The sequence below is a fragment of the Petromyzon marinus genome, chromosome 27 (genome assembly GCF_048934315.1).
Source record: "Petromyzon marinus isolate PM22_M1 ecotype Great Lakes invasive population chromosome 27, UKy_Petmar_22M1.pri1.0, whole genome shotgun sequence".
NCBI classification, from domain to species: domain Eukaryota; kingdom Metazoa; phylum Chordata; class Hyperoartia; order Petromyzontiformes; family Petromyzontidae; genus Petromyzon; species Petromyzon marinus.
The window spans coordinates 13479720-13582496 of record NC_133693.1 but is presented as its reverse complement, the minus strand read 5'-3'; the positions used below and the strand labels follow the sequence as shown (position 1 = coordinate 13582496).

The following is a 102777-nucleotide window of genomic DNA, read 5'->3' as shown; positions in this document are numbered from 1 at the left end:
AAAGCAGACCTGAAACACGGTAGGATGAACACCTCAGCCATGGCAGATCACTGTTATAATTCAGTGGGCTCACATGACATTGACTTCTCCAAGACGGAGGTTCTCTGTAAGCCATCCGGCTACTATGAGAGATTCGTTCATGAGGCCATCCACATATACAAACAGAGAGACAATTTCAACTGAGAAGATGGATTCTGGCCTAGTAATCATTGGAAGGACGTGATAAACCATTTCGGTTCTTGATTGATTGTGTTTTACAGTGACTTTCAGACCGCAGTCCACTCGCTGGCATTGCCTCTTCGTACCTTTCACGCGACGGTCAATGGTATGGTATATAGCATATAAATAGTATAACAGTGTAATGTTTAATATAATTTATAAGGTAATATATAGTATCGTAATTGTGTAGTGAATATACAGGAGTGTGGTATACAGTAGGGTTGGTAGAATAATACATAGTGTAATATTACAAGTCTAATATTTTTATAGGCTAAAGTATAGGGTAGTGTATAGTAACGCAGTGCATAATTCAATTTTGGCGTCTGTCTATGGCAGTTTATAATAATAATATTAGTTGGAGGCATATTTTAATATTTTTTGCGACATAGAAGTAGCTCAGCTTAGTGGAGAATATATTGAGTACATTGATTATAAAGAGTACATTGATTATATTGATGTAGTTTATATTTAGTTCTTTCACATCGGTTTTTTGTATGATAGTTGAGTAGTTGCAGTTCTTAGCGTCAATATACTAAATGCCTCTGTTGATATGTAAACTCTGACTTTAACATAGCTACTTCCGTGACCAGTTACATGCTAATTCGTCACATTAACATGATGCTAATCTCCCAGTTACATGCTAATTTCTGACTTTAACATTCTGCTAATATCTCACATTAACATAGCTACTTCAAAGCTAAATTCTTCTGTTGATATGTAAACTCCTTTGTCAAGGCACTGTGCTCCTCCCATCCAGCATAAAATACGCTGCTAAGCTTAGCAGTGTTCATTGGAGCGCTGTCTTTCCAATAGCTCTGTTTCTTCACCTGAGGCCGGGTGCTTGTGTTGTGGCCGAAACGTCGTGAGAATTTGATTATGTTAAATTTTTATTATTTTATTATTTCCCTTCTACGTGACTTTACCGAAAGAACCAAGAAGAACAAATTAGTAACTAATGTGATGTATAATCAACAAATTAGTATCTAGTGTGGTGTATAAACAACAAATTAGTATCTAGTGTGGTGTAAAAACAACAAATTAGTATATAGTGTGATGTATAAACAAAAAATAGTATCTAGCGTGGTGTATAAACAACAAATTAGTGTCTAGTGTGGTGTATAAACAACAAATTAGTAACTAATGTGATGTATAAACAACCAATTAGTGTCTAGTGTGGTGTGTAAACAACAAATTAGTAACTAGTGTGGTGTATAAACAACAAATTCGTATCTAGTGTGGTGTATAAGCAAATTAGTATCTAGTGTGGTGTATTTACAACAAATTAGTATCTAGTGTGATGTATAAACAACAAATTAGTATCTAGTGTGGTGTATAAACAAATTAGTAACAAGTATGATGTATAAACAACAGATTAGTATATAGTGTGATGTATAAACAACATATTCGTGTCTAGTGTGATGTATAAACAACAAATTAGTGTCTAGTGTGATGTATAAACAACGAATTAGTATCAAGTGTGGTGTATAAACAACAAATTAGTGTCTAGTGTGATGTATAAACAACAAATTAGTAACTAGTGTGGTGTATAAACAACAAATTAGTATCTGGTGTGGTGTATAAACAACAAATTAGTATCTAGTGTGGTGTATAAACAACAAATTAGTATCTAGTGTGGTGTATAAACAACAAATTAGTAACAAGTGTGGTGTATAAACAACAAATTAGTATCTAGTGTGTGTATAAACAAATTAGTAACTAGTGTGGTGTATAAACAACAAATTAGTAACAAGTGTGGTGTATAAACAACGAATTAGTATCAAGTGTGGTGTATAAACAACAAATTCGTATCTAGTGTGGTGTATAAACAACAAATTAGTAACTAGTGTGATGTATAAACAACAAATTATTATCTAGTATGATGTATAAACAACAAATTAGTAGCTAGTGTGGTGTATCAACAACAAATTAGTATCTAGTGTGGTGTATAAACAACAAATTAGTATCTAGCGTGGTGTATAAACAACAAATTAGTATCTAGTGTGGTGTATAAACAACAAATTAGTATCTAGTGTGGTGTATAAACAACAAATTAGTGTCTAGTGTGGTGTATAAACAACAAATTAGTGTCTAGTGTGATGTATAAACAACGAATTAGTATCAAGTGTGGTGTATAAACAACAAATTAGTATCTGGTGTGGTGTATAAACACCAATTTAGTAACTAGTGTGGTGTATAAACAACAAATTAGTAACTAGTGTGATGTATAAACAACAAATTAGTATCTGGTGTGGTGTTTAAACAAATTAGTATCTAGTGTGGTGTATTAACAACAAATTAGTGTCTAGTGTGATGTATAAACAACGAATTAGTATCAAGTGTGGTGTATAAACAACAAATTAGTATCTGGTGTGGTGTATAAACAACAAATTAGTAACTAGTGTGATGTATAAACAACAAATTAGTATCTGGTGTGGTGTATAAACAAATTAGTATCTAGTGTGGTGTATTAACAACAAATTAGTGTCTAGTATGATGTATAAACAACGAATTAGTATCAAGTGTGGTGTATAAACAACAAATTAGTATCTGGTGTGGTGTATAAACAACAAATTAGTAACTAGTGTGATGTATAAACAACAAATTAGTATCTGGTGTGGTGTATAAACACCAATTTAGTAACTAGTGTGGTGTATAAACAACAAATTCGTGTCTAGTGTGATGTATAAACAACAAATGAGTAACTAGTGTGATGTATAAACAACGAATTAGTATCAAGTGTGGTGTATAAACAACAAATTAGTATCTAGTGTGGTGTATAAACAACAAATTAGTGTCTAGTGTGATGTATAAACAACAAATTAGTATCTGGTGTGGTGTATAAACAACAAATTAGTAACTAGTGTGGTGTATAAACAACAAATTAGTAACTAGTGTGATGTATAAACAACAAATTAGTATCTGGTGTGGTGTATAAACAACAATTTAGTAACTAGTGTGGTGTATAAACAACAAATTAGTATCTGGTGTGGTGTATAAAAAACAAATTAGTAACTAGTGTGATGTATAAACAACAAATTAGTATCTGGTGTGGTGTATAAACAACAATTTAGTAACTAGATGGCGCCGATGATGGCAGCCTCGGCCGGTTGGTGTGCCCTGTTTTGTCCAGTTTTGTCTTGAGAGGGGCCTGCTGTTCATCACACCCGTGTTGGTGAGAGAGGCCTGCTGTTCAGCACACCCGTGCTGGTAAGAGGGGCCTGCTGTTCATCACATCCGTGTTGGTGAGAGAGGCCTGCTGTTCAGCACACCCGTGCTGGTGAGAGGGGCCTGCTGTTCAGCACACCTGTGCTGGTGAGAGAGGCCTGCTGTTGAGGGGCCTGCTGTTCAGCACACCCGTGCTGGTGAGAGAGGCCTCCTGTTCAGCACACCCGTGTTGAGGGGCCTACTGTTCAGCACACCCGTGCTGGTGAGAGGGGCCTGCTGTTCATCATACCCGTGTTGGTGAGAGAGGCCTGCTGTTCAGCACACCCGTGCTGGTGAGGGGGGCCTGCCGTTCGACATACCCGTGCTGGTCAGAGGGGCCTGCTGTTCAGCACACCCGTGCTGGTGAGGGGGGCCTGCTGTTCGACATACCCGTGCTGGTGAGAGGGGCCTGCTGTTCAACACACCCGTGCTAGTGAGAGAGGCCTACTGTTCATCACACCCGTGCTAGTGAGAGAGGCCTACTATTCATCACACCCGTGCTGGTGAGAGGGGCCTGCTGTTCATCACACCCGTGTTGGTGAGAGGGGCCTGCTGTTCAGCACACCCGTGCTGGTGAGAGGGGCCTGCTGTTCAACACACCCGTGCTGGTGAGAGAGGCCTACTATTCATCACACCCGTGCTGGTGAGAGAGGCCTACTATTCATCACACCCGTGCTGGTGAGAGGGGCCTGCTGTTCAGCACACCCGTGCTGGTGCGAAGATGGCGCCGATGATGGTAGCCTCAGCCGGTCGGTGCGCCCTTTTTTGTCTTGTTTTGTCTGTCAATTCAGTGTTTTGCCAAGATTTTCGGAGTTCTCTAACAAGAGACGAACTTTTAAATATCAGGGAAACAACTCCTGTGGATTTAATTCCTACTTTTCTGCTTCCAGCGGCAGAATTAGTAGGCTTTCTAGTCAATGCCGTGCTAGGCTTTGCTCAAGCAGCGAAACACCGCCCAAGGGGTAAACGGTCGGGGGCTCTAGTACGGCTACGCACACGCGGGATCCGAACAGTGCTTCCGAGCTTTTTCCTCTTCAAAGTACGTTCACTGTACAACAAAATGGATGAACTTCAGTTACTGATGGTAAAAAACAAAGACTTTCTTTCATCTTCTGTTTTGTGCTTCACGGAGACATGGCTGTGTGATTTGATTCCGGACACTTCGCTACAACTAGCAGGATTCCATCTTGTAAGATCGGATCGTGACATAGCACTCTCCAGCAAGACGAAAGGTGGTGGTATTTGTTTTTACATTAACAGTGGCTGTTGTGTAGATGTCACAGTGATTCTGCAACATTGTTCTCCACTCCTTGAATCAATTTTTATAACTTGTAAACCGTTTTACTCGCCTCGCGAGTTCGCGTCGCTCATTTTGGTCGGAGTTTATTTGCCGCCTTGTCCTCAGGTTAAAGAGGCCCAACGCATGCTCGCCGATCAGATTCTGAGTGTGGAGCGAGCAAATCCAGATTCGTTGGTTATTGTACTTGGCGACTTTAACAAAGGTAATCTCAGCCACGAACTCCCCAAATACATACAATTCATTAAATGCCCAACCAGAGAAGGGAACACTCTGGATCACTGCTACACTACAGTCAGTAGAGCCTACCACGCCGTCCCCCGAGCAGCACTAGGACACTCTGACCATGCCATGGTCCACCTGATTTCTGCATACAGGCAGAAACTAAAACTCTGTAAACCTGCTGTGAGGACATCTAAACAGTGGACCAGTGAGGCTGTGGAAGATTTGCGGGCGTGCTTAGACTGTACTGACTGGGATATGTTCACGACTGCTACAAATAGTCTGGATGAACTCACAGAGGCTGTGACGTCCTACATCAGCTTCTGTGAGGACTGCTGTATCCCAACACGTACCAGGGTGAACTTTAACAACAATAAGCCCTGGTTCTCAGCAAAGCTCAGAAGGTTGAGGTTGGAGAAGGAGGAAGCGTTTAGGAGTGGAGATAGACAGATTCAAGGAGTCGAAGAACAGGTTTAGCAAAGCGGTGAGAGAGGCTAAACGACTGTACTCAGAGAGACTAAAACACCAGTTCTCTACAAACGACGCTGCTTCTGTCTGAAGAGGGCTCAGGCAGATCACCAACTACAAACCCAGAGCCCCCCACACCACTAACGACTCCCGCCTAGCCAACGACCTGAACGAGTTCTACTGTAGATTTGAAAGACAATTGAACTGTCCTGAACCACCCCTTCCCACCCAAGAGGCCCCATCCCCCACCCATACTACAGAGACGACTCTCTCCTTTCAGGAGGGAGAAGTTAATAGACTTTTCAAGAGGCAGAATCCACGCAAAGCAGCCGGGCCGGACTCTGTCTCTCCAGCTACCCTCAGGCACTGCGCTGACCAGCTGTCTCCGGTGTTCATCAACATCTTTAACATCTCCCTGGAGACATGCCATGTACCAGCCTGTCTCAAGTCCTCCACCATCATCCCTGTGCCCAAAAAGCTAAGGCCAACAGGACTAAATGATTACAGACCGGTCGCCCTTACATCTGTGGTAATGAACTCTTTTGAGCGCCTGGTCCTGGCACACCTTAAAGCCATCACAGACCCTCTCCTGGACCCCCTTCAGTTTGCCTACAGAGCCAACAGGTCTGTGGACGACGCAGTTAACATGGCCCTCCACTTCACCCTACAGCATCTGGACGCCCCAGCATCCTACGCCAGGATCCTGTTTGTGGACTTCAGCTCTGCCTTCAACACCATCATCCCTGCCCTGCTTCAGGACAAGCTGTTCCAGCAGAACGTGCCCTACACCACCTGTAAATGGATCACAGACTTCCTGTCTGACAGGAAGCAGTGCGTTAAGCTGGGAACACAAGTCTCTGACTCCAGGTCCATCAGCACCGGAACTCCTCAGGGCTGCGTCCTTTCCCTTCTGCTCTTCTCCCTGTATACCAACAGCTGCACCTCCAATCATCTGTCCGTCAAACTATTGAAGTTTGCGGACGACACCACCCTCATTGGGCTGATCTCTGGTGGGGATGAGTCTGACTATAGGTGGGAAGCTGACAATCTGGTGACCTGGTGTAGCCATACCAACTTAGAGCTAAATGCTCTAAAGACAGTTGAGATGGTTGTGGACTTCAGGAAGAATACAGCCCCACTCACCCCCATCACCCTGTTAGACTCCCCAGTCAAAATTGTAGAGTCATTCCGCTTCCTGGGCACTATTCTCTCCCGGGACCTCAAGTGGGAACTGAACATCAGCTCCCTCACCAAGAAAGCTCAACAGAGGATGTACTTTCTAAGGCAGCTGAAGAAATTCAACCTGCCAAAGACAATGATGGTGCAATTCTATACAGCGATCATTGAATCCATCCTCACCTCCTCCATAACCGTCTGGTACGCTGCTGCCACTGCCAAGGACAAGAGCAGACTGCAGCGTATCATCCACACTGCTGAGAAGGTAATTGCCTGCAATCTACCAACCCTCGAGGACCTGCACACGACAAGGTCCATGAGGCGAGCGAGGAAGATTATGGCCGATTTCTCCCACCCTGGATACTCTCTGTTTCAGCTACTCCCCTCCGGCAGAAGGCTTCGGTCCATCAGGACCAAAACCTCACGCCATAAAAACAGTTTCTTCCCATCTGCTGCTGGCCTGTTAAACAAGGCCAAGGGCTTACACTGTTTTTAACATTTCATCTACATAATGACACCTTGCCGATATTAACTATGTTAACCTATTTGTATTTTTTTTATTATATCTTAAAGCTATTTTATATTCGATATTTATTCAATTTTATATACTTCAGCCCCTTGGTGTTAGACTTTTAACCCTCATTATAGTAAGACTTGTTTAAAACTTATTTAAGATTTTAGATTCCTATATGTTGAATGTATGCACCATCCTGCCAAAGTAAATTCCGTGTCGGTGTGAACTTTCATGGCGAATAAAACCCTTTCTGATTCTGGTATAAACAACAAATTAGTATCTAGTGTGGTGTATAAACAACAAATTCGTGTCTAGTGTGATGTATAAACAACAAATGAGTAACTAGTGTGATGTATAAACAACAAATTAATATCTAGTGTGATGTATAAACAACAAATTAGTGTCTAGTGTGATGTATAAACAACGAATTAGTATCAAGTGTGGTGTATAAACAACAAATTAGTATCTGGTGTGGTGTATAAACAACACATTAGTAACTAGTGTGGTGTGTAAACAACAAATTAGTATCTAGTGTGGTGTATAAACAACAAATTCGTGTCTAGTGTGATGTATAAACAACAAATGAGTAACTAGTATGATGTATAAACAACAAATTAATATCTAGTGTGATGTATAGACAACAAATTAGTGTCTAGTATGATGTATAAACAACGAATTAGTATCAAGTGTGGTGTATAAACAACAAATTAGTGTCTAGTGTGATGTATAAACAACAAATTAGTAGCTAGTGTGGTGTATCAACAACAAATTAGTATCTAGTGTGGTGTATAAACAACAAATTAGTAACTAGTATGATGTATAAACAACAAATTAGTATCTATTGTGGTGTATAAACAACAAATTAGTATCTAGTGTGGTGTATAAACTACAAATTAGTATCTAGTGTGGTGTATAAACAACAAATTAGTATCTAGTGTGGTGTATAAACAACAAATTATTATCAAGTGTGGTGTAAAACAACAAATTAATATCTAGTGTGGTGTATAAACAACAAAGGTAGCCGGGTGTGGTGCTCGGCCTTCATTTGTGCTCGTTCACAGCACTTGCCCCACAAGTCTGTTTAGGCTACACCGTGGATCTTTGTTGTGGGAGGAAGCCGTACAAGCTACGCGCAGGCAACCGAAGACTGGACTCTAACCCAGATGTTTATTGCTGAGGCTCAAGCGTTACCACTGTGTCCACCACCCTGCGCATTAAACCTGCTTCGGCCACGGGTGCTCATAGATACTCTCGATTGTAAACACCGCGGCGACCCAAACGTCTGGACAGATTATCCCAGAAACGCTCCCTCGGAACTGCCCGTGGAAGGGGGACCAGGGTGTTGCAAGCGAGATTTCACTCCAGCGCTGTCCTCCAGACAGTCTCGTCCCTTCACCTGATGAAGGCCGCTTGTGTTGTGGCCGAAGCGTCGTGATTTTTGTTATTTTATTTATTACCTACGTGACTTTACCCAATAGAACCAAAGAGTAGAGATTGAAAAAGTTGCTCTTCTGAACAACGCTTCGCAGCGGATTTAAAGAGGGCCCAGTCGCGTGCACGGTCTCCCGGTCTGGACTTCCTGCTTGGGGTGACACATAGAGAGAGAGACGGAGAGACACAGAGACAGAGAAACAGAGAGATTCCACTGTAGCGTCAGTGCAGCTGAAGCCCGAGGCGAGTTTGGTTAATTCTGAACCGGATAAACGAGTAACGGCGGCTGTAGCAGGGAAGGGGACACTGGTACAGTCCCCTTTGTTGTAATCGGAATCTTCATTTAGATTGGGGGAATCCGATGAGCTATGAAGTTATTTTTCGCAGACGTCCATATATCTGATCATAGGTTTCCCCTTTTTCTGGCAACAAAACAGGTGTTAAGATGTTAAAACACCAAACTGAAACCTTTTATAAGGAATCATGCCTGCATTAACCACAATGCTTGCGGCAACAATACGAAACGTAACTGAAATCCTCCCCGTAGAGGTGGTTTTAGATGTTCAACCACCAAATAGCCGCATACCTATTGCAAGGCATCAAGTCTGCATTAGCCACACGTGCTCGTGGTAAAACGTGTAAAACGAACGTGTTCTGGTGATGCACACATTGTCTTTGAAACTGATTGGCCAACACCAGAGACAGCCTTCTTAGACCCGGAGAGGAACGGCAAAAGATGAACAGCGCAGAGGGAATGGCCAATATCAACGCGTTCATAGCTCGGGTTGAGCAGTTTTATTTACGGGACCATATTTTTTGCCGGTGTATCAACATGATGAAACTAGAATCGGCGTTTAGCCTTTCCCGCAATAATAAAGGAGGTATATTCTTGGTTCTTTCGGTAAAGTCACGTAGAAGGGAAACAATAAAATAATAAATATATAAAACATATAATATATAACAAATATATAAAGCATATATTTAAAACATATATTTATAATTTTATTGTTTCCCTTCTACGTGAATTTACCGAAAGAACCAAGAATATGAATCCTTGCAGGCACGAAAGCTTTAAATCAAAATAAAGGATGTGTTAAGATGTGTTAAAGCGCGTTTATTAAAGGACGTTTGTTTGCACGTTTTTACAACTATGTGTTGGTCAGTACAGTCTTAATGCTTTGCAATGTGTCTATTCGGTGTTTGAACGTCTTAACACCTGTAATATTGCCGGAAAGGGTAAACGTCGATCCTTTCGCTGTTCCGAGTGATACTTAAACAAGGAAGCAAAACCATGCATATGTGTGGATTCCCTAACACGTTCCAACTTCCGCGTGCGTGAGGTTCAACACAATATTGAGATTCATCGTTGATGTTTGGCTTGAGCAACGTATGAGATCCGACCCTCCACCCGCCGTGTATCGAAAGCTCAATGTTAATGTGCAATTGTATTGAGGGACTACTATTGTGTGTTGATGACTTGGTGTGGTCTGGGACTGTTGTTGATGTTGTTGTGCTGCCTTGCCCCAAGCTTGCATTTGGTGTTGAAAAATCGGTACTTGTGCAATTTGTACTTTACACTTTATTTATGTTTAGTGACTTGCTTACCTTTCCTCTACTGTGTACTCCAATCGTGCTGTTGTACTGTTTGTCGTTTAACTTGCTGACCAGCCCCTACTGCAAATATGTGAAAAAAGAGCTTCATAGCTCATCGGATTCCTCCAGGATAAATAAAAAAAAACATTCTAAAGAAACAAGTTGTTTCGGCTCACGAGTACGCTAAAGAACAACCAAATTTAGTGTCTAATTGCGCCCTCATTCTTTAGAAATATTCACCACAGTCATCGTTTTAATCGTCGTTTTCATAATTTTTCATCATTATCCATCATTTCCTTCCATTTGTCAAGATCATCATCATCAATTGTTTAAAGAAGACTCTTATATGTGAATGTGAAGCAACAGTGTCGAGGTTATTAAAGAACGATCGACATCAACTTCATCGCCCCAATCCCGGAGGTGAAGCTACGATCCCGTGTCCTGGGACCGTTCCCGTGCCGGGACCCAGTACGGTGGGAATGCACGTGGGGAGATGGCCGGTGGTCGAGACTAATAATAATTAATATAATAATTTACTTATTCATCCTGGAAAGCCACAATGAGTCGTAGTAGTCGTTTTCAGGAGGGTCCTGCATAGGGATTCAAAAAAGTAAGTTTTGAGACAATTAATGGTGAGAGGTTATACGCGTGAGAGTAAACCGGAACACCCGAAGAGAACCCACGCGCGAGGGGGCAACACTCGATCCCCGTACAGATGGCCATTAGTCCACTTGCTTTACTGCCCTCTCCTGGCGAACCAGGGTATGGCACCTCGACACCCACGGAAAGGGAGTTTCAAAACATTCGTTCGAACCCACAAACCCTCACCTCCGCACAGTGCTGGATTACAAGCGTGTCGCAGCAGAAAATGACATGACGAGCTGGAAATAACCCTCATGGAAATCACGGAATTTTTAAAAAAAGAAAACGGAACCCCACCATTGAATTAGCCCGCAATGTCGAGTGGACGTGGGAAGTGGTGACACTGCGTGGGCGGGGCTTGGGGGTGCGTGGGCGGGGCTTGGGGGTGCGTGGGCGGGGATAGGGGCGGGGCTGGGATGCGTGGGCGGGGCTGGAGGTGCGTGGGAGGGGCTTGTGGAGGGGGCGGAGCTCGGGCCGCATAGGCGGGACTGAGCGGTGTTGTGGACGTGTGGGCGGGGCTGGAGGTGCGTGGGCGGGGCTGGGGGAGCGTGGTCGGGGCGATGCGCGCATGGGCGGGGCTGTGGGCGGAGCTGGGGGCGCGTGGGCGTGGCTGTGGGCGCGCGGGCGGGGTTGGGGGCGCTTGGGCGGGGCTAGGGCGCGCTCGCTATGACAACAGCCCCCGTGCCTCCTTGCCCCAGGACCAGGGTAACGGGACGAATGAATGAGAGAGTGAATGAGGTGGGGGAACGAAAGGTCACGAATGACCGAGTGGCTGCGTGAATGAGCCGAGTGGAACGGCGCCGAGCGCGGCTCTGAGGGGACGCGGCGCTGCCGTGAGCGGCGAGGATTCGGGACGGGCAGGCGATAGGAGGGATGGAGGGGGCTTCGCTCGCGCCGTAGCTCCGTGCTGCGGCTCACCATCCGCCATGTATGGCGCAAGGGTCGCGCAGGAGGTGGGGCGATCCTCCTACCCCCCCAATACCCCTCAGCCCCCCCCCCCCTCCGTGTATGAGCGACGAGTCCGGGGTTGCGGAATGGGTTGAGGTCGCCATGACAACGGAGGACGGGGATGGTAGCTACGGGAAGGGCGGGGAGGGGGAGAGTGTTGCTGATTTGGGTTGTTGCTGGGTGGGGACGTTTGATGGGGGTCTTGCTGGGTTAGGGTGTTGCTGATTTAGGGTGTTATTGAGGGGGGTGTTGCTGGGTGGGGTGATTCTGGGTGAGGGTGTTGCTGGGTTGTTGCTTATTTGGAGTGTTGCTGGGTTGGGGTGTTGTTGGGTTGGAGTGTTGCTGGGTTGAGGTGTTGCTGATTTGGGGTGTTGCTGGGTTGGGGGGTTGCTGATTGTGGGTGTTGCTGGGTTGAGGTGTTGCTGGGTTGGGGTGTTGTTGGGTTGGAGTGTTGCTGATTTGGGGTGTTGCTGTGTTGGGGTATTGCTGGGTTGGGGTGTTGCTGATCGTGGGTGTTGCTGGGTGGGGGTCTTGCTGGGTTGAGGTGTTGCTGGGTTGGGGTGTTGTTGGGTTGGGGTGTTACTGGGTTGGGGTGTTGCTGATTGTGGGTGTTGCTGGGTAGGGGTGTTGCTGATTTGGGGTGTTGCTGGGTTGGGGTATTGCTGATTTGGGTTGTTGCTGATTTGGGGTGTTGCTGGGTTAGGGTGTTGCTGATTTGGGGTGTTTCTGGGTTGGGGTGTTGCTGATTTGGTGTGTTGTTGGGTTGGAGTGTTGTTGGGTTGTGGTGTTGCTGGGTGGAGGTGTTGCTGTTGGGGGTGTTTCTGGGTTGGGGTGTTGCTGATTTGGTGTGTTGTTGGGTTGGAGTGTTGTTGGGTTGTGGTGTTGCTGGGTTGAGGTGTTGCTGATTGGGGGTGTTGCTGGGTTGGGGTGTTGCTGGAGGGGGATATTTCCTGAGTGCAGTTAGGTTGGGATTGAGGGTCACAAGATGCGCCCAGTGGGCCGTGTGACGCAATGCCCTCGACTCCGCGCGCGTTTCGCAACCCCCCTGCTGGAGGCCGTTGCGTTATGGACTCCACCAACGCAGGCTGCTTGTGGATGAGCCACCGCTCAGCGCCCTCGCGACCTCGGTGGGGGATCGCCGCAGCGTGGCCCCTGCTTCACACGCACATATTTATACATGTACTCTCAATGGCATCACAAATTACCCAGTTCCACATATTTGTTGTAGAACCGCGAATCGTGATGTTTTCTCACGTGTAACTGCGATCACTCCGCTCCGCTCTGCAGGAGCGAGCTCCAGGAAAATGGTCGAGGGCTCTCCCCGTCACCGATTGTTGACCCCTGAGACCTCCCTCCCGTTGCTGAGCGTCCCTCAAGACCTCGGAAGCTAAGCAGTGTTTGAGCCTGGATAGTATTTGGGGTGGGTGACCTCCGTGCATAAAACAGGTGCTATAGGCTGTGTTGGAGGATATGTTGTCAGCACAGGGCAACGCAGTAAAATCGTTTGTTGTACTGTACCATGCCCCAATACGCTATGCTCCCCGCCTTCATCAATCCGCACTGACCAGCATGGCGAAGTATGGCCAAATAACCCCATGGCCTGAATGTACATGTACGATTCGTACGGTTCCGTCTTCACTTAACGTCTGTTATGTATGTTTGTTGAACTTCTTTCGCACGTAGCGAACCGCGCTAATTGGCGTTACGGGGGAAAGAGGACAACAAACTAAACACCGTTTAACACGGAGTAGAAAGGGGTTTCGTGTCCAGTATCATCCATAATACAGTTTTTTCGTTAGATTGCATAAATATATAAATATGTCGTTAAACCCGCCACCACCGGACAGCCCATTATTAAGGTTTGTCACGTGAACAGAACGTGCCAATTCGTTACTAGTACAGCACACCGGTGTGTTGGAGAGCCAGGCTAATTGGCATGTTCAGTTTACGTAACAAACCTGACTAATTGGCTGTGTCGGGTGGTGTCGAGTTTAACGACACATTTAGATATTTATGCAATCTAACAAAAAAAAACCTGGAAAACTAAACACAAAATGCAGTTCTAAAAAAAAATAGTTTCAATCATAGATTTAAAAGGGCATAACTCCAGTTTGTATTATGGTATTAATGGTATAAGGTGGATCCTCACACGATCGACGAAGAATTGGCAGCCTGTGACAAAGTAAATGTGGTTTGTGTCCCATACGAGTGAGTCCCTAAGGCCAGCAGCATCGCAAGTCTTGTGTAATGTGTGTCATGTCTTGTACGGCTGAGTCCCATTCTTCCATAGACACAGAACCATATTAGAATCAAATAGCGAAAAAGAGTCAATTTAGTTACCCCTCCACAATAGTAAAAAAAAAGTTGCCGAACGGCCTCGATCAATTAACTTGCTATTCTATTTAACAAAAAGAGTACGCGTGTGATTAAAATTTGCGTCGAGCTTTTGCAGCAGTGGGCGGTGTTCGGATACTACGTACAAACATTTCAAAATTGGACGGTTCAAACGGAAAAATTGACGTCTCCACGGTTGCGTAAGGCAAGTGTCGAAATGACGCTGAGCGTTGCCAGTCGGTCCCGATCGCGAAGACAACGCACGTGTGCTGGCGTATCGGCAACATGGGTGTCTTCAAATAAAACATTTTTTTTTAGTCTCTTAACAAATTTCAAATTTCCTTGTCGTTAGGAAAACGACGAGGAAATGACGGAAAACGTTTCCGTCAAGGTCGGCGAGGAGGCGATGGCCGCCGCTCAGAATGTCACGGAGCAGCTTCAGATTGAGCAAGGGGACCTCGCCGGGCAGGAGAGAGGCGCTGAAGAGAGCCCTCGGGACAAGCGAGCAGAGTCTCCCTCCGGGAAGAAGGACAAGGGCGGCGCAAAGGGGTTCTCTAGGTTCCTGCCGTCTTGGTTCAAACAGACAAGGTCGTCGTCCGCAGGCGGCAAACGAGGTGCAGACAAGTTACGCGGAGGGAGCGAGCTACAGCAGGCGGAGGTGAACGCGGACGGAAAAGATGAAGGAGTTAAGTCAGCTGAGAAGGAGGTTGAAGGAGAACTGGAGAAGAATGACGTGACGGAAGAGGCAACTCCGAAGAGGATCGTTCCGCAGCTTCAGGAGAGTGCCAAGAGAGCGCCCGGAAAGCTGCAGGAGCAGCTGCAGGAGCAGAAGGAGAAGGCGGTGGCTACGCTCGCCAGGTTTGACTTGGCTGACGCAGTAAGTGGACCCTGCAAAGCTGTCACACATCCACGTGGGATCGCTAATGTTGCTGCAGTACACTATACGGGGGTATCCCTTGATTATTGAAAGGGATGCAGTTCTTCAAAAAAATTTGCGTGAAAACGAAATTTTGTAAATCGAAAAGGCTCCTATTAATTTAATACGAAAAATTACGGATGTGGCCCGAACAGTCATTCCTACTCTACCCCTAGCCTAAAAATATACACTTAAATCACTTTACACAATACAAAAATAACAAGGACATAAATATTAAAACGATCGAATTATGATTAATTTAAAACTAAAATAAATAACCTTGTCAGGGAACTCACCAAAAGATCTGCTGCATGTTGCAATGAGTGTAAAGGCGATGTAGTGGCATTGCTGCTGCACTGCAAGGACACCGTGACGCTGTCGCAGATGACGATGCCACAACCTCTCGGGTGGCTTCTCGTTTGGTGATCTCATGATGCATGGCAGTAGTAAAATTTCATTTGCGCGGAATTTCGATTTCGCTAATCAAAGTGTCCACAATTTGTCAATTGAGTTCATGCGAAATTCCGTAAAAACGAACGTTCGTAAATCGAGGCGACACCTGTGCTTGAAAAAAACCCCCACAACCTACGTTATAGTTACACGAATGATGTCTCTACGTTTTGTGGGATTTCATAGTTTTTGTTGTTGTTGCTGAGAGTGCGTGGATGCGGGAAGACATTGCGAGGCGAGGCCGCTCTCGTCCGCGTGAGCGCCACTCGAGGGGTCACACTGCGCGTGCGTCCTGCAACAGGTGGCGACCGACGACACGGAGCCCAGCGGAGGGGAGCAGCCGACGGCGGTGGTGGCAGGAGGAGGAGATGCCGAGGAGGCCGCCAAGGAGGCCACAGCTGAGGAGGCCGCCAAGGAGGAGGCCGGTGACGCTGGCGCGGTGGAGGGGGTGGCGCCGCCGAGCTTGGAACTGGCTACGCTAAGCGGCGTCTCCAGGAGCCGCAGGGTGAAGGAGGTGGAATGCTTGGTGCTGCTCCTCGACGGCACGCAGTTCGCATGCAAATTGCCGGTGAGTGCCGCGCTAAGTGCGCTCCCAAGTGCCCGTGGTGGCTAGGAGATGTTGACTACCTCGTTCGGTATGCAGGAGGTCGTGGCTTTAATCCCGGCCCTGATGCCTGTTGTATATTTGGAGTTTGCCGTTTCTCTCTCTCTCCCTGTAGTCGCGTGTATTTTTCTCCAGGTAACTCCGGTTTTTCCTTCCACATTTAGAATCGACATCACACTTTACAGTATTTGGCTGCTATACATTTCCACGTGATGATGATAAGGCACTTCGTTGAGCTATCATTTGTGATGGCCAGGTCACTTCCGAAAAAGGAGTTTTATTGGGGTCGTTTTTGCATGCTTTTTGGGCGTTTGTAAAAACTTCCCTTGGCTCGTGTTGAGAGAATCGCGTCTCTGTGCTGCAGCTCCTTCTCATTTTATCTTATGTAGCGCCTTAGTCCAAGATGCTTTTACAATATTTACAGAAAAAAATTATGGAAGTTGATGACGGTTAAAATAAAGAGTGGGGTTGTTAAGAAAAAAGTGGTGTAGTTATGGTGACAGGAGGACAGGTGGGAGTGGTTAAATAAGGGTTGGGGAAGGGGTTGATGAAGTGATTGGGGTAGGGGTAGTGATAGTGGTCGCCATAGGATTAGGGGTAGTGATAGGGGTTGTAGTAGTGATTGGGGTAGGGGTAGTGATAGGAGTAGTGATATAACATTAACAAGCATATGTATTTATCTTGTATATTTGGTGCTCTAACTGTATGACAGTCATGTGTAAAAGTATTCGCGAAAGAGTGATAGGAGAAGGGGTAGTGATAGTGATAGCGGTTGGGGTAGTGATAGGGGTTGGGGTAGTGATAGGGTTTGGGGTAGTGATAGGGGTTGGGGTAGGGGTTGTAGTAGTGATTGGGGTAGGGGTAGTGATAGGGGTAGTGATATAACATTAACAAGCATATGTATTTATTTATCTTGTATATTTGGTGCTCTAACTGTATGACAGTCATGTGTAAAAGTATTTGCGAAAGAGTGATAGGAGAAGGGGTAGTGATAGGGGTAGTGATAGGGATAGTGATAGCGGTTGGGGTAGCGATAGGGTTTGGGGTAGTGATAGGGGTTGGGGTAGTGAAAGGGGTCGTAGCTGGATGATGATGGGCTAGGGGAGAAGAGATGGGGGTTGTTTTAAGAGAGGAACGGAAGCAGGTTCGTGAAGAAGAATAAATGGAAATGTCTTTTGTCCCGCACCACCGATTAGCACGGTTGGCTACGTACGGTGCGAAAGAAGTCCCACATAAATACAGACACAGATTGCTTCTTTTCTCTTTATAAGCAAATTGATTGGTGGTAGCTTTGTGTCCACTGTCTTCAGCTTCAGGACGTGGATGGGGGGGGGGTTGAGTCGAGATCAAGGGGTCGTCCAGGAAAGTGACCTCACATTTTCGGAAAGTCCACGTTCTTCCCTATGAGCTCGTACTCGAGGTGTGGCCTTAAAAGAGAAATATACTGGAGGGGACGTTTCGCACCATGCCCGAAAGCGTCACCCTTGGTATAATTTTTCCATTTGATTGCCACATATGGTGTTGTTATTGTGTGTGGAGTCGTTTCCTCTTACAGGCCGTCCTTGACTTACGAATACCCAACTTACGAACCAGCTTCCATGAAATATTTAAAAAATTACATTAACTTAAAACGTATTCCATGCAAGTGTACAATATTTATTGGAAATAATTGAAATTATTGAACCGTAACAAATTTCATAATACTGACCGCATGGGCATATACATACAGTGCATTGTAGTGTTCTGACTTACAAGCCATTCCACGGCTCTCAGGAACGAATTGTGTTTGTAAGCCGAGGGTGTCTGGATTTGTGTTATGCGCCACTATTAATGCACCAGCAGCAACGTCAGCGAATCGCTTGAGTATCTACTGCATACTCGAGTGCTACTGTAGAACTTGGAGTGGACACTTTGTAATTGGCTTCTGACTTTTGTTTGTTTGATTGGTAATGTTTTCAACCTTTATTTTGATGTTGTTTTATAAAATAAAATTTTTTTTTAAAACATTCTTTTTAATATGTTATGTTTCGGCTTGGGTGTAATTGTCCACGCTAAGCTGACGTTGGCTGTAATTCGCCACGGTCCCTTACATTATGGCAAGTTTCGGGGCCACTTCCTGGAGTTGTGGAGTTCTTCCATTAATAGTACGGTACATTTCATTAAAGCATGTTTTTTTTTAATATTACTTATTTTAGAAACTAAAAATTTAATATAAATACCAAGGCCTTAGCCATGGAGTCAACATTGGGGGGGACCAAATCTTCCAGGGTGTCTGGGGGGTCCCAACCCAGAAAAATATCTAAATTTAAAAACTCATTTCGTACCTAAAATATAAAAAAATTCACTAACACGTGGGATGGACTTTTTTTTTTACAATAATGTCTAATGGTGTGTTGTATTACATTGTTCTGTTTTTACTTTTTTACCATTTCTTGTTTCATTGTATGTAATGGCAGAGATTAGGGATTAATAAAGTACAACCATAACCACAATCATATAAACAGAAATCTATGCATTGATTTATATGAAGACAAGTCCAGCTATTGTGGCCAAGGTTCAGCAAATTATTGTTTTTATTTACATAGCATAGCAATTATTTTTATAGCAATATATTGGGGGGACATTTTGAGCATATTTGAATATTGGGGGGGATGTGTCCCCCCCAATATATTATAATTACGGCCTTGTAAATACCATTACGTGCTGTAACTGGGCACAACCAGTCAACCGGTACAGGTATCCCTCGGTTTGCGAACGTTCGCCTCACAAAATATCGCGTGAACGCAATTGACAAATTGTGGATGCTTTTCGATGAATGAAAGCGAATTTCTGCATGAACTAAACTTTGTATTTGTTGCCTCATCCGTGTCTTCACATCGACGCTAATTATTTTTATTCGGCGTTGTGTATTATAGAGTTGTGCGCTAAACTAGGACCCATGACAGAGAGGGGGGGGGGTCTTTGCCTCGAATCTTATGGCAGTTCACCAGCATTGGGTTCAAGCAAGTCTGCTGATGAAACACTGAATGCCAAAACCGGTCCAGAGTTTACTTGTGTTGAACCAATGCTGCTGAAATGATGCACTACCAGAAGGCAGTGTGGCTGATGGAATGTGTGAATATACTTATATTTGTAAGTGGAGGGACGGATATGTGAAGGGGGCATATTGCCTGCCGATTTGTTTGGTTATTTACATTCCCCTTGTTTGTATTATTCTCCGATTATATTCTGCATTGTATATGTAGTGTGTGTCTCATGAGGCACACACAGAAGTCTGGAGGCACCACGATTTATTAACAACTTAACAGGGCAACGGGTTAACAATACTCGGGGTTAGTCTAGACCCCAAAGAGGTCTCTACATAAACTGAGTTCCCGACAACCGATGCTCCAAGACCCCCGAAGCAACGCCGCACGGTAAGCTCTTTCCGCCAGACAACCACGATCGCTCCGCCTCAGTCCCTCTTATCCTCTCGAGCGTGGCCTCGCTCCGCCTCCAGCCACGCGACTTCCTCGGTCTCTCGCGATGGAACCAGAGCCAGCGTCATATGTCCTCCGGGCCCCTGTTTCCGGGCCCCCTACACTACTCCATGTCGGCATGTCCCCTCTCTCTCTCTGCGACGGGACCCTGCTCTGTAGGGCCTGCTTCCCCTTCACGTCTCCGTCGGCTCCATCGAGAGGTACATGCGCACTCATTCACCAGTTGTGGTTGTAGTCAGCTTATAAGCCGTAGAGATGCTATTTACGTCTCTACATCACCCCCCCCTTTATGAAACTCAGCCATCTCGGCTGACCGACATATAACCCACGAAACGTGTGGGCCTCCATCTTTTAACGCAACAGAACAACAGCAACAACAATAAATAATCCCGAATGAGAAATAAAACGATATTTACACTATATACAGGACCAGGGAGAAGAAGAGTGGGAGGGAAGGGTAAAAAAAAGAAAACTGCAACAATTTACAATTGCCAACCCACCCCCCGGACAGCCCACAACTACACCCCACATATGTAATGCCGCACCTGAGCACAAGATGAGTCCGGGTCAGCCATTGACCCATCTGGCTCGAGCGGTACCCATGGACCACGGGTGTAGGTGCACTTAGACGCCGGAGGATGGTCATTTAAATCGAGCAGTCTTTGCCCAAGTCCTTGATGCCGGGCCGTCAAGCGAGAAGGGTGCGGGCCCCCTGGAGGTTCCGGGAACAGCCGGAAGATGACTCGATGAGCATGGCACCTCCCGAGGCGAAGAACCGCCAAGCAGTGGGGAGTCGGGCGATGGCAGCTCCGGACTCCCCCGTCCACCCCGGGCCAGCACTACCTGTGACGTTGGGGGCGATAGGCACTTGGACCCTGTGGGCGGAACAATATAACTGTCCTGAGGAAGGACATCAGCCGACGCGTGCCCCAGCTCATCAGACTGACCAGACACCCGGCCCTCGGGAAGTGTGGATGAAAGGTTAACGTCAGGTGGAAAAAAAGTTTTAGTCGCGACGGGTACACAAACCAGCGCCAGGACCACACTGAATCCGCACGCACTGCGGACTCCTCACCTCCACCACTTTGACCGGGCCCTGCCATGGTTTGTGTAATTTCGGGGAGGTACCCATTGGGACATGGAGGCAGTGGAGCCACGCCTTGTCCCCTGGCGTGCATATAGTTGTGGACTGGCGGGGCTTGACGAGCCGTTCGTTGGCCGCCTGCCGCAAGGACGAGTTCCCCCGAGACGCCTCCCTAGCTTCTGCCAAACGCTGTAGGGTAAGACGCATGGGGTTCGACATCTTTGTACAATTTTCCAGTGGCTTGAGCTGCACATCAATTGGTGGGTCACGCTCCCTTCCATACATTAAATAAAATGGGGAAAATCCGATAGAAGCATGCGGGGCGGAACTATATGCGGCGAGCACGCCCAGAACATGTAAGTCCCAGTTTGACTGGGCTTCATTGACACATTGGCACAACATCGAAGTGAGGGTTCTGTGTAACCTCTCCACCATACTGTCCGCCTGGGGGTGATAAGGCGACGTGCGCACTTTCTTGGTACCCAATTGCTCGCAAACATCTTTTAACAGCTCGGACGAATTTTTTTTGCCCTGGTCCGTCAAGAGACGTTCAGGGGCGCCTTTATCCATGAAGGATAAAGGCGCCCCTGAACGTAGCCATGAAGGAACGCGTCCGTAATGGTTTCAGCTGATTGGTTTGATAGCGGCTAGGCCATTGGCCAACGTGATAAATACTCCACCAACACCAATAAATATTTATTCACCCGCAGAGTGGTGGGGAACGGACCGAGAACATCGAGCACAACGAGTTCGTTCACCCGGGAAACGCAGATGGATTTCAGCAGTAGGCGATCCGCTCTCATTAGAGGTTTGCTGCGAGCGCATTCTGTGCAACCCTGTAGCACGTTATAAACGTCGTCGGCCATGCCCAGCCAGAAAAAGTGAATTTTTAGAGGAGGCAATGTCTTTTGGACACCAAGATGTATTAACCGCTCGTGCTCCGCACGTATAACCTTTCCCTGCAGAACAAATGGCACCACAATGGCGTATCGATGGGATTCCTCGTCCCATCTCATCAGCAAGCCCTCATCAAGGATCACCGGCGATACTCCTCGTCTGTTACCCCGACCCTCTGCCTTACCGACACGGTGCCGCAGTTTGAGCAGGGAGGTGTCCTCCATCTGGAGTCGCCCCCATTCGTCGTGCATGAGGCCGAGTGTTCTATCACACATCTGGACCGTGTCCATAGGCAGAACGTCCGCAGACGTCGTCATAGCCTGAGGCAACTCCCCACCAGGGGTTTTGCAGTGTCCTGCACCCGGGAGGCACGTGCATGAGTCTCGAGGCAGTCTCGAGAGAGCGTCCGTGTTATTATGGCGAACACCCTTTCTGTACGACACTTTAAAGGTATAGTCCTGAAGGACCTCTAGCCACTGCGAGAGCTGGCCGGACGGTTGTTCAACCTGCAGTGCGTACTGAAGGGGCCGCGTGATCTGACCGCAACTCAAACACCCTCCCATAGAGATACGGACGATATACTTGGACAAAATAGACGATGGCCAACAATTCTCGTGGCGTTACAGAATACCGCTGTTCCGCAGGGGATAACACCCGACTCCCATAAGCCACGACCTTTTTCACCCCGTCCAGAACCTGGGACAGCACGGCACCCATCCCAGTGTCGCTGGCGTCCATGTCAAGGAGAAAAGGTCGGGAGATGTCGGGATAGCGGAGAGGAGGAGCTTTGACCAAACCCTCCCGCAGCGCGACAAACGCCACCTCCTCCTCCATTCCCCAACGAATTTTTTGGCCTTTGGCAGTAAGGACATGCAGTGGTTTTGCGATAGTCACAAAGCCGGGCACAAATCCAGGGTAATGTGAGGCAAACCCGACGAAACTTCGCACTTTACTCACCATCTGGGGGATCGGCCATGTACGCACACATGCCGTTTTGTCGGGGTCTGTCGCTATTCGGATTCACGCACGATGTGGCCCAGATATCGGACTGACCTCTGCAGAAAATAGCATTTTTGCGGCTTGAATTTTAAATTGGCTGCCTGCAAACCGTAGTAGGTGCTCCTTGAATGTACGTGCAAAGACAATGACGTCATCGAGATAGATAAGGCACGAATCCCACTGGAGCCCTGCCAAAACCAATTCCATAATCCATTGGAATGTGGCTGGGCTGGAATGGAGTCCCATGGGAAGGTGATTAAACTCAAACAAGCCCTGGGGAGTTCGAAATGCCGTTTTAGGCTTGGAACTATCGTCTAAGGGCAACTGCTAAAAGCCGGAAAGGGTTGAAAAGAACCACGCCCCAGACAGGGCATCCAGGGAATGATCCATCCGCGGAAGTGGGTACGCGTCGGCAACAGATACCTTATTTAACTTTTGTAAATCCACACAAAACCTCAAGGTGCCATCCTGCTTTTTGACAAGGACAATTGGAGCCCCCCACGGACTGGAAGGGGCGATAATATTCGCGGCTAGCATCTGCCAAACTGCATGGCGAACATGCTCCTTCTCAGTCGGGCTCAGCCCATACGGGTAATGACGAATGGGGGCCGCATTGCCTGTGTTGATATGATGATGGTGTACCAACGACGTGCAGCAAATGTCGTATTTGGATTTGCTGAAGATGTCCGAAAATTCCTTAATGAGCGCACGCAATGCGGATCTCTGCACCTCCGACAAGTCAGGGCTTTCGGCACAGAGTGCGTCCACCCACACGTAGTCGCAACTGTCACCCCGCTCCGCAGCAGTGACCATCTTGACGGGGTCCGTCATTACCATATTGCCATCTGCTGGGGATGTGTGAGCTAGGACCGTGCCCGCCTGTTTGACAGTGGGTCCAAGACCAGCGTTTAAAATTTGAATAAAAGGCTGCTGGTCATTTCTGATGATAGTTTCGGCCCCGACCAACATAAGGCGACGGCTCACTTTGTTGGATGGTGTTAGAAGAACACCTCCCTTGGTGGCATCCCCATTGAGTTGCCTCCTGAGGCGCAAAGGCACCAGCATTTGCGCTCCAGGGGGAATTTTAACCGTTTCCCGCTCGAGTGCTGGGATCACGGCGTTTACTTGACACAGTCGAGTGGGGAAGGGAAAAAAGGCCATTCTACGGCCCGACGGCAATTCCAGGCACCCCTGGTCAATGAGGATCTTGAGGGGAATTTTTCCTAGAAAATTTGTTCCAAGCAGGCAAGGCATGGCAAACGATTTCGAAACTAATACCGGGCCAGTTATTTGATAATCACCAATGGCCACGGTAGCCGACATTTGCCCCATAATACCCAAGAACCGCCATTTGCCGCTAAGCACGGGACATAAACCGGATGGAGGGTAGCTGATTTAGCAGATCAGCAGTCAAAAATCATTTCAGATATGATGGTAGTGGATGTTCCCGTGTCAATTAGCATCCACACCTCTATCAGAATCAGAATCAGAAAGGGTTTTATTCGCCATGAAAGTTCACACAGACACGGAATTTACTTTGGCAGGATAGTGCATACATTCAACAATCTAAAATCTTAAATAAGTCGTAAACAAGTCTTACTATATTAAGGGTTCAAAGTCTAACTAACACCAAGGTGCTAAAGTATATAAAATTGAATAAATATCGAATATAAAATAGTTATAAGATACAATCTAAAAATAAAAAAGTACAAATAGGATAACATAGTTAATATTGGCAAGGTGTCTTTTTGTAGATAAAATGTTAAAGTCAGTGTAAGCCCTTGGCCTTGCTTAAGAGGCCAGCAGCGGATTGGAAGAAACTGTTTTTGTGGTGTGAGGTTTTGGTCCTGATGGACCGCAGCCTTCTGCCGGAGGGGAGTAGCTGAAACAGAGAGTGTCCAGGGTGGGAGGAATCGGCCACAATCTTCCTCGCTCGCATCATGGTCCTCGTGGTGTGCAGGTCCTCGAGGGTTGGTAGATTGCAGGCAATCACCTTCTCAGCAGTGTGGATGATACGCTGCAGTCTGCTCTTGTCCTTGGCAGTGGCAGCAGCGTACCAGACGGTTATGGAGGAGGTGAGGATGGATTCAATGATTGCTGTATAGAATTGCACCATCATTGTCTTTGGCAGGTTGAATTTTTTCAGCTGCCGTAGGAAGTACATCCTCTGTTGTGCTCTCTTGGTGAGGGAGCTGATGTTCAGTTCCCACTTGAGGTCCCGGGAGAGAATAGTGCCCAGGAAGCGGAAAGACTCTACAATTTTGACTGGGGAGTCACACAGGGTGATCGGGGTGAGTGGGGCTGTATTCTTCCTTAAGTCCACAACCATCTCAACTGTCTTTAGAGCATTTAACTCTAAGTTGTTCTGGCTACACCAGGTCACCAAGTTGTCAGCTTCCCACCTATAGTCAGACTCATCCCCACCAGAGATCAGCCCAATGAGGGTGGTGTCGTCCGCAAACGTCAAGAGTTTGACGGACAGATGATTGGAGGTGCAGCTGTTGGTATACAGTGAAAAGAGCAGTGGGGAAAGGACGCAGCCCTGAGGAGTTCCGGTGCTGATGGACCTGGAGTCAGAGACATGTGTTCCCAGCTTAACGCACTGCTTCCTGTCAGACAGGAAGTCTGTGATCCACCTGCAGGTGGAGTCGGGCACGTTCAGTTGGAAGAGCTTGTCCTGAAGCAGGGCAGGGATGATGGTGTTGAAGGCAGAGCTGAAGTCCACAAACAGGATCCTGGCGTAGGATGCTGGGGAGTCCAGATTCTGTAGGGTGAAGTGGAGGGCCATGTTAACTGCGTCGTCCACAGATCTGTTGGCTATGTAGGCAAACTGAAGGGGGTCCAGGAGAGGGTCTGTGTTGGCTTTGAGGTGTACCAGGACCAGGCGCTCAATACTACATTACCACAGATGTAAGGGCGACCGGTCTATAATTATTTAGTCCTGTTGGCCTTAGCTTTTTGGGCACAGCGATGATGGTAGAGGGCTTGAGACATGCTGGTACATGGCATGTCTCCAGGGAGGTGTTAAAGATGTTGGTGAACACCGGAGACAGCTGGTCAGCGCAGTGCCTGAGGGTGGCTGGAGAGACAGAGTCCGGCCCGGCTGCTTTGCGTGGATTCTGCGTCTTGAAAAGTATATTAACTTCTCCCTCCTGAAAGGAGAGAGTCGTCTCTGTAGTATGGGTGGGGGATGGGGACTCTTGGGTGGGAAGGGGTAGTTCAGGACAGTCTAATTGTCTTTCAAATCTGCAGTAGAACTCGTTCAGGTCGTTGGCTAGGCGGGAGTCGTTAGTGGTGTGGGGGGCTCTGGGTTTGTAGTTGGTGATCTGCCTGAGCCCTCTCCAGACAGAAGAAGAGTCGTTAGCAGAGAACTGGTGTTTTAGTCTCTCTGAGTACAGTAGTTTAGCCTCTCTCACCGCCTTGCTAAACCTGTTCTTCGACTCCTTGAATCTGTCTCTATCCCCACTCCTAAACGCTTGCTCCTTCTCCAACCTCAACCTTCTGAGCTTTGCTGAGAACCAGGGCTTGTTGTTGTTGAAGTTCACCCTGGTACGTGTTGGGATACAGCAGTCCTCACATAAGCTGATGTAGGACGTCACAGCCTCTGTGAGTTCATCCAGACTATTGGTAGCAGTCGTGAACATATCCCAGTCAGTACAGTCCAAGCACGCCCGCAAATCTTCCACAGCCTCACTGGTCCACTGTTTAGATGTCCTCACAGCAGGTTTACAGAGTTTTAGTTTCTGCCTGTATGCAGGAATCAGGTGGACCATGGCATGGTCAGAGTGTCCCAGTGCTGCTCGGGGGACGGCGTGGTAGGCTCTACTGGCTGTAGTGTAGCAGTGATCCAGAGTGTTCCCTTCTCTGGTTGGGCATTTAATGAATTGTATGTATTTGGGGAGTTCGTGGCTGAGATTACCTTTGATAAAGTCGCCAAGTACGATAACCAACGAATCTGGATTTGCTCGCTCCACACTCAGAATCTGGTCGGCGAGCATGCGTTGGGCCTCTTTAACCTGAGGACACGGCGGCAAATAAACTCCGACCAAAATGAGAAACGCGAACTCGCGAGGGGAGTATAAAGGTTTACAGGTTATAAAAATTGATTCAAGGAGTGGAGAACAATGTTGCAGAATCACTGTGACATCTACACACCAGCCATTGTTAATGTAAAAACAAATACCACCACCTTTCGTCTTGCCAGAGAGTGCTATGTCATGATCCGATCTTACAAGATGGAATCCTGCTAGTGTCCGGAATCAAATCACACAGCCATGTCTCCGTGAAGCACAAAACAGAAGCTGAAAGAAAGTCTCTGTTTTTTACCATCAGTAGCTGAAGTTCGTCCATTTTGTTGTACAGTGAACGTACGTTGGAGAGGAAAAAGCTCGGAAGCATTGTTCGGATCCCGCGTCTGCGTAGCCGTACGAGAGCCCCCGACCGTTTACCCCTTGGGCGGCGTTTCGCTGCTTGAGCAAAGCCTAGCGCGGCATTGACTAGAATGCCCACTAATTCTGCCGCTGGAAGCAGAAAAGTAGGAATTAAATCCACAGGAATTGTTTCCCTGATATTTAAAAGTTCGTTTCTTGTTAGGAAACTCCGAAAATCTTGGCTAAACACTGAATTAATAGACAAAACAAGACAAAACAGGGCGCACCGACCGGCTGAGGCTACCATCATCAGCGCCATCTTGTCACCAGCACGGGTGTGCTGAACAGCAGGCCTCTCTCACCAGCACTGGTGTGATGAACAGTAGGCCCCTCTCACCAGCACAGGTGTGCTGAACAGCAGGCCTCCCTCACCAGCACAGGTGTGAAGAACAGCAGGCCCCTCTCACCAACACGGGTGTGCTAGAACAGCAGGCCCCTCTCACCAGCACGGGTGTGCTGAACAGCAGGCCTCCCTCACCAGCACAGGTGTGCTGAACAGCAGGCCCCTCTCACCAGCACAGGTGTGCTGAACAGCAGGCCCCTCTCACCAGCACAGGTGTGCTAGAACAGCAGGCCCCTCTCACCAGCACGGGTGTGCTGAACAACAGGCCCCTCTCACCAGCACGGGTGTGCTGAACAGCAGGCCTCTCTCACCAGCACAGGTGTGCTGAACAGCAGGCCCCTCTCACCAGCACAGGTGTGCTGAACAGCAGGCCCCTCTCACCAGCACAGGTGTGCTGAACAGCAGGCCCCTCTCACCAACACGGGTGTGCTAGAACAGCAGGCCCCTCTCACCAGCATGGGCATGCTGAACAGCAGGTCTCCCTCACCAGCACAGGTGTGCTGAACAGCAGGCCCCTCTCACCAGCACAGGTGTGCTGAACAGCAGGCCCCTCTCACCAGCACAGGTGTGCTAGAACAGCAGGCCCCTCTCACCAACACGGGTGTGCTGAACAGCAGGCCTCCCCTCACCAGCACAGGTGTGATGAGCAGCAGGCCCCTCTCACCAGCACGGGTGTGCTGAACAGCAGGCCCCTCTCACCGACACGGGTGTACTGAACAGCAGGCCCCTCTCACCAGCACGGGTGTGCTGAACAGCAGGCCCCTCTCACCAGCACAGGTGTCCTGAACAGCAGGCCCCTCTCACCAGCACAGGTGTGCTGAACAGCAGGCCCCTCTCACCAGCACAGGTGTGCTGAACAGCAGGCCCCTCTCACCAGCACAGGTGTGCTGAACAGCAGGCCCCTCTCACCAGCACGGGTGTGCTGAACAGCAGTCCCCTCACAGCAGGCCCCTCTCACCAGCACAGGTGTGCTGAACAGCAGGCCCCTCTCACCAGCACGGGTGTGCTGAACAGCAGGCCTCTCTCACCAGCACAGGTGTGCTGAACAGCAGTCCCCTCACAGCAGGCCCCTCTCACCAGCACGGGTGTGCTAAACAGCAGGCCCCTCTCACCAGCACGGGTGTGCTAAACAGCAGGCCTCTCCCTCTTTCACCAGCACAGGTGATCAAGCAAAACAAGACAAAACTGGACAAAACAGGGCGCACCAACCGGCCGAGGCTGCCATCATCGGCGCCATCTTGCACAGTGCCAATGACTGATCAGGTCGCCTTGGCCATCCGTCGGCCGCCAATTTCCGAAACTACCTGCCCCGCACCCCGAGGGCACGGCCCCACACGCGAATCAAGGCAGACGCATGAACCAGATGAATGAGGTGAGTGTGAGGGCTGGGTGTGTGGTGCAGCACGACTCGCCTGGGGGCCCTGCGGCGTTCGAGAGGGTCGGCCGAAGGATAACCACGTCTTGGAGGTTCTCCCACGGTTGGGAGAACCTTTGGAGATGTGGCCCGGAAGGCCGCACTTGAAACACACGACGGAGGATGATCCGGGGCTGGAAGATGCCCCCGTCCGTCGATCATGGTCGTCCCTCCGCCCCATCTCGGCCTTCCTACACCCGCTGTTGTTGAGCGACGCGAAGGCCTGGGAGGACTCGACCCCATCGGAAGCTGCTGCATCTTCAGCAGGACTCGCGCATGCCACCACCTTGGAGCGGCGCTTGATGTTGAGGTGGGCCTGGAGGCACCTCGTGACTGTCAGCGACGTCAAGTCGTCATTGTCAGAGGCAGGTAGCACAACGTCGAGCTCCTGGGCCAGCCCCAGCATGCGATCCAAGACCAGTGCGTCAAGGCCGTCCTTGTCCATTTTTGGGTATGCCACCTGGGCCAGCGAGATAAGCGTGCTGCAGAAGACAAGAGGAGTCTCGGCTTCTTCTCAGCTCCGCGCAGCAAACTTATGGTGCATGTTAAATGGCGGGTCGAAAATCCCCGCCATCTGTTGAAGAGCTTGCGCCAACGTCACCCGATCCTTGGCTGGAATGGAGTAGAATGCTCCCAAAGCGGCGTCATCTAACACTGTTGGGAGCGCACGCAGCGCTTCCCCCTCCGTCCATCCCACCAGTTCGCATGTAGCAGTGAAGCAGCGGCTGAAGGCCACCCAATCTCCGCCTACTGCGACAAAGGGAAGGCGCCTCTTCAGAGCAGGCCCCTCCATTTGCATTTTTGGCGGGACGCTCGCGATGGCGGGAACCCCGTCCCGCACACCGCTCACCGCTCAAAATGGCGGCTGCTTGCGCAGGCTGCGTTTTCCGCAATTCCCGTGTTTCCCGCGCGCGGGACGTAGCAGCATTGGAGTGTTCGCCTCGCGGCTCCGGCCCTCCGACTCGTTCAGCCGGCTCGTGCAGGTCCATCTCCGCGACGAGTACTGCCGCAGCAGACAGTAGGTCGGCCAAGCGCTGGCCACGCGCCCGCCTGTCTCTCCCCGCTGCTGGTGGCGTGGTGAGGTCACGTTCCTGGCGCTGCTCCGCAGGCCCAAACCCCTCGCGGTCCATCTCCGGGGCCGCCTCTCCCGGGGCTGTCTGGGAGATCACCCCCTCTTCGTCTTCTCCCTCCGAAGAATCCCTGGTAGGTTGTCTTCTTCTCGTGTACATTTTAAGCCTACACTATCACCTAGCTATAAAGTATTTTTTACTTCTGGCATCAGATGTAGTGTGTGTCTCACGAGGCACACACAGAAGTCTGGAGGCACCACGATTTATTAACAACTTAACAGGACTAAGGGTTAACAATATGCCGCACGGTAAGCTCTTCCCACCAGACAACCACGATCGCTCCGCCTCCGTCCCTCTTATCCTCTCGAGCGTGGCCTCGCTCCACCTCCGGTCACGCCCCTTCCTCGGTCTCTTGTGACGGAACCGGAGCCAGCATCACATGTCCTCCAGGGCCCCCGTTTCCGGGCCCCCTTCACTACTCCATGTCGGCACGTCCCCTCTCTCTCTGTGACGGGACCCTCCTCTGTAGGGCTTGCTTCCCCGCCACGTCTCCGTCGGCCCCATCGAGAGGTACGTGCGCACTCATTCACCAGTGGTTGTCGCCGGCTTATACGCCGTAGAGACGCTATTTACGTCTCTACATATACATACATTTACATTAAATTTTGATTTAAAGCTTTCGTGACTGCAGTAATTCATATTCTTAGTTTTTTCGGTAAAGTCACGTTGAAGGGAAACAACAAAATAATAAAATATATATAAAACAATAAAAAATTCTCACGACGTTTCGACCATAACTCAAACGGTCATCTTCAGGTGTGTTGGTTTGCATAAATTTATTTTTAAACGGCGCATTTATTTATTTATAAAAAACGTTAGCGCCACGCGCAACGATTTGGCAGTTTATTTAGGACTAGTCCATCTATATTCTGAAAAGAGGAGGGGGAGACGAAATTTATTATAATGTATGCTGTCTGAAAGCCACTGTAAGCGTGAACAATCAATTAAGACCTGAAATGGTTTATGAAATCTTTCCAATGATTGCTAAGATAGAATCCATTTTCTCGGTTGAAATTGTCTCTGTGCTTGTATATGTGGATAGCCTCATGAACGAATCTCTCATGGAAGCCAGATGGCTTACAAAGAACCTCTGTCTTGGAAAAGTCAATGGCATGTGAGCCTACTGAATTAGAACAGTGATCTGCCACGGCCGAGGTGTTGGTCCTACCGTGTTTAAGGTCTGCTTTGTGTTCACGAATGCGGTCCGAGACATGGCGTTTGGTTTCTCCAATGTAACTACTACCACAGAGGCAACTTAGTTTGTAGACACCAGGGTATTGTATGTCCGGAATCACATTTTTTACAGACGGAACCAGATCACGGATTTTATGTAATGTGTTGAAACGGACCTGAATCTTGTGTTTATTCAAGATTTTGGAGATCTTTTTTGTGATCCCCGCAATGTAGGGTAAAGTGATGGTTTTGAAAGGCTCCTCAAGAGGGTTCTTCTTCATGGTTTGAGTGATAGCTTTGCGGATTGTATAGTCGGAGTAACCATTAGCCCTAAGAGCTTGGTGTACGTGCTTGAGTTCACTGCTTATGTGTTCCTGGTCGGATATGCATTGGGCTCTATGATACAGAGTCTTGATGAGAGAATTCTTCTGTGATGGATGGTGGTGGGAATCCAGTTTCAGATAAGCATCCGTATGGGTAGCTTTCCTGTAGACAGAGTGGCTCATTGAACCATCAGGTCTCTTTTTAATTAGGACATCCAAAAAAGGTATCTTGCCACCTATTTCGACTTCCATGGTAAATCTGATGGCTGGGTGTATGGAATTGATGTGGTCGAAGAATTGGTCTAGAGCAGGCCGGCCATGTGGCCAGATGACAAAAGTGTCATCCACGTACCTCTTCCATAAGGTTGGGCGCAGAGTGGCAGTCTGGATGGCGTCAGTCTCAAATTTCTCCATGAAAATGTTAGCTATAACTGGAGAATGGGGGGAGCCCATTGGGGTGCCCTCAGTTTGTTTGTAGAAAGTTCCATTCCAAGTGAAGTATGTATTGGTTAAACAGTGTCTCACCAGGGGGGGTACCTCAGTGTTTAGTCCTTGATGAACCAAGTCTTCAATGATTGCAATGGTGTCAGGTACAGGAACCTTGGTGAATAAGGAAACTACATCAAAACTGACAAGCAGGTCGTCTGGGGACAGGGAAATACCCTTGATTGTCGATACCAGGTGAGTAGAATTTTGTACCGCAGAGGTGGTCTTTCCAGTGAAAGGACGCAGGATTTCAGACAAAAAACGAGCTAGTTTGTAGGTGGGGGAGCCGATAGTAGAGACTATGGGACGAAGGGGTGTATCTACTTTATGTATTTTTGGTAAGCCGTATAATCTTGGTGGCCTGGCAGCAGAAGGTTTCAACAAAAACTGTTTAGATTGATCAATTAATGCGGTTGAATCAGAAATTATTTTGTTGGTTTGTGTGACGAGGCTGTTGGTGGGATCTCTTTTTATTTTTGTATAACTACCATCGTCGAGTAATTCTTTAATTTTGTTGTTGTATTCTATTTTATCCATGATGACAGTAGCATTGCCTTTGTCAGCTGAGAGGACTACAATATCATTCCTCTTTTTTAATTTATATAATTCAAAACGCTCATCTTTGCTGAGGTTGCTAGCTGGCATCTTAGCGTTTTTGAGGGTTGCAGCGATTTCAGATCTTGCTACGTCTGCAGCGATGTGACCCAGGCCCCTGAGAGCAACGTCTACTTGGGCAATTATATCATTAACTGGTATGTGTTTAGGTGTGACTGCAAAGTTTAGACCTTTAGCTAAAACGGATTTCAGACCATCGGAAATAGAACTGTTACTGCGATTAATTACGACTTTGTTAACGTCTAACTTTTTGGTGTGTGGGTCCGGTCTTTTGTTGAAGAGGAGGTTAAATTTGGAAATCAGGTTTTCCTTATATTTGGTCGACATAGTAGCAGCTAAAGAGGCAGTCATATTGTCTACATGTTCCCAATCCGATGTGGACATTGTTGCCGTCAATGATAAGTGTGATTTGTAGAGTGTCTTGTCTAACTGATCTAGTTCAGTGCGTATAAGTCTGATTTTTTCTGAGATAAGAGCTAAGCTAGTTTTGAAAAGAATTCGTTTCGCATTAGAAGAAGTTACAGCAGCAGAGGTCAGTGTAAATCCATGAAGAAGAACACTCTTGAGGAGCCTTTCAAAACCATCACTTTACCCTACATTGCGGGGATCACAAAAAAGATCTCCAAAATCTTGAATAAACACAAGATTCAAGTCCGTTTCAACACATTACATAAAATCCGTGATCTGGTTCCGTCTGTAAAATATGTGATTCCGGACATACAATACCCTGGTGTCTACAAACTAAGTTGCCTCTGTGGTAGTAGTTACATTGGAGAAACCAAACGCCATGTCTCGGACCGCATTCGTGAACACAAAGCAGACCTTAAACACGGTAGGACCAACACCTCGGCCGTGGCAGATCACTGTTCTAATTCAGTAGGCTCACATTCCATTGACTTTTCCAAGACAGAGGTTCTTTGTAAGCCATCTGGCTTCCATGAGAGATTCGTTCATGAGGCTATCCACATATACAAGCACAGAGACAATTTTAACCGAGAAGATGGATTCTATCTTGGCAATCATTGGAAAGATTTGATAAACCATTTCAGGTCTTAATTGATTGTTCACGCTTACAGTGGCTTTCAGACAGCATACATTATAACAAATTTCGTCTCCCCCCTCCTCTTTTCAGAATATAGATGGACTAGTCCTAAATAAACTGCCAAATCGTTGCGCGTGGCGCTAACGTTTTTTTTATAAATAAATAAATGCGCCGTTTAAAAATAAATTTATGCAAACCAACACACCTGAAGATGACCGTTTGAGTTATGGTCGAAACGTCGTGAGAATTTTTTTATTGTTTTATATATATTTTATTATTTTGTTGTTTGCCTTCAACGTGACTTTACCGAAAAAACTAAGAATATACATTTACAATCTTGATTTGTGACTATATTTTCCACAATGACACTCGTAGATTATTTTGTGTGACACTTCAGACAGTGCTTTTAGTCACCGACTACAAAGATCCCCTGCGTAGCCTGAACAGACTGTTGGGGCAAGTTCTGTTAGCAAGTAGCACCTATGAAGACCGGTACAGCACACAAGGGGGTGAGTGTGCCAACACCACGCCCAGCCGCCTTTGTCTCTCCAGTGGTGATGTTTACACACCGCACCAGGTACTCATTTGAGGCTGAGTCGACCTAGGGGAGGTCCAAGACCTGTTCAAATAATCATCACTGGTGTTGGCCGTGAGCGGGAATCGAACTCGGGTCACCGGGTTCGTAGCACAGTGTAGCGCTAACCACTTCACTACCGCTCCCCACAAATCACCCACTACCCAACCCAAACCCACCTGGACTATTGTAAGCCTCGATATTCCATGAAAAAGACCAGTCCACTAAAATGAAAAATTTTCCTTTCCTCTAAGTGACAATAAAACAAAAATAACCCGTTAATATTTTTAATAAACCGGTCGCTTTATGTGATGGTGATTGATGGTACACGTATGTGATGGTGATTGATGGTACGTGTATGTGATGGTACACGTATGTGCTGGTGATTAATGGTACAGGTATATCATGGTGATGGTACGCGTATGTGATGGTGATGATGATTGGTGGTACGCGTATGTGATGGTGATAGTATGGTATGTGATGGTGATGGTACGGTATGTGGAGATTGATGATACGTGTATGTGATGGTGATTGATGTCACACGTATGTCATGGTGATTGATGGTACACGTATGTGATGGTGATGGTGATTGCTGGTACACATATGTGATGGTCATGGTACACTTATGATGGTGATGGTGATTGCTGGTACGCGTATGTCATGGTGATTGCTTGTGCGCGTATGTCTTGGTGATTGCTGGTACGTGTATGTCTTGGTGATTGCTGGTATGCGTATGTCATGGTGATTGCTGGTACACGTGTAGTGAGTTCAACTGAGTCGCAGACGTACTCTTGGAGGCAACACGTTATTTAACACTAAACACACAGGGTAACTGCCCCTTCACATAATAACAACCTATGGTGGTGACCATCAGGCTAACTACACTTATTACGTAACTAGCTACTACGGACCAGACCACAGATCCAAGTGTTGGAGACTCGGTAAAACGTATAATGTATACGAAGGTTTCCTCAGGATGAACAACAACGCCAGCCCCTCTGGGGGACCCGGCTTATATTCTCTACGGCATGGCTTATATTCTCTACGGCATGGCTGCCTCCGCCCTTGGCCATGACCACCTTCCAGAATCCTAGAGCAGGATCTGGACCGCAACCACGTGAACACCCCTAGCCCCCACTCGGGGTCCCTTTGTAGACTTAACTGGTCACGTGTCCTCTCGGATCAACCAGAGTGCCATGGCCTTTAGTAACCTCATTCCTACGGCCGGCACTCCCATCACCCTATCCTGTAAGGCTGGCACTGCACGCCAAGCATGATACCATCCAGCGCTATCAATCAGCGCTGACCGAGCCCCTCTAGGACCGATACTACACCCACACCATAGTGGTATCCGCAATGTCAATACACCGCACGCCATGCCTCTGTAGGGCTGGTACCAAACAATGATATCCCGCGATGTCACTACACACGTATGTCTTGGTTATTAATTCTAAATTTGAGGCTTTCGTGACCGCAAGGATCCATACTCTTTGGTTCTATTCGGTAAAGTCACGTAGGTAAAAAATAAAACAACAAAAATCACGACGTTTCGGCCACAACACAAATAGCTTTCATCAGGTGATGAAACAGGACTGTTCAGAAGACAGCGCTTGAATGAACACTGCCAAGCATGGCCGTGTCTTTTAAGCTGTGTGGGAGGAACAGAGCGCCTTGACAAAGGAGTTAACATATAAATTAGCATGTCCAATCCCCCAGTTACATGCTAATTAAAATGTTAACTCCTTTGTCAAGGCGCTTTGTTCCTCCCACACAGTTTAAAAGACGCGGCCCATGCTTGGCAGTGTTCACTCCAACGCTGTCTTCTGGACAGTCCTGTTTCGTCACCTGATGAAGGCTACTTGTGTCGTGGCCGAAACGTCGTGATTTTTGTTTTATTTTTTACCTACGTGACTTTACTGAATAGAACCAAAGAGTATGGAGTCTTGGTTGTTGCTGGTACGTGTATGACATGGTGATGCGTATGTCATGGTGATTTATGGTACGCGTACAGTATTTTATGCTGTATTTCTCCTCTTCGCAGAGACATGCGAAAGGACACGAGCTATTCCACAGGGTGTGTGAGCATCTCAACCTTCTGGAGAGGGACTATTTTTCCCTCACCTACAAGGACGCCTCGGATCAGAAGGTGACGGCGGCGGTTTTTTACATGTGCACACATTCGCCTCGCTTCCACCTTCCCTTTGGCGCTGCGCGGAGGCAGCCGGCAGGCTCGCGGCGTCTTTGGCATGAACGCGTTTGGCGAGGTGTGGTGGCGTCAGTGGCTCTTTGAGCGGGGTGATGTCTTGATCCTCCTTCTTGTCACGCCGAAGTTGAGACAACCACGATGACCGTGAAGCTCGCAGAAGCGTGTGAGGGAATTCGATCCACCGTGAAACTTGAAGCAGACCATCGCTTCATAGCTGCGCGAGAATTATGATCGGAGTGCATTAAAAATTACAGTGTGCTCTCCTATAACACTGCGTTGTTTAAATCGCGCGAATTAGATCTAACGCGATAAATGTATTAGGGAACACTTTTTTTATAACGTGGATGCGAATTGGATATTACGCGAGCCAGCGAACGGTACTACGTCGCACGAGTAGGAATAAGCAGTCGTACGGTTGCCTCGGTGTAGCATCACACAAGGTAGGATGATGTTGGATGCTTCTAGATGCTACCCACATGCCTCAGTCTCTGTTCAGCCTGTGAACACATCTCACGTGTTATCGCGGACTGTGATTTATACCCTAAATTATATATAATTTATGATAAGGCGATTTTTCCGCAACGCGGTGTTCTTCAGGAACGCAACAACTACTATTGCCGCATTATAGGAAAACGAGACTATACTGCCATATCTCCCAGTGTGAAGTGTCATGCTTGATGGGTCTCCGTGGCCGCGACTCGCGATGGACGTGGATGTGGTTCCATTCATGGTTAGGAGAAGAGAAACGCGATTTATTTTCAGCGCAGATCACCGAAGCTGCATTATGTTGTCGTTGAGGGCTGCTCAGCGCCGGGAACTCTTTCGTGTTGTGAAACCCCCACTTGCATTGAGCAATGCGTGAGAATACCACCAAGTACAGAGGAACAGCTCGCCATGAGCCTCACTCGGAGACCATTAACTCAAAGAATAATGAATTTTCACGAGGAATTTTTTTTTATTTTCTCATTTGTGCTGCGTTCACTACATGTGTAGTGAGTCCAACTGAGTCGCAGACGTTATCTTGGGAGCAACACTATTCCGTAACTGAACACAACATTACACAATCTACACTCGGGTCTCGAATGCCCATGTAACCACGCTACGGCAGTACTAGACACGGTTCGCTATCCCGGCCCGGACCACAAGCTGGGTCCTGGACCGCGTGGCTAGAGGCTTCTTCTCCCCGACGTGGATCTTCGTAACACCAGCACACGAAGAACGTCGAGCTCCTCACGGGGCCCTTGTTATATGCCCCTGGGCTGGAGCTGGCTCCGCCCTTCGCCCCGCCCACCTTCCAGATCTCTCGAGCTCTTTCTTGAAGGTTCCAGGGAGCTTTTTTAGACCACGTGACTTCCCAGCGGCCCCCGTCCACCGGTGGCCCTCCTCCAATATCATCCGGTCATGTGTCAGCAGGTCAACCAGCGTATCATGCCCCAATGTAACCCTGGCTGGCTGACGCTCCCTCTCGCTCCCTCACCGGGAGCCTGCACCACACACTGCTTGCGGTGCCTCCGCGCTGACCAGCGCTCACCCAAGCCCCGCTAGGGCTGGTACTACACCCCGTAACCGGGCTGCCCATAATGACAACACATTATCTGCCATGGCTTTGTAAGCCCGGCACCACACAGTGACAATCACATGATCTGCGCATGTGCAGATGATGTGTTTAGGGTGCTTGGTTGGAAATCTGTCAGAAAAAATCTAACAGTTCGCAAACCAGGGCAATAATTACATTCACGGTGTTGAAAGTTAGTATTCTGTCTCTATGGATTTCACATTTTCACGTCTTTTTTTTCTTTCAGAATTGGCTGGATCCCATTAAAGAAATTAAGAAACAGCTGATGCGTAAGTATGGCACGTGTCACACTTTGTATCTCAAATGTATAAACACGTAGCTCTCATAACCTAGGTTATCACAAGTGTGCAATATTCATTCATTGTAAGCTCTGCAGAGGAATCACTGTAGGCTCAACTTAAAATTAAAATGTTTTTTTACACAATTGAAATGTGTTCATTATTTATTTGCTCTACATTTTTTCGACTATTTACACTCTAGTCTTATGTTAAATATCAATGTTCGCATCAAACTTTTATATGAAACTAGCTTATATACCCGGCGTTGCATACCGACTGTGGTGGTACCTGCTATCACTACAGTAGTACATGCTGACTCTATAGCAGTATTTATCGACTCTATAGCACAAAGTACTCACCTGACAGAGTGGCGTGGTGAGGCCTAGTCCCGTGCAGAGCCTCCCGCCTCGCCTATATTGTCCAGCCGGCCGAGGTGGCTGGGGCTGGGCTGCTACCCCTGATCCCCCGCTCCCCAGCCATGATCTCCCTGGCCGCTCTGCAGTAATATCTACGGTCTATAGTGGTAACATCTAGCGACTGTATATATTAGTAACTGCACACATCAGGGTGGGGGGACATCACACAGTGAAGATTTAAGCTCAGCGTTTAGTGTATTTTCAAAGCATTTTTAACACGAAAGAAAATGTCCCCCTCACTCCCACCGAAGGCGTGCGACTTGGCATGGGCCATCCCCCCCACCAAAGGCGCGTGAGTTGGTATGGTCGTGCACGCGTCATAAATAAATAAAGAGATAGCGCGAAAAAATCGCACTAAATTGCTAATTAAACTTATTAAAAGTTGACGGATGTGAAAAAGGAATAGCGCTTGCTTACGGCGGGGCTTACGGCGCGGTACCTGGCTATTTTTAATTAACGTAAACTCCACTGTTCGAGAGTCAAATCCTTCGCAAGCGCGCGAACACATACAAAGCCACAAACCGACAGACAATTTTTGACTTTGTTATATATAGATAGAAATTACAGTTATTTTAAGCAGCTAAATTATAAACAAGAATTGAATGTTGATTTAAAGCTTTTGTGACTGCAGGGATTTATATTCTTGGTTCTTTCAGTAAAGTCACGTAGAAGGGAAGCAATAATTATTGTTTCATATTTTTATTATTTTATTGTTTCCCTTCTACGTGACTTTACCGAAAGAACCAAAAATAAGAATTGAATGGTTATAGCAACATCATTAACACGTAGTCATTTACAGATACGGGAATGATTTGCAAATCACCTATCTCAATAGTCCAGCGAATTATTTATGTAATCCCCAACACACTCGTGAACAACACTGCGGCCTTAAAAAAATGTAATTATCAGTGACGTTTCAGGAAACGTCACTTCTGCACAGCACTTCATCAGAGAGGCAGTATAGGGCCAGAGTGGAGAATGTAATTATAATAAGAGTTGGAGACTGCACTTTAAACCATGGGGACTGGTGAGAATTACATTTAAAAAATATTTTATGACCAGTTTTCTAAATCGACAAACGCTACAATAACATTGCTAAGCTAAACTCATTTTTATTTTACCAGGTAAGGCCCACTGAGCTATACGTCTCTTTTTCAGAAGCGACTTGGCCACAAATGATAGCTCAACGAAGTGGCTTATCACGTGGAAATTTATAGCAGTCAAATACTCTTTGGTTCTATTCGGTAAAGTCACGTAACAAACCAAAAAAATACAAATAAAAAATTCACGACGTTTCGGCCACAACACGTGGCCTTCATCAGGTGAAGGGACCGTGCTGTCATGAGGACAGCGTTGGAGTGAAAACAGCCAAGCCCAGGTCGCGTCCTTTAAGCTGTGTGGGAGGAAGCAAAGCGCTTGACAAAGGAATTAGTATAGAAATGAGCACGATATACGTAGGAGGTGTATGGGCCATGATGGACCAGGAGCGGGTGGGGACCATAACGGACTAGCAGCGGGGGGGGGGAGTAAAGTGAGTGAGTGGAGTGAGTGAGTGGAGTGAGTGAGTGGAGTGAGTGGAGTGAGTGAGTGGAGTGAGTGAGTGGAGTGAGTGAGGGAGTGGAGTGAGTGGAGTGAGTGAGTGGAGTGAGTGGAGTGAGTGAGTGGAGTGAGTGGAGTGAGTGAAAGGGACAAGGCTGTCCAGAGGACAGCGCTGGAGTGCACACAGTCAAGCTCAGACCGCGACATCTAAGCTGTGTGAGAGGAAGCAGAGCGCCCTGACAAAGGAATTAGCATAAAAATTAGCATTTCATAGGCGGACTTAGAATGAAGGACGATGTACTGGGGGGGAGCATGTGCAGACCGGCGAGGGGGAGAGGGGGGAGCCCACATATTGATGGTGTGAAAAGGTTGAATTTAAGCAGCTGCGAAGGTTTGGGATACCACTACTTAAAAAAATATACTGTACCATTGAAAATTAGTTTAATGTTTGGTTTGATTCAGAACATCTTTCCAATGGTTGCTTAATTTGAAACCATCCTCTCGGTTGAAATTGTGTCTGTGTTTGTAAATCTGAATTGCCTCGTGAACAAATCTCTGATAAAAACCCGTGGGTTTGCAAAGAACCTTGGTATCGGAGAAAATTATATCGTGATCACCCACAGTGTTGTAACAGTGATCAGCTATGGCAGAAGAATTCGTTCTGCCGTGTTTCAAATCTGATTTGTGCTCGCGGATTCGGTCAGAGACATGTCGTTTCGTCTCCCCGATATAGCAGTTTGTTACGTGATTTACCGAATAGAACCAAAGAGTATGGATCCTTGCAGTCACGAAAGCTTTAAATCTAGAAGCAGTGAAATACTCTAAACGCATGTTGATTGTAAATGTGGAGGGAAAATCCAGAGTACCTGGAGAAAAATCCACCCGACCATGGGGAGAACATGCAAACTCCAATTATACAGGTGCCAGGGTCGGGATCGAACCCACGAGCTCGTGTATACCAGGCGAGGTAGTTAACATCTCACCACTGCGGCTCCCAATTGCAATTGTTTACCTAGGAAAGCCTCACATTATGGGCCGACGTTACTCTATATAATCCCAATTGAGTAATTTGCATGCAATGTTTCAGCATTGGGATGTTTGGCCAATACCAGTTACATCGTAAACTATTTATGTATTCATCTTCTATGGTTCTTTCGGTAAAGTCACGTAGAATGAGAATAAAATAATAAATTGATAAAATAAAATAACACAATAATATTCTCACGACAGCGCTGTCCTACCAGACAGTCTCGTCCCTTCACCTGATGAAGGCCGCTTGTGTTGTGGCCGAAACGTCGTGAGAATATTATTGTGTTATTTTATTTTATCAATTTATTATTTTATTCTCATTCTACGTGACTTTACCGAAAGAACCAAAGAAGATGAATCATTGCAGTCACGAAAGCTTTAAATCGAAATATTTATGTATTTATGGGAGGGAACTGAAGAACCCAGAGGAAACCCTTGCATAACAGGGGGAAAGCATACAGAATCCACAGAAAAAAGGCACCCAGATCAAGATTTGAACCCAGGCCCTTGTTGCTGTGAGATGCACGTGGTTTTCACTGCACCACGTCTGAGCGACGGATTTACTGCATGTTGGCTGTGTGGGACTTTTTCAGACTCTCCGTGGCTTGTTTCCTTCAATGTGAAGTTTTATCCACCGGACCCATCACATCTCCTTGAAGACATTAGCAGGTACTGTTTACTATATCTTTGTGTATGTGTGTATGTATGTTGAATTTATTTCGCAACGTACATAGCCAACCGTGCTAATCGGAGGTGTGTGGGAAGTACAACAAACTAGAAACAAAAAGCAGTTCTAAAGAAATCAGTTCTCAATCTAGATTTAAAAGTGCATAGCACCAGTAGCTTCCTAGGATCGGAAGGGAAAGCATTCCAGACGGCCGTGGAAGCATATCTGAAAGCGTGCGATGTGGTGACCGTATTTAGTCGATGGCCAGCTAAAAGCCACTGCTGCGAGGATGACCAGAGTTGGCGTGATGGTTTGTACTCCTTGACGAGATCAGCAAGGTATTGTGGTTCATTTGTGGCAAGAACTTTGTGTGTAATGAGTACGACCTCATAGGGTATTCATCCGGAAACTGAAAGCCAATGCAGCTCGGTGAGTACTGGACGGACACGGTTGGATCTTATTATATTCACTTAACAATATTAATTTCTCGTAATTCATTGGAAGGGGCAATTATAATGACTTATGTAGGTCGGGACAAGAGCGTGTCAGACGTGTGCACCGATGTAATTAGGCCAAAACGGCTGCTGTTGGGTGGGAGGCGTGTGCAGAATCGGGGAGGGCCGGACTCGTGGTCTCCACGAGTCGGGCGACCAAGGGGAGGATAAGTCAACAGAGCAGATGGTGGGAGACTGAGAGCAGATCTTGGGAGGCTACTGCGCCACTCCTGTATAGCAGCTGTAGGATCTGGCGGAGGGTAGAGAGCGTTGGCAGCGAGGTGTATAGTGGTGGCATCAACGGCTGTGGCCATGTTCTTCCAAGGTCTGTTGCCATCTTAACCACCAACGCTGGAGCGGATTTATGGGGTTCACTGTTCCAGTGGCGAAATGCTGCAGGTGTGGACCCTGCCTGCATTGCGACCTGCACGTAGGCAGCTATAAGTTCAAGTATTTATTTAGTGTTGCTTGTGATAACGCTTGGAAACAAATCAGAATTCAGATAATTTAGGCGACTAATTCACCGTGCATCTAAATTCAGCCTTCCAAAAATGTGGTAGATTTAATTACGTATTAACTACTCATAGAAGGCGGTTTCATCTCATCCACACGTTGTCCCAACCACCGCACTGAAGGTCACAACGCTTCTCTGTTTCTTCCTTCACCCTGCCCTATTTTGAAATTCCTCCTTCCCATCGTCTCTTTTCCCCATGCTCTTATAATAACAGACTCAAACTAAACTTATAAAAAAATGTATCAGGTAAGTCCCAATGAGATATATAGCTTTTTTCAGAAGCGAACTAGCCACAAATGATATCTCAACAAAGTGGATTATCGCGTGGACATGTATAGCAATCAACTACTCTAAATGTGTGATGTTGATTCTAAATATGGAGGGAAAAACAGGACCCGGAAAAAGATCCACGCAACCACAGGGAGAGAGAGAGAGAGATGCAAACTCCAAATATACAGCAGGTATCAGGGTCGGGATCGAACCCACGATCTCCTATATACCAGGCGAGGTAGCTAACATCTCACCACCATGCTCAAGTCAAGACACATGTTACGCTCTTATCAATGACAAATTTGAAAGTGCTACTTGTTGTTGACCGCTTGACATTCGGGCCTTTGCTTAAAAACTGTCCGGATATTTTTTTACCTACTCCACAATTCCCACACATCTGCTCTACTCTCCCAACTCCACTGGCTCCCTGTCTACTATCGCTGTCTGTTTACATTTCTCACTCGAAGTCTATAAATCCCTCCAAGGTCTTGCCCCATCTCTCACTCCTCTGCCCCACCCTGTCCTCTCTGCTCCCAGTCTCTACCGCCCCTCTTTGTGCCTCCCTCGCTCTCTGCCCAGTCTCGCCCTCTCCTTCCTGTTCCCTTCTCACTCCCCTCCACCTGAACCAACTCCCTCTGCAGCACAGAGAGCTATTGTCTTCACTTTCACAAATTGCATGTTCCGTTCTTCCCTTAAAACTACCTTCAAATCTTCAAATCAGCAACTCGGGAACAAGTGAAACTGTGAGGTTGTGTAATAATTATTTTGTCATTCTGCTTTTTTGGTAGATTTTTAGCAATTGCCTGATGATTAGAATGATGATATCAGTATTTTTTTTAGATGAAGGTTATTGTAATAAAGGTTGATAGGTGCACAGTGATGACATCACCTTACTCTATCTCTATTTAATACCAGAAACAGGAAGACTTCATCACTATTCTGGTAATCGCCTGATGAAGCTGGTTGTTGTAATCACCAGCGAAACGTCGTTCACTCAAATTGTAAATGTTGTGAGTTTACTCTGCAACACACCGGTTGTTTTGAACTAGTAACTAATTGGCATGTTTTGTGCACGTGACAAACCTTACTAATTGTGGTGGTGGCGGGTTTAATGACACATTTATATGTATGCCATCTTATCAAAAAAAGGTTTTATTATGGATAATATTAACTGACATTTTTTCTATTTTTATTTTACCAGGTAAGGCCCACTGAGCTACGTAGCGCTTTATCAGGAGCGACCTGGCCACAAATTGATAGCCCAATGAATTGGCTTATCACGTGGTAATTTATGGCAGCCAAATAATCTAAACGTGTTTCTAAATCTAGAGGGAAAAACCGGAGGACCCGGAGAAAATTGAACATGACGACGCGGTGCACATGCAAACTCCAAACATACAGTAGGCGTCAGGGTCGGGATTGAACCTACGACCACCTCTATACCAGGCGAGGTAGTAGTTGCCATCTCGCAAAAGCCCCAACTACTACTACGTGTTAAGGAGAATGTGTGTGTGTGTGCGTGATGGCGTTGGCCGCTGGCCACGTGCGTAGGTACTACCTGTGCCTGCAGCTGCGCGAGGACGTGGCTAGAGGCCGGCTGCCATGCTTGCCCGTGGTGCACGCCCTACTGGGCTCCTACGCCCTGCAGGCCGAGCTGGGGGACTACGACGCGGCGGAGCACGGTGCCGGCTACGCAGACCGCTTCCAGCTCGCCCCCAACCAGACGCACGAGCTACAGGACAGGATGGCCGAGCTGCACGCCGCTCACAGGTTGCACGCACGCTCCGACACGCACACACACGCTCCGACACGCACTCTCCGACACGCACGCACACGCTCCAACACACACACGCTCCGACATGCACGCGCATACTCCGACACGCTCCGACATGCACGCACATGCTCCGACACGCACACGCTCTGATACGCTCGGATACGCACATGCTCCGACACGCATGCACATACTCATGACACGCTCCGACACCCACGCACACGCTCTGATATGCTCCGACATGCACACACACGCCCGCACACGCACGCACACGCTCCGACATGCACGCACACGCTCCAACACACACACGCTCCGACATGCACGCACATGCTCCGACACGCACACGCTCTGATACGCTCCGACACGCACGCACATGCTCAGACACGAACACGCTCTGATATGCTCGGATATGCACACACACGCTCGGATACGCACATGCTCCGACACGCATGCACATACTCATGACACGCTCGCATACGCACGCACACGCTCCGACATGCACGCACACGTTCTGATACACTCGGACATGCACAACAACAACAACCGCCATTCGCCACTAAGTGGCGGTGACGTCACCGCGACGCTTGTGCCAGGCCATGTGCACCTTGAGGCCACGTGAAGTGTCGAACGCCCGCTGGCAGGAGGTCACGGGGCAGACCCAGGTGCCACGGGTCGACTGACTGAGATGACTGGCTGATGCACCACCTGTGCCCCCTACTGTGCCAACCTGCTGTGCCCTAGCCACCCGGTGCTCCACTCGTTGTTATGAGCGTCGCTCCTCCGCCCTCCGTTGTTGTTGGAGGGCGACTACCTCCAACTGCCCAGTAGCGTCCTTCACGAGCCTCCTCCACAGAGGCCGATCTTGACACTGCTGGTACCAGTCATCGGCAAGTCCACTCAGCTCCACGTCCTCCTGTACCCCATCACTCCATCTCTTCTCTAGCCCGTGCCGCGCCCGTTTAGCCCCCTCGATCCGGCCAAACAAAAGCTGTTTCGGCATGCGGTGGCTGGGCATGTGGGCTACATGACCCAGCCATCACAGCCTTGCCCGCCGGAGGAGCTCGCCGATGGGACCTTGCCCAGATCTTTCAAGGATTTGTGAGCTCCTCACACAATCCAGTCTGGTTAAACCCAGGATGGATCGTAGGCAGGCCAGCCTAAATGTTTCTAACCGGCGAAGATGTTCCATTAGGGGGGTCCACATTTCGCAAGCGTAGAGAAGGGAGGGAATGACCGTGGCCGAGAAGACCTGAAGCTTAGTGCGGAGCGACAGACCAGGTAGCTTCTACACAGCGTTACGCAACCGATGAAAAGATATTGCCGCTCGACTGATTCGGAGTGAGACCTCTGCTATTAAACTGGAGCTGGTCATGAGCACACTGCCCAGGTATGGGAAACTCTCCACTCTCTCCACAACTGCCCCATCACCGATTGGGAGTTGTGGGGGTGGAGTGTCCGATGGTACAAAATACCCAGGCAGGTGCTTAGTTTTGCTGGGGCTGATGGTAAGGCCCCATCTCTTAGTGGCACGCTCCAGTCTCAGCAGCAGCGTCTCCAACTCCTCCTCTGAATGAGCAGCTATTACCAAATAATCGGCATACATAACGTGGTTGAGCAATAGGGAGCCATCCCTTGACCGCACCCGGGCATCGATCAGCCTCCCATTATATCTGTACCATATGGAGATTCCCCCGGTACAGCTATTGAAGGCTTCACGAACTACGTGGTCAAAATAGATGTTAAATAATGTTGGATCCAGAGGACATCCCTGTCGCACCCCAAGGTGTACAGGGAATGGCTCGGACACATATATACACTCTGACACACACATGCTCCGACACACATGCACACGCTCTGATACGCTCCGACATGCACACACACGCTCGGACACGCACGTACACGCTCTGACACGCACGCACACGCTCTGATACGCTCCAACATGCACGCACACGCTTTGATATGCTCCGACATGCACACACACGCTCGGACATGCACACACATGCTCTGACACTCTCCGACACGCACGCACACGGTCCGACACACACACGATGCGACACGCACGCACACTCTCTGATACGCTCCAACACGCACGCACATGCTTTGATATGCTCCGACATGCACACACACGCTCGGACATGCACACACACGCTCTGACACGCTCCGACACGCACGCACACGGTCCGACACACACGCTGTGACATACACACACACGCTCCCACACACACACACGCTCCGACATTCTCCGACACGCACGCACACGCTCTGATACGCTCCGACATGCACACAGACGCTCCGACATGCACACACATACTCCGACACGCTACAAAACGCACGCTCCGACACGTTCATAACACGCGCGGGCAGCCAGGGGAGGAGGTCGCTTCTGATGGCTGCGTACGCAACGGGAGACTTTTATTTGTCCTTGGAACTTCAAAAAGGAGCTTAATAATGACTGCTCCGCTCGCCGATGGAAGAGCAAGTTTTATCTAATGAACAAAATAAGGAATAGGTTTTTGCCCTTGCTGGCAATAAAAACGTCAAATATTATGATCAGAGCATGTGTGTGTGCATTTTTAGCCACGAGCATGGGTAGTTAATGCAGAACTGATGCTTTAGAAAAATGTGTCTAAATTTTGATTTAAAGCTTTCGTGACTGCAGTAATTCATATTCTTAGTTCTTTCGGTAAAGTCACGTTGAAGGGAAACAATAAAATAATAAAAAATATATAAAACAATAAAAATTCTCACGTTTCGACCATAACACAAACGGTCGTCATCAGGTGTGTCGGTTTGCACAAATGTATTTATTTTTAAACGGTGTATTTATTTATTTATAAAAAACGTTAGCGACACGCGCAGCGATTTGGCAGTTTATTTAGAAGGACTAGTCCATCTATGTTCTGAAAAGAGGAGGGGGGAGACGAAAAATTTAATGTATGCTGTCTGAAAGCCACTGTAAGCGTGAACAATCAATTAAGACCTGAAATGGTTTATCAAATCTTTCTAATGATTGCTAAGCCAGAATCCATCTTCTCGGTTGAAATTGTCTCTGTGTTTGTATATGTGGATAGCCTCATGAACGAATCTCTCATGGTAGCCAGATGGCTTACAAAGAACCTCTGTCTTGGAAAAGTCAATGTCATTTGAGCCTACTGAATTATAACAATGATCTGCCACGGCCGAGGTGTTGGTCCTACCGTGTTTAAGGTCTGCTTTGTGTTCACGAATGCGGTCCGAGACATGGCGTTTGGTTTCTCCAATGTAACTACTACCACAGAGGCAACTTAGTTTGTAGACACCAGGGTATTGTATGTCCGGAATCACATCTTTTACAGACGGAACCAGATCACGGAGTTTATGTAATGTGTTGAAACGGACATGGATCTTGTGTTTATTCAAGATTTTGGGATCTTTTTTGTGATCCGCGCAATGTAGGGTAAAGTGATGGTTTTGAAAGGCTCCTCAAGAGGGTCCTTCTTCATGGTTTGAGTGATAGCTTTGCGGATTGTATAGTCGGAGTAACCATTAGCCTTAAGAGCTTGGTGTACGTGCTTGAGTTCACTGCCTATGTGTTCCTGGTCGGATATGCATTGGGCTTTATGATACAGAGTCTTGATGAGAGAATTCTTCTGTGATGGATGGTGGTGGGAATCCGTATGGGTAGCTTTCCTGTAGACAGAGTGGCTCATTGAACCATCAGGTCTCTTTTTAATTAGGACATCCAAAAAAGGTAGCTTGCCACTCTGCGCCCAACCTTATGGAAGAGGTACGTGGATGACACTTTTGTCATCTGGCCACATGGCCGGCCTGCTCTAGACCAATTCTTCGACTACATCAATTCCATACACCCAGCCATCAGATTACCATGGAAGTCGAAAAAGATGGCAACCTACCTTTTTTGGATGTCCTAATTAAAAAGAGACCTGATGGTTCAATGAGCCACTCTGTCTACAGGAAAGCTACCCATACGGATGCTTATCTGAAACCGGATTCCCACCACCATCCATCACAGAAGAATTCTCTCATCAAGACTCTGTATCATAGAGCCCAATGCATATCTGACCAGGAACACATAGGCAGTGAACTCAAGCACGTACACCAAGCTCTTAAGGCTAATGGTTACTCCGACTATACAATCCGCAAAGCTATCACTCAAACCATGAAGAAGGACCCTCTTGAGGAGCCTTTCAAAACCATCACTTTACCCTACATTGCGGGGATCACAAAAAAGATCTCCAAAATCTTGAATAAACACAAGATCCAAGTCCGTTTCAATTCAGTAGGCTCACATGACATTGACTTTTCCAAGACAGAGGTTCTTTGTAAGCCATCTGGCTACCATGAGAGATTCGTTCATGAGGCTATCCACATATACAAGCACAGAGACAATTTCAACCGAGAAGATGGATTCTGGCTTAGCAATCATTGGAAAGATTTGATAAACCATTTCAGGTCTTAATTGATTGTTCACGCTTACAGTGGCTTTCAGACAGCATACATTAAATTTTTCGTCTCCCCCCTCCTCTTTTCAGAACATAGATGGACTAGTCCTTCTAAATAAACTGCCAAATCGCTGCGCGTGGCGCTAACGTTTTTTTATAAATAAGTAAATACACCGTTTAAAAATAAATAAATTTATGCAAACCGACACACCTGATGACGACCGTTTGTGTTATGGTCGAAACGTCGTGAGAATTTTTATTGTTTTATATATATTTTATTATTTTATTGTTTCCCTTCAACGTGACTTTACCGAAAGAACTAAGAATAAAAATGTGTATATTTGCTGTGTGAGCATCTTAACACCTGTTTTATTGCCAGAAAGATTAAAACTTATTCTTATATTTTTAAAATCAGTTTTGATACTGGCAAAAAGGTCCCATAAATAAAACTTGAATTGTCTTTGTACTGTTCACCTTTTTGCGTTCTCTGGTCTGACACTGGTGAGACTAGGCCATAAAGAAGGCTCTCTCTGGCACAGGCCAATCAGTTTCCAAGACAATGCCATATATGAATGATCAGAGCGTGTTGGTTTGCATGTTTTGCCACAAGTACGCGTGTTTAATGCAGACTTGATGCCTTGAAAAAGGTTTCTATTTTAGTGTTTGAACATTTTAACACAACTTCTGCTTTGTTTCCAGGAAGGGGTAAAACCTTTTCTTATTTTTTCATCAAGTTTTGACTGCTGAAGAGATGCCAATTGTCAACGCCAGTTCTAGGGGTTTGATTGTCCCGAGCCGTTGCTGCAGAAATTGTGCACTCCCAGAAGCCCATGTGGCTGATGGGATGTGTAAAAAAAAGAAATTATTCATATTTTAATGGGGAGGGACAAATATGTGAAGGAGACAAACTTAAAACAAGTAACAGATAATCTTGACTTAAAGCTTTCGTGACTGTAGGAATTCATATTTGGGTCGTTTGGTAAAATCTAGATTTGAAGTTTACGTGACTGCAGGGATCCATACTCTTTGGTTCTTTCGGTAAAGTCACGTAGGTATAAAATAAAATAAATTAAATCACGACGTTTCGATTGCAACACAAGCAATCATCATCAGGTGGGAAAACCACAGCAATATTTTTTTCTTTTCTCACCTATTTTTCTTTTCTTACCAATATAACCTCTTACCATGGCAACTCTCTCTCCCACTTCAGAAAAACATTTTCTTGCTGTGGTTTTCCCACCTGATGGTGATTGCTTGTGTTGCAATCGAAACGTCGTGATTTAATTTATTTATTTTGGTAAAGTCACATAGATAGGTTCAAAGAAAATAACAAAAATTTACAAAAAACTACGTTTCGATCGCAACGCAAGCGGTTGTCATCAGGCTGATGACGACCGCTTGCGTTGCAATCGAAACGTCGTAGTTTTTTGTTCGTTTTTGTTATTTTCCTTGACCCTATCTCCGTGACTTTACCGAAAGACCCAAAGAATAAGTAACAGATAAATAACCGCATAATGCAAGTCTTTCCTTTTCTATCTCTCCACGGAATTTTTTTTTTCCATTGGTCACAAGGCCTTCCTTCTACGAGTGCGCAGTTACAGCGGCATCAATTTTCTACAAGCAAACTCTAGGACCGGTTTCAACATCCATCGTCCCGTCAGCAGAGTCAGGCTTGCCTCACACCAATGCTGGTTGAATGCCCCACTGTCCATCGGCAAAGAACAAGTGCGGTGACAATGTGGGAAGGAGGCACGGTGTCTGCTTATGGTGTTAGGTTGCTGTTGCGTTGCGTCTCGTTATTGACCGGGTGTTCCATCACGTTTTGTCTCCAGGGGCCAAAGCCCAGCGGAGGCCGAGCTTCACTACCTGGAGAATGCCAAGACGCTGGCCATGTACGGGGTGGAACTGCACCACGCCAAGGTAGAGCGGCGCTGCCCACGGCGACTCTCACGCGCACCGTTTGCTTTGCTGCTGCTGCTGTGACGATCCCTTCTCCCCCACACCCGCTTCGCCCACCATCTCTGCAGGGGTCGGTAAAATCAGTAAACGCCTTGCGGGGAAGTTGTCAACGGCGGTGGCAGTTGTCTCTGGGAGAAACTCGCTCCCCCCTCACCATAGCAATGTGGAATTGTCCCACCGCTGGCTCAGGCCTCAGAACAGAAAATAATCACTTTTACCGCTCCTCATCATACACATGTCTAATTCGCCTGCCTTAGATCATAACACTGGACGATACAGCAAGTGTTTCAAAGTGTGCACTTTACTTTGGTTCTGGACCCAACCCTGAAAATGCATTATATTTGGAGTTTGCGCATCTCTCTCCACGTGGGTCGCGTGGATTTTTTCTCTGGGTCCTTTGGTTTTGTTGAGCTATCATTTGTAGCCAGGTCGCTTTTAAAAACCAAGTTAATACTTTCGTGGGCTTTGCCTGGAATGATGGGGATGGTTTAGTTTTATTTGTATGTGTTTGGGTGATTTGTTTACCTTTCTTGTACTTTCACTACTATCATGTTATTGAACTGTTTGTTGTTGTAATGCTCTCACCCGCCCCTATTGGACATCTGATATCAGTGTCAGGGAGCGTAGCAGCACGTTGGTTGCTGGCGTCGAGGGAGCCCCGTGGCTGCAGGGTTTGTGAGGCGTTGCGTGATGTCTCACGCGAGGTGTGACTTTTATCCATGACATTCCCCTCACTCACTCCCTCCCAATCTCCCTCGGTGCTTTCCTCCGGCGTCATCACGATCGGGTGAGGATTCCCGTGATGCGTTCCGCGTTTCCCTCGAACCAACCGGAGCATTTGCTCACAATGCCGCCTTCTCACCACAGTGCCACCCGGACTCCGAGGGGGTGGACATCAAGCTGGGCGTGTGTGCCAATGGGCTGCTGGTCTACCGGGACCACTTGCGAATTAATCGCTTTGCCTGGCCCAAGATACTCAAGATATCCTACCGCAGGAGCAACTTCTTCATCAAGGTTCGGCCTGGCGAGGTGAGCTCATCAAGTGTACGATTTATAAAATGTCGATAACATAGGTTTATTTTTTTTTGGTCGCGTAAATATAAATGCGTGGGGTAAACCCACCACCACCTGACACAGCCAATTAGCAAGGTTTGTCAGGCAAACCAAACGTGCCAATTTGTTACTAGTTCAGCACACCGGTTGTAAACCCACTACATTTACAATTCGAGTACCGTGACGTTTCGAGTACAAAATGTCACTCTCCAAACTCTTTGCAGTTAATTAAAGTTGATCTACTTCAATGTTGTCACATTCCTGGACGACCGCTTGTAACCCTGTCAGGCATTGCCAACATCAAAGTAGCGTTCCGCCGCAGGTATTGGCAAAGGGCCACTCTGCATTGTTGCAGCCTTGGATTTGGGCTTCATTTCTCTCTGAAATATCTCCCCGGTCGCTGGCCATCTGGAGTAGGCCTGCAGTTTACACGAGACTAGCAGGACGTGTACCAGATGCGGTGTGCTGGGTGCGAACATGTGGGTCACTGATCCAGGTGCAGGAATATTTTCTGAGCCACCGTCTGGCCCTATTCTGAAATGATAATGTCGTGCACACGTCCACACACATTCATACACGATTCAAAATAGCAATGTAATACTTTACGAGAGAAAATTCTAATATTTTCTTCCGATGCCGCTTATGTTGCGAAATGTGTTTTTGTGGTTCCTTTCTGTTTAAAAAAGTTGGCTAAAAACCATCTCCACCAAACCTCGAGAAAAAGCCGTTCTGAAGTATAAATAAATATTCTGATTCTGACGAGTAGCCTGAGGAAGAAGTCAAGAGACAGATTTCTTCAGCAGGATGGGTTTCTCTGAAAAACCACTTTGGCAGAGCAAAGAGGTCAATTGTATTGTGTTTGATGCGTGAGCAATGGCTCTGTTCTTATCAAAGTGATGCATTCTTGCCAAGCAATTCTTAAAGATGGTTACATGGCCTGTAAATATGGGTATGCTAATTATGTTTTGGTAGAATAGGGTAAGTTGGAAGTTTGTGGTAAATGCATTGGGGAAGAGGAGGTTAAGATGGGTGGAACCCATGTGGGATCCATAGTTTTTGTATTCTTTACTGCATTTCAAATGTTCCTCTGCTACTCCCACGTCTATGGGGTTTGCTTCTTTCATTGGCTCTGTAAGATTCCCCAGACCATGCCAATTAATTCTAGATTTAATGCTTTCGTGACTGCTAGGATCCTTTGGTTCTATTGGGTAAAGTCACGTAGGTGAAAATAAAATAACAAAAAATCACGACGTGATCATGCCAATTAAATTTACCTGCCACCCGATATTTTGCAATGATTCACAGCAGGTCCTATTTAAAATGTGGTGAAGCATTCCTGCCAAACCTCTAGAACCTTCTGAACTGACTCCTCGGAATGTTCTGCGTTTTGTAATCTGTGTAAGTGTCCCCATGAATTATCGTAAATAGTGACTTCTTGCTTTTACGTAGATTGCGTTTGTGCCCCTTTTCCATATCACTGCTTTCCAAGATTGTCTCTCAACTGACTCTAAGAGTCAGTCACTTTAAGCTGTAGATGCCACCACCACCACGCCCCGCTGCCAACCCTCTTTACCCTCCGCCAGATCCCGCAACTGCTGCTGCTGCATAGTAAACACACAGCGGTCTCCAAGATCGGCCCTCCTCAATCCTACAAAGACAAAGATGCCCCATATAGCCTTTAACAGACTGTTGGGGAAAGTGCTGTTAGCAAGAACCTATGAAGGCCGGCACGGCTCACGGGGGGGTGGGTGGCCAACACCATGCCTTTGTCTCCCCAGTGGCGATGTTTACACACCACACCAGGTTACTCATTTGAGGCTAAGTCGATCTAGGTGAGGCCCACGATCGATTCAGATAATCGTCACTGGTATTGGCCGTGAGCGGAAATCGAACTAGGGTCGCTGGGTTCGTAGTAGCGCAGCGCGCTAAACCCTATACACCGCTCCCCACTACACACACGTCCCACCCAGCACAACTGTCTAACAAGTGAGAGGACAATTCATGTATGTATGTAATAATTTACCTTCTTTCGCACCGTACGTAGCCAGCCGTGCTAATCAGAGGTGCGGGTGAAGGACAAAAAACTAAACAGACCCTTAGTGAGTTTCATGAGTCTAAATGTTCCTTTTCCAGTTTGAGAAGTGTGAGAGCAACGTGGGGTTCAAGCTGCCGAGTCACCGAGCTGCCAAGAGGCTGTGGAAGACCTGTGTGGAGCACCACACCTTTTTCAGGTGCTCATGGTCACGCGGCGTCTCAGCGGTTGAACGATTTTCGATAGGCGCGCGTTCGCATGCAATGGAACGTTTCAGCGTGTCATGAATGTAACTGCTCTAGCGCAGCAAGCGTTCATTATTTATTTACATTTATTTTGTTATCTAAAATGTTATCTACTTATTTTTTATTATTACAATTTTTTATAAAACAAAACACAGGCCCATTACAGTGCATCGTTAGATTCCTATATGGACGATGTAAACATTTGCGTGGGATCCACCATCCAATGCAGCTGTACTGACCGACAGGTGGGGTGGGGGGGTAACCAATAGATAAAAGGGGGCCAGCAGATACGTTCAATAGCAAGTTTCAAGAAGGGGGAGAAGGTATGTGTCTGGCAGGGGGGGCAGGGGAATGGTTAGGGGAGTGCAGCAAGTTAATGGTCACGACCCGGTTACCGATTACTACACATGCAAAAAAAACCCCAACACATTCATGTATGCATCTGCAATTAATTGGGCTAAAATTCCAGCTCTGAGAATTTTATTTCGGTCTGCCACGTGACCAGCCTTCCTCTCGCATGCAGAGGAAGTGTCAAAGTGCTGCCCTCTGCTATGAGGACCAGAGGTCACTTGAAAGGATCTCGAATGTAGTTCTATGACGTCCGCTTTCGTGGGCCATTCGCCAAGATGGAGGGTTGCACTCAAAAGTCAACATGACCAATTGATTTCTCTTCAAATAAGGCGGTGTTAATCTGCTGTTTACAGCTCTTGAGCCAATGGTGGAAACTCCACATTTCTATGGTGGGGGCTGGTCTATCCATAGGACAGCCACTGTTGATTTCCCCATGAAATGGGTCTCATTATCGAACCCATAAGTATGATGGGCCGATAGCGGGGGTGATGTGGCACCAATATCAGGGATGACGTAGCACCGATAACGGGGATGACGTGGCACTGATATCAGGGATGACGTGGCACCAATATCAGGGATGACGTGGCACCGATATCAGGGATGACATGGCACCGATAGTGGGGATGACGTGGCACCGATATCAGGGATGACGTGGCACCTATATCAGGGATGACGTGGCACCAATATCAGGGATGACGTGGCACCGATAATGGGGATGACGTGGCACCGATAGCGGGGATGATGTGGTACCAATATCAGGGACGACGTGGCACCGATATCAAAGATGACGTGGCACCAATATTAGCGATGACGTGGCACCGATATCAGGGATGACGTGGCACTAGTATCAGGGATGACGTGGCATCGATATCAGGGATGACGTGGCACCAATAGTAGGGGTGATATGGCGCCAATAGAGATGATGTAGCTCCGATAGCAGGGATGATGTGGCACTGATAGGCGGGACGATTTGGCAACGATATAGGGATGACATGGCACTTATATCAGGGATGATATGGCACCGATAGCGGGGACAACATGGCACCGATAGCAGCGATGACGTGCGCACCGATATCAGGAATGAACTGTGAGACAGTGCGATAGGCACCGAGTGCTGACCGTTCCGCGCGCTGTGCCGCAGGATGGCCGTCCCTGAGCCGACGCGCCGTGCGCGCTTCATGAGCCTCGGCTCGCGCTTCCGCTACAGCGGCCGCACCCAGGCGCAGACCCGGCAGGCGAGCGCTCGCATCGGCCGCCCGGGGCCGCCGTTCGTCCGTGTGTCGAGCCGCCGGCAGAACACGGTGCGCAGCCTGGATGGAGGTGAGAGGCGGTGCTCGCTCAGCTCATCATGGTTTCCAGTTTGATTTACGAATAATAATCATGATAATTATAATTGACTTATTTCCGCATTGAGTTTTTTTTTATTTCAAGATGTTGTCATCCGATTTATAATGAATGCGTGCCTGTGGGAGGAAACTGGAGAGTGCAGGGAAAACGCACGTGCGCGAGGGGGCAACGCTTTATCCCTGTACATACGGAAACAGATGGCGATGAGCCCACTCGCCATACTGCCTTGTCCTGGCGCCTCAGGGGATGGTGTAATTATAATTGAACAAGACAGCATTGTGTATATATACGTACGTATGTACATAATACAATTATGTACGTACATATATACAATTATAATTAAATAACTAGGCAGTGTTGTACGTGTAGTGAGCGACTTCCGAGATACGACTTGTAGAGGGATCCTTGTTTATTTCTCACACTTTACAGGCAGAGTTACTGAGCAACATATACACTGGGCTACGTATAGCTGACCCGCTCATACAGCCACATCGTCGGCATCTAACTATATAGCTGGCTGACTAATACAGCGATAATGACGATGGAGTCCGTACAGCGGATCGGCCATACGGCCGGACGATGATGAAGAGATGACGGCGAAGACAGCGACGGCAGCCAGGACCCGAACTCTCACGACAGCCCCGAACCTCCGGTTACCTCTCCCTTATATATTCATCAGCGTGGCCAAGCCCCGCCTCTGGCCACGGCCCCCTTCTAGAACTCTCGTGCAGGTTCCAGGAGCTTCCCGACTGATCCCCGCCTCTGACCTTTGGCCCAGTTACACCCCCCTTATGGTTAGCTGTTATATAGCGCACCCATGCCCGTAGTTATCCCTCATGGTCAACAGATGGCACCCTGTCACTACATATGTATGTATGTACGTACATACCAACAATTATAATTCAACAAGGAGTTCCAATTTTTCTCACAGTCTTGTCAACCTTTAGAGGGGATCCATGGGTGGACACCTTTATTCATTTACTTTCAGTAGTTTACAATGTCGATTAAAACTAAATACATTAATGATATGCACCCGTGATTCCTAATATGAGGAACAAAACGAACCCCTGCCCGCCCCCACCTCCCCCCCCCCCCCACCAAGTCAAACTCTGTCTATGGTGGGGGGTCCCCTCAAAAAACAGAAACCGCCGCTCGGCCATCCACGTTTATTTTTACTGTGATTCCGCTGTGGCCCGGGGGGTGGGGGCCGTCACCGGTGCAGGCTGGAGGAAGGACGTCGTCGTCCTCTCAGAGGAGACGGCTGGATCCTCCGCCGAGCAGGGGCCTGCCATGGGCTGGGTGGTGGACGAGGAGGAGCGTATGGAGTGGCGGGGATGCGCCGTCGACGAGAGCGAGCAGCAGGGACTCCAGCTGAAGAGCACAAAGGAGCGGTTCCCAGGCTATGAGGACAAGCGCGCCGATGGTCTGCTCAAGCCGAAGGTACTTGGGGGGTTTCTGTTTTCATCGGCCGTGCGTTGTGTGCGTTGAATGGCTAACAGTGTGAAAATAAATCCAGCGGTGCGTAAAGATAAGAAAACTAAACTTTGTATTTGACCAGGTAAGGCCCACTGAGCTATATGGCTCTTTTGCAGCAACGACCTGGCCACAAAAATAATAGCTCAACAAAGTGGCTTATCACGTGGAAATGTATATTGGCCAAATACTCAAAACGCATGATGTTAATTCTAAATGTGGACGGGAAAAACCTGAGGACCCGGAGCAAAATCCACGCGACCACGGGGAGAGAGAACATGCAAACTCTAAATATACAGCAGGAGTCTGGGTCGGGATCGAACCCACGCACCTCCTGCATACTAGGCAAGGGAGATAACATCTCGCCACCGTGAACACGTGTGCTCATGACGAGGCTCACAAACTACACATGCACACGTGTGGTAACATATAGCGGCAGGGGCGGTGAGCGATTGCTTGGTGCGTAGAGGCTCGGGGAAGAAACCCATTTATTTTTTATTTAATATCTGGGAGATGATTTGAGTGAAGCTTGATTAAAACAAAAAGACCTGACACACTCGTCAATCACGCTGTGGCCTTAAAAGGAACAATAGGTAATAGGTGACGTTTCATTGCTGTCCTTTGAAGGAACATTGCCTGAAACTTAGTCTTTTAAAATATTTTTTATGATAATTTACTGAGTTATCCAGGACACTCACACTGAGTCGGAGGACTCATCTTCAAGAGGGTCCTCTGTTGGGTTTGTTTATTTTTAAGATGTTTTATCCCATTCATGATCATTTATACACGTAAGAGTAATCCTGAGCACCCGGAGCAAACCCACACGTGTGCAAGGGTGCAACACAATATCCCCATACAGACGGAACATATTTCTGTTCGTCAACTTGCTGTACCACCTTCTCCTGGGAAGCCAGGGTTATGGTACCTTTTCAACACGCACAGGAGGGAAATTTAACATCCCATCCATGCGGCAATTCACCAACCGCTCGCTGCTGCTGCCTCGACTGTGTTGCACTCCAGGCAGCAGCCACATGCAGCAGCATAGCCACCGCCGCTCGGCTATGGCGGCGTTATTGATAAATGTGTTTAATTAATTCAGAGCTCCACTGCGAATGCGGCATCACCCAAATAAATAGTTGAATTCAGAGTGACGCTTATGAGGACAGGCACAGGGACGTTAGGGGTGGCGGTGAACCGACAGTTTAGTTTTAATCTTGATTTGAAGCTTTCTTGACTGCAGGAATCCATACTCTTTGGTTCTTTCGGAGGACGACCGCTTGTGTTGCGATCGAAACGTCGTGATATATTATTTTAATTTGATTTGATTTTTCTACCTACGTGACTCTACCGAAGGAACCAAAGAGTTTAGTTTTGTTGTCCTTCCCCCGCACCTCCGATGAGCATGGTTGACTCCGTACAGCACGAAAGAAGTTCAAAATACATACGTACATACAGAGGGCGGAGCAGAGTCAGACGCCAGGACGCCATCGCCTGTTCACACTCGGTAACTGCCCAAGGGGTGGTGGAGGAATCCGGGCGCTCGCGGTGCAGGAGGTAGCTGAGCCATTGGTTCCGAGAGCTGACTCAACGTCTTAGTTGTGGCCTCACCCGAGCTGACCTGTGCGATTTGAGGCGAGCCTTCCAGATCTGATGTGGGGGCCGATGTCCACCTCCCCGCTCCCCGTGAGCGGGCGGGACGTGACGTCCACCCCCTCCACTTCCCCCTCCTCCTCTTCGGCCGCCTCCTGCCGGGCCCCCACCGATTGCGTGATCGGCCCCCCCGCGCCAGCGCCTTCTCTGAGGGATATATCTCAATGGCTGGCTTATCACCGCCCGGGGTTATCTCGCACACGCCGAGCACTAATCAACAGAAATGGCGGCGGTATGAATACGCATCCCCCCACCCCCAAGCCTTAATCCGCTGTGCAAACAGGGGCTAATGCTAGCGGAAAAGGAATGGCGGGGATAGGACTATGGGGCACGCCTCACCGTTAACACTATTTCTACTGTGTAAACGCGCTGTGTAAAGCACGCTGTGTAAACACGCACGCGAGTGCAAGCACTCGCAAACGACGGCGGCCGTATGTGCTGCAGTACACGTGCCTTACACGCACGCTCAAATTACTCACACCACCCCCAAGCTGCAGCCCTGTGCTCGCGCTGGGCACACCGTCTCTCCATGCAGACGCGCCACACACAGATCACAGATGCTACGCCGAGGTTCTCCCCACACACACAGAAATCACACTACACCGATATTCTGTACTAGAGTTTATTAATGGCACCAATACGCATTACCCGGAGGAGGAATATTTCACGAGAGCCTAGCGTAACTCTGCCTATGAACCCAGCTACTGAAACGTCCTAACATGTACCTTGAAACTGGAATCGCGGCGTCCCACGGACGCTGAGAGTCGGAGGGAGAAGGACGAGAGAAGACTTGCCCAATCACTGCCTCACAGCAGCACTCGCTGGCATCACACGGTTGCTGTGAGCGGCTTGAAGAGGCAGGACGGCAGGCAGGGAGCGGGTCGTGACTGCCCAGAGGTTCTAGACAACTCAACTAATCATCCCGGGGCTCCCACCTTTATACTCTAAACTTCAAAGGCCCGGGGGGCATCGCACAGCCAATCACGCGCCTACCTTTCGGTTTACAACTGATGCGCCGCCCTCACCTGAAGCGTCCGTCACGCCCCCACCCATTGTCCCTTGCTCAGGGTTCCTTGCTCAGGGTGCCTAATATTCCACCCTCCGTCCTCCCCCTAATGTTGTAACTCATTGCTGTTGGCCCAGGGAACCTTTTCTTTTTGCGCCCATACAATTTTAAGTCAATTTAGGGGCACCGCAATGTAACCTGTCCTATGGGGGTCGGCTAATCTCCTGGCACCGGGAAACCATGGGACTCTCCCCCTAGGGGTTCTTCGGATTAAAACCCGATGTGCCAGGCGACCCCCCGCCAGGACACTACGTGGGTGCGCTGCGTGCGGGTGTGTGTTTAGTGCGGGGGGCGGGAGAGAGTTGCGGTGCTTGCGGAGTTGCTCCGCGGTCATGGCACCACACTGGCAGTCACTTCAAGGGTGGCCATTGAGACGCATCATGCAGGCAGCGGGCCACGCTCGATCCATTGTGTCGGCCAGGTCCACACGGTGCCCTCCCCTCTCCCGTCGGAACGCCACGCTGGCCTCGTCACGATCCCACCATTCCGCCGATGCCTCGATTCTGTTAGCATCGTATCTATGACTCTTAGGTCCGAATCGCAATTCCGAGCTGCTAATCACGAGTGCCAGTAGCGCGAGCGCCCAGGGGAACTGAGGCGTGTTTCCGCAATGCAGTGGAAACACCAAATTAACAAAGAGCTAAAAGTCGTCACGACAAAGTATATTCGGGTTTCTTAGCATTATGGGAAAACCCATAGACTCATTGAGAGTGCTTAGTGTTGCTGGGACCAGCAGATACTCAAACAGCAACTTTAACAAATGCTGAGAATGTGTAGGCTTCAACAGATGCAGCCCAGACTCAAGGATCATTAGTTCCTACGTCGTCATGGATGATTAAATAAGCCACAAACAATGTCACCTATTAAGAGCCACTCTTACAGGCTGGAGCATTTGCACTCTTCTGTGTTTGATCTTTATATTATTTGACATGACAGAGGGGTTTTTATTCTACATTATATCTTAGTCATTGTTGAACGACATTTTTTTTTTACAATTGCTTTGCTGCTGCAGGGCCATTTTTTTAAAACAATAAACTTATGTTTGTCGACATATTTTGTGATAACACATGTTACAAATCATTAAGATTCCTTTCCCTTTAACACTGATGCGATGTGAGTAAACCACTACGTCGCATCACACAGCGCACTCGTCCGCTGCGATTGGCCCTCGTGCTAGGCCACGGTAACATTATCTTAACGGACTTTATATTTATATAGCGCCTTGAAACAAGGCGCTTTACAGAGAATTAACTATGGTGCAACAACGCGTGTGAATGTAACGGTGGAGATGAGGTTACTAAAATAGACGAGAGGAAGCAATGTGGGCGAATCTGTGATGCGTGAATTGTGCGAAAACAAAAATTTATGACAGCAAATGATGACGAGTGGATTGAATGAATGGGAGAATGAGTGATAGCCATGTAATGAGAACATGAAGAGGGACCGGTAACGGTGGTGGTGGTGGTTATGCGGGGAGATTAAGAGGGGGTTGTGGGGTGAGCTCAGGAACAATAAGTGAGTTTTGAGTGAGGAATGGAAACTAGTGAGCGAAGGTGACTGATTCATGTGGAGGGGACGTTTGTTCCAGTGAAAGGCGTGGGCGAGAAGAAAGTGTGGATTGAGCGCAAGGAGAAGGAGGAACAGAGAGAGACTGCGGTTGTGATTACGTCCCTTCACTGCTGTCTTATCTGCGGATTGTTTCATATTCAGCTGGCAGCAAAGCAATCGTGGATCAGCTGTTCTCACAGAAAATAAGATAATACGGCTCTGTATATATGAGGAACTCTGCTGTGCTGATCTTTAAAAGACTCCTGGGGAGTGTAAAATAACTGCGAGTTTTAATTTCCCCAAAATAGACATGCACAAGTACGTTTTGTCTTCCCTGTGTTAGTGCCTGTATCTCGTAAATTCAAATGCAGAGTTGCCGATTTTCTCGCGTATTTTATGTCTTCATCACGGCACATTGTTGTTGCTTTCCGAAATAACTTCACGGTCAGTCGCCGAGAGGTGTTTGGGTTTTATTGCGATTAAATTAACCGTTCCTTTTCTCCATGTCCTTCTCTTTGTCAACCTCGCCATCGCCACTCCTCGCTCTGCCGTCGTACTTTGATTTGCCTGGTTTTTACCATTTACACCGAATGCAGACGCCCCCTATCCCGTCACACCCACCCCCATCTCCCTCCCATTGCTCCCTGGCCAGCGTTGGGCACGAGGCTCAGTCCCCAGGGCGGGTGGCGGAGCCCCGTGGTGCGCGTGGCTCACCGTGTGGCTCACCACAGGGCTCACCGCGGGGCTCCCATCCAGGCAGCTTGCATGGCACAGACTCCGAGTCAGAATGCGACGAGCCCTTCGTGGCTCGATTCCCGTTCCTCGACTGTTTCCCTATATTTATGTTCCACTTCCCTAAGCTGCTGGATGAAGATGGCTACCTTGCCTTCCCCTCTCTCCCCGAGGAGTACGCGGGCTTCGTGCCGCTCAGCCTGCGCCAGTACATCCCAATCCGGTCGCCTTCCCTGCTGCCCTCCTTCATGCTCATCTTTGTGCTGCTCTTCTCTGCTTCTCATTCCGTCTCCTTCTCTCTTACCCTCTCCCTCCCCCTGGCTCTGTCCCTGTGCTACCTGGAGCCCAAGGCCGCGTTGTTGTTCAGTGGTCCTCAGGAGAGGGCGCGTAGCGTGAGAGCAGAGGACGAGGAGGTAAAGACCGTTCTCTGTGCAGTCAACTCCGATGCCCGGTCGGCCGTGCATGCATTTGTCCTTGCACAGCTTCCTGTGCCAGTCTGTCTCTTTTTTATTAATAATCGTGAACATTGCAATTCGTGCAGCTAATATGTAAACGCTGCAGGTATAGGCCGTCTTTTGGTGTGCCACTCAACACACAAGAATGGCACTCACTGTGCAGTGCTGTGGTAGATTATTCCTAGTGAAGTACCAAACAAGAATCAGCGCCCCCCATGACAAAACAATAAAGAGTTGGTTTATCAGTGACATTTCCACCTTTTCTACTCTCGACCAAACCCAGACATATGTCTCAGTCAGAACTACGTCTCTTATCAACACTGTGCATTAGCACGACTGTAGTAAAGTTCAGCACAGCAATACTGGTACCAGGTCTCAGTCGAAATCAATTCCTGCCACCCGATCACTATTGGCAAGTCCTAGAATGTTCAGATAAAATTCGGATAGGTGACAACTCTTCCGAGCCTTATCAACAGAGATTAGCCTATGTAATGAATGCTACAGTGTTGTAAAGCTCAGTAAACTACGAATCATTTTTTGTTCATTTTACCAGGTAAGGGCCACTGAGGTTTTTCAGAAGCGACCTGGCCACAAATGATAGCTCAACGAAGTGGCTTATCACGTAGAGATGTATAGCAGCTAAATACTCTAAATGCATAATGTTGATTCTAAATGTGGAGGGAAAAAAAACGGAGGACACGGAGAACAATTCACGCGACCATGGGGAGAGAGACATGCAAACTCCAAATATACAGTAGGCGTCAGGGTTGAGATCGAACCCATGATCTCCTATATACCAGGCGAGGCAGTTAACATCTCGCCTGATGTTGTACGCAAGCTCCTTTCACAAACACTGCGGCATGCTCAGCACTGAGGCCGACACGTTACGTTCGCTTCACACTGCTGGGAAAACATCGGTCTGGAAAGTGTCCGTAAACCATAACTCGTGTCTAAGTTGGTTGCGCACTTGGACACAAATCACACGATCACTTCCAAGATTTATCATGTGCGGAAGGAAGGTGCTGGTATCAGAATTATAATCTTTATTTAGACTGGAGGAGGAATCCGATGAGCTATAAAGCTCTTTCTTCACATGTTCAGAAGGGACGAGTCAACCAGTTACTACAACAAACGATACACAAAACGATAGGTAAGCAAGTTATTAAACATACATTAAAATAAATAAAGTATGTAAGTACAAATTGCATAAATGTATACATTCCTGCCGATTTGTCACACTAATTGGAAGCTTGTGCAAGGCAGCAAAACAACAACAGTAGTCCCAGACCACACCAAGACAACAACACAGTCCCTCAATAAAACGGCATATACAAATTTAACTATCGATACACAGGAAAGGATGAAAGTTACAAATCACATTCGCAATTGTGGCTGTATCCAGCAGCACTAATCTTCAGCTTCAGGATATTTTTTAAGGCAGATTTACGACGTTGAGCGAGGTAAAGAAGTCGTTCCACAAAACGTCGGTGCTGCAATATAACAACGCGCGGACGCGATTACGCGTAGACGCTTGTCCGTGTCTTGCGAAACGAAAGGGCCCACTGTCTCTCTGTGCCCCAGTCGGACAGCGAGCGCTCGGACAGCAGCAGCTCGAGCTCGGACTCGGTGGATGACCAACTCGACACCGAGGTTTGTAGCGCACACGGGCAAACGTTTTAGCAAATGTCAAGAGGTGCGTTGTTTAAGGTTAATTCATTACACTCAACGGTGTGTTGAGTTTACTTTATATTACACGCCGGGGTGCGTTACATCGCGGACAACTGACAACACGATACACCGTTTGGATTAAAATAGCATCTGCATACAGCTGCATCTTAAGATGCTGAACAGAAAATAGAATACTGTATAGACTTCACGGGGAACCACCAGAAATTGAGAGACAATGTTATCTACACATCTACACTTGTATTGGAGATGTCAGTCTTAGGTAGAAGCATGCTATTTTGAATGTACATATGATAAAAGCTTTGGAGGTTTTCGTCCTTAAATAGATATAGTCTTGCTGTATGAACAAATAATCACTACAATGTCTGTGAATTGATCAAAGGCCTAGACTCAATGAGCAAAATATCATTATTTGCAAATTACTTTGAAATAAAACTGTGGTGTTGAATTAATGCACTGTCACGTGATTCTATTCTAATTTTGCGTATGATGGCAGCAGCAACACGTTCAGGAGCTATATGCCAATGCCGAGGTCTGCATGCCACGACGAGAGGGCTTCAGGAGAGAGAGTTGGTGTCATTTTGGCGTTCCTCTGTTTGAAGGAGCACAGGCCGCGGTGGATTACTATACGGTCCATCGATGACATTGGGTGGAGTTAAAGACTGCCTGTTTCTAACCAGAGCTGCAATGTTCAATGTTGTTCGTGTGTCAGTCTGAGAATGAGAAGGAGGTGGAGGAGGATGATCGCGAGCGCAAGGTGCGTGGCAACTGTCGTGTCAATGTTTGTCACTTCTCTGTCAACTGGTACAATAAGTAGAACTATAAACAGGATTTTTGTTGCCACTAAAAGGAAAATAAGGTATTTGTGTTTTGTCTGACGGGCCAATAGAAAATATGATAAGATAAAGAGTCAGGTAATATACATTGCAAAGAGTGTGTGGGCTTGCTTAAATAAAAGGGTTAAAAAATGTATAACTGGGTTTTATTTGCTTTTGGGTGACAGGGTGGCTCAGTGACAGCTACACCTCACAGCAAGGGCCTGAATTTGATTCCCGACTTGGGCACCTTTCTGTGTGGAGTCTGTTAAAAAGAAATTAATTAACTTTTGTATAAAATTATAAAATATCGTGCATAATAGAGGTTTGCTTTTTGGTGAGATCGCATAAATACAAATGTGTCGTTCAACCCGCCACCACCCGACACAGTCAATTAGTAAGGTTTGTCACGTAAACAAAACCCCTCTATTATGGATAACATTGGTCACGAAATCCTACGTAGTAAATTGTTAAACCATTGCCTGCTTTTACACATTTTGATTTGCTGAAAAACCAAATCAATTGGCACATTTGCCTGCCCACGTGACAACTCGTTTTATAATTGGCTCTGTTGGATGGAGGAGGGTCACAGTAAACTGGACGTTATACCTACACAACAATAAAAATAATTATGAATCAGCTGTGTGGTTTGAATGATATCACTGGAAACGATTAACTGATTACTCATTCAGTGTAGGTAATTTGTTCTGAGCATGATACTGGTTTACTCTGGCCATAGAGCTGGGACGATCTAGTTGATCAATCCACTATAATTTATAATTGATCACTCGTTTGTGGTCATTAACTCGGGTCCCTTCACACACGGCGGCCACTCCCATGTCCGGCCTCCTGAAGGCAGGAAATCCCCGACACACCGGGCACAGTGGCCAATGATTCCGACTGTCAGAATCAGAATCGTTAATTATCCTGGAGGAAGAATCCGATGAGCTATAAAGCTCTTTTTCACAGATGTCCAGTAGGGGCGGGTCAGAACATTACAACAACAAACAATACAAAAACACGACAGGAGTTCAAAGTATAGGAAAGGTAAGCAAATCACAAACTTTTTTTCTTACCAGGTAACGCCCACTTAGCTGTTAGCTTTTCTTTCAGCAGCGACCTGGCCACAAATTATAGCTAAACGAAGTGGCCTATCACATGGAAACGTATAGCAGTGAAATAATCGAAATAGTCTAAACGCATGTTTCTAAATGCATTTGGCAATGGAAATATTTTGTTCTGAGACCTATTGTAATGTTCCCTACATTTTTGTCTTTTACAGAAATATCAAATAATGAGAGTAGATGGTGACAACATATACGTGAGACATAGCAAACTAATGCTGGAGGTAAGTCAAATTAAATACAACTTGCAAAGACAGATTTAACATAGAGATATGCTGTAAAGCTTTCCCATTTGTATTTAAAATCAGCTGAATATCAGCATCTTTATTTAGACTGGTGGAATCCGATGAGCTATAAAGCTCTAAATCACATGTCCAGTGGGGAAGCCCAGCAACAAACAGCGCCATCAGAGTTGTACAGGCGTCCCTCGCACAACACGCCCAACTCCCATAGCACAAATTTCCAGTTACGCGATTCATCTTTTATAGACATACTTTTCGCACCTCAAATTAGCATGGTTGGCTACGTATGGTGCGAAAGAAGTTCAACGTACCATACAAACTTCACACTTGCGCTGTGAAGTTTGTATGGTTACAGTTACGTGCTCAAGAAAAAACTAGAAATTTGTAAAACGAAAAATTTGTAAGCAAAAAAAATATTTTCGATGATAAAAATTTAAAGTAAATTTTTCTACTCCTGATGGCATCACCGCGTCAAGGCAGCGCCCAGAGTCACGGGCTAGGTGTAACCATCGTAGATCTTCCGCCTTTGTTTGCATCATGCGTGCTGCATACTTTGCATTGAACTCTATCAGGTGAAGTAAAGCAGGAACTGGGAACTCCGATGCAGACCAAGTCAATGCATGGGAATGTGGCCCCTGTGCCACATTAGAGCAGAGGAGCGATGCTCATAACAACGAGCGGAGCGCCAGGCAGCTAAAACGCAGCAAGTTGGCACAGTAGGGGTCACAGGTGGTGCATCTGCCAGTCATCTCAGTCAGTCAACCCATGGCACCTGGGTCTGTCCCGCCACCTCCTGCCAGTGGGCGTTTGACACTTCATGTGCCCTCAACGTGCAGCTAGCCTGGCACAAACACCGTAGTTATGTCACCACCACTAAGTGATGCGGTTATGTGGCTTGAACATCTGAATGTGACATTGTAGTCGTTGCTCTACATCTATATCAGACATACGAAAAAAGAAGATGTGGCAAGCTGCGGTTGTTGTGGTTGTTGTGCTGCATTAACGTGGGGACTCTCCTGCAGGGGACCGGTCGAACCAAGGAGGAGCTGACTCGGCACAAGATGAGCATCAGCGAGCTCAAGCGACACTTCATGGAGTCGGTGCCGCCACCGCAGATGCCCAGCGAGTGGGACAAGCGGCTGTCTTCGGGCTCTCCGGGAAGGGTTGTGTTCCACAATGGACAGAGCCCGACTGTAAAGACTGCACAGGTACAGAACACGTGCAGGCGTAGAACAAATCCAAAGTGTCCACGTGCGTGCGTGTGCGTGCATGTGTGTGTTACACACAGCATGTGTGTAATACACATATGCTGCTCATTAGGTGCTATGTATTACATAGTTTATCATGGAACTAGGATCCATATCCAACAGAGAGGGCCTTTGCCTGTAAACACCGGCATTATTTAAACAAGCCTCTCTGCTGATTAGACTCTGAATGTTGAAAGCAGTCCACAGCTTGCTTGTGTTTAACCACTGTTGCGGAAGTGATGCACTCGCAGAAGGCCGTGTGGTTGATGGGATTTGTAACAAACACTGTTTTGTTTTATGCGAAGAGACAGCTACGTGACGGAGGCGAATTGTCCGCTTAGTTATTTGAATCTTATCATTCGCTCCATCCACATGAGCAGGGTAGCAGGATACACTGAGTGGGCACGTCTTGTTTGTACAAGGGTATTGCTGTGATTACACTTAGCAGTCAGTCACATTTGGCCATGCTCATAGACCCCTGGTTGGCTGTTCACGTCCTGGCCAGGCTCATTTAACTTTGATGAAGAGGTCATTTCCCCTCGTGGGGCTGCAGACACGTCTCTACGGAGTTCCCTGCATGTACATCAGACTGAACAGAACGGTGGTGTTGGCGATTAAGCAGCTGTCTTCACTCACTGGTTTCCGCTCCTCCCTCAAAACTCACTTTTTTTCCCAGCTCACCCCACGGATCCCCTTAATCTTCCCCTCATAACCACCACCACCACCACCGTCCCTGGTTCCCTCTTCGTAATCTCTCTCTATGTGGCTGTCTACCAATCATTCCCCATCCCCCTAACTCCATTCGTCATCATTTGCTCTCATCAATTTTTTCTTTCACCTAATTCACGCACCACAGATTCAGCCATGACTTCCTGTCGTCTATTTTATTCACCTCATCTTCACCGTTACATTCACACATTGTACCGTTGTTAAGTCTCTGTCAAGCGTCTTGGGCAATGGGCTATATGAATTACATTAAGATAAGATAAGAAATGTACCTTCTGGGTTACCTGTTCAAATATTTTTTTATCATAAAATAGAAGCAGAGAGATAGCATAATTGAGAAGAGCTCAGGATCTGAATTTTGTTTTAATAGGTGTGATAGCAGCTGTGTTAGGAAGATAAGAGAGACATTATGGTTTAAAAAAGTAGTGACTTATGGTAAAGTTGTGACCTATGGTAAAGTTGTGACCTATGGTTCTTTCGGTAAAGTCATAATAGAATACGACGTTTCGATTGCAACACAAGCAACTATCATTAGGTAAGAATTAATGAGAAAACAAACATAGTAAAGTCACGTAGGTAAAATAAAATAAAATAGAACAATTAAATCACGACGTTTCGGAGGCAACACAAGCTTCCGTCTTCAGGTGGAACAGTCACAGCAGAATGTCTGTGTAAAGTGCACAGTTCTGAGACTACTTGGATTATATATAGGTCGGGGGGGGGAGCCAGAAAGGGACGTGGGTGGGTGGGAGGGCTGAGTTAAGCTGCCTTTTGTTAAACGGCACAAACGTGGGTAAACAACCCTTTTGGTTTTCTGGCAGCGGGGTTTTTCCGGGGGGAGGCAATGCAAGACATCAAGTACAGACCAATTTTTGAAACCTAAAATGGAAACTACGTAAATGGCTGTAAAATTATAAGGTAGCTAAAGTCTGACATACAACCACTGAGAGGTGGTAATGGCTGTACAATTAAAAGGCATCAAAGCTCGTCAGCTTTGATGTGGTCTCTCTTTTCACCAAGGTCCCAGTACCTGATACCATAGCAATAATTGAAGATTTGGTCCAACATGGACTGAACCCAGAGGTACCTGCACTGGCTAGGCACTGCCTCACCAACACCTACTTTACTTGGAATGGCACCTTCTACAAACAAAATGAAGGTACCCCTATGGGCTCTCCCTTGCCACCAGTGATAGCCAATGTTTTCATGGAGAAATGTGAATCAGACGCCATCCAAACATCCACCCTTCGCCCTTCCCTATGGAAGAGATATGTGGATGACACTTTCGTCATTTGGCCACATGGCCTCCCAGCATTGAACCATTTCCTAGACCACATTAATTCCAGACACCCATCCATCAAATTTACCAATGAAGTAGAGAAAGATGGCAAGCTGCCATTCTTGGATGTTCTGTTTGAGAGGAGGACTGATGGATCTTTGGGACATTCTGTTTACAGGAAGTCCACCCACACAGACTCCTACTTGAAGCCTGAGTCCCACCACCACCCGACTCAAAATAACTCTCTCATCAAAACGTTATACCATAGGGCCCATTGCATTTCGGACCAACACCACCTGACCAGTGAATTAAAACACGTACATCTGGCCCTCAAGATGAACGGATACTCTGACCGTACCATCCGCCAAGCTGTTTCGCCCACCATACAGAAACAACCACTTGAGACCCCGATCAAAATCATCAGGTTACCATACATAGCAGGCGTTACTAAAAAGATTTCCAAAATTCTGAACAAACACAAGATCCAGGTCCGGTTCAATACAGTACACAAAATCCGTGATCTGGTCCCATCCGTGTAGGATGTCATCCCTGAGTTACAGTACCCCGGTGTTTACAAATTGAATTGTACCTGCGGTGACTGCTATATCGGGGGAGACGAAGCGACATATTTCTAACCGAATCCGCGAGCACAAATTAGATTTGAAACACGGCAGAACGAATTCTTCGGCCGTGGCTGATCATTGCTTCAACACAGCGGGTTCTCATGACATTGTGTTCTCTGATACCAAAGTTCTTTGCAAACCTCCTGGTTATCACCAAAGATTTGTCCATGAGACCATCCAGATATACAATCATAGACACAACTTCAACCAGAGAGGATGGTTTCAAATTGAGCAACCACTGGAAAGATATTCTTAGTTTTTTCGGTAAAGTCACGTTGAAGAGAAACAACAAAATAACAAAATATATATGAAACAATAAAAAATTCTCACGACGTTTCGACCATAACTCAAACGGTCATCATCAGGTGTGTTGGTTTGCATAAATTTATTTTTAAACGGCACATTTATTTATTTATAAAAAAACGTTGGGAAGATGTTATAAATCAAGTCAAACGTTAGCTGCCTATTAATTGTACAGCCATTTCCACTTCTCAGTGGTTGTATGTCAAACTTTAGCTACCTTATAATTTTACAGCCATTTACATAGTTTCCATTTTAGGTTTCAAAAATTGGTCTGTACTTGATGTCTTGCATCGCCTCCCCCCGGAAAAACCCCGCCGCCAGAAAACCAAAAGGGTTGTTTACCCACGTTTGTGCCATTTAACAAAAGGTGGCTTAACTCAGCCCTCCCACCCACCCACGTCCCTTTCTGGCTCCCCCCCCCCAACCTATATATAATCCAAGTCGTCTCGGAACTGTGCACTTGACACAGAAATTCTGCTGTGACTGTTCCACCTGAAGACGGAAGCTTGTGTTGCCTCCGAAACTTCGTGATTTAATTGTTCTATTTTATTTTACCTATGTGACTTTACCGAAAAAAAACAAAAAGTATGAATCCTTGCAGTTACAAAAGCTTCAAATCTAGAAAACATAGTAAACTTAGAAATATAATGCAATACAACACAGAGAGTCGGCTAACACAACAGTCAACACCCTACCTGGTTGATTACCTTCTTCCAAACATTGCTAAATTTGAGAGACAAAACACAGACATGGAGACACATAGACAGACACACAAGCAGAGAGAGACACACAGAGAGAGACACACAACATAGACACAGAGAAACAACGCCTCTGTGTCGAGGCCTTAAATAGAGAGAGGGGGGGGGGGGGGTTAGGGCAGAGAGGGGGGGGGAGTAGACAAATTAGCATGTCAATGAGAGAGTTGTGTGGAAATCCACCCCATAGCGGCCAGGGGAGAGAAAGAGCAAATGGACTGATACAAGCCTGGCAAATTTTAGAGAGAGAAATAGGAAGTTTGAGAAAACAAACTTAGTAAGATTTTGGAAATGTAATGCAATGCAACACAGAGAGTCGGTTAACACACAGTTTAACGCATAGCATGGTTGATTACGTTCTTCCAAAGATTGCTAAGTTAGAAGTTAAGTGTGAAATTTGAGAGAAAACAAACTTAAATTTAAGAGTAATTCCTGCAGTCACGAAAGCTTCAAATCAAGTTGGAACCAACTCTACAGGGAGGATTTAAGTTTTTACCGTAATTTCAACACATAGCCTTTCGCGACTGATATTATTCATAATACATTTGTTTGGGTTAGATCGCGTAAATATAAATGTGTCGTTAACCCACCTCCGCCTGATACAGCCGATTAGTAAGGTTTGTCATGTGAACAAAACGTGCCAATTCGTCATTACTTCAGCACCGCACCGGTTGTGTATTGGAGAGAAAACCTACAATACATTTACAATTTGAGTTAATGACATTTTGCTGATAGTTACAACCAGCTTCATCAGGCATTTGCTAGAACTGTGAAGATGTCTTTCTGTTTCTGGCCTTAAGTAGAGTAACATGGTGTCTTCTTTGGTTCTTTCGGTAAAGTCACGTAGAATGAGAACTGGCAACATCATTATAATTATCAGGCAATTGCTAGATATCCACTAAAAACACCGATTGACAAAATAATTATTACACAAACCTCACAGTTTAACTTGGTCCCGAGTTGCTGATTTGGAGTAAACACGTGCTCCAATCTAGAGGCCCTGGTACATTATGGAGTCACATGTATGTATGTTGGACTTCTTTCACATTGTACGTAGCCAACTGTGCTAATCAGAGGTGCAGCGGTAAGACAACAAATTAAACCCAAAAAAAACAGTTCTAAATAATTTCGTTTTCAATCCAGCTTAAAAGTGCATAGCTCCAGTGGCTTCCTAATATCGGAAGGAAGAGCGTCCCAGACGCCCGCAGAAACACATGTGAACGCGCACGATGCGGTGACCATCTTTGTTCGATGGTTAGCCTCCCTGTGCACACTCGCACCCTTCCTTGACACGGTCTCCTCTTGCATTGCTTCTCACTCCCTCCAGCTAAATATTGCTACGGCCTAAGCGGGCCTCATGCAGACTCTTCTGCAGCCCACGAGGGGAAATTTCCTCTTCGTCAAAGTCCAATGCGCCTTGGAAGGATGTGAACAGCCAATCAAGGGTCTATGAGCATGGCCAAATGTGACGGCTAAGTGTAATCACAGGAATAGCCATACGGAACAGAGAAAGAGCAGTAAGACGCAGTTAATTGACAAAAGCATTAATTACATTGTGGCTGCATGCCATCGTACAGACGTGAGATTCCGTCCGTCGTGAGTAGGAAATGAACTCGCAGCAGTGATGCCGGAGGTGTCGCCGTTGTTGTGTTGTTTGTACCACTTTAAGACAACGGAGTCGTGGAGTCAGGGTGGCTCGCGGATCCTGACATCCAAGGGGGCAAGCTTAGGAGCAGCAGCTGACTCACCCTCACAGCAGCAGCTGGTCACCCGCACTGTCACTTACGAGACACCCAAGGTATCTGCTTTCCATGGACCAGTACGCACCTTAGTCGTTCATTTTAACACATAGGCTTTCGCGACCAATATTGTCCATGCACGTTGGTCATTGTTGCCGTTCGTTGCCATTCGTGGTATAGTTACAGGTATCCCTCGAATTACGAACATTCAGCGTACAAAATTTCGGATTAACAATATCGAATTTCCGCGTGAACGAAATTTCACTACGGCCGCGCGCCGTGAGATCATCAAACAAGAAGCCAATCTGGGAGGCTTCAGTGCCATCCACGACAGCATCACGGTGTCCCTGCAGTGCACCAGTAATGCCTCCACATCACTTTGCCAGTTATTCAAACATGCAGCAGATCTTTTGTCGAGTTTCCTTAAAATAGTTAATTTATTTAGTTTTCAATTAATTAGTATTCAATTTCATCATTAGACCTCCTTTGCCAGTACCAAAATATAAGAATAGGGTTTTTCCCCTTATTTTTTCTGGCAACAAAACTGAAACCTTTTTTCAAGGATTCATGTCTGCATTAACCACAATACCTGCAGTCAAAATGCAAACAAAAAACATACTATGATAATATATGCATTGTCCTTGAAACTGATTGGTCCACACCAAGGGACGGCTTTCTTTTGAGCCTCGACCCAATTGGTGCTCGACTAGATGATGCCAAAAGGCGTACAGCTCAAAGACAATGCACTATCAAAGTAATGAGGGCTCGGGGTGAGCATCTACATCATTAGACCTCCTTTGCCAGTAAAAACATACTATGATAATATATGCATTGTCCTTGAAACTGATTGGTCCACACCAAGAGACGGCTTTCTTTTGAGCCTCGACCCAATTGGTGCATATATTATCATAGTATGTTTTTGTTTGCATTTTGACTGCAGGTATTGTGATTAATGCAGACATGAATCCTTGAAAAAAGGTTTCAGTTTTGTTGCCAGAAAAAAGGGGAAAAATCCTATTCTTCTCTAGTATTCAATTGTTTTAATATGTATGTTCCTTATTCTTTTTGGATCGTGAAAAGTAATGTAGGTGTATATTTTTAGTTTAGGAGTAGAGTTAGAATGACTGTCCGAAACATCCCTCATTTTTAGTGTTAAAGCGATGGGAAAAGCCGTTCCGGTTTACAAATTTTCGTTTTACGCGTCTTTTTTGAAGAACTGCATCCCTTTCGTAAATCAAGGGATACCTGGACTTTTGGCACATACATCCAAAGCTGTGGTTAATTATAAATGAATGGGTTCAATTACAGGTGAGTAGGGTGTGAAGCGTGGTGGTGGTTAGCCTATGTGTGTCGTAACGATGTCCAGCACGCAGTGCTTCGACCCAGGCATTCGCGAGGAGTACGAAAGAGCAACGCGGTTTCCTTGTTGTGCAATTTAAACATGAGGGGGGGTGGGGGGAATTCTCAATACCCAGGAAACACGACCGACCGTTGCATTTTCTCCACACGTTGACTTGATGAACAGTTTTACGTTGCACAGAGCGAGGGTATTGCTGAGGGGCAGGCGGGGACACTGATGAGTGCCCAGACCATCACCTCGGAGTCCGTGTGTACATCCACTACGACGCACATCACCAAGGTAAGGCAATTGCCAATTTTGCACTTCCAACGCAATCGAAATACAATTTAGATTTATATATTCTTATAAATATAATACTAGCGGTAAGTACCCGGCATTGCCTGGGCAAAAAAGGCAGACACACACATGGACTTACACACAGACATCGACCCACACACATAGAAACACATCGACTTACACGCACACACACACATATGGACTCACACACACAGACATCGACTTTAGACACACATGTAGTTACACGCACAAATGGACTCACACACACACATAGACTTACACACACATATCGACTCACACATACATACAAACATAGACTCAATAACAGCCGCCATTCGCCACTAAGTGGCGGTGACGTAACCACAATGCTTGTGGCAGGCTATGTGCAACTTGAGGCCACGTGAAGTGTCGAACGCCCGCTGGCAGGAGGTCACGGGGCAGAGCCAGATGCCACAGGTCGACTGACTGAGACGACTGGCTGATGCAGCACCTGTGCCCCCTACTGTGCCAACTTGCTGTGCTTTAGCAGCCGGCGCTCCGCTCGTTGTTGTGAGCGTCGCGTGGAGTGTCCGATGGTACATAGACTCACACACACATTGACCTACACAAATACACATATGGACTTACAAAGACACAGATATCGACTAAGACACACACAGGGACTTACACACACACATGGATCCACGCACACACATCGACTTACAGACACACATCGACTCACACACACATACATAGATATTACACACACACAAATGAACACAAATCGACGCACACACATACACACATTGCGTACACACATCGACTGGCACACATAGACTCCCACACAAACATACATGTACTCACACACGCACATAGAGGCACACACACATGGACTTACGCACACACACAAACGTACGTACAGACACACGCACATGGACTCACACGCACATGGACTCACACGCACACGTGGACCAAAACACACACAGAAAGAAATGTACTTACACTGACTGACATGGAGCGACGCACACAGCGACTAACACACACGCACATCGACTGACACAAACACGCAGACATATCGACTCACACACACTCACACACACACATTGACTCACACACATACACACATCGACTTACACACACATCGTCGCAGACACGCACATCGACCCACACGCACACATGGACTTAGACGCAGATATTGTTATTGTGAAAAGAACTGAATTAAAAAAGAGTAGTTGTCTACACACGCACACACATGGACTTACGCACACACATCGACGGTATGCACTATCACTACAGCAGTGCGCACGGACAGTGGTGGTACCTGCTTAAACTACAGCAGTGCAAACCGACTGTGATGGCTCGTGGTATCACTACAGCAGTGGCTAGTGACTGTGGTGTAACCTGCTATCAGTACAGCAGTGCATACTGACTGTGGTGGTAGCTGGTATGATTACAGCAGTGCATACAGTGGTGGTACCTGCTTTAGCTACTCCAGTGCATACGGACTTTGGTACCTGCTTTAACTACAGCAGTGCATAGTGACTGTGGTGGTCCCTGCTATTATTACAGCAGTGCAAAGTGTGGTGGTACTTGCTTTCCCTACAGCAGTGCATGCATACTGTGGTGTAAGCTGCTATGATTAGAGCAGGGCAAGCGACAGTGGTGGTACCTGCTATGATGACAGCAGTGCATAGTGACTGTGGTGGTACCTGCTAGCACTACAGTAGTACATGCTGGACTGTATAGCAGTATATATGGAATGTATAGCACAAAGGAGTAAGCAGACAGAGTGCCGTGGTGAGGCCTAGTCCCGTGCAAAGCCCCCGGGCTAGCCTAGATTTCCCAGCCCATCGAGGTGTGACTTTGGCAGGCTGGGGGCTGGGCCGGTCCCCCCAGCAACGAGACAATAATGTGATGTAAGCGCTATAATACTGATATGTAGGGGCTCTATAGTAGTTTCAGGACGCATTTGGGGTATCATTGGAGTGTGTTGGGGAGAAGAGGACATTGCACAGTGAAGAATGTACGTGTTTGGTGTGTTTTAGCTGCATGTGTAAGGCGAAAGAAAATTTGTGGCGATCGTATGTGCGTTGCTAGGGGCAACCCATGTGGGCAGTGTTAACCTGGAGACACTGGCTCCTATACCATCGGAATATGGAAATTTCACCAGTGACTTTGAATTTTAGTAAATTTGCAGCTATGGGATTTGGGGGAGGCCATTACAATCGGCAGAGTAACATGTGACAAAGTGCGCGGTGCATCAGTGTAGCGGTTAGCATATTGCACTACGAACCTGGCCATCCAAATTCAATTCCCGCTTACGGCCATCACCAGTGACAATTATCTGAACCAGTCCTGGCCCTCCCTTCGGTCGACTCAGCCTCAAATGAGTACCTGGTGCGGTGTGTAAATATCGCCACTCAAGAGACAAAGACGGCCGGGTGTGGTGTTGGCCACCCACCCCCTCGTGTACCGTGCAGGCCTTCATAGGTGCTCGCTAACAGCACTTGCCCAAACAGTCTATTAAAGCTATACGGGGGATCTTTGTCTTTGTTTGTTGGTGCATCAGCTTCGCTGTCATTCAGGCCGGCTGTAAATTGCAATTTGTTACTTTGGAACGTTTTGTTGACGGGGCATTGACATGGTCCAACGGCACCTTTCGTTCAACACTTGTGTTGCAGAGGCCCATGGTTTGAACAATAGCCAGGCCACCCCAGGCTATTGCTGCGGGGTGTACTAACCATAAAGCACTCGGCACTGCCCGCTTTACAGTGGACGTTTTAAGATCCCGTGTTATCATTCATATGAGGGGGCTGTCATGCGCTGGCCGCCACTACAGTCCAAATTTGACTTATTAGAAAATGACCCACAAATTACTGTTAGATCGGGTAAATATATAAATGTGCAATTAAACCTGCCACCACCCGACACAGCCAATTAGTAAGCTTTGTCACCTCAACAAAACATGCCAATTCGTTACTAGTACAGCACACCGGCGTGTTGGAGAGAAAACCCACAACATTTACAGTTCGAGTACTGTGACATTTCGCCGGTAGTTACAACCAGCGACATCAACCCCTACAGTGAAATTACTACAGACTTATGTTTTTGAATAATTCGATTTATGAAATGTATTATTTAGCAAAGCTCACCTGGATTTTATGTCTGTCGTTTTTACAGATTGTGAAAGATGGCATTTCGGAAACAAGAATTGAAAAAAGAATTGTGATTGCAGGAGATGAAACAATGGACCACGATCAGGTACAACAAAAAACATTGTAACTCTGTTTCATTCCTTGTTCAAGGAATTGTGTTTTTTTATACTTGTGGGAGAAGTCTAAATGAAAGCATTCAATTTCTCTAGAATGGAAATACGCAGGTAAGCTGTGGCTGGATGGCTCAGGAGCTTATTTCAAGTCAAGCCTTGAGCCAGGACCGCTTAGTTCCTGCACGGGAATCGTAGTTTCAGCATCCTGGAATCAAAACTGGGTTCTCACTGCGCCGAGTTGATGTTCTCAGGTTGGCTGTCAAAACAAATTCACAAAAAAGTGATACTGTACTGAATTTGCTTTCGAATCTAATTTGGCAGATTTCAGTTCTGAGAATTAGAAATCTGTTTTATATTGTCATGTCACGAACACTGTGTTTGCAGGACACGTATACATGTGTGCCATCTGGTGTAGATGAGGCCTATTGAAGTGACTTCAGAACTAGATGAACAGATGTGTCCAGCATTGCTCAGGCACTGGAAGAAAGAAACCAACAGGACTTGTGTGGTAATTGGATCATATACACGGATCGTAATGTGTATAACGTGTGGCTTGAACTTGGGCAGAGTAATATGGTGATTACTCGTATATATACCGAATGAACACCGTTCTTGAAACGCATTAACTTAAATTTGCATTTTGTGTAGGCCCTAGTTGAGGCCATCAAGGAAGCAAAGAAGCAGCACCCAGGAATGTCAGTCACCAGAGTGGTCGTTCATAAGGAGAGCGAAGTAGTGGAGGATGACCGGGATAACGCAGTGCCCGGTAGGTCCACAGAAAGTCTACAGCCATGCTGGGACATTATTACGGGAAGGGCCAGAATCTTCTTGTATCCTTGTGGGTAAACCGTTATAACGCCTCCATCCGTGCAAGGCATCGTAAAACACCACACACAACAGTAGCTGTGCTGCCGCATATGGACATCTTGTGAAGAAACGCTGATAATATAACCAGAAAGAGACCTGGCTTACAACCCTAACTCTTTGTCAAATGTCCATTACACACCTAATAATTATTATGCTTGTTTACCCAGGAAAGCCTGAGTATCATGTCTTTTTTTCAGGATGTTGCTGCCAATTTTTTTTCAGGAGGGGGCGATGGTTACTGTGTTCTATCCCAATTGAGTAATTTGCGGGTAATATTTCAAATTTGACAAATGTGGATCATGCCGTTGGCACAGAATGGCCTCAAGTTGCGTCTTTAACGTCCACTATGAAGCAGACAGCATGGATGTTTTTGGTTCATGCACCTGCAGTATTAACCAGAGCAGCTGCTGGAATAGCACTGTGAACCTTCTGCAAAAAGTGGCGAATGAAAACTCTTAGGCCAGATCACTTCTGCAGAAAATTCTACCTGGAAATTCCAGGAATTGGTATCAGGGTTCAGGGAGCAGGAATTGATTTCTACTGAGATGTGGCACTGGTATTATGTAGGACTTTATTACCATATTATGCACAATTTTGATAGACCTAGGCTGAAAATACTGCAGTCGTAATGTACATAAACCAGGAGGTTGTGAGATCACAAGACTTGGTATGTCGTTATGCCACCAACACCCGACACAGCTAATTATTAAGATTTGTCACGTGAACAAAACGTACCAAATGGCCATTACTTAAGCACATCTGTGTGATGGAAAGTAAACCCACAAAATGTACAATTGAGTACAATGTTTCGCTGGTGATTACGACCAGCTTCATCAGGCGATTTTTCAGAATTGTTTTGTTCACGTGACAAACCTTACTGATTGGCTGTCGGGTGGCAGTGGGTTAACAACACATTTCTATTTACGCACTCTAACCCACAAACTGTACTATGAATAATATTGGCCGCGAAAGCCTTCGTGCACTACTTTGGAAGAGTTTAAAGGTCAACTCATTAAAGGTGGGTGTTTTAGACAGGAATAATGCCTGTGTGACTGTGAATCAGAGAGATAGACTTAGCGTGTTTGTGATACTGAAATGTTGCATTGACATTGACTATGATGTCCCCTTTATCATTCATATTTAAATACTCGCTTTTTACAATTTGAGATGTTGGGTGTTTTCTTCTTCACGGTACAATGTCACGATATAAATGTAAAGTGGCCATGCATGTAGACTACACGGAGCACACACAGCGAGCTTAGGTTATGTTTGAAGGCGATGATTGCGTGAAGGTTAACTGTGCATACTCTTTGGTTCTATTCGGTAAAGTCACGTAAAAGTATAAAACAACAAAAATAAAAAATTCACGACGTTTCGGCCACAACACAAGTGGCCTTCATCAGGTGAAGGGACCAGACTGTCTCAAGGACAGCGCTGGAGTGAACACAGCCAAGCTCAGACCGCGACCTTTAAGCTGTGTGAGAGGAAGCAGAGCGCCTTGACAAAGGAATTAGCATAAAAATTAGCATTTAATTGGCGGACTTAGCATGGTGAACGGTGTAGAGAGGGGGAACATGTGCAGACCGGCGAGTGGGGGAGGGGGAGTTTACATATTGATGGTGTGAAAAGGGAATTTAAGCAGCTGTGAAACTTTGGGATACCACTACTTGAAAAAAATATACTGTACCATTGAAAATTAGTTTAATGTTTGGTTCGATTTAGAACATCTTTCCAATGGTTGCTTAATTTGAAACCATCTTCTCGGTTGAAATTGTGTCTGTTTGTAAATCTGAATTGCCTCGTGAACAAATCTCTGATAAAAACCCGTGGGTTTGCAAAGAACCTTGGTATCGGAGAAAATTATATCGTGATCACCCACAGCGTTGTAACAGTGATCAGCTACGGCAGAAGAATCCATTCTGCCGTGTTTCAAATCTGATTTGTGCTCGCGAATTCGGTCAGAGACATGTCGTTTGGTCTCCCCGATATATAGCAGTCACCACAGGTACAGATCAATCTGTAAACTCCGGGGTACTGTAAATCAGGAATGACATCCTTCACGGAAGGGATCAGGTCACGGATTTTGTGTACTGTATTGAACCGGACCAGGATCTTGTGTTTGTTTAGAATTTTGGAGATCTTTTTAGTAACGCCTGCTATATATGGCAGTGTGATGGTTTTGATCAGAGTATCAAGTGGTTGTTTCTGTATGGAGGAAGAAACAGCTTGGCGGATGGTACGGTCAGAGTATCCATTCCTTGTGAGGGCCAGATGCACATGTTTTAATTCACTGGTCAGGTGGTGTTGGTCCGAAATGCAATGAGCCCTGTGGTATAACGTTTTGATGAGATAATTATTTTGCGTCGGGTGGTGGTGGGAATCAGGTTTCAAGTAGGAAACTGTGTGGGTGGGTTTCCTGTAGACAGAATGTCCCAATGAGCCATCAGGTCTCCTCTCAAACAGAACATCCAAGAATGGCAGCTTGCCATCTTTCTCCACTTCCATGGTGAATTTGATGGCGGGGTGTCTGGAATTAATGTGGTCTAGGAAAAGGTTCAAAGCCGGGAGGCCATGTGGCCAAATGACGAAAGGGTCGTCTACATATCTCTTCCACAGGGAAGGTCTGAGGGTGGAAGTCTGGATGGCGTCTGATTCAAATTTCTCCATGAAAATATTGGCTATCACTGGTGACAAGGGGGATCCCATGGGGATACCCTCATTTTGTTTGTAGAATGAGTCATTCCAAGTAAAGTAGGTATTGTTGAGGCAGTGCCTAACCAGTGCAGGTTTATCGGGGTCTAGTCCATGTTGGACCAAATTTTCAATTATTTCAATGGTATCAGGTACTGGGACCTTGGTGAACAAAGAGACCATATCGAAGCTGACAAGGATATGGTCAGGGGACAGTACAACGTCTTTGACCATAGAGACCAATTGGGCTGAGTTAAGTACTGCTGAGGCGGTCTTGCCAGTGAAAGGCAGCAAGGTATATGCCAGAAAACAGGCTAGTCTATAGGTAGGGGAGTTGATCGTGGATACGATGGGTCGTAGTGGGGTGCCTTCTTTATGAATCTTGGGAAGACCATAGAATCTAGGGGGTCTTGCAGCAGAAGGTTTTAGGGAGGGACGTTTAGTTGGGTCGATTAGGGAGGTCGAACTTGTGATGATCTTGTTGGTTTTTATCGCTAGGCTATTGGTAGGGTAATTTTTAATTTTTGAGTAACTTCCATCGTTGAGCAGATTTTATTTTTATTTTTGTTGTTTTATACTTTTACGTGACTTTACCGAATAGAACCAAAGAGTATGGATCCTTGCAGTCACGAAAGCTTCAAATCTAGAAGTTAACTGTGCATTTTATTTGATCTTTTTTTTCACAGAGTGAGTGATGGAGGGAATGGATCATGACGACAGCACCCCGGCGATCGCGTCGCGGCTGTTGGGAGCCGTCCCGCGGGTTGGAAACTCCGGGCTTCATACTCGACGCTTTGCACGGGAGGATGAGTAGTTATAGTGTGGCGGGGTGGGGGGGGTAACTTGTAATTTTCAGTTTAAAAAACACTTTATAAAATTAAAATCTAAAAAAAATGTTTATAATGAAGTAGATGAGTGCATTTTAGAATATAAATAAATCCGTATCTTACACGTTTTTTTTTTATATAACACTTTGATTTACATATTGTATGCAATTTTTTGTGGTTCACGCTACGTCAACATATGCCAAGGCTTGTTAAAAACTTTTGCTTCCAATAAAATATGCAGTATATCTATTGACAGTTGTCCTGAGTATTTACAATCGGGAACACTCAAATGCTCCGTACATGTAAATTACGTGGTACATTGAAAATGTTAAACAGGCAACGTCAAATGTTTGTGTGACCTTAAGCAGTGGAGAACACACGCTGGCAGTGTGCCTCTCTCAGAGGCGTCAAACATAAGGGAATGCATTTGTAATGGCGCACAAACACAAATAAGAATCGGCAGCTTCATCACAACAACACAGCGGAGTAACAAAAACATACTGCATTTCGTGGGCTTACATGTTCCCCATATTCAAAGCTTATGGGTGCTTACCCCGTGAGATGAACTCGTTAAAATTGGAGTAAACAGCAATAACTGCAGAGTCAGAAGGGCTATGTCTTACAATGACCGTAACATAAATAAAATCATCATGGGACTTCCTTTGCCAGTACCAAAATATGAGAATAGGTTTTTCCCTTTTTATCTGGCAACAGGTGTTAAGTTGTTAAAACACCAAACTGAAACCTTTTACAAGGAATCATGTCTGCATTAACCACAATGCTTGTGGTCAGAATGCAAACGCCTTTTGGCGTCCTCTGGTCTAACACCATTTGAGACGAGGCTCAAAAGAAAGCTGTCTCTGGTGTGGACCAATCAGTTTCAAAGATAATGCATATATTATCAGAGTATGTTTTTTTGTTTGCATTTTGACCACAAGTATTGTGATTAATGCAGACATGATTCCTTGTAAAAGGTTTTAGTTTGGTGTTTTAACAACTTAACACCTGTTTTGTTGCCAGATAAAAGGGGAAAACCTATTCTCATAAATAAAATCACCATGAGGCAGTGTTCGCGATGAAACCGGTGGGGGGTTATATATATATTTTAGTGCGCACTTTTCATAGATGTGCGGAAATAAAAAGCAGCAGTACAGAGTGGGATCCAGGCGTCCCCCTCGCGCAAAGTGGACCGCTCTCCCCTGACCCGAACCGACCCGGAAAGCAAATTCGTAGTTACGCGATTCATCTTTTAGGGACAAGCTTCGCACTTACGCTGTGGGTTTCATAGTTACGCGCTCATGAAAATGACAAAACCCCATTTTTCATATACAATGTTTTATTTTTTCTTTCAATATTTCTGATGGCGCCTCCGCGTCATGGCAGCGCCCAGAGTCACGGGCTGGGCACAGCCGCCGGAGCTCTGAGTAGAAGCAGACCACGGAAATGTTCAAGAAGCCCTGAAGTTACTCATTAAGTCATCTTGATTACTATTACGTGTAATTAAACTCCTTACTAAGTATGTTGTTGCAATGTTATTAAGTATTGCATTTATATGTATTTTGGAAATGCAGGGCTAAAATAATTCAATGTTTAATTATTCGGTAATGCATCCGCCCTTGTAACGTATGTATGTTGAACTTCTTTCACACCGTACATAGCCAACTGTGCTAATAACATGTATATCTATAGAAAAATAGGCTTCATATAGTGCGATTCGACTTAGGCGTTGTTTTTTTCCGGAACGCATGTCTCGCGTTACACGAGGTTCCGTAACGAAAGGTGGATTGAAATTTTTTTTGTAAAAGTGTAAATATTTGAAACTGCCTATTATTTTACCAATTCATGCGTTGTACAAGTTACAATTTAAACACATTGTCTCACACAATCCAACAAAGCACAGTACTTTCAAATTGTCAGGTGCCTCTTATCGCGATTTGTGTGGAATGTACCGCAATGGAGAAAGCGTGCACAGAGACGCAACGCCTCGAACGTGGAGCGATACCTCCCATTGCACAAGGGTGACACGAAACTGATTCGAATTACAGACCCCATTCGCTTATTATCGCACGTGTACACATTGTTCATGAAGATCATCAAGAACGAAATCATGGCAATATTAAGAGGTCAATCGACCACACAAGCAAGACGTGTTTAGGAAAGCGGTTGATGGTCAGTGTAAGAACTCTGAAGGTTGGATTGGGCCCAGTGTCAGGGGGGTTGCTCAGCACAGAGAGACGTGATGTGGTTACAGGGGGCAATGAGAAGTCACCAGGGGTGAACAAGTAACATTTTTGTGGGCCCAACAGCCACAACCGAAGATACTGCAATCCTAAAAACTAAACTTTTTTTTATTTTACCAGGTAAGGCCCACTGAGCTATATAGCTCTTTTTGAGAAACGACCTGGCCACAAAGGATAGCTCAACGAAGTGGCTTATCACGTGGAAATTTCTCGCAACCAAATACTCTAAACGCACGTTTCCAAATGCTGACAGAAAAAAGGAGGATCCGGAGAAAAGACAACGCGACCACGTAGAGAACATGCAAACTCCAGATATACAGGCGTCAGGGTCGAGATCGAACCCACGACCTCTTGCATAGCAGGTGAGGCACTTAACATCTCCCCATCGTGGCACCACAATACTATACAGAACTGCAGAGCGGGCCGACCGGTGTTGTTACACTGAGTATACATGGAGGGGGCATTTGTCGATTGGATGTTATTTGGGTGGGACGTCGATATTTCTCACCTTCGGTAGATTACACGGCCGTGGTAACCTGCCAAGGGGATGCCCGCAGCACATTGGCAGGTTGTGGAAGTGGTGCCACGTGTACTGTGCTGTTAGAGGGAGCGACAGGAGATGATGCCTCGGCGCGGTGGTGATGCCTGTGGCCGGTAACATCATTGGGTTGGGACTGGTAATTGAGTCATTGGGTTAAACCGCGCGTGGTAGTGCAATTAAAGTAAGCACTACGGAGGGAAAGCTTCGCGATTCCGATTCTACACAAACCTTGAACAACGACGACAAACAAATAACAACACAGACGAGTGAAGGTCAGTGACTTGGCTCGCACGGACGCAGCAGGGCCCGCAGTGGCGCCCACACTGCCTTTGTCTCTCTTCGCGGACCTCTGGGGCCCACCACCGACTCCTGCCCCCTTCTACTCCTCGAGCTCTGCAGCCTGCAGGGTGGAGGAGGGTGGGGGAGAGTTGCAGCAACGGCAGGACGTTGGTTGGGTCCGTTGAGTGTTGTCGATGGATGTTGGTGGACGACGGTGCGAGTTTAAAGACGGCGAGACTTGCATAGATGTCGCCTCCTCTTGGGACGGGGAACGAGTCTCCCCTCCCTCCCCCTTTAAACCCCAATCATTGTTACTACTGTGATATTTACCAGGGAATATACCGTAGATGTGTTTTTACACACCTGAACTGGAGGACCAGTCCACGCCTCTGTGTGTATTAGTGGCTGACCGAAATTCTGTTTCGGTTTCGGCGCCGAAAGTTGCCAAATGCCCTTTTTTGGCATACTTTCGGTTTCAGCCAAAAGTCAATTTTTAACTTTCAGTCTGGTTTCGGTTTCGGCCGAAACTGATATTGACTTTCGTTCGTCATTCGTCAACCGAAGATCTATTTTTAGAATGTAACGCTAGTGCTACGTCTATCACTCTGCCTATCGGCCGGTCAGTCGGTGCTAGGCAATCCTATGCGATAGGCTGCAAACACACACACACACGTACACACAAACACACACACACGTACACACAAACACACACGTATACACAAACACACACGTACACAAACACACACACATATGTCAGCAGCAGCAGCAGCTTGGGAGCGAGGTTACAGCCGCAACCATGGTCTGCTAATGTAGATACGACCGGTCAACAGACGGCAGCCTGTCTGGCTGAATGCGGAAAAACTGTTGTTTCTTAACTACAACATTCGCTTGTTTGGAAATAATTGTTAAGTAACACCTAAAGATTTTATATTTAGCGACTCTTACTGCAGGCACTGAATGATTAGTTCTAGATTTCGTTTTAATTAAAGTAGCATTACATCATGACATTTCATAAATCTTGTGTTCGGAAAACTTCGGTTATATATCTTTCTGTTTCGGTCTCGGTCGAAAGTGTAGTTAAACTTTCAGTTTCGGTTTTGACCGAAACCAGAAATTCAGTTTCGGTCGGCCTCTAGCATGTATGAAGGATTCGGTCTTTTTGGATGTCTGATGACTTGAGAATCGGCAGGCATATCCATCGTACACATTTACCAGTGCAGTGCTTACACGTGAGTGGGATGATTTAGGGGTCTTTCCTATTGATTGTCTCAGGCCGTCTTTGATAACGGGACTCCCATCTCCCATTGCAGTAGTTCAGCAAGCGTCGGCTTCAGCTGGGGAAGCTCACCCTCTGTAAAAGACACGTTAGCACATTCCGAACGGTACATTTGTACATCGGTCTGGTGAACATTTATCCATCTAACACATGTAGCGTGGTAAAATACGCGGTGCGCACTGCTGGCCGAGGGCAACCGAGGGCAGGCAGGTGTGCGTTCTCATTAACGGGAGAATCTGTTGCAGATGGGGTCGGCCCGGGGTTGTGCGCTGGCACCGGAGTTGTCGCCTTGGAGAGGTGCGATAAGGGGTGATTGATGGCCTGAGAGGCGCCAGCCTGTCTGGCTCTCAAGAGACACAAGGGGAGAGCTGGATAATTGGGAGGAGGATATAAGGGGGTGCGTGAGAGCGGAGCGGGAGTTCGGGTTCTGGGACCAAGATGAAGACATCTCGCTGCTGCCGCTCAAGCCAGGGACGGTCCTCAACCCTCACGAGTTTCCGGGTGGATGATGGTTGATGCCCCCGCCCGGATCGGACGAGCGAGTGGGTCTGAGGGAACGTAGGCGAGGTCAGCAGCGCAGAGGGAGAGCAGCTGTGTGCAAGCTCTGTGTGAGCGAAGCCTCTGTGTGAGCGCTGTTGTATGCAAGCTCTGTGTGAGCGCATCTGTGTGCAAGCCTCTGTGTGAGCGCTGCTGTGTGTGAGCCTCTGTGTGAGCTGCTGTCTGTGTGCAAAGCTGAGTACGGAGGGGCTAAGAGGAAGAGCTGCCGCAGGGAGGTTAACGAGGTGTTAACGAAGTTGGTTAACAAAAGTGACCGTAGAGACAGATATAGGAGTGCCTACAACTGGTGCAAGAATAGGGTAATAAAATGTAAGCAGGTGACTTGTAACAACGTGTCCGATTGAGTGATTTTACTAGACACTACACACGTATGCTTTCGTGACCAATATCCATAACAGAGGTTTTTTTGGGTTAGATCGCGTAAATATATAAATGTGTCGTTAAACCCCGCCACAGCTAACTAATAAGGATTGTCACGTAAACAGAACATGCCAATTCGTCACTAGTACAGCACACCGGTGTGTTGGAGAGCCAAGCCACAGCATTTAGAATCTGAGTACGACATTTCGCCAGTAATTACAACTAGCTCTGGCTGTCGCCTGATTAAGATAGTAATTACTGGCAAAACGTCGTACTCAGATTGTAAATGCTGTGGCTTGGCTCTCCAACACACCGACGTGCTGTACTAGTGACGAATTGGCATGTTCTGTTTACGTGACAACCCTTACTAGCTGGCTGTGTCGGGTGGTGGTGGAAACGGTTGTATGCCGTATGTACCTGAAAACTCAATTTCCCTGTACAAGAACATGGGATAAACCTTATGGGCTGACAGCTATGCTGTCATGGTGGCTTGTGTGGTACCACGACCGAGGAGCAACTCCGCAAGCGCCGCGACTCCCTCCCGACCCCCGCACTAAACACACACCCGCACACAGTGCACCCACGTAGAGTACTGGCGGGGGGTTGCCTGGCACATCGGGTTTTAATCCAAAGGGCCCCTAGGGGGAGAGTCCCGCGGTTTCCCGGTGCCAGATTGGCCGACCCCCACAGGACAGGTTACATTGCGGTGCCCCTAAATTGGCTTAAAATTGTATGAGCGCAAAAAGAAAAGGTTCCTTGGGCCAACCGCAATGAGTTACACACAACATTAGGGGGAGGATGGAGGGTGGAATATTAGGCACCTTGAGCAAGAAACCCTGAGCAAGGAACCCTGAGCAGGGGAAAATGGGTGGGGGCATGACGGACGCTCCAGGTGAGGGCGGGGCGCGTGATTGACTGCACGACGCCCCCTGGGCCTTTGAAGTTTAGAGTATAAAGGTGGGAGCCCCAGGACGATTAGTTCAGTTGTCTACAACCTCCAGGCTATCACGACCCACTCCCTGCCTGCCGTCCTGCCTCTTCAAGCCACTCACAGCATCCGTGTGATGCCAGCGAGTGCTGCTGCGAGACAGTGATTGGGCAAGTCTTCTCTCATCCTCCTCCCTCCGACTCTCTCAGCGTCCATGGGACGCAGCGAGTCCACTTTCAAGGTATGTGTTAGGACGTTTGAGTAGCTGGGTTCATAGGCACGGTTACGCTCGGCTCTCCTCGCGAACTTTTCCTCCTCCGGGTAATGCGTATTGGCGCCATTAATAAACTATAGTACAGAATATCGGTGTCGTGTGATTTCTGTGTGTGTGGGCAGAACCTCGGCGTAGCTTCTGTGATCTGTGTGTGGCGCGTCCGTCTGCGTGGAGAGACGGTGTGCCCAGCGTGAGCGCGAGCGCAGGACTGCAACGTGGGTGCAGTGTGAGTGATTTAAGCATGCGCGTGAGGCACCTGTACTGCAGCACATACAGCCGCCGTCGTTTGTGCGTGCTTGCGCTTACGTGCGTGTTTACACAGCACGCTTTACGCCGCGCGTTTACACAGTAGAAATAGCGTTAACAGTGAGGCATGCCCCATAGTCCTATCCCCGCCGTTCCTTTTCCGCTAGCATTAGCATCTGCACAGCAGATTAAGGCTTATCCACGGGGAGGGGGGGGGGGGGTGTAGGTGTACATATTCATACCGCCGCTGGTTCTGTTGATTAGCGCTCGGCGTGTGTGGGATAACCTCGGCGATAGTAAGCGCTTGCGTGCGTGTTTACACAGCGCGCTTTACGCAGCAAGTTTGCACCGCGTTTGCATTACGCTGCCAGGTCCGCCTGGGCCATAGCGCTGGCCGTTGGGGAAGCATGCCTACCTATAGATATTCATACCGCCGCCGTTCCTTTTGGTCAATGCCAGCTTTGTGAGGGAAAAAACGCGCCTGCAGGGGCGCGCGCGCGCGTGCACGCCTCCGCGTTCGTTTGTGTGGTGGTGTGATTTGAGCGTGTGTAAGCCAGCCGTTCAGATATGTCCCTCAGAGAGGGCGCTGGTGCGGGGGGGCCGATCACCTGATCGGCGGGGGCCCAGCGAGAGGCGGCCGACGAGGAGGAGTGGGGAGTGGAGGGGGTGGACGTCGCGCCCCGCGCGCTCATGGGGAGCGGGGAGCTGGACGTTAGCCCCCACACTTGCCTTGCTCCAATCTGCCTGCTGCACACGTACCCTACTCATCACTATATCTCGTGGTTTTTTTGTGATCTCGACAATTACGTTCTGGCAATACTGTTCCAAACTTCCAAGTTGATGTCCTTATTTCAAAGTGGCATTCTTAGCACCTTTTGACAAGAAACTTACAATGTTAATGTGCAACTGTATTGAGGGACTTGTGTGTGTTGTCTTGGTGTGGTCTTCGTTGTTTTGCTGCCTTGTCCAAAGTTGCATTCATTTCTTAACTTAAAGCTTTTGTAACTGCAGGAATTCATACTCTTTGGGTCTTTCGGTAAAGTCATGTAGGTATAAATATAATTTTAAAAAATCACTTTTTTCTTTTTCTATCTACGTGACTTTACCGAAAGACCCAAAGAGCTTGTATTTATTGTTGAACAATCAGTATGAATGTATGTACTTATGCCATTTGTACTTACATTATTTATTATTTAGTTTTCGTGACTTGCTTTCCCTTTTTCTCTATTTTGCACGCCTTTTGTGTTTTGTATTGTAACTGTATGTTGAAGTTCTTTCACACCGTACGTAGTCAACGGGGCCGTCCATAAATGACGTCACGAGATATTTGACGATTTTTCACCCCCCTCGTCACACAGCGTCACAAAAAGTCAGACCCCCCCCCCCGTAAAATATGACATCACAAAGCTCTGCCCCCCCTAAAAATGTAGTGCATATTCAATGTGCCGCTGCACTCTGATGTTGTAGGAGAACAATTTATTAAAAAGTATATTTAATTAAGTAGAACTTGTTGTCTATATTTATTTAAAGTTGCACATTTCTCAACCCCCCCCCCCTCGTCACACATCCTCACAAATATGTGACCCCCCCCCCAACCGTGCTACTTACTGTAGCTTTCCGACCCACCCCTACTTAACATCTGTGAAAAATAGCTCCATAGCTCATCGGATTCCTCCTCCAGTCTAAAATAAAGATTCGGATTTTGAACAGCATCGAGAGTCTACAAGTCAACACCTTTCGTGAGAGACACCTCAAAGTACTTCTCAATATAAGTGCGCTTTATTGAAATGTACCATACTAGAAATGGAAGTACTCCACGACTCCAGGAAGTGGCCCGAAGCTTGCCATAACGTAAGGGACTGTGGGCAATTACAGCCAACGTGAGTTGAGCGTACACAAGTAGACTCCAAGCCGAAACATAACATGTAAAAAATGTTTAAATTATTTTATTTTTAATGATAGAATATAGTATTGGCATCAGTATGACATAAGTATACCAAGTTTGCAGTCGATACCACATTGGGAAGTGGGTTAAAATTGAGTTACAAGATATGAGGATATCCAAAGACTCAAGGCATTTAATAAAAAGTGTGTAATAAAAAGTATGTTACGCGGCGCACGCTGTGCGACGTTGCGAGATGGCGTCATGCGTCATGTTGATTCAGTCGATCAATCGACTATGAGTTATCATTGATCACTCGTTTGTGGCCAATAACTCGGGTCCCTTCGCACACGGCGGCCACTCTCATGTCGAGCCTTCTGAAGGCAGGAAACCCCCGACACACCGGGCACAGCGGCCGATGATTCCGACGGTCAGAATCAGAATCGTTATTTATCCTGGAGGAGGCATCCGATGAGCTATAAAGCCACTTTTCACAGATGTCCAGTAGGTGGCGTGTCAGCAAGTTACAACAACAGCACAATACAAAACAAACCCGATATGAGTACAGAATAGAGTAAGGTTAAGCAGGTCACTAAAACAAATAAATACATATAAGGTATACTGTATCGGTATAAATTGCGTAAGTATAAATGTAGTGGAGTACGAAGGTGCGTTGTGGAAACAGTGTGATTACATGATAGCAAATACAGTACAGGTCATGTGAGGGCAATAAGGTTGGGAGAGCCAAGGACGGCTGTGATTGGTTGGTGCTGTTGCCGGGGCTGGAGAGGCGTCTTGAAGTCTGGCGAGAAACAGGTGTACGGATCACGCGGGGTGCCGTTGGGACGCGGGTTAATTAATTAGGGTGTGATGAGAGCATGGATAAATTGGGGGTCGGCAATTGGAGCGGGAGTTGGAGTTTGGAGAGCTTGGAGTCAACAGGGGGAATTGAAGTGTGGAGAGTTTGAGAGACAGAGTTTGGAAGACAGAGTTTGAGAGACAGAGTTTGAGAGACAGAGTTTGGAAGACAGAGTGGAAGGGAGACGGAGTTGGAGACGGAGCTTGGAGAGAGCGTAGCGATAGCGAAGCTGAACAAAGACGAAGTATTTCGATTTAAAGCTTTCGTGACTGCAATGATTCATCTTCTTTGGTTCTTTCGGTAAAGTCACGTAGAATGAGAATAAAATAATAAATTGATAAAATAAAATAACACAATAATATTCTCACGACGTTTCGGCCACAACACAAGCGGCCTTCATCAGGTGAAGGGACGAGACTGTCTGGTAGGACAGCGCTGGAGTGAAAGAGCCACGTTCAGATCACGGCCTTTAAGCTGTGTGAGAGGAACAAAGCGCCTTGACAAAGGAATTAGCATATAAATTAGCATTAAAATGGCTGAACGATTAGCTTGTGACTGGTCACAGGAATAGCTATGTTAAAAGTTAAAGCATACACATCCGCAGAGGCACCCCTTGTTAAAGGACTTAGCATAGAATGTAGCATTGAAATAGCTAAGTTAAAGCATACACATCCACAGAGGCACACCTTGACAATGGAATTAGCATAGAATTTAGCATTGAAATAGCTGAGTGATTAGCTTGTAACTGCTCACAGAAATAGCTACGTTAAAGTCAGAGCATACACATTCATCGAGGCACTTAGTACAAATCAAACAGGAGAATTTAGCATTGAAATAACTAGGCGAATTTAGCATTGAAATAACTGAGTGATTAGCTAGTGACTGGTCACAGAAATGACTATGTTGAAGTCAAGGCCTACACATCTGAGCTATTCACAGGACTATATAGTGAACCAATAAAAAACTAAAATATAAATTACCTTAATGTTATCAATAAACTCTATATTCTCCAATCAGCTAAGCTACCAACAATAAGTCGTTATATATCACAATGCTATATGGCGAAAAAATGGGTGGATTCTTACCCTCAACTTTAGCACCACGGATAGCTACGGGCCCCGTTCAGACGGACGAGTTCGTCCATGGTCAGAACAGAGGAGGGGGAGAGAGACAGCTGCGAGGCGCTATTATACTCCATGTTGTAAAACCATACCATTAACAGTGGTGTGAGAGGTATTAAGAGTCAATGCTGGCGAAGGAGCTGCGGTCTGAAGGTCATCGTAAAAATACAATTAATTAAGAACAGAAATGATTTAAAACATCTTTCCAGTGGTTACTAAGCCAGAATCCATCTTCTCGGTTGAAATTGTCTCTGTGCTTGTATATGTGAATGGCCTCATGAACGAATCTCTCATGGTAGCCGGTTGGTTTGCAAAGAACCTCCGTCTTGGAGAAGTCAATGTCATGTGAGCCCACTGAATTATAACAGTGATCTGCCACGGCAGAGGAGTTCGTCCTACCGTGTTTCAAGTCTGCTTTATGTTCGCGGATGCGGTCCGATTCAACACAGTACATAAAATCCGTGATTTAGTTCCATCTGTAAAAGATGCTGTTCCAGACATACAGTACCCGGGCATGTACAAACTAAAGTGCCTCTGTGGTAGTAGCTACATTGGAGAAACCAAAAGACATATCTCGGACACACCTGAAGATGACCGTTTGAGTTATGGTCGAAACGTCGTGAGAATTTTTTTTATTGTTTTATATATATTTTATTATTTTGTTGTTTCTCTTCAACGTGACTTTACCGAAAAAACTAAGAATATAAAGACGAAGTAGTTAGCGGTGGAGTGAGCGTAGCGATAGCGAAGCTGAACAAAGACGAAGCAGTTAGCGGTGGAGAGAGCGTAGCGATAGCGGAGCTGAAGACGAGAATAGCCCGCAGTGGAGAGAGCGTAGCGATAGCGGAGCTGGAGATGGGAATAGCCAGCAGTGGAGAGAGCGTAGCGATAGCGGAGCTGAAGACGAGAACAGCCAGCAGTGGAGTGAGCACAGTGACGGTGATAGCGGTGAACAGAGATGAAGCAGTAACAGTGGAGTGAGCATAGTGACGGTGATAGCGGTGAACAGAGATGAAGCAGTTAGCAGTGGAGTGAGCATAGTGATGATGATAGCGGTGAACAAAGACGAAGAAGTTAGCAGTGGAGAGAACATAGCGACGGTGATAGCGGAGAGCGGAGACGAAGAAGTTAGTGGCAGAGTAAGCGAAGTAATTGTGGGGAGTAAGCGAAGTAATCGTGGGGAGTGGAGAGACAAAGGTGGCGAGCGAGTCGAGTAAAGCACGGCGAGCGAGCCGTGGCGACCAGGATACTGTGGAATGTGGAGGACATACTGAGAGTTGTAAATAAAGCGGTGTTCGGAGAAAGACAGAAGTTGTCCGAGTGAAATCGAACACTACATATACATTCCTGCCGATTTTTCAACACTAAATGAAAGTTAGGGCAAGGCAGGAAAACAACAAAAACATGTCCCAGACCACACCAAGAATCCCGGCTCCGGGTTTTTATTGCCAGCATTTTGGGCAGCCCTTTAATAAATTTGGTCGCTTTTCTCTGGGGCAAGTCCCTCCTCATAGCAACCCGGCGTTATGATATACATTAATTTATATTGGACTACTGTGTTGGATTGGATACTGTACGTTTAGGTGTAGAAGAGTAGCGTATACTGGAGACAATGGACTCGGATCACATTACTACTCACGGTTGTCCAGATTACAACACGGGTAGCATCATCTAAATCTGCGGTTCCGGAGCCACATGCGGTGGCTGTTTAAGGACTGCAGTGCGGCTCTTGAAGTGAAAAATGAAAATGGCTCTTCTTGTAATTTTGGTTGCCGACCCCTGACCATGGAAGTCCAGTTCACCATGGAAGTCGTTCAGTTTACCATGGGAATCCAGATCACCATGGGAGTCCAGTTCACCATGGGAATCCAGAACCATGGAAGTCCAGTTCACCAAGGGAGTCAGTTCACCATGGGAGTCCAGTTTACCATGGAGTCCGGTTTACCATGGGGAAGGGGTTAGCAACATGCGGCTCCGGAGCCGCATGGGGCTCATTAAGGGCCGCTTTGTGACATTATTTATTTAGGACCACCGTCTCGTATTTACCACACAGTGCATTACGTCTCTTGAAATATATATATAAAAAAAACATGGCTCTTGTTTTACCGATCCCTGATATAAACAAAAGCTTCCACACATAAGTATAAGGAACCCTATCAAACCGTGTAGTGTTGGTAGTTTGGTCCGAAATTTTACAGAAGCAGGGATGAAACTTTCGGCAACACAAGTGTATAAGCAACGTATCGATCGAGCAAAACTATGGGGATAAGACAAATAAAATCCTCAAAATATGATTTGCGGAACTTTGAACTGTTATTCTGAACTAATATCTACACCAAAATTCTGAACTTAGAGATAAAGTGAATATTATACCAATGGATGTCATAAATCGTTCATACAGTATGTTATTGTTATTATGTGTGCTTGTTAAATTGTATTTAAGACTGTATTGAGTATATGGAAAACATAGCCAATGAAAGCGTGAGGAAGACGCGTACTCGAATGACCATCTCCAAATAAAGCATCCCCTACATTAATACTTCGCTCACCACGAAAGCGCCCTATCACATACCTGTCAATCCCTTATCAGTGCTTACCTTATTATATACCTTATTGGTCCACCCCGTGCCCTTATAAATCTCAACGTTCATCCTACAAAGTCCCATCACAAGGGAGAAACGCAAACAAATAGACAATAACGTCTTTTTTGCCCTGTATTGAAACGGCTGCGTTATGACCTACCTCGCTTCAGCTTTCCATCCAACACAACGATGAGCAAGACGAGTAGGAGAAACACCGGGAGGAACACGAAGACCCAGTAGGACCACAGGGGCAGCTCCAGCAACGCGTCCTGGAGCCTCATGTCGCCCTCAATGCCTCGATGCCTCAACGTGTCGAGCGCGCTTGTGTTTTTCTCTGGCAAGCGCAACCTTCAGTCGTGTAATGGTTACCTGCTTTCGAGGACAAAGTCCCCTGCTCCATAATCACAGTGAGCAAACACTGGCATTTATATGTCTAGAGGCAGCAGCAGCATCAGCAGCATCAGGGTAAATCATTACAAATCATTTTGTAAACTACTATAGCCTGCTGTCCAACTGAGTTGCAAAACTAGACAAACTCCCTCATGAACCCCTCTTGTCGTGGCTATCAGACCTCCAACATCGACGTTTAGCTCCTGAGCATGTTGCCGTACGCAAGAATTGAGTAACAATGGAAGTTTCGGCTGTATTGATGTGGGATATCTACAGATTGATATTTGCCTAACACCGCGTAAACTGGGCTCAAGCGTAGCCATCCCAGGCCATGTAAATGATCTGTTGCTCTTCATGCACATTCTTAATGCCACTTCCAAGTTGGCAGCCTTCTCCCATCCCTCTCCACGAATCAATGCCATTGTGTCACGTGACGTTTCTACTCAGGAATCGGCAATGCTCGTCTTAAATTTCGATTTAAAGCTTTCGTGACTGCAAGGATTCATCTTCTTTGGTTCTTTTGGTAAAGTCACGTAGAATGAGAATAAAATAATAAAATAAAATAAGACAAGAAAATTCTCACGACGTTTCGGCCACAACACAAGTAACCTTCTTCAGGTGAAAGAACAGAACTGTCGGGACGACAGAGCTTCAATTAACGCTGCTAAGATTCTCAGCGTCTTTTAAGCTCGGTGAGAGGCGTGGCGAGCCTTGAAAAAGGAGTTCACATATCAAAGCAGGAGAATTTAGCATTGAAAAAACTTAGGGATTGGCTTGTGACAGAAATAGCTGTGTTAAAGTCAAAGTTTACATATCCACAGAGGCATTTAGTATATGGACGCTAAAGGCCTCCAATTACCAACTATTATAAATTTACATTATGAGACCTCCTTTGCCAGTAACAAGATATAGTAATAGGTTTTTACCCTTTTAACTGGCACAAAAACTGACACCTTTATTCAAGGCATCATGTTTGCAATAACCACAACATAAGCAGTCAAATTGCAAACAAAAGAGACAACTCTGATAATAATATGCACTGTCCTTGAATTTGATTGGTCCACACCCGAGACGGCTTTTCTTAGAGCCTAGTCTCCAATGGTGTTGGACCAGAAGACGCCAAAAGGCATACAACTCAAAAACAGCACACTATCAGAGTATTGAGGGCTCGGGTGAGCATTTACATTGAGACCTCCTTTGCCTTTTGGCTTGTGTTGTGGTTATTGCAAACGTGATGCCTTGAATAAAGGTGTCAGTTTTTGTGCCAGTTAAAAGGGTAAAACCTATTACTATATCTTGTTACTGGCAAAGGAGGTCTCATAATGTAAATGCTCACCCCGAGCCCTCAATACTCTGATAGTGCACTGTTTTTGAGTGGTACGCCTTTTGGCGTCTTCTGGTTCAACACCAGTGGAGACTAGGCTCTAAGAAAAGCCGTCTCGGGTGTGGACTTATCAAATTCAAGGACAGTGCATATTATTATCAGAGTTGTCTCTTTTGTTTGCAATTTGACTGCTTGTGTTGTGGTTATTGCAAACATGATGCCTTGAATAAAGGTGTCAGTTTTGTGCCAGTTAAAGGGTAAAATCTATTACTATATCTTGTTACTGGCAAAGGAGGTCTCATAACGTAAATGCTCACCCCGAGCCCTCAATACTCTGATAGTGTGCTGTTTTTGAGTTGTACGCCTTTTGGCGTCTTCTGGTCCAACACCATTGGAGACTAGGCTCTAAGAAAAGCCGTCTCGGGTGTGGACCAATCAAATTCAAGGACAGTGCATATTATTATCAGAGTTGTGTCTTTTATTTGCAATTTGACTGCTTGTGTTGTGATTATTGCAAACATGATGCCTTGAATAAAGGTGTCAGTTTTTTGTGCCAGTTAAAAGGGTAAAACCTATTACTATAACTATTATAAAGTAAACCATAGCGTCTTTTAAGCTCGGTGAGAAGCGTGAAGAGCCCTGACAAAGGAGTTTACATATCAGAGCAGGAGAATTTAGCATTGAAATAGCCGAGGGATTAGCTTGTGGCAGAAATAGCTGTGTTAAAGTCAAAGTTTACATATCAACAGAGGCATTTAGTATATGGATGCTAAAGGCCTCCAACTAACCAACTATCATAAAGTAAACCGATGTGAAAAAACTAAGTCTATATCACATCAATGTAATAAATGTACTTAATATATTCTTCAATAAGCTGAGCTATTAATCATACAGCAACTGGGTATACATTACACTATATAATGAATACCATATAGTAAACCAATTTAAAAAACTAAAATATAAGCTTCTCAATGTTATCAATAAACTCTATATACTCTCCAATCAGCTGAGCAACTAACAATAAGTCGTTATATATCACAATGTTATATGGTGAAAAATGGCGGTTTTTCCCATCCCCTCAACACCAGCACCAAGGACAGCAACATTCAGGCGGACGAGTCAATCCATGCTCGGAAGGGAGGAGGGGGAGGTAGAAAAAGTCACAATGCCAGCGAAAGAGCTGCAGTCTGACAGTCACCGTAAAATACAATTAATTAAGAACCGAAATGGTTTAAAGCATATTTCCAATGGTTACTAAGCCAGAATCCATCTTCTCGATTGAAATTCTCTCTGTGTTTGTATATGTGGATGGCCTCATGAACGAATCTCTCATGGTAGCCAGTTGGCTTGCAAATAACCTCCGTCTTGGAGAAGTCAATGTCATGTGAACCCACTGAATAATAACAGTGATCTGCCACGGCAGAAGAGTTCGTCCTACCGTGTTTCAAGTCTGCATTATGTTCGCGGATGCGGTCCGAGATATGTCGTTTGGTTTCCACAATGTAGTTTCTACCACAGAGGCACTTTAGTTTGTAAACGCCCGGGTACTGTATGTCTGGAACAGCATCTTTTTCAGATGGAACCAGATCACGGATTTTATGTACTGTGTTGAATCGGACCTGGATCTTGTGTTTATTCAGGATTTTGGAGATCTTTTTAGTAACCCCTGCAATGTAGGGTAAGGTGATGGTTTTGAGTGGCTCCTCAAGAGGATCCTTCTTCATGACTGGAGTGATGGCTTTGCGGATTGTGTAGTTGGAGTAACCATTAGCCCTGAGAGCCTGGTGTACGTGTTTGAGTTTACTGGCAATGTGTTCCTGGTCGTAAATGCATTGGGCTCTATGGTATAGAGTCTTGATGAGGGAGTTCTTCTGGGATGGATGGTGGTGGTCATCCGGTTTCAAGTAAGCATCTGTATGGGTAGCTTATTCTCATTCTACGTTACTTTACCAAAAGAACCAAAGAAAATGCTTGTCTTGTTTGTATCAACTATCTCCTCTGTATCAATTTCCCATTTGTTGTTTTACCGTCTTCATCTTCTGCAATTTTGTACTTTGTCTCTTCTATACTGTGTCATGTTGTCTTGTCTCTTCTATACTGTGTCATGGTGCAGTTAATGCATCGGCCTTGCATCTCAGTCACCCATGGCACCTGGGCTTGTCTGGTGACCTCCTGCCAGCGAGCCTTTGACACTTCACGTGGCCTCAAAGTGCACCTGACCTGGCACACGCGTCGTGATGACGTCACTGCCACTTAGAGGTGAATGGTGGGCATTGGTATTGGTTCTTGTGTATGGTCTCATGTTCACTCCCCTTTTTATTGTCTGGCTCTTGTATAAACAAAAAAAGGGAAACTTTTGAGAATCACACTTCCAAAGCTCAACATTAAATAGCGTGCAAAGCATTGCCGCCTTGTTGCTTGCATCTCCATGCTGCCAGAAACACCATGGCTTTCTAGCACAGTAACACCATGGCGGTCTAGCACAGTACCGCACAGACAGGCGGTGGATGGGTGGCTCTGCATGTGGCCTGTAATGCAACACTGTGGGAGGCAGCGAGGGTTGGTGTGGATCACCGCACAGATGCTGTGAAACTCTTGTGGTGCCACGACCATGGAGCAACTCCGCAAGCGCCGCGACTCCCTCCCGGCCCCCGCACGAAACACACACCCGCACGCAGCGCACCCACGTAGTGTCCTGGCGGGAGGTTGCCTGGCAAATCGGGTTTTAATCCGAAGGGCCCCTAGGGGGAGAGTCCCACGGTTTCCCGGTGCCAGGAGATTGGCCAACCCCCACAGGACAGGTTACATTGCGGTGCCCCTAAATTGGCTTAAAATTGTATGGGCGCAAAAAGAAAAGGTTCCCTGGGCCAACCGCAATGAGTTACTCACAACATTGGGGGGAGGACGGAGGTTGGAATATTAGGCATAAAGAGCAAAACCGAAGGCTCAAACTACTGGGCACGGGAGAAAAACAGGTAAGGGGCAAACTAAGAAAACGATGGGTGGAGGCGTAACGGACGCTCCAGGTGAGGGCGGGGCATCAGTTGTAAATTGAAAGGTAGGCGCGTGATTGGCTGCGCGACGCGACACCCCCCCCACCCCCCCCCCCCCCCCCCGGGCCTTTGAAGTTTAGAGACCGACTCCCTGCTGTCCTGCCTCCTCGAGCCGCTCGCAGCAACCATGTGATGCCAGCGAGTGCTGCTACGAGGCAGTAATAGGTGAGGTTTTCGCTCGTCCCTTCGACTCTCACAGCGTCTGTGCGACACCGGCAGTACAGCTACGAGGTAAGTCGTAGAACGCTTGAGTGACTGGGTTCATAGGCAGAGTTACGCTAGGCTCTCTTCGCGAAACATTCCTCCGCCGGGTAATGTGTATTGGCACCATTAATAAACTCTAGTACAGAATATCGGTGTAGTGTGATTTCTGTGTGTGTGGGCAGAACCTCGGCGTAGCGTCTGTGATCTGTGTGTGGAGTGTCTGTATAGAGAGACGGGGTGTCCGGCGCTTTTACACAGATAGCGATAACGGTGAGGCGTGCCCCCGGGGGGGGGGGGGGGTAGGTGTGCATATTCATACCGCCACCGTTTATGTTGATTAGCGCTCGGCGTGTGGGATAACCTCGGCGGTGGTAAGCGCCCGCGTGCGTGTTTACGCAGCGAGTTTGCACTGCGTTTGCATTAAGCTGCCGGGTCCCCTGGGGGCCGTAGCGCTGACCGTTGGGGAAGCACGCACCTTTAGATGTTCATACAGCCGCCGCTTCTTTTCAGTTTACATTAGCATTGCGGGCACGCGGATTAGGGCTTAACCACCCGGAGGGTACGCAAATTAGGGCTTAACCCCGGGCGGTGGTGAGCCAGCCGAGAGAGGACGTTGGCGCAGGGGGGCCGATCACTCGATCGGCGGGGGCCCGTCGAGAGGCGGCCGAAGAGGAGGAGGGGGGAGTGGAGGGGGTGGACGTCGCTCCCGGCCCGCTCACGGGGAGCGGGGAGGTGGACGTCGGCCCCCACACTCTATTTACGTGGGCGTCGAGGTGGAGCCATATCCTGGCTTGCCAGAAGGCAGCACAGCAAACGGGCTGATTGCCACTTGTTTCCATCTGTACGGGGATAGTGTTGCTCCCTCGCGCATGTGGATTTTCTTTCCTAGTTGCTCTAGTTTCCTGCCACACATACGAAATCATCATTAATTGGCTGAATTTGTTTTTTTAAATGCGATGCTCCTGAAAATGAGTCCTCGAACACAGTGACTTTTCTGGATATTGGATTGTACGTTCCACATTTGGCATGTAGGTTTTTCCACGCTTTCCAAATAAGTTTTAGTGTTCATGCATAGCCCTGTCAATCTGCCTGCAACATCCGGGGTCATGATAACTAATAAAGACGATTTGATGCAAGTGAAATGTTAAGTCTGTTCTCCTATAATGCGCTAGTAGTTGCATTCCTGACAAACAAAGCGTGATGGAAAATCGCGTTATAATAAATAATATGTAATATAGGGTAAAGCACAGTCCGTGGTAACACATGAGATGCGTACGCAGGCTGAACAAAGACTGAGGTGCGTGGGTAGCATCTAGAAGCATCCAGCATCATCCCGCCTTGTGTGATACTACGCTGAGGTAGCTGTACAACCGCTTATTCTTACTCATGCGACAGTTCCATTTGCTCAATCGCATTATATCCAATATGCTTTCGCGTTATAAAAAAGTATTCCCTAATACATTAATTGCATTATAAAGACACGAGTTGTTCTGCCCCACGGCAGATATGGGGGTGTGCTTACACAGGAACTTCCTGATAGGATGTCGCGTTTGATCAAGTAACCAGGAAGTTACGATTTAAGGTTCTCCAAGCCACGAGGAAGGGGTGCCAGCCATTACACAGTACAAAATGGAGGCACAATTAGCGTCTCAGTGAAGACAGGTGCATCTGTTCATTGTGGGATTTTAAGAAGCAGTATGTACATTCGTTTATGTTCTTATAATACTGGGAAT

At 46.8% G+C, this 102777-nt stretch overlaps 1 protein-coding gene and 1 long non-coding RNA gene across 11 annotated transcripts; one reads left to right on the top strand and one right to left on the bottom strand.

Annotated features, from left to right (window-relative positions):
- Positions 1 to 11391: 11391 nt before the first annotated feature.
- On the top strand, positions 11392 to 83178 carry LOC116946522 (protein 4.1-like). Of its 10 annotated transcripts, none has more exons than XM_076070150.1 (23): positions 11455 to 11471; positions 13002 to 13134; positions 14401 to 14925; positions 15716 to 15982; positions 36049 to 36153; positions 38016 to 38058; positions 41645 to 41720; positions 44548 to 44766; positions 51042 to 51129; positions 52036 to 52197; positions 54355 to 54452; positions 55991 to 56169; positions 57419 to 57636; positions 62530 to 63078; positions 64702 to 64770; positions 65519 to 65563; positions 66904 to 66969; positions 68010 to 68195; positions 73590 to 73718; positions 75185 to 75298; positions 78455 to 78535; positions 79191 to 79308; positions 82787 to 83178. In XM_076070150.1, exons 3-23 carry the CDS (start codon positions 14416 to 14418, stop codon positions 82789 to 82791), a joined length of 3327 nt encoding a protein of 1108 aa, XP_075926265.1. In that variant the 5' UTR covers positions 11455 to 11471; positions 13002 to 13134; positions 14401 to 14415; the 3' UTR covers positions 82792 to 83178. The 10 variants fall into 10 exon arrangements, with proteins under 10 accessions (XP_075926263.1, XP_075926267.1, XP_075926261.1 ...); XM_076070151.1 differs by lacking the exon at positions 11455 to 11471 and adding an exon at positions 11511 to 11719; XM_076070149.1 differs by lacking the exon at positions 11455 to 11471 and adding an exon at positions 12653 to 12841.
- Positions 83179 to 84245: 1067 nt separating this feature from the next.
- LOC116946523 (uncharacterized) lies at positions 84246 to 97414 on the bottom strand. Its single transcript, XR_004403567.2, has 3 exons — positions 96234 to 97414; positions 87215 to 87338; positions 84246 to 86108 (listed from the first exon to the last, which is right to left on the bottom strand). It is a non-coding gene; the product is annotated as an uncharacterized LOC116946523 (long non-coding RNA).
- Positions 97415 to 102777: the final 5363 nt, after the last annotated feature.

Bases quoted from the DNA above. Each gene is read 5' to 3' on its own strand.
- LOC116946522 (XM_076070148.1), top strand. From the start codon at position 11,433: ATGACAACAGCCCCCGTGCCTCCTTGCCCCAGGACCAGG. The intron at 57,637-62,529 runs GTACTTGGGGGG...CACCGAATGCAG, and splicing joins ATGGTCTGCTCAAGCCGAAG to ACGCCCCCTATCCCGTCACA. The intron at 75,299-78,454 runs GTAAGGCAATTG...TCGTTTTTACAG, and splicing joins CTACGACGCACATCACCAAG to ATTGTGAAAGATGGCATTTC.